At 50.9% G+C, this 136729-nt stretch overlaps 9 protein-coding genes, 1 non-coding gene, 1 pseudogene and 1 gene segment (V, D, J or C); 8 read left to right on the top strand and 4 right to left on the bottom strand.

Moving 5' to 3' along the window:
• Window positions 1-5968: 5968 nt before the first annotated feature.
• On the top strand, window positions 5969-7038 carry LOC149997141 (immunoglobulin iota chain-like). Its single transcript, XM_090292326.1, has 2 exons — window positions 5969-6237; window positions 6323-7038. The coding sequence occupies exons 1-2, from the start codon at window positions 6033-6035 to the stop codon at window positions 6712-6714; spliced, it is 597 nt and encodes a 198-aa protein (XP_090148452.1). The 5' UTR covers window positions 5969-6032; the 3' UTR covers window positions 6715-7038.
• Window positions 7039-12448: 5410 nt separating this feature from the next.
• Window positions 12449-22098, top strand: LOC149997140 (immunoglobulin lambda constant 7-like). The segment is given in 3 exon segments: window positions 12449-13005; window positions 20148-20239; window positions 21646-22098. Coding segments are annotated over 3 exon segments (612 nt in total).
• A 5312-nt stretch (window positions 22099-27410) lies between these two features.
• Window positions 27411-28261, top strand: LOC149997139 (ras-related protein Ral-A pseudogene; annotated as a pseudogene).
• Window positions 28262-42403: 14142 nt separating this feature from the next.
• Window positions 42404-45520, bottom strand: ZNF70 (zinc finger protein 70). Its single transcript, XM_090292172.1, has one exon. The coding sequence runs from the start codon at window positions 45479-45481 to the stop codon at window positions 44135-44137; it is 1347 nt and encodes a 448-aa protein (XP_090148298.1). The 5' UTR covers window positions 45482-45520; the 3' UTR covers window positions 42404-44134.
• A 4521-nt stretch (window positions 45521-50041) lies between these two features.
• On the bottom strand, window positions 50042-51362 carry VPREB3 (V-set pre-B cell surrogate light chain 3). Of its 2 annotated transcripts, none has more exons than XM_090291532.1 (2): window positions 51245-51362; window positions 50042-50489 (listed from the first exon to the last, which is right to left on the bottom strand). In XM_090291532.1, exons 1-2 carry the CDS (start codon window positions 51291-51293, stop codon window positions 50173-50175), a joined length of 366 nt encoding a protein of 121 aa, XP_090147658.1. In that variant the 5' UTR covers window positions 51294-51362; the 3' UTR covers window positions 50042-50172. The 2 variants fall into 2 exon arrangements, with proteins under 2 accessions (XP_090147658.1, XP_090147659.1); XM_090291533.1 differs by having other exon boundaries at window positions 50042-50441.
• Window positions 51363-54717: 3355 nt separating this feature from the next.
• CUNH22orf15 (chromosome unknown C22orf15 homolog) lies at window positions 54718-56678 on the top strand. Its single transcript, XM_090291802.1, has 5 exons — window positions 54718-55036; window positions 55865-55951; window positions 56042-56179; window positions 56336-56410; window positions 56494-56678. Exons 1-5 carry the CDS (start codon window positions 55012-55014, stop codon window positions 56631-56633), a joined length of 465 nt encoding a protein of 154 aa, XP_090147928.1. The 5' UTR covers window positions 54718-55011; the 3' UTR covers window positions 56634-56678.
• Window positions 56679-57434: 756 nt separating this feature from the next.
• On the bottom strand, window positions 57435-59323 carry CHCHD10 (coiled-coil-helix-coiled-coil-helix domain containing 10). Its single transcript, XM_090291027.1, has 4 exons — window positions 59176-59323; window positions 58726-58945; window positions 57753-57900; window positions 57435-57651 (listed from the first exon to the last, which is right to left on the bottom strand). Exons 1-4 carry the CDS (start codon window positions 59214-59216, stop codon window positions 57632-57634), a joined length of 429 nt encoding a protein of 142 aa, XP_090147153.1. The 5' UTR covers window positions 59217-59323; the 3' UTR covers window positions 57435-57631.
• A 2772-nt stretch (window positions 59324-62095) lies between these two features.
• MMP11 (matrix metallopeptidase 11) lies at window positions 62096-72462 on the top strand. 3 transcript variants are annotated; one of them, XM_090292399.1, is made up of 8 exons: window positions 62096-62215; window positions 67517-67746; window positions 68614-68757; window positions 68841-68974; window positions 69120-69361; window positions 69473-69689; window positions 70479-70652; window positions 71595-72462. In XM_090292399.1, the coding sequence occupies exons 1-8, from the start codon at window positions 62102-62104 to the stop codon at window positions 71726-71728; spliced, it is 1389 nt and encodes a 462-aa protein (XP_090148525.1). In that variant the 5' UTR covers window positions 62096-62101; the 3' UTR covers window positions 71729-72462. The 3 variants fall into 3 exon arrangements, with proteins under 3 accessions (XP_090148525.1, XP_090148524.1, XP_090148526.1); XM_090292398.1 differs by having other exon boundaries at window positions 70395-70652; XM_090292400.1 differs by lacking the exons at window positions 70479-70652; window positions 71595-72462 and adding an exon at window positions 70220-70388.
• Window positions 72463-73593: 1131 nt separating this feature from the next.
• SMARCB1 (SWI/SNF related BAF chromatin remodeling complex subunit B1) lies at window positions 73594-106236 on the top strand. 2 transcript variants are annotated; one of them, XM_090290947.1, is made up of 9 exons: window positions 73594-73898; window positions 77325-77436; window positions 79129-79258; window positions 82550-82687; window positions 84374-84501; window positions 92295-92461; window positions 98002-98192; window positions 105322-105453; window positions 105911-106236. In XM_090290947.1, exons 1-9 carry the CDS (start codon window positions 73806-73808, stop codon window positions 105948-105950), a joined length of 1131 nt encoding a protein of 376 aa, XP_090147073.1. In that variant the 5' UTR covers window positions 73594-73805; the 3' UTR covers window positions 105951-106236. The 2 variants fall into 2 exon arrangements, with proteins under 2 accessions (XP_090147073.1, XP_090147072.1); XM_090290946.1 differs by having other exon boundaries at window positions 77325-77463.
• Window positions 106237-108516: 2280 nt separating this feature from the next.
• Window positions 108517-110803, bottom strand: DERL3 (derlin 3). 2 transcript variants are annotated; one of them, XM_090292196.1, is made up of 7 exons: window positions 110672-110803; window positions 110493-110555; window positions 110345-110418; window positions 110137-110230; window positions 109448-109643; window positions 108843-108933; window positions 108517-108741 (listed from the first exon to the last, which is right to left on the bottom strand). In XM_090292196.1, the coding sequence occupies exons 1-7, from the start codon at window positions 110762-110764 to the stop codon at window positions 108660-108662; spliced, it is 693 nt and encodes a 230-aa protein (XP_090148322.1). In that variant the 5' UTR covers window positions 110765-110803; the 3' UTR covers window positions 108517-108659. The 2 variants fall into 2 exon arrangements, with proteins under 2 accessions (XP_090148322.1, XP_090148321.1); XM_090292195.1 differs by having other exon boundaries at window positions 110493-110558; window positions 110672-110802.
• Window positions 110804-122222: 11419 nt separating this feature from the next.
• On the top strand, window positions 122223-136228 carry SLC2A11 (solute carrier family 2 member 11). Of its 3 annotated transcripts, none has more exons than XM_090290634.1 (12): window positions 122223-122365; window positions 125328-125426; window positions 128150-128310; window positions 128945-129069; window positions 130847-130976; window positions 131439-131587; window positions 134325-134512; window positions 134633-134743; window positions 135102-135203; window positions 135278-135353; window positions 135586-135713; window positions 135955-136228. In XM_090290634.1, exons 1-12 carry the CDS (start codon window positions 122345-122347, stop codon window positions 136153-136155), a joined length of 1491 nt encoding a protein of 496 aa, XP_090146760.1. In that variant the 5' UTR covers window positions 122223-122344; the 3' UTR covers window positions 136156-136228. The 3 variants fall into 3 exon arrangements, with proteins under 3 accessions (XP_090146760.1, XP_090146758.1, XP_090146759.1); XM_090290633.1 differs by lacking the exon at window positions 122223-122365 and adding an exon at window positions 123199-123242; XM_090290632.1 differs by lacking the exons at window positions 122223-122365; window positions 135955-136228 and adding an exon at window positions 123165-123242 and having other exon boundaries at window positions 135586-135914.
• LOC149997131 (U1 spliceosomal RNA) lies at window positions 129883-130044 on the top strand. The gene has a single exon (XR_016507349.1). It is a non-coding gene; the product is annotated as a U1 spliceosomal RNA (small nuclear RNA).
• Window positions 136229-136729: the final 501 nt, after the last annotated feature.

Below are 136729 nucleotides of genomic sequence, written 5' to 3'. Positions count from 1 at the left end.
AATGCGATTTTACTTTCAAAACAGAACTTCTGATTCCAAACCCACTTCTTGGTAGGCTCTCCATCTCCAAAATGGCAACACCAGCCTCCTGGCTTGCTCAGATCCTGTGCCTTGAAGGCATTCTGGATTCCTCTCTTTATCTCACTCATTATCCATCACTGTCTTCAAAATATATTTGAAATCCAATCAATCCTCCCTGCCTCAGCGGCCACCACACTGATCCAAGCACTGGCCTCCACCGTGCCACCCTAGGGTCTGTTTTTCGCACAGTCGCCAGCTGTAGTGACCCGGGCTTAGGTTGGAGCTGAGCAGTGTGATCAGTTGGCAGAGAGGCAAAACCAGAACCCCACTGCTCAGTTAATCCTGCTCAGGAGTTCATTCTGCATAGCAGAGGGGCTCAAGAGTGTTCTCAGCTCTGCTAGTGCTCTCTGCCCAGACAGCCCTACAGCTGAGCCCTTCACACAGACCTCCCCAGAAGCTGTAGCTCAGGCCTTCCTGTGGACCTTAGGTTGACAAATGACCTAGATTCAGAGGAGCCCAATGGATTCCTCACCCTTTAGAGGAGCTGCTTGACCTTCTTCACTTACTGCACATGTGCCTATTTGTGGTTGTTGAGAGACCTGAGAGCTCCTGGATCTCTCTTCAATCTGGTTAGGCACTGACTGGACCATGGTTTTGTTAATAGTCAACACCCACCCAGTGCCTACTCAGTTCTAAGCATTTTTCTTTTTTTAAAATTCATTTAGGCAGAGAGAGGAAGAGAGAGAGAGAGAGGGAGGGAGGGAGAAAAATATTGATTTTGTAGTTCCATTTATTTATGCACCCATTAATTGCTTCTTGTATGTGCCCTGACTGGAAATTGAACCTGCAACCTCAGCATATTGAGATGATGCTCTAACCAAATGGGCTACCTGGCCAGGGTCTAAGCACTTTTCTATTATTAACACATTTAATTCTCATTACAACACTAGGAATTAGATATTATTATTATTATCAGTAGTAGTAGTAGTATATTATTATTCTTACTTGACACAAGGAAATGGGTCACGCAGATATGAATAGCAGAGACAGGTTTCAACCACTGGCCACAGAGCTTCTCATTGCTTTCTCATTCTCTTTATCTTCCCAGGCTCCAGGACCCAGTCTGTGCAGACTCAGCTGCCTCAGTGTTGGGTCCCTGGAAAACATGGTCACCATATCCTACACAGGAAGCAGCAACAGCATCAGGGGCTATGCTCCAGACTGGTACAGGCATATGCCAGATTCCCAAAATCCTCATCTACAAGAACAATAGTCGGTTCTCAGAGGTCCTGTCTTGGTTCTCTGGCTCCAAGTTGGGCAACACAGCCTTTCTCACCATTGCTGGGCTTCAGGATGAGACGAGGCTAGTTATTACTGTCACTCTTATGACACCACAGTTAAACCTGCATGGCTCAGAGCTCCAGACTCTAGGAGAAGTGAGACACATACCTCCTGGTTCCACCAGCACATCGGTGACACGTTATCTCCAGGGCAAATCTTACTCTTTATTGTTAGCAAGATGGCTTATAAATCAATTTTGGCATTTTTGTGTTTCTTGTACTCACATGTTATTTACATTAGCTCCCTGTGTATCTCTGCTTCATGGCTGACTTTGGTGTATTGTCAACAGTTCATCTGTGGCCTTTATACTTGGAAATCATTTTGCCTGGACCTAAAATCCTTGGCTCACAAATTCTTTCCTTTAGTATCTTAAATATGTCATTCCAATTTCTTCTGATATAAAGTGTTGCTCTCAAAAGTCTGATAATATGATATTCTTTCCCTTGTAAGTGATTTGTTTGTGCCTGGGTGCCCATAGTATATTTCTTTTTCTTTGAAATTTAGTAATTTTACTAGACTACATCTTAGTGTTGGTTACTGTGGTCAGTTTTATCAGGTTCACAGTTACCCTCCGAGTATATGGTTTCAAAAAATTTTTTTTCTAATTTCAGGAAAGTTTTCTTGATGCTGTACTATTTGTACTTGACTTTGTGCTATTCTCTTATTTTGGTGTGTATTAGATTATTTTTACCTAGCTTCTGAACTTGTAATTTTATCTCAGGTCTGTTTTGTCTGTGTGTTTATTTATTCTATGTATTTAAAAGAACAGAGCAAAGTTGGAAGACTTACTTGACCTGATCTCAACCCTTCCTTTAATGCAGTCATTAAACAGCATGGGGCTGGCATAAGGAAAAAGACAGAGATTTAAAACAACATAATAGAGCTTTCAGTCAAGGACAGGCATATATAATGTCAATTGATTTTTGACAAAGGTAGCAAGTCATTCCAAGAGGGTAAAGAAAAATATTTTCAATGAATGGTGCTTGAAACAAGCTTCAGCTCCTCCCACACGTTCTTCTGGCTTCTGCTGCTGTCCGTTACTTGTCTCATTATGTCTATTTTGCCTATACTCCCCAGAAATGAGGAAAGATAAATCATTAATGGAACTCAGCCTTAACTTCTCTCTACAACCAAAAATGTATGATTCTTTTTCTAGTTTCTTAGCAGCTTACCCACCCCTTAAAATCATATTGTGATTCTAAGCTAAGATGGTGGGAAAACTGAAACAAAAATGTAAGTATTTTCTTAATTTCTCATGCATATTTCCATGGAGGTGGGGGAAGCTGATGTAAAACATAAACAGTAAAGTGCAATGATCATAAACACATACTTCATTCCATTCATATGCAAAAACTCATGTTATCATCGTTCATATCAAGACAAGGGACAGTTCCAGCACCCCAGAAGGCACCCCTCTTGCCCTCCCAGTAAGTACTCCCTCTCAAACTCTTGTCAAGGGTTGAATTTGCCCTGTGTGGTGTGTGAGTCTGTGTGTGGATTCAGGCCGGGTAAGGGGGGAAGTCAGAGGGAAGCTTCTACAACATCTTCTCAGAAGCAGCAGGGGGCGCTGTGGGCATGTCCCTGAGAGATGCGGAGGGTTTGGCAGCAGAACCACCAACTCCTGGCTCCCTGGGCACTCAACGCTCCCGGTGACCAAGGCTGTGCTTCCAGCCCCTGCCCAGGTCACCCTGCACTGGACCTGCTTCTAGGCTGAATGGAGGGAGGATAGGCATGGCGCCGATGAGGACCTCCCCTCTTCACTGGGGATCTAGGAGAGACTGGGGGTTGCCTATCTCTAGCTGTGGGGCCTCAGGAGGGTTGGTGTTAGGCCTTTAAATGCTTAGAAGATTTCACTGGGGAAGACTTTGAAACTTGGGGTGTTCTTTGTAGGAAGACTAAAAATTATAGATTCCATTTCTAGGCCATTTTAGATTTTCTATGCTTTGTTCTGTCACTGTTAGGAAACTGTTCTTCTAGGAATTTGTCTATTTCTTCTAAGCTGTCGATTTCATGGGCATACTGTTTATATTATTCCTTTAAGTCCTTCATTCTCTTGGACTGGGTTGTTCTCCATCTTTTCCTATGTTTAACTCAATTCTCCACTTTGGTCTAAGGATGTCAGTGGCCATTATTCTTTGAGAATGATGTGGGTAGGAGGCCGGGCAGCGGTGGCGTCAATGCCCAGGCCTGGGGGCACCTGGGCAGCAGGGTTTCTGTAAGGTCGTCCCTGAGGTCTGACCATGGCCAGGCAACCAGCCCCCTGGCTTCCTGTCTGCAAAAGTCTGCTTAAGCTCCCTGGGGCTGTGTTCACCCCCAGGGTGGAGGGTGGAGGTTGGGGTGTCAGGGGTGGGGTATGGTGGAGGGATTCCCTTCCTTAGACCATCTTGGGGGTTGCTGGTGTGCAGAGAGGACTCCATCATCCCAGGATTTGGGGAATGGATGGTTGGAGTATCTGGAGGCTTGCAAGACCCAAGACAGGGGCTGTGGAGGTTACTGAAGAAGGAGCAGGCACTGAGGGTGGTCCGCTGATCCTGTGCTCCTGATGTGGCTGTGCTGAGCAATGAGGGAGAAGATATTAGCAGGGAAAAAAAAAAAATCAAAGCAAACACAGCTGCAGAGCCCAGGAAGGCAGAAGCAGCTTACACGATCTCAGGTGTAGTGAGGATTTCCAAATATTTACCAGGTTCACGCTTTTCCTCATAGCTAAAGATTTATATTTTTGTCTTTGCGCTTGTACAAGATACACCTCCTGCATCCCACACAGTCTTTTCAGGTCACATGTATGGGACTGCAGCCACCTGTCCAGTCTCCAGATCATGAGTCACTCTCCTAGTCTCCCTACTTAGCCCCTCCACCCATTATGGTGGGCAATTAATATAGCTGTATTGATTAGCTATATCACCTAGAGAACATATATACGAAGTCCAAAACTAAACTTTGGCAAACCAAATCCGATAGAGTATTAAAAGGACAATATGTCATCATTAGGTTAGGTTCATTCCAGAAATGCATTTTAATAGCATTCTTTCCCCCCATTAAATTGCCTTGGCAAACTTGTTGAAATCAACTGATCATAAATGGGAGGATTTATTTCTAGACCCTTAATTTGATCTAATTCATTGATATAAATGTCTATTATTATGCTAGTACCATACTATCTTGCTTACTCTAACTTCCTTTTTTTTAACCTTCAAATGAGGTTATGTTTTATTGATTTTAGAGAGAGAGAAAGGGAGAGAGAGAGAGAGAAACATTGGTGACTCCTGTACACGCCTGACTAGGAATTGAACCCACAACCTAGGTATGTGTCCTGATTAGGGATCGAACCCCCAACCGACCTTTTGGTGTACGTGAATGATGCTCTAACCAACTAAGCCACATGGCCAGGGCTGATTACTCTAGTTTTGGGATTTTTTAAAAAAGATTTTATTTATTTTTAGAGAGAGTGAAAAGGAGGGAAGAAAGAAAGGAGAGAATATTGATCGGTTGCCTCTTGTATGTGCCCCAACTGGGAACCTAAGCCGACTGGGAATTGAACCAGTGACCTTTCACTTCATGGGACAACACTCAAGCTCAGATTAAACATTACCTCTGGGCACGTCTGTGAAGATGTTTCTGGCTGAGATTAGCATTTGAACCTGTGGACTCAGTAAAGCAGATGGCCCTCCCCTATGTGGGGGCACCATCTAATCCATTCAGGATTGAAAAGAACAGAAAGGGGAGGGAAGCAAGGAGGAATTCTCCTCTTTTTGCCCTGTCTGCCTGCTGAGCTGGGACATCTCATCTCATCTTCTCCAGCCCTGGGACTGTGATTTACAGCATCGGCTCCTTGTTTCCCCAGCTTCAGACTCTGACTACCGGCTGGCTTCCATGGGTCTGCACGTTGCAGACAGCAAATCATGGCATTCCTCAGTCCCTACAATCACATGTGAGTCAATTCCTCATAATAAATAAGTAAATATATATTTAATTACTCACTTATGTGTTTATTTATAAATAAATATATATACTTATTTTGAGGAATATATCCTCTCAGTTCTCTTTCTCTAGAGAACCCTGACAAATGCAGGAGTCTCCATCCAAGCATAGGCAGCACTGAGCAGAGAGCAGGCCCTGGGCCACCTGGAAGTGCTAGCTGCTGGGCTCGATCCCAGGCAGGGTGGGGCTGGGGTGGAGCAGACAGAACCTCCGCAGGCCCAGAGTTGAGCCCACTAGGGGCTCCAGATCTCTGCCACAAGGGCTCCCTGGGAAGACCATTGTGAAAAGGAGTGGTCAAGAGGGCTGGGGCAGGGCCTGTGCAGGATGCTGGTGAGGCGGAGGGGCTGCCCTAGGTTTGGAGGTTGGGGGGCTAGGAGTGTGCAGGGCGTGGAGTGTCCCACTCAGCCCCCGGACCCCATGGCTTCTGCTGTGCACACAGGTTTTTCGCCACTCTCAGGATGTGTCCCTTTCCCGGTTCATCAGGCATGCACATTTGGACAAGAATCTTATTTCTGTGGGACTCGGTTTCCTCAAGGGGACGCTGAGGTCGCTCTCCCTCAGGGACCCACGCTTTGCAGGCTGGCCCCCTGGGCACTGGGCTGTGAGCTTCCAGCAGGTGTTTCCTCCCTGAAAGCTTCTATGGGGCCAGGGCAAGAGCCTCAAAGGCCACCATGGGACCATTCCCCTAACTGATGCTGGGAACCCAAGGAAGTTTGGGATGGTGGTGGCTGGAACTGGGTGTGCAATGGCTCCACCCCTGGGAGGGTGGAGGAGGATGCTGTCCAGACCCCAGAACACCCCAGGAGCTGTGGCTGCACAATTCAGAAGGCAGAGCTCTGCACGTCTGTACCATGTCCTGGGCTCCTGTCCTGCTGGTGCTCCTCGCTCACTGCACAGGTGAGAACACCCCAGAGCTTGTGGCCCCTGGCCTCTTTCCCTGTCCTGCCCTGCCCCGGGTAGCCATGTTCTCCTGTGTCCCCAGGTTGTGGTCCTCAGCCAGTGCTGAATCAACCACCTTCTGTGTCCTCACCACTCGGAACCACAATCCATCTGGCCTGCACCTTGAGCAGCGACCATAATGTCAGCTTTTACAGCATCTACTGGTACCAGCAGAGGCCTGGCCAGCCTCCAAGATTCTTGCTGAGATACTTCTCCAATTCAGACAAGAAATGGGGTCCCAAGATTCCCCCACGCTTCTCTGGCTCTAAAGATGTGACCGTGAACACGGGGTATTTGAGCATCTCTGAGCTGCAGCCTGAGGATGAAGCTGTGTATTTCTGTGCTGTGGGGGCCCAGAACCTGGAGAGGGAGAAGCTGGACATGGAGAGGGAGGAAGAAAAGGAGCCTGCTGCTTCAGTGTCCCAGGCACCCTAGGACACGCTGACCGTAAACTAAAGACAGAAAGGGCGCACATCTCCACGGAGAGGGTGAGGAGGAGGGTGGGTTGTGGGTTGCGCAGAGCAAAGGAGCCGTTCCTTGTCCAGCAAGGCCCTGTTGGAGGTTGGGTTGGGGGATTAAAGCTGCTTCTGGCATGGGAAGTTGTTTGGTCTGACTGGTGTGCAGAATTATACTAAGGAGGCCCCAGCTGTTCTGCGTAAGGTCAAAATGGGTAGGGCACACCAAAGAACCAACCCAAGGCAAAGATCCCAAGAGACTGATCAGTCCTGGCCTTCTTGGCTGGAGTCTCACTGTTGGGGATTATGGGAGCAAGGGGCTGATATAAGCACCTTGGGGGGATTCTCTGACCAAGAAGAGGATCCTCTGCTGTCACCTGGTTATTTGCAGGAGTTACAGGGTAAACAAGCTTAGAAATGCCTTTATTGGGTCTCTGGGGAGGAGAGCGGATGCTGAATGATTGGCCTAAAGCAGGTGCTCTACTTTGGTACTATTGACAGTTGGAGCCAGACAGGTCTTTTGAGGGGGCTATCCTGTGCCCTGTAGGACATTGAGCAGCATCCCTGGCCTATATCCACTAAATGCCAGTACCTGTAACTTTCCACCCCTAGTTATGACAATGAAAATGTCTCCAAGTGTTGCCAGATGTGGCAAAATCACCGTAACTGAGAACCATTGGTCTGGTGAGAGAGATGTGTTTTACTCTTCTGCAGGAGAAGAGCAGAGTTAGCAATTAAATTTTCTGTAAAGGACCAGGGAATAAATAATTTTGGTTTTCTGGACCATATAATCATTCTCTCAACTACTGAATTCTGTCCTTATAGCATGAAAGCAGCCACAGACAATATGTAAACAAATGCACATGTCTGTTCCTATTCAACTTCATTCTTAGAGACAGACGGGGCTGGACTGGATATGGCACTTGGGCCACAGTTTTTCAACCCCTTCTCCAGAGAAACACCTCAGTTTATGCCTCCAGGTTTCAACCAAGCCATGCTTGGTATAGTAATCAAGGTCACCCTCAAATCCTCCTGTATGATGGTCTGAGGGATACTAAACCTCTGGACCCATGGAAAGACGCGAAGGCAAGCAGAGTGTAGCCTCACCAATTAGTTTGTTGGGTGAGGAGGGAACAGGTGAGTTCCTGCAACCCTGGCCCACAGCACAGAACCTTGAGCCTCTGGGTGGTGGGTCATACTATGAACAGAGAGGTGCCAGGCAAACCACTGTTAACATAGGTAGCTAGATATTAATAAAGAAAGGGATCAAAAGAAATCAGACATCAAGACTAATAAACTGGGAAGCTGACTCCAAATTGGGCCTGCTTCACTAGGAAGCTACAGCTTCATACACTCCCCAGGGTTACTGAGGGGAGGGATAGAACAATAAAGAGGAAATTCCTCTGCCAGCACATTCCCAGAGGAAGCCAAGATGTCACAGGGGGAGGTGCTTCTACTATAAGTGCAAGAGAGTGGGAACTACAATGAAGACCATAAAGGCCTGTCTGTCTAGCCTGGGAAAAGGATCAAATTGGATAAGGGGCACTGAACCCTGGAACAGCTAGAAAGTGGATTGGTCAGGGGAAGGGTCCAGTGCCAGCTCGTGAAAGCTTTGCAAGGTGATTGGTTGGTTTGAAAGGGCTCCTGGTGGGGAGGGGAGTATACAGGGGTTAAATGGTGATGGAAAAAATACAATTAAAAAAAAAGAAAGAAAGAAAGGGCTCCTGGTCCTTCCCAAACTCAAGATAATATAACCCAAGCTTAACAAAGAGCTCTCTCTCTCTCTCTCTCTCTCTCTCTCTCTCTCTCTCTCTCTTTCTCTTTCTTGCCCGGTAACATGCAATTGCCCCATTCACTCCTGCGTGTTCTCTCCATATCAGCCACGTGGCCCTAGCAGCTGCCTGGGGTCTGAAGCAGACCTGTGGGCCTGAGCACAGCACCAGCAGGAACACTGATGGGAACACAGACTAAGCTGCCAGATGGTGACAGAGACATGGTCTGAGTCAATGGCACAAAATATCTGGACGCTGGCCCTATTTCTGGGCCTGAGGAAGACAAGGCAGAAGACACATCTCTCTGACCACTTCGGGTGCCGGGCCTTGAGGGGTCCTCATACTAGCAGGGCAGATAGCCATAGGAAGAGAAGTTCTGGTTGTCACTTAGATAGGGGACCTCAAGGCCCATATTAGGGGTAAGTGACATCATGGTGAGCTGACACCATGGGCTTCCTTTTCCCTTAGAACAGGAGACTTGGACCTGGGCTGGAGACCCCTGATAATAGGCTTGGCCGCCTTCAGCCCAGGGAGCCCTGAAGGCTATCATGCTGGGGTCACTGACACAGAGGGAAGAAGATCCAGAGGCAGACGGGCCTGGGGTGTGATTCTGGTTCTCTCTTCCTACGCCCTCTCCAAAGCCCTGCTGAGCACCTGCTGTGTGTCAGCTCAGGGCCAGACATGAGTGACACCACAGTAACTGGGGGAAGCCCCCTCTGCTCTCTGAGTTCCAAGTCTAATGCAAGTGTTCTCAGCTGTGGGCCCACGAATCAGGGGCAACAGTATACGTGAGTGGGGAAATGAGCATTTTTATGGGGAGATATTCTGTGGCTTTTGTTACATTCACAAAGATATCTGCAGCCTATAAAATGCTCCACATCCTTGGATCTAGAGGCTTCTATGCCTTTCCAGCTCTGTGACCATGGGCAAGTCATGACACCTAAATAAGCCCCTAAATTTCAGTGTCCCCATATGTGAACTGAGAATCAGGATGAACACTGCATGGAGTTATTCATGTTATAAAGATGGCATAGCTGGCTGTGTGAGTCAGGGTTCTCCAGACAAACAGAACCAACAGAATGTGTGCACACATATGTGTATATATATAGAGAGAGAGAGATAAGGAATTGGCTCACATGATTGTAGAAATGTGAGCCCAAAGTCTTCAGTGTGGCTTGGCAGGCTGGACATTCAGGAGTGGCAGTTTGAGTTTGTCTGCTTGCTGAATTCCTTCAGGCTTGGGGAGGTCAGTCTTTATCTTATTCAGGTTTTGGGCTGATTGCATAAGGCCCACCCACATTAGGAAGGCCAATCTGCATGAATTTAATGTTAATTCACCAATTGAAATGTTAATATCATTCAAAAACACCCTCACAGAAGCAACCAGAATAATATTTGATCAAATATATGGGCACTGTGGCCAGTCGCGCTGACACATAAAATTAACCATCACACTGGCCTTAAATAAACTACAGCAGCTACATCATCACCCTCATGTCAAATGAAATCTCCAGACTTTGTTGAATGTTTTGAATCTTCCAAAGTCACAGAAATTACCCCAGAGAGAGCTCGGGAGCCATACAGCATGTCCCCAAGATCCCAGAATTTTCTGAAAACTTTGTACCTGGGACCTCGTGAAGGTGGTCCACATGCCTGCTCTGGAGGAGGCCTGGGAGAGAAAAGTCCATAGTGGTTGTAGGCAGAGACTCTGAGGCCTGTGGGATGGAGAGTAGGCAGGGCTGACCAGCAGGAGGCAGAAGTGACAGTGACCTTTGACACGGAGTAGGGTAGAAGTGACTGCACAGGAATGCACCCTTCTGCTCCAGGAGAGAAGCCAGGGCAGGGCACAGAGGAGCCAGGGACAGCTGGACCCAGAACTTTCTGGCCCTTGCACATCTCAGTTTGGGGGTTGGAGGAGGCAGGCCTAGGGGGCCAGAGCTGCAGCTGCACCACCTGGGAAGGCCCAGCCCATCCCTCTAGGGTCCCCAGGGTCCAGTCAGACCTGAATTCTGACTGCAGCCACCACAGGAGGATGTGGTCTACAGCAGCCGTTGCCCAGAATAAGCAGCTGGGGTCACCGAGTTTAGAGACAGCCCCTCCTCTCCAAGACCTGGGCTGTCCCTAGAGGAACCACCACTTCTAGGCCCGGGGCATTGGGTGTGTTTCACACCCACACAGGGGTTCTGGGATGGAGCAGCTTCAGCTTGGACCCCTGGGACAGACTCTGCCCCAGGCCCCCAGGTTTGAGGAGCTCAGGTCAGAAGCAGGAGTGCGCTAAGCACCTCAAGAGAGAGAAGCTGGACTGGATTAGGGGCCTCCCAGGGGTTCCTCCATACCCTGCCATATTCAGAACTTAGTCTGGTATAGCATCCTATGACCATGGTTAGATAGATACCAACAAGATGTCTGGTATGGCCCAACTCTACTAGGGCATGTGGCATCCATGAATTCACTCTGGGGTCCCTACAAAGAGCCTCACAGAGATGGATGAGTCATTGGGATGGCACTGTCCAGGACACAGTGGGCCAGCATGGAATGGGACACGGAGGATCTAAAAGCAAAGGGTAGTGGCAAACATAAGCTCCAGGTCATCCAACTGTGAAGTGCAAGGGTGGATTTGACCGTGAGCTTCGTCTCTTATGCACAACTGGACCACTGTGTCCCAAGATATTTTCCATAAATTTCTCTCATCAGAACTCCCAGTGAGAAATACATTTCCCATCATTGTCCAGAGCATATGTACATATTTAGATAAACGAAGCAAACCTCACAAACCACCCCATTCTCCAGCCTGCCCTAGGCTACTTGACTGTTGCAAAAGGAACCAAATTGATTTCACAAACCCTCTGTGAGCTGCAGCTCAACACTTGAAAAGTGGACGTTGAAATATCATCAGGGACTCATTTATTTCATAATGGCCACTGATTTTTCTCAAGGCACGCCAGACAGGCCAGCTGCTGGTGGTGGCAGTAGCAGCAGTAAATGTACTAATAACAGTTATTCAGTTATCTCCCCTATGTGTCATGTGTGGAGCACTTCCCAGTTTAAAAAGTATTTTCAAAGGACAAATATTGTATGATTCCACTTCTGTGAGGTCCCTAGAGTAGTCAGATTTATAGAGGGAGTAGAATACAGGCTGTTAGGAGTTAGGCTGGGGTGGGAAGGAGGGAGATGGGTGTTGTTTAATGAGGACAGAGTTTCAGTTCTGCAAGATGATGATGTTCTGGAGCTGGATGGTGGTGATAGTTGCTCAGCGACATCCATGTACTTAATACACTTAAAAATAATTAAGATGGTGAATTTTATGTTGTATGTGATATACTATAATTTTTTTTAACTAAAGAAAACTTTAAAAAAATAAAAGGAACTAATAAAAGCACTTTCTCATCCTTTATCTCCCAACTTCAATCGAGTCAGGTACTGGAAGGCAGCAGCGCAGGCAGTGCGTGCTCCCAGCCCCGCCGCAGGAGGAGGAGAGGAAGCCTGGAAACTCAGAGGTGGGCAGAGGCGTCACTCCTGGCAGTGCCAGTGCAGAGCCAGGCCCTCGCCGCCCGATGAGCTCACTCAGGCCCCCCTCCCTGCTCCTGCCCTCTCTTCCTCACAGCACAGGGTCCCTGAGGTAAAAGGGGCTTCGCGGAAGCCACCGCTGTGCACCAGACACTGGGCTTGAGATGTGACCTCTAGATAAAATTTATGAGGGTGTAAGATGTGTGTGTATGTGTGTGTGTGTGTGTGTGTGTGTGTGTGTGTGTGTCAGAGAGAAAGACAGAGAGATAGAGAGAGGAGATGATGAGGTGCTGGACATGGCACATTGAACCACCATTTTTATTATTATATTATAATCCCTGACTTGAATATTGGCTTCTTGCTAAACCAACACCTGTTTCCTCCCCTGTCACCACTACAGCCCCAGCCCTAGTCCCACATCGTTGAACTCAGGGGACTCCTAGCCCACGGGACGCTTGGCAGGAGCAGGCATACCCCACACAGGGCCCCAGGGGCAGTGCCAGGCTGGCAGCTGTGGTGGGGAGCAGTTGAACCCTGGATCCAGACCACAGCATGGCAGTTGGCAGATGCCCTGCTGGGAGAGACCCCCAGGAGTAAGGGCCAAGGCCCTGGAGAGGGCAGGGCACTGGGGGCGGGGACCAGAGGAGGCCCAGACAGATGACAGGGCCATGGCTCAAGTGTTTCGGGACAGTCACTACTAGTGAGAGGGATCAGGGGCACCTGCTCACCTAACCCCACCTTGAAAGCTTACGCCAGCAGGTCAGCCAGAGGTGCCTTTGATCCTGAGGGCAGATGAGGCCCAGGATAGGAGAGGTGGGCCCTGAGGCCCGCAGCGGCCAGAGCCCCAGCCTCAAGCAGTGTTGGCCCCTGATGCTGCTGGGCCTGGCCTCGGCTGCCCATGGCCTGCAACTCTCTAAGGTGGGACCTCAGAGCAGGCCTCCAAGCTCTGGAGCCTCGACAAGCAGCAGCAGCGATTGGAGCCTGTGGGAAAGGTAAGGGGCGGTGGGAGTCATGTGGGTGATGTGAGGGCCCCTGCAGCCTCAGCTGGGAGTGGGGGACAGAGGGTGGCAGTGAGAGCAAAAGGGGTGAGGAGGGAGAGTCAGTCAGAGGGCAGGGGTCTGGGCACACACTAACTTTATTTAAAGAGTTGTCATTTTGTCCAGTGTGGGTCTGTTTGCATTGATTTTTAATTTTTAGTATTGTATTAAAATATTACTTATCTTAATTACTGAATTTTTGGCACCCCTTAAATTTTGCACCCAACTCTAGTGCCTTACCCTAGCCCTCTGGGTGGGGCAGAAATTGAGGCAGGGGCAGGATGTCCCCATGGGGGGGCGGGTGCTGTTGTCCCAGGGTGGCCGGGCCTCCTTCTCTTAGCTGATGAGCCACGTCCTCACTCTTCCCCTTGCCAAGTAGGCGTCACTCCCTGGAACACGAGGGTGCAGGCTCTGGCTGATGAATCGCTGGTGTGTGGGGGACCTTCAATGGTGTCCTCAGCAGACCCTGAGCCAAGGATCCTCAGTAGGGCTGCTCCTGGAACTGGTCCCCCAGGAGTCTGGCCCATCCAGGATACAGACACCTCCTTGGGAAAGGCCCTGGGCAAGGGTTTTTGAGGGCCACGATCTGTCCCTCCTTGATGTGTGACCTCAGCCCCTCCTCTCTGTGTCTGGGAGGAGGTCCCTGGACAAAGCGCTGAGAATCTGGGACCACTTACGATAATTAGCGACATAACCACACATTCATCGTGGGCAGGAGCATTTCAGGGGCGGAACCTCCCTCTCAATGGCCCCACAAGTCAGGTACCACTGTCATCCCCAATTTACAGATGGGGGTAGAAGCTCAGAGAGGTGTGGCAACTTGCCCAAGTTCACACAGTTGGTGCAGACTCCAGGGCCCAAACTCAGTGGCCCCAACCATCCCCATCTCCAGCCCCTAAACTGGATGACAAGTCCACCTCTCTGGGCCTCAGTTTCCTCCTCTGCAGAGTAAGGGTTCCTAACTGGATACGGGCCTTGCAGCCTGGCACCCGCCCCAGCGATACTGGGGTTGCCATGCTGAAGGTCTGGAGTGGGATGAGTGATCCTCTGCTCACCAGCAGTCCAGCATGGAGGTGGGCCAGCACCTGTGGGTGTCAGGTCAGGACTGGCAACTTAGTGTCCTGCAGGGACTCCTGAGCAAAGGCAAGGCCCAGGAAAGCATGAGGAGAGCTGGAGACCCATCAGGGTCAGGCCTATGCTGAGGCTTAGATCCCAGGGGAACAAAATTTGGCCCCAACTCAAGGTTCACCCAGAGATGGGGCCAGAGGAAGTGACAACCACACGCAGCCTGATGCTTACAGAACAAAGGCACATACAGGGAAGGGACAAGGAGGCCCCTCTGAGGACGGGGTACAGACAGGGAGACCCACCTCAGAAAGCTGTCGGTGGTCCACAGGGCTGCCTGGGGACAAACGGGCCCTCTCATGACGGTCAGGGGCAGAGTGAATTTCTAGAACAAACAGCGCTTTGTATCAAGTTTCATAAAAATGTGCATTCCTTTTAATCAAATAGTTCCGCCTTTGGAAATTTATCTTGAGGAAATCATCAGACCTTCAACTAAATATTATACTTGTGTTCATGGGAAGACGTGGAGGCAACCTAAATGTCCAACAATAGGGAAGGTAAAATAAACTGTGGTATGTTAGGGAATATGAAAGTCATTCAATATTAATTTTTTAAAGATTTAAAACATTTCATTTTTAGAGAGAGGGGAAGGGACAGAGAGGGAGAGAAACATTGATCAGTTGCCTCTTGCACGCCTCCAACTGGGGACCTGGTCTATAGCCCAGGTACAAGCCCTGACTAGGAATTGAACCTGTAACCTTTCACTTTGTAGGAAGATGCCAAACCAACTGAGCCACACTGGTTAGGGCTGATGAAATTTTTTAAAAAGTATATTTTATTGATTATGTTATTACAGTAGTTTCCATTTTCCCCCCTTACTCCCCTCTGCCCAGTACCCCATTCCCTCCAGCAATCCCACCCCCCCTTAGTTCATGTCCATGGGTCGTGCATATAAGGTCTTTGGCTTCACCCTTTCCTATATTATTCTTATTTCCTTCACAAAATTTGGGAAGTTTTCCTCTATTATTTTTTCACATAAGTTTTCAATTTCTTGCTCTTCTTCTTCTCCTTCTGGCACCCCATGATTGGGATGTTGGTACATTTAAAGTTGTCCCAGAGGTTCCCAAGCCTCTCCTCATTTTTTCCAATTCTTGTTTCCTCATTCTGTACTGGTTGACTGTTTTTTTCTTTCTTATGTTCCAAGTCATTGATTTGAGCCCCGGGTTCCTCCTCTTCACTATTGGTTTTGTGTGGATTTTCCTTAGTTTCATTTATCATAGCCTTCACTTCTTCTCTTATGCATTTGCTGTACTCAAGCATATCTGCGAAGCCTGTGAGCATCTTTGTCACCAGTGTTTGGAATTCTGCGTCTGTTAGGTTGGCTAGCTCCTCATCTGTGATGTGTGCTATCTCCTTGTCACTTAGTTCTCCCACTGGAACCTTGATCCATTCCCCCTTTTGGGCCATACTTCTCTGTCTCCTCATCTTGACAGGCTCCTGTGTTTGTTTGCCTCTGTGTCTTAGATAGAGCTGTCGATCCTGTTACGTTGTAAGGGGCGGAGCCTTAAGGAGTCATCAGTACATGGCAACCTGTATCACCACGTTGTGGTGCTGTATGTGGGGGGAGGGGTCTGAGAGGGAACAATGCCACTTGCCCAGCACTCACCCCTTTTCCAGGCACCTCTCCCACTTCTGCACCAGACTGGCTCCCCTTTAGCTGCTGCCCTGGCCGTCGTTCCCAGAGTGGGTGGGTCTGAGGACGTTCTAGGACCGTGGGGGCCCTTTAAACAAGCAGACTCTGCTGAGACTGGCAGTTTCTTCCTCTGCCCCAACCCCCACTGGTCTGCACAGTCAGAAGCAATGAGGCTTGATTTTCCCGGTGCTGGGACCGTGAGCTGCATGGTCTGGTGAGGAGCTGGGAACGCTCCCCAGGTGTCCCTCCTGACTTTTTAAAACATGTGACTGTGCTTTCTGCTGACCTGCCACTGCCGCTGCTGCTGCTGCTGCCACCATCACACCACGTCCTCTCTGCCCCGACTCCGCCCCTCCCACCTGTCTGGATGAGTATTGCTTCTTTATATCTTTGTTTGTTGGACTTTCATGCAGTTTGATTTTCTGGAACTTCTGGTTATCTCTAGTTTTGAGGTAGTTGTATTCCTTCTTAGTTGTGGAGGGAGACGCAGCATATCTGTCTAGTCCTCCATCTTGGCCGGAAGTCCCTGACAAAGATTTTTTTAAAAACAGGCTCCAAATGTCATACTATTATTTTTTTTCTACTTTTATTTTAATTTACACAGTAAAATCTACTCTTTTTGGGTAGAAGTTGTATACATTTTAATGAACTCATAGTTGTGTAACTCCCACCACGCTGAGATACAGAACATTTCCACCACTGCCCAAAATTTCCCTGAGCCCCTTTGTAGTCAGTCCCTTTCTCTACCCAACAGTGGCCCCCACTGAGCTCTTTCTGACCGTGTGTTTTTGCCTTCTCCACAATATCGTATAAATGGAACCATGCAGTATATAACCTTTTTGTCAATTAAACTTTTTATTTTGAGATAATAGTAGGTTCACATGCAATAGTTATAAGTAATGACAGAGGGGGTTCTCATGTACACTTCACCCAGTTTTCCCTGATGGGGGTGACTTATAAAACTGTAGTCAAATATCGCAACCAGGATATTGACATTAATACATACTATGAAAGCACAAAATATTTCCTCACCACAAAGATCCTTCACTTCCTTTTTTTTTTTTTTTCAATCCTCACCAGAGTGTATGTCCATTGATTTTTAGAGAGAGGGGAAAGGAAAGAAAGATGGAGAGAAACATCATGTCCCAACTGGAGATCTAACCTGCAACCTAGGTATGTGCCCTGACCAGGGATTGAACCCAAAACATTTTGGTCCATGGGACAGTGCTCCAACCAACTGAGCCACCTGGCCAGGGCCCCTCACTTCTTTTTTTATAGCCACACTCTCTTTCCTCCCTACTAAGCCCATCCTGATCCCCTGGCAACTACTAGTTTGGTCTTTGTTTCTAATGTTGTCATTTCAAGACTGTTCTATAAATGGAATCATACAGTGTGTAACATTTTAGGACTCACTTTTTTCACTCAGCATTATATTATGGATGTTCTTTCAGACTTTGGGTGTGACGTAGTTTGTTCCTTTTTTATATTACAAGTAGGAACTTTTGAGGCTGACTTCTTTAGTTAAGTATAACGTCTTTGTGATTATTCAAATTATCCCATTTATCAATAGCTTCTTTCTCTTTATTGCTGAGTGCATTTTCATTTACGAATGTCACAGTTTGTTTAGCTGTTTGCCAACTGAGGGATGGTTAGGTTGTTTCCAGTTTTTCCAATGATGAATAAAGCTAGTATAAACATTTATATTCAAATTTTTGTTTGAATGTAAGTTTTTATTCTGCTTGGATAAATACCTAGGAGTAGGATTTGATTGAGCGTAGGGTAAACATAAGTTTGTAAAAAACTACCAAACAGGTTTCCAGAATGGCTCTACCTTTTACATTCCCTTAAAGCAATGTATTCCAGTTCCTCAGCATCCTCACCAGCACTTAGTTCAGTTTTTTTTAGAAATTGAGATAAAATTCATTTAACATAAAATTCACCATTTTAAAGTATATGACTCAGTGGCATTTAGTGCATTCACAACATGTGTGACTTTCCCCACTATCAAGGTCCGAATTAAATTAAACGCCCCAAAAGGAAACCCCAAAACAGTCTCTTTCCATTTCCTCCACCCCCACATCCTGGCAACCATAGAATTTGCTTTCTGTTTCTGTGGATTTGCCTCTCCTGGACATTTCATATAAATGGATCACACAATATACAGCCTTCTGTGTCTGGCTCATTTAACTTAGCACAATGTTTCCAAGGTTCAGTCATGTTGTAGCATGTTCGGTACTTCATTCTTTTTAAGGCCAGGTAATATCTTATCCATTCACAGTAGATAGGCATTAGAGTTATTTCCACCTTTGGTTTTATGTGATAGTACTGTTGTCAACATTCATGTACAAGTTTTTGTTTGAATACTTGTTTTTAATTATTTTCTATATGCCTAACTGTGGATTTTCTGGGTCATACGGTAACTCTAAGTTTAATATTTTGAGGACAATCAAGTTGTTTTGCACAGTGGCGGCGCCATTTTACAATCCTACCAGCAATGCACACGGTGACAATTCTCCACATCGTTTCCAACACTTGTCATTTTCCTTTTTTTCACCCCTCTGCCTGTGAAGTGGCACCTCAGCGGGATTTTGATTTGCATTTCCCTGGTGTTGAGCATCTTTTCATGTGCTTGTTTGGTCATTTTTATATCTTCTTTGGAGAAATGTCTGTTCAAGTCATCTGTCCATTTTTTAATTGGGTTATTATCTCTTCTGTTTCTAAGTTATACGATTTCTTTATACATTCTGGATATTAGACCCTTATCAGATATATGATCTGCAAATAATTTCTTCCATTCTGTGAGCTGTCTTTTCACTTCCTTGAAAGTACACTGATGCACAGAAGTTATGAATCTTGATGAAGCCAATGTATCTATTTTTCCTTTTATTGCTTGTACTTTTAGTGTCATATCTAAGAATCAGTTGCCTAATCTAAGGTCATAAAGATCTACACCTCTATTTTCTTCTAAGAGTTTTACAGTTTTAGCTCTTACATTTAGGTCTTTGATTGATTTTGAGATAATTTTGTATATAGTGTGAGGTCAAGGTCCAGCTTCTTTGGTATGTGGGTATCCAGTTGTTCCAGTACCATTTGTTGAAGAAACTATTACTGACCCCTCTAAATTTCCTTAGCCCCTTTGTCAGAAAATCAATTAATTGATAATAGATGTAAGCATTTCTTCTTGTCACTTAATTCTATTCCATTGAGCTATGTGTCTGTCCTCATGCCTGGAAATGAGCAGGGGGGGGCGCAGTGAAAGCACTAATGATTGCATGTGGCAAGATGAAGACAGAAAAAGAACCAGGTTGAGAGGAAGGCGGCCAGTCTCATTTGGATGTGGTGAGTTTGAGATTCCTGTTGGCCATCCAGCTGGAGATGGTCACTGGGCAATTTAGGCAGAGCCAAGGAGAAGGCTTGGTTGGAGCTAGAACAGGCTTAAGCTTCACCATGTAGGCAGTACAGTAGTGGGAATCCATGATACGAGAAGATGGCAAAGAAGGGGTCAGCTGCCATGTACGGGCTGTAGAGAAAGGGAAGTCAGAGGAGGAAGAGAGTGGGAGGTCTCAGATGTCAAGGGGAAAAAAGTCACTGAAAATAACAGCCAATTCTATGTTACACACAGCAAAAACATAAGGAACAGCAGGAACTGGGGAGGAAATCTCACACTTGACAGGGAAGAGGATCTTGTTGGCCTTAACTGAGAGGTTTTAGGGAGAGATGGAGATGAGAAGCGGGGGCCCTACCATGTCTCAGCACATGAAACAGTTACTGGCAGACACTTGCTTGGGAGTCATTGTTAAATGAATGGATGGATGACTGGAGGGAGGGATAAATGGATGAATGGACAGGAAGACAGTGGTCTAAGAGATCAGAGAAGGCTTTATAGAGAGAACTAAATTCCGTCTTGATGCGTGGAGACCAAGGGGGAGGGGATATCCACCGTGAGTCAAGAATGTCCCAGTGTCCATGGACCCAGGAAGGAAGCCACCTGGCTGCACAGTGGGAAATTGTGAGGAAGAAACCCTCAGGGACCCTCAGATGAGGCCAGGAGAGGTCAGGACTCATTCTGCCACAGCACACAGCCGCGTGAGGAGACACAGTACTCAGGGTCTCCAACAGCACTGAGGATCCGGTGGTGACCAGGACAGCCTCGGGGTCACACACTGGGTGGCTCCAAAGCATGGGTGGTGCCTGCCTTGGAAAGGGGGCCAGACACAGGGATACCTCTGGGTGTGAGCTCACACAGGGTTGCCCCGGCCTTTTGGGGCCTGGCTGCTCACTCACCTCACCCCAGGACGCAGTCCTGCCTGCTGCAGCCCTGCGCCCTCACGCCCAGCAGGTTCCCGTTCAAGTGCTGGCCCAGCGGGTTTTGGTCTGGGTCTCAGTCACCGTGGTATGTCTTCAGCATCGGGACCCAGCTCACCGTCCTAGGTAAGTGGCTTTTCCCGCCTTTTCCGTCGTAGTCCCTCATCGCTGCTCTCAGAAAAGTCACTCTTCTCTCTCTGCGGGCTGCTTTTCTCTGCCCTCCAGCCTTACAGACCAAACCCCACTTTCTCCATGGGGCCTGGGGAAGGCTACTTAGTCTTGGGGTAACCAGCAAGAAGGACCCAATGGTAGCAGGAGGCACCTGCAGAGTCTGACAGTTTGATGCAGTTGGGTCCTGAGGCCTGGGCTGGGGGCTTGGCCCAGGAATGGGGCTCCTTTCTCTCTTCCAGGACAGATGTCCACCAGGGGACCAGAGGCTGGTTCTGACTGTCTCTGGCTTTGAAGAGTCCAGAGCTCCTGGGGTCTGGGCTCAGGTCTCAATGCCCAGCCAAGCTGGGAGAGTGAAAAAGGAGGCTGGGGACAGGGCTGGGGCTGTGACGCCAACCTCCAGGGACACAGGCTCAGCCCCAGGGGAGTCCCATGGAGGGTGGAAAGTGGGGTCATGCTCACCCTAAGCTGAAGCTCTTGGGGCCTCTGCTGGGCCATAAGGACATGGGGACGCAAAGACACAGGCGAGACAGAATGAGGTGGTTAAAGCCTAGCCCTCCCAGGATGGTGGTCAGAAAGGAGCAGGTCCTATGGGGCAGAGACTCATCTGTCCCTGGAGCCCCATAACCCCTGTCCAAGGGTCAGCCAAGCACCTTCTTCAAAGGGTGCATTAGACTCAGATGACAAAGGGGGAGTGAATGAGGGGTGGCTCAGAGCTGCACAGCTGCCCCATGAAGTCAGGAGTCAGAGGAGCTGGGGTGGCCATGGGGCCACTCTATCCATCATCTAGGGGAGCAGAACCAAAAATGCAGCCAAGGTGAAGGGACCTGGGATCAGGGCACAAGGGACAGGGAGGCAGGCAGAGCCATGGGGAGCGCCCAGGCTTTGGCCCCAGCTTTCACATGGAGAGCTGAGGCCGGGCTGAGGCAAAGCCAGGTGCCAAGGGCAACAGGGGGCTCCAGGCCCCACTGTGTGCGGGGTGTAGGCGTGGAGCCTCTGCACACACCATCAGGCCCCGGGTCACAGAGATGGCCCTGGGCCCCAAAGGAATGAAGTGAGATGGGGGCCTGAAGCTGGACTCCGCACTCCGCGGGAGGACAACCTGCCCTGATTACACTCAGGGGAACTGAGGCTACAGGTGGAGGGGCTTGACCAGGTTACCTGGGAGAGGTGACTTGGAAGAGCTTCTGGGAGAGTGGGAGGCTGTCCGCTCCCCAGGGGCTAAGTGGAAGGGAGATAAAGAAGGAAGGAGGGTCCCTTGGGTGAACAGACATGGACACCATGAGACCAGTCACAAGGCTATAGATCAGTGGAGACTGTCCCAACACTCAGATTCTCCCTCTGCATCTCACACCACCCCACAGGTCAGCCCAAGTCCGCACCCTCAGTCACTCTGTTCCCACCCTCCCCTGTGGAGCTCAGCACCAACAAGGCCACACTGGTGTGCCTCATCAGTGACTTCTACCCCGGAGCTGTGACAGTGACCTGGAAGGCAAATGGCAGCCCCGTCACCCAGGGTGTGGAGACCACCAAGCCCTTGCAACAGAGCAATAACAAGTACGCAGCCAGCAGCTACCTGAGCGTGTTGCCCAGTGACTGGAAGTCTGGCAGCAGCTACAGCTGCCACGTCACGCATGAAGGGAGCACCGTGGAGAAGACAGTGGTCCCCTCAGAGTGTTCCTAGGTCCCTGAGCACCCCACCCTCAGGGGCTGGAGCCTGAGGACCTCGGGGAGGGTCTTCCCTCCCACCTCAGTCTTCCCTAGCCCTGCTTCCTGCACCCAATCAATTCTTAAAATGTTCTTGTGCCAATCAGAAATCATGTTCTCTGCTCATTTTTGTCTTGTCTCATATTCAATTGGTGACCTCTCCTGGTTCACAGGGTGGGATGGGAGACTCCTTGGTGCCCAGCAGGAAAGCTTCCTGGTGCACCTCCCAGGAAACCAGCCAGGACACAAGGAGTCTGGTCACCATTTAGTCCCTCTGCCCTCTCCTTCCCCGAGTTCTTCCACCAGCCCACTGTCCCTCTTTCCCGGTCAGCTGGCCATGGCTGGTGACCTCCAGATAAGCACCCCCTCCCTGCCCTGGTTGGGAACCCTTCTGTTCCTGGCCCTCACCCCTGGAACGCCCTGTCACTCTCTCAGGCTGGACCACCCATGGGGTCCAGGACTCTGCAGCAGAATCAGTTTTAAAGGCTCTTAAATCCGGGCTACCTCGGTTCCTCACCCAATGTCATGTTCAGAGGTATAAAAGGACTAGGAGGAAGACAGGAAGGAAACTGCCACACAAAACGCCTGCTGGGAGGCTAAGATACTTGACACAGATAAGATCTGAGCTCCCCAGGAACCAATGCAAAAAGGGAAACAGGTGCCTCATAATTTCCCTGAGATTAAACAAAGCCATTGCTGGAGGGAAACTGGTGTCTCAGGCATCTTGTACCACAGTTAAAAGTGGACATGAGTTTTCCCTAAGACCCTAGCATTGACGGAAATCGGGCTTTGACACACACACAGGTGACTGCCCAGCAGCCTCCGGACATGGCAATGACCATGAGCTGGCTAGAGCTGCCACTGCACAGGCAGCCCTCCATGTCACTGTCTTCTTCACCAGCAGGTCACCACTACTGCGGGAGGGGTGTTACATAGTAAAAGTCCTCTGATTTGCCTCAGGGTGGCCTTCACAGGCAAGTTCCCCCCCCTAGACCCAAGGTGGACCAACAAAAGCACACCATCTCGTACCCATCACACATCCAAGGCCACTCTACCCCTGTCTGAACCCCTTTGGGTGTCCTGGGGCCCCTGAGCTGCTTCCTAACCCAGGGCCTAGCTCTGCCACATTGGTGCAAAGGGAGGTAGGATATACTCAGGCGTGTGGCAGTATGTGGCATGGAAAGGCACCTGCCATCTTCCTGAGGGGCATTAATTATTGGAAACCATGTCCATCTGATTGTGGATGTCAGGGGAATAAAACAGGTCCCCTATGGGGACTTTGTGAGGCTGCGAGGTTCCCGGTGTCTCTCTGAGAATGCAGGGTGTCGCCTCAGCCCTCTATGCTGGGTCCCTGGGCTCAGGCTTCTTTATCACATTCTGGGGGATAGAAGGGGGTTGGGGCAGTGGCAGCCAGTCAGGCACATGTCAGTGCAGGTGGAGGCTGTGGAGGAACCACATTGAGGTTTTGGGTGAGCCTCTCCCTTGACTCCTTTGTAAGTTTCCTGTGGCTAATGTTAACATGTCATGGCAAAAAACAAGTGGCTCAAAACAACACACACTTATTTATTCTTTATAGGTCTGGAAATCAGAAGTCTGAAATGAGTCCTGCAGGCTAAAACCAAGGTGACAGCAGGGACACACTCCTGCATGCAAGGGGGGAATCAGTTCCCTGTCTTTATAGCGTCAAGAGCTGCCCTCTCCTCACTTTCCTTGGCCCGTGGCCCCTCCCTCCAACGTCAAAGCCTTTCACTCTTAGCATCATCACCTCTCTCTCCCTTTCTCTCTGCATCCCTTGTCACACCACCTTCTCCAACTCGGACCCTCCTGCCTCTCTCTTTCCCTTATAAAGACTCCTACGTGGGGCCTCCTAGATAGTCCAGGATACTCTCCTAATCTCAATGGCCTCATAGTTGCAAGATCCCTGTTGCCACATAAGGGAACAGGTTCTGGGGATTAGGATGGGGACAACACAGCTCTATGTCCCGGATTTCCTAGGGGTTTGGGAAACCTTCTGCCAGGTTCCTCTCCCTCCCTGCATCCTGCCTAGTCCCCAGTCTGGGCCACTTCTGGGACCAAGGTGCAGCCCTCTTTTCTCCCTGGTCCCCTGTGGCCCTTCTCCTCCTGGTGTCCTGGGGAAGAGACATTGATTTTAGCTTCAGCTTTGGGACATTTCTTCCTGCTGGCCTCAGTTAAATGCTCTCCTGGCCTTAGTTCTTTATCACCAAACTGCCCTTGGAGGAAGATCCAGTAATGACCCTGTCACAAACCTCAGACTATGGGTGGAGACACAGAAGCCCAGAGACCCTGAGTTACTTGCCCAAAGTTACAGCAGGGACTAAACCCGGGTTCCTCTTACCACCAGCTCCAGATCTGAGCTCCTGACCTCAGGTTCCCACTGCCCTCAGCGCCACCCTTCCCAGCGGGTCCTCCCTAATTAGTCCAGCTTCCTCCAAGCCCACCTGGACACTGGACACCCACCCTGGAAACCATGGCCTAAAGGGACAGAATTGTTAGGGCTCACAAGGAATGGAGAGGGACAGGGGTGTTGGGCCGGAGAGGCTGGCTTTCTCAGGCCCTTTCCCCTTCCCGTGGGTCAAAAATCAGTGTCAGGACACTCATGGGAGGGCTGAGAGAGGGCTGCCTCTGCCTGGGCCCTCCCCTCAGTCCGGGTTCTGTGAAGGCAGGGCCACCAGCGGGGCTCACTGTGCTCCACCACAAGAAGGGTCAGTCTCTGAAAAGAGACCTGCCCCACCCAATCCCAGGATAAAGTCAAGGCTAAGCCCCAAATACAAGGCTGTTCAGCATCTGCCCCTTCCCACCCCAGCTATGGTTTGTAGCCTCTGCCTCCCCCAATGCTGAAGAACTCACATCCCTAAAGGGCCATTCTGCCTTATGCCTCTGCACCTTTGCTCCTGCTGTTCCCCCTGCTGACATACCATTCCATGCTCCCCATTTGCCTCTCCGCGGCCATCAGGGCTCCTCCAAGAAAAAGAGCACATGAGGGCTGAGAGAAGCTACTCCAGGCATTCCCCACTCACTCCTGTCTCCTGCATCCCTGGGAGACTGTCAGGTGGCAGCTTCTCAGCACCACTGGTTAGGATGGAGAACAAGGCTTTGTGCCTCAGCCCCTAGGACACAGGTACAGCAGGAGCTAGGCTCCTCAGCCATGGAGTGTCCTGTCACCTGCCCCTTTGTTTTGCTGTTGCTGTCAGAGTCAGGGGAGCCAGCCCCTTGGCTGCTCTTTCTTTCTCTATGGAAGGTCATAAATTAGCTGGATCCAAAAGGGGCTCATTTCTGCCCAGTTCCAAGCTGATCCTAAATTTTATACGGAAATGGAAGAAACCCTGAATAGCCAAAAATGCCTTAAAAAAGAACAAATTTGGAGGACTCACACTTCTCAATTTCAAAACTTACTAAAAGCTATAGTAAACAAAATGGGGTAGTACTGGCATAAGGATAGATGACCTATGGATCAACGCAATAGACTTAAGGGTCCAGAAAAAAAAATTATAGTCAGTTGATTTTTTTTAAATCCTCACTTGAGGATATGTTTTTATTGATTTTAGAGAGGAAGGAAGAGAGACTGACTGTATGTGCCCCAGCTGGGGATCGAACCTGCAACCTAAGTACACGCCCACAGTCTACGGCCATACCACCCTCAACATGCCCGATCTCGTCTAAGTATGTGCCCACAGCCTTTTGGTGTACAGGATGATGCTCCACCCGAGTCACCTGGCTAGGGCTCAACTGATTTTTTAAACTTTTTTTTTTTTTTTTTTTGAGAGCAGTTTGGGTTTGCAGCAAAATTGAGAGGAATGTGCAGAGTTCCCACATGCCCCCTGCCAACGGACATGCACAGCCTCCCTAATATCAGTCTCCCTCAAGACTGGTGCACTTGCTACAATTGATGGATAGCATGCTGACACATCATTATCACCTAAAGTCCATGTTTTACATTAGGGTTCTCTCTTGGTGTTATATATTCAATGGTTCGGAGTTAGCCAAAGGACATGAAGGGGCTAATCCAGGAAGGAAAGATCTAGGCCTGGTACAGCTTTCTATCTCCAAGCCATGGTGGCAAAAAGGTTTGGGGTGCCTCCAGGGCCCCCAAACTCCAGGCCCAGGGGGTGGCAATAGGGTATAAATAAGCTATGTGGACACAGATGTCAGGTCAGTGCGAAGGAGAATGATTTTACTTGGTTTCTGAGTTCCTTTGAAATAGTTGATTCATCTTGGTCTTTTGTTTAAAAAAATAACAGCTCACTCTAAATAATGTAGAAAGTACAAAAAAATAAACAGGAGGGAAAATTCACCCCTCATACTCACTGCTAATTTTTAATGTACTTCTGTTTTAATTGTAAATTATAACCGTAAAAATGTATTCGTAAAGTTATTATTAAAAAGTAGTAACAATTCATTGCAGCACTGTTTACAATAGCTAAGTGCTGGAAACAACCTAAGTGCCCATCTGTAGATGAGTGGATCAAAAAACTGTGGTACATTTACACAATGGAATACTATGTAGCAGAAAGAAAGAAGGAACTCCTGCCATTTGCAACAACATGGATGGAACTAGAGAGAATTATGCTTAGTGAAATAAGCCAGGCAAAGAAAGAAAAATACCATATGATATCACCTAATACAGGAAACTAAAGAACAACACAAACAAAGGAACTAAATAGAACAAAGAGCAGAATAGCAGTCAATAGGGGGGAGGGGAGAGGGAGAGAAGGGGGATAAGTAAGGGAAGGGTTTAATTAAAGAGCCTGTATGAAAGACTCATGGACATGGACAACGGGGAGGGATATGATTGTGGGAGAGGGGGTGGGTTGGGTGGGGGAGAGAAATTGGGGGAAAAGGGGACAACTGTAATTGAAAAACCAAAATAAAAAAATTAAAAAAAAAAAAAAAGTAGTAACAAAATCACCATTATGACCACTTGAGGATCAGAACGTGGTCAGCACCTCAGGAGCCCCTGCGTTCATCTGCTTCATTTTTCCTTAGTTTTACCTCCCCTGTGCGTGTGCCCTTAAGCCACCTAATTCTCAGCCTTCCGCGTTTTGGAACGTCACATAGGTAGTTAGGCTACGCGTGTTTCCTTTCTCTCCACACAGCGTCTCTGATACCCATTCACGCTGACGGAGGGACACATCGTGCTGTGCTCGGGGCTGGCGGCCACACTGGGCGGGTGGGCCCAGGAGTGAGGGCCAGCATCGCCGCCCGGGGCTTGGAGTGAGGGTCTCTCCAGGGCTCTGTATTTGTGCAGCACATTGTTTGCCTGGTTTTCAAAGACGGAGAGAGCTTAAATATTTTTCTTGATTATGAGAAGAAATACTAACTTTCTTTTAAAATAAAACAGAAGGAACTCCCGTGAGCGGGGCGCCCCGAGTCTTCCATCTCCTTCGTCGCCCAGGGTCTGCTGCCGCCGCCTGTCGGACTCCCTGCGCCGCTCCCGGCGCGGACCGCTGGGGACAGGGACCGCGCACTCTCCTGCCCGAGCCGAGCTCAGCAAAGGCTTCCGGAGGCGCGCGGCGGCGGGCTGGTTTGCGGCGCAGATCCTTCCAGCCCTTGGTGGCAACTCTGTGATTCAAGATGGCCCCAAATAAGCCCAAAGGTCGGAAGAAACCCGTGGCCCTGTACAGAGTCTTCGTGGCGGGCAGCAGCGGTGGGAGCCGGGCCGCTCTGACTCTCCGCTTCCTGTTTGGGGAGTTCGTGGAGGACTTCGAGCCCACCAGAACGGCGAGCTATCGGAAGAACGTGGTGCTGGATGGGGAGGAAGTGCAGATCGATGTCGTGGATCCAATTGGGCAGGAGGATTACGCGGCAATTCAAGACAGCTACATACGGACCGGGGAAGGTTTCCTCTGTGTCTTCTCCGTTACAGAAATGGAGTCCTTTGCAGCCACAGCTCACCTCAGGGAGCTGATTTTAAAAGTTAAAGAAGATGACAATGTTCCAATTCTGTTGGTTGGTAACAAATCCGATTTAGAAGATGAAAGGCAGGTTTCTGTAGAAGAGGCGAAAGCCAGAGCTAATCAGTGGAATGTTAATTACATTGAAGCATCTGCTAAAACTCGTACTAACGTCGACGAGGTATTTTTTGATTTGATGAGGGAAATTCGAGCCAGAAAGATGGAAGACAGAAGAGAAAAGAATGGAAGAAAGAAGAGGAAAAGTGTAGTCAAGAAAATGATAGAAAGATGCTGCATTTAATAGTCAAAGCCCAAACTACGTTCTTATCTTGACCATACTAATAAATATAATTGATAAGCATTGCCATTGAAGGCTCAATTGACTGAAATTATTTTAACATTTTGAGAATTGTTATGTATCACTGAAAGCCTGAATTGGAACCGCACCGAAAGTCAAATTAACTGTTTTTCTTTTTTCATCCTCACCCAAGGATATATTTATTGATTTATATTTTTTTTAGAGAGAGAGAGAGAGGTAGGGAGAGAGAGAAACATCCACTGGCTGCCTCCCGTAAGCACAGCAACAACCAGGGATCAACCCGCAACCTTTTGGCATATGGGTCAGTGCTCCAGCCAACTGAGCCATTAATGTGGCTTCACCAAGAAGCAAAGTTTAACTTATTTCATAATGACCTAGATTGATCATGGTCACGAATGTAACATATGAGCCTGTGTTTTGAGTGCGGTCTTAAACTGTTAAGGAGGTGAGCTGGGGGTGGGGAATGGGAGAAAAGGCTGCTTCTTTTGGTTTATTACAAAGCTTAAATTTTATATCATTTTAAATGTCTTGGTCTTCTACTGCTTTGAAAATGACAACTGGACATGATAGTTAAACTGTACCCCTTTTTAAAACTATTACCATGAAAAATATAGAAGAAAAGTTCTTGGTCTGATTGTTGCATAGAGTTAAATTGAGAGCAGTTCATCTGTGAACCTGCATGAACTACCTGGTGATTAACTTAGAAAACCGGTGTCAGGTTGTACATGGGAAGGTTTGAATATGCCTTTAGAAACTCGGGTACATCATTCTGAGTGTGTCCTCACGGGCGCCATGACCCATTGCCCAGTGTGTCCTGGTGAGAATATGTCTAGTGCGGAGTATAACTTCTGTATAGAAGATTCTTGAGAAATATCTGTCTTTTAGGAGGCTGTCCAAATTTAAAATGTGTGCCATACTCTGGTTCTTTTTTTTCTTAAAAAAATTTATTTTATTTATTTTAGAGAAAGAGGAAGGGATGGAGAAAGAGAGGGAGAAAAATGTCCATGTGTGGTTGCCTCTCATGAACTCCCAACTGGGGTCCCAGCCCTCAATCCAGGCATGTACCCTGACTGGGAATCGAACCCGCGACCCTGAGCAGCAATTATTTTTTATTTTTTTATTTTTTAATATGCTTTATTGATTATGCTGTTACAGTTGTCCCAGTTTCTTTTCCCTTTGTTTCCTTCCACCCAGTGACCCCCGTCCCTCCAGTTGTCCCCCCACTTAGTCCATGCCTATTGGTTGTGCATATAGTTCTTCCCAACATCTTCCTGTCTACTCCACTCCTTCCTACTATGCTTCTTAATTCCTGTACCATCTCCCTCCCTTTCCCCCCTTCCCCCTCCCTGTTGACCTCCCCCCATAATGTTCCCAATACCTATAATTCTTTTCCCACTCTCATTGCCTACTTAATTTGCCTTTGTTTTGGTTCCCTAGCTTCTGTTGTTGGTTGTTGGGATACAGCTTTCATTTTAATGTTCATAGTTTTGATCCTTTTGCTCCTAAACAAGTCCCTTTAACATTTCATATAACAGTGGTTTGGATCTGATGAACTCCTTCAGCTTTACTTTGTCCTGGACGCACTTTCTCTGCCTTTCTATTCTGAATGACAGCTTCGCTGGATAGAGTAATTGTGGCTGTAGGTTTTTGCTTTTCATTACTTTGAATATTTCTTGCCTGCAGAGTTTCTTTTGAGAAATCAGCTGATAGTCTTATTGGGATCTCTTTGTATGTAATTCTCTTCTTCTCTCTTGCTGCTTTTAAGATTCTCTCTTTATCCTTAACTTTTGACATTTTGATTATAATGTGTCTTGCTGTGGTTCTCCCTGGGTCCAGTTGTTTTGGAACTCCCTGTGCTTCCTGGACCTATAAGTCTATTTCCTTCCCCAAGTTAGAGAAGTTATGCTTCATTATTTTTTCACATAATTTTTCAATCTCTAGTTCTTCTTCACCTCTGGCAATCCTATGATTTGGATGTTGGCCCACTTATAGCTGTCCCATAGGTTTCTGATCCTCTCCTCATTTTCCTCACCTTTAGTTTCCTCTTTCTGCACTGGTTGACTGTTCCTTCTCTGTGTTCCAATTTGTTGATTTGATCCCTGGTTTTCGTTCCCTCACCACTTGTCTCGTATGTGTTTTGTTCATTGCAGCAGGACTAGCCTTCATTCCTTCCCTGTCTTGTTTAAGATTTGCTGTCAGGTCTGTAAGCATTTGTATAACCAAAGCTCCGAACCGTGCCTCAGAAAGATTTCCTTCTGCTGCTTCGTTAGATTAGATATTTGCTGTCTGGTCAGCTGTGTCACTGGGATCTCTATCATGATCTCTGCCATTCCGACAGTTTTATGTTTACCTTTGCTTCCTGGACAGGGCTGTCACACTTCCTATGCTACAGAGGGTGGAGCCCTGTGCACTTGCCGCAACCCGGAGACCCTTCTCACCACACTGTGGCATTTTCTGTGGGGGCAGGGGTCCAAGATGGATTCCTGCCATTCACTCTCTGCTGAGAGACCGGGAGCCTCCTCCTCCATCCCCACCCGCTCTGGGCCTCACAGTCCAAGGCAATGGGGGTCTGCCTTCCCTGGTGTTGGAATTGCAAGCTGACGGGTCTTGTCTGCAGCCAGGGGTGCTCCCCAGGCACTTCTCGCCTCCCCTTAAATACAGGTGTCTGTGCTAACCACCGTCCCACCTCTATCACTGCTGCTGTCGCCACCAGCACAGCTTGACCTCTCCTCCCTGGCTTCGCCCCTCCTACCTGTCCAGACGAGCACCACATCTTTATAACCTCATACGTTGGACTTCCATTTATTTTCTGGAACTTCTGGTTGTTTCTGATTTTGTGGTAATTGTATTCCTTCTTAGTTGTGGAGGGACATGGAGCGTGTCAGTCTAGACCTCCATCTTGGCCGAAAGTCTCCTGCGTGTGTTTGCCTCTGTGACTTAGGTAGAGCTGTCGCTCCTGTTACGTTTAAGAGGTGGAGCCTTAGGGAGTCATCAGTACATGGTGACCTGTTTCACCATGTTGTGGCGCTGTATGTGGGGGAGGGGTCTGAGAAGGAACAATGCTGCTTGCCTAGCACTTGCCCCTTTTCCAGGCTCTTCTCCCACTTCTGTATGGGACTGGTGCCTCTCTAGCTGTTTCCCTGGCCGTCGTTCCCAGAGTGGATGGATCTGCGGACATTCTAGGACAGTGGGGGCCCTTTAAACAAGCAGACTCTGCTGAGAGACCAGCAGTTTCTGCCTCCGCCCCAACCCCCACTGGTTTGCACAGTCCGAAGCAATGAGGCTTGATTTTCCCTGGTGCTGGGACTGTGAGCTGCTAGGTCTGGTGAGGAACTGGGAGCGCTCCCCAGGTGTCCCTCCTGACTTTTAAAAATGTGTAACTGGGCTTTCTGCCAGCCTGCTGCTGCCGCCGCTGCCGCCACCGCCACCATGCCGCATCCTCTCCGCCCCAGCTCTGCCCCTCCTACCTGTCTGGATGAGTATTTCTTCTTTATTCCTTTGTTTGCTGGACTTCCATGCAGTTTGATTTTCTGGAACTTCTGGTTGTTTCTAGTTTTGAGGTAGTTGTATTCCTTGTTAGTTGTGGAGGGAGATGCAGCGTGTCTGTTCTTTTTAATTCTTAATCCTCATCCAAGGACATGTTCACTGACTTTAGAGAGGGAAAGGGATAGAGAGAGGGAAACACTGTTACCCTGCAGGTCTAATGACACTCAGGATACCCAGCCCAGGTCCTGCTGGACACACTATTCCACCAGGACTCAGCCAATGCCCTGGTCTCCATCCCTGTGCACGGGTCCCCCCACTGACTCTGGATTGACCTTCCTCATGCAGATCAAAGGTCATGCCTGTCTAAGGCTTTGGAAGTAGGGTACAGATGAACTTCCAGACCTTTGAGAAAGAGAAACATGCACCACAATTCCTCAGGGCCTGAGAGGGCCCCTGGGTCCTAAGGAAGAAATGGCACAGGTGTGGACAGAGAGGAGCCTGGGGACACTGCTCTCCCACCTGTCCCACCCCAATGCCAGCTCTGCTCTGAGGCAGTCAGAGAGGGGCCCCGAGGGCTCTCCCCCATTCCTCAAAGCACCCATCATCAGGCGACCTGAACCAAACCAGCATCCCCCTCCTCAAGGATGCCTTGGACCCCTCCTCATGCACACACGGATATGCCACATGTAGCCCTGGCAGCACTGAGCACTGTCTCCCCGCCCCACAGTTGATCTAAGGGGTTGAAAGTGTGAGTGCCAGGAGTGAGGGACTAGGAATGTGGCCCAAAGTCAGAAGTGTGTGGGCTGGGGTCTGTGGGGTCTGCCCATGTGGGCGGTGGGAGGGCACAAGAGGACCTGGTGGCAGTTGCCACAGGTAGGGCCCAGGGAGGGGGTTTGTCCCCTCTGCGCCAGATAACACATGGCCTCTCAGTTTCTGAGGACAGAGACCCCAGTCTGGCCTTCCTGGTACAGCTGCCATTGGTGTTGGTGGTTGGACAGGAAACCTCCAGCCTCAGCACCTCCAGCAACGGAGCCTGGTGCCCCACCCCAAGGCCTGGTCTCAGAGCTTGGGTGTCAGGCCCATCAGGAGTCCCAGCTGCTTACCCCAGCTGCCCCAGAAGCCAGAGGAAGGCTTAGGAGGTCACTAGGGAACCCCAAAGGGGCAACAGAGAGTGGCTGACAGCTTAGGTTACAATGGAGAAACTGAGTCCCACAGGGGCAAAGGATTTGTCCTGGCCACATGGTCACATTGTGAGCCCAGCCTCCAGATTCAAGATCCAGTGATCTCCCCACACTGTGTTCACATGCCATTGGCCCTGAGATCTGCACCCTAACACCTAGAATCATGCAGTGGTGTCACCTGCAGAGATGTCACCGCCCTCACTTGACTTCCACTACAGGCTACACAGAGGTGTCCCAGCTGCATTCCTGATCGACATACCCCAAGTGTCCTTATAGGATGTCCTGTCGCACTCACACACATTCACACTCACATGCACCACAACACACAATTTACCCACACTTTCACGCTTGTACAGTCACACACAGGTGTACCCTGAGCCAACAGTGCCCTCTAGTGGTGTCTGTTGTTATTTTAAAGGTCACACTCATCTCAGTAATAACCCCAGGAGTGTTCATTAGAAATCTTGGAGAACAACATTAAAAAAAAAAAAAAAACCGGCTAAACAAGTCTGAAGATCATTCTCTCCTTTTACAGGGAGGGATGTGACCAAGGTCACATAGAAGGTAGGTGGTGGAGCCAGTGCTCTCGTCCCCTCCCACTTAGCCTAGGCACTCAGAATCCAGTTCTCAAGTCCCTGCCAGGGCCCAGACGCTGAACCCACTCCCAGGAGAGGGGCTGGGACAGGAGCTGTACCCTCACTTCCCACACACAGGGTGCATGCCCCCCCGGGAGGGAAAAAGGCACCTTGGGGGAGAGAAATGTCTAGACTAAAGAGTCCTGAGACGGGGCTCCTCCATGCTGGAAGAAAGGGTGTCACCAGGGAAGGGGGCTGGGCATTACAGAAACACAAAAATACCAAAAACATTGATATAGATGTAGAAGCAACAAATGCTGACCTGGGGTGAACTAGCTCAGATGTTTTTATAAGAGAAGAAAAACAACTGATCATGCTGAACTGACTCCCCTTACCCTCTGCCCCTGTCCCAGGCCCATGTGCTCCCTCCTTCCCTGGAGAAAACAACAACATTCATTCCACACATAGCCACTTATCAGCTCCAAAGTCTGGTCCTGCTTTAGGCCCTGGGGACATGGCAGTGGCCTCAGAGACAAAGTCTTTGGGCAAAGTTCCAGTGGGAGACACAGGCCAGAACAAACAAGATGTCATGCTACGATACATGATGTGATGAGTTCCTTAGGCACGAGAGGGTTTAAGTGGGGAGAGAGGGACACTGTTGGTTTAGATGGATGGTCAGGAGAGTCCATCCCGGAATGATGCTAGGGGACTAACCAGGGAGGTACCTGGGAAGCAGTGCTGCTGGCAGCAGGAACAGCAAGTGCAAAGGCCCTGGGGTGCAACGTGCTTGACAAATTACAGGAGCAGCAAGGTCAGTGTGGCCAGATCCAAGGAAGCGGGGAGGCAGGAGAGGGAGCCATCAGGTCCCTGGAGCCTTGAAGATCATGCTGAGCACCTTGCATTTTGTTCCAAGTTTTCAAATGTACCCAAAGGACATCATGCTGACAGCCGTGCTCCTTCTAACTTCCTCCTAATACATCTCCACGACTAGGGTCCAGCCACATGAATTATAGAGAACTATGGCTGTGTGGTAATAGAAGACAAGGTACTGGCCGGTCCCCAGTGGGTGAACGCTTGGGCAGCTCTTCTTCTTCTTTCACAGTCATGGCCCAGGGAACCCCTGAGCATCCTCCACACACACACCAGCTCTTCTAGAGCGCACATACCTGACCTGGAACTGGGGGACATAGGGCATCTATGATAGGGGTTCCTGTGGGCTGCAGCCCGCTCTCTGGAGCAGCAGGGCTAATTTACAGCCCAGTGCCAGGCCACCATCCCATCCCCCAAGTCAGCCCTTCCTTGGGTTGTTGGTGCTCACTCAGACCTGTGGTCCCCAATAGTGCCTGTCCCTTTGTGGCATAAAATGAGAACCCAGGGAAAGCCCACCGGCGTCACTCAGCTGTCAACTAAGCTCTGGTCCCCACTCTGCCCATGGACCCTGGACTCCCGAGTCTTGGCTTCCCTTGGAGGTCCCTGAGCCCGTCCTGTCATCTTGGTTCCTACTCCTCTGAGACTGCATGAGCTGGAGCCCCTTCCTGTGCTTCTAGTGAGGAAACAGAGACCCCTGGTGACCGAGGAGGGTGAGGCGGGTCCCGGAGCCTTGGCGTGGTGCCCGAGGTTGGAGTGGGACAGGGCAGGTGACCCACTGGAGAGCACAGGGACCCCCATCCCTACCCAGAGTTCCCGCCCTTGGAGCTCCTCCTGAGTGTGCCCCTAGAGCCAGCAAATGCTGGGTCAAAGATGTGCTCGTAGTGGGGCACCTCCAAGTCCCCCCTCAGTTGGTGGTAGGGTGGAGGGGCAGGAATGTTCTGGAGCCCCCAGGCAATGCTGAGTAGGCTGTAAGTCTTTGCTGGCTCCACCCTCCCTCCAACCAGGCGCCCATCTCGTCCTCCTCTGGTTCCCTTCCTTGTGCAGCACGGTCCGACTCCACTGGCTCCAGAATGAGAGTCAAACAGAGAGAGTGTGAGGCTGAACCAGGGGGCAGGGGTGGAGGAAGTGCTTGTCTGAGAGTATGTGTGAGGTGTGTGGATGCACGCGTATGGGGGTGTCTGTGTGTATAAGTGTGTGTGAGCAAGTGTGAATGCAAGTTGGTGATTGACATTCATTCTTCTAGCTGATACACACACACACACACACTCACACACACACACTCACACACACACACAGGGTCCAAGAAAAGCCAGAGTGGGACAGTAAAGTGGTAAAAACACTTTATTCAGACACTGTTGCAAGAGGGAGAGAGACCTCAGTATAGCGTCAATTCAGGTTCAATTCCGAATACAGCATGGGCAGGTGGTGGCGTATAGCCAAGGAGCAGGCTAGGGTCTATGGATGGAAAATTATTAAAAGGAAACATCACGAGTGACAGAGGGTGCTGCCCAAACCAACCTAAAGGATTCTTTGCTGAAGGCAGGCCGGGAGGTTAAGACAGCTCTTCCCAGTCCTCTCTTCCATGCCTCCCATGTGGGGGTGGCTGGGGGTGTTTATTGATTCCACTGCCCATTCTGTATCCCCTTTGCCCTCAGCCAGCCCCTCAGAGGGTCAGGGTTACTTGTCTGTCTGGTGGGGCACCCCACATCTTTATTCCTGAGAGCCTGGGCCATGAGTGCTCCTGTCTGAAGGAGATGGCTGTAACTTGCATAAACTGTAATCACAGGACATGAAGGTACCCTGATGCTCTCAGGGTTCCTCCTAGCCCCCGTAGTATAGGAGCATCGCAATGGTCCTGAAAATCAGGCTGATCACCCATGCCTGTTGTGCACTGGCACGAGGTGCCCAGAGTGGCCGAAGAGTGGCCTTTTACTGTATCTCTGGAAGAAGCATTCCTCTCTTGAGAACTAAAGCCTCTAGGCTAGCAGAGCCCAAAGTTCCAGTTACGTGGACAGGAAGCACATTCTTGCTGTGGAGTCCCAGGCCTGAATGGTGAAAGGGAGAGAAACGGCACCAGGAACAGGTTTTCTGGTCACGTTGTTACGATTGGTCTCTAGCATCATTGCATTGTTCTCTAAGAACATAATCTGTACCTCAGGACTTTGATATCTGTCAGTACTTTATAGCCTAGCATGTGAGTGCTTTTTGTCCCGTGTGTGCTTGAGAAGAATGTGTGCCCTGCACTTGGAGCACACTGTTCATGGATGGCCATGAGGCTGTCAGCTGTCTTGTTCAAGCCTTCTCTAGCCTTTCTTTTTTTAAGATTTCTTAGTTATTTATTTTTAAAGAGAGAGGAAGGAAGGGAGAAAGAGAGGGAGAGAAACATTAATGTGTGGTTGCCTCCCGCACATCCCGACCTGGGTACATGGCCCGCAGCCCAGGCATGTGCCCTGACTGGGAATCAAACCAGTAACCTATTGGTTTGAAGGCTGGCACTCAATCTACTGAGCCACACCAGCCAGGGCTCTAGCCTGCCTTATTCACGGTCTGCTTATTCCACTAATTACAGGCACAGATCATGAAAATCTGGCAGCACCAGTGCATCCAGTAGGAGTCCCTGAGTTTCACCTCCCGGGGCCCCACATCTGGAGCTGGGTTTCCCTGGGAAAGGTCTGTCTTCAGGTCTGCAGAATGGTTCAGGTCAAAGGGAGAAGGAAGAGACAATAGATCTGCTCCTGGGGGTAGGCCAGGAGGATGCAGCTGCTGGGCCTCCCACAGCTGGGCGAGCACCAGACAGGGCTGCAGGGTCCTGTTCCCCGAATCTGTGCCCTGGTCAGGCCACAGCACTGCCTCATAGCATCTTGCCCTGTGTGACACACTTGAACACCCTCAGGGGCTGTGTTGAGGTATCAGGCAAGAAAACCCAGCTCTTCCCCCAGCCTGGTCCTCCTTTACTCCATGGATTGGTGAGATTTTATTATTCCCCTTTCTCCGTGTACTATGGGGAGGCAAGCTCCTGCCAATGTTCTCACTGTTGGTGCCTGAGAACAAGAAATGACAAGGTACCAGTTGCAATCTTGAAACTGACCGACTTAATTCTTCTATGAACCCGTCTCCTCTCAAAATTCCTGCTGAGCCCCAACTCCCATCAAACAGGGAAAAAGCCAAGGGCAAGATGAGCTTCAGTCATTGTGAGGCTCTGCCCAAGGTGTGCGGGTGAATGGGGGCTTCTGACAAAACCAAATCCACGGTGTTTGTGCAATCATTGCTTTTAGGAGCTACACAAATATGCCAGGTGTTAAGATGATGTGTGAAAGCGTTAATGGTGAGACATTAGAAGACAGTCACATGATCTTGGACCCTATCTATCCTCTCATTCTCCTTTCAAGGGGCTGGCCCTGATAGTAAACTTGGCCTTCCTCCTGGTTCAATTGCACCTAACACCCAGAATGCAGCACGGGGCTGGGGAGGGGCATGGTAGAATGTCTGGCTTTAAAACAGCTAACCTTGGAAGAGAACTCCCCTTTTTTGGCCCAGGCTCTTTCTATGGGTGAGAAAAGGGTGTCGCCAAGGGATGTCCTTCCTGCCAGAGGAAGGCATGTTTGGAAAGTAGGGGAGTACAGTGTGGCTGGAGCATGGAGACCCTGGGGGGAGGGGTGGTGTCAGATCTAGAAGGGCCTGCAGGGCGCCTCTGCACTTAGATTTACATAGAAAACAATGGGAGTGTGGGGGGAAGAGGGTGACCCCACCACGCTGCATATGAGAACAATCACACTGGCTGCCAAGGGGAGGAAGGATGGAGGGAAAGTCGGGCTGGAGATGAGAGACTGTGTGGCTGAAGGCAGCAGCCTCAGGTGGGAGCAATCATATGAGAGGAGGAGGTGGCTCCAAGTGATATTGAGGGCAGGACTTGGGGGGATTGATGAATGAGAAGACAGAGGAGGTAGCATCTGATTCCTGGCTTCAGATCAGGGAGAGCGGAGGGAAAAGCAGGTGACTAGAAAGAGGGTGAGAAGTATCACTGACACACGGAACAGGCAGGTGCAAGTCCATTGTTCACACAGCAAATACGGGTGGAAGGCCTCCGCCGCAGCTTAGCAGGGGGTCATGGTGGGCAGTGAAACCTGCAGGCCTCTCCCCTGCAGGGCTCAGCCAGGTAGAAGGAAAGATGACAGAAAAGGAGGCCCATAGTTGGGGCCAATAGAAGGGAGAGGCTATGGGCCCTAGGAAAAGACTCCTATTTATAAGACTCAGATAAAGCCCCACCACCTTCCAAGAGAGGAGCTCCGCTCCCTTGTCACCCCCCACTATGTGCTGGGGACAGCTCTTTGCTTGAGGGTGCCTTTGGTCCTGAACCATACGCTGTGCTACCCACTTTTCTGGGAGATGAGGCTTAGGCTTCATGAGGATTAAGGTGGTAGCACATCACTGGATGGCTGCTTGAGACTCCCCTCTCACTTCTGGGGTACCAGGTGCTGTACCTAAGCTAGACCCACAGGGAAGAAACAGAGGTGCTTCTGGCTATCTCTAAGGGAAGAAGAGCTGGCTAGCCTGCCTGATGGTAGTGGTTAAGGGAAGGAGGGATTGAAAGCCAGCAACGCTTGAGTTTGAAATCTAACAGCCTTTCAAGTGTTTGCATTCGCCAGCAGAGGGCGCTCTAGACCTCAGAGGGTGATGACCCAGGGGTAAGAAGCGCCTTAAAAGCTACATGATGGGCAGAGGAAGGAGGTGACTGACACTGGAGTGTCCCTAGCACGTGCAGCCTGTGCTGCAGGAGGAATAGCCCATCTCACGATGCCCCAATTTCACACTCATCTTGGTGTCCTGGGTTATCACATACTGAAGATGGGGTTCTCCCATAAGAAACGGGTTTCTCATTTCCCACCTCCAGTAAATCCATGCATTGGCATTCTGGCAAATATATCCATTTTGTGTGATGTTTGCAAATGTCTACTCATCCCCAAGAATTGAGCAACTCTGAGCAGAGTGAGGCAGTTTGGTTTTTCACCTTGGCCTGTGGTGACTAAACCCACTTGCCACCTCTGGTAAGTCCTGGCAGCAACTGGTTGGGGCTCCAGCATAGCATCTAGAACTGCTCTTCCCCACAACTTCCAGGTAGATTTGACACAAATCGCCACACTTCTGCTAAGTCATTGGCCTCAATTTCCCCACCTGTAATGGGAGTGGTCATGAGTGACCATCTTTTTGAGCCTTTGCAGTTCTGCCCCCCCACCCCCACCACAGGAGGGGGTTAGGGGAAAAAGGGGAAGGTTGGCGTGGGGGGTGGGGGGACTGGCCTGGGACATTAAGGTGATGGGGATGGGGGTTATAAGATCAGGGTCCCCACTTCTCTTCAAATGTCTGTGGGGTCACTCTGGGAAGGTGGGATGGATCTATGATGTCTAATTCTTTGCTACATCTGGTAGTATTTTCTAAAAAGCAAAGTACAATGTAGTGTTCTAAGATATGTTCAAAGAACTTTAAGAGTAAGAACAGAAAGTTAAATATTTCATAATACTAATAGGGTAATTATCATCTATACCCTCAGTTTGCCATGCAAGTTTGTTTTCATTAGTCCTCTGAGCCCCACAGGCTATGAGATGGCATCATTCCTCCACATTATAACCAAGGATACTGAAACCAGAGGTTGAGACTCGAAGAGTGGGCATAGGACGAAGCCTGGCACTGATGAAGGTCAGGAGGAACAGGTACTCCAATGGCAGACTTCTAGTCTACCCAGAATGATGCTCCACACATGAATGAGCATGACCTTTTTGGGTTAAACGAGTTAATAGATATTAAAATAAAAAGTATGCCTTACTTGAAACAAGTTAATGACAGAACTTCTTACACGAGAAGGAAGAGAATTACAGAAAGAATTAGAAAATAAAATTCAACAATCTGGCATTTATAAGTTACAGATATATAGTAAAATATATACACAAATTTAAAAATTAAAATACTGAGCTAAATAAACTCTCATGCAAATGCAAATTCAAGAAAAGCAAAGGGCTTCAATTATTTGGAAAAGGGAAGTTTAAGCTAGAAGCAATAAAAGAGGCAAAGAGGGCACTAAAAGGCACAGTTTTTCAATATATCACTATTAAATATACATACCCCAAACACCATGGTACTTACTGACAATTTATACCCTGCCTATTTCTCAAAAAAGAGTTGAAATAATTGCCCAACTAATATAGCAACACCACACGTATAAAAGAGGAACAGAAATTAAAGGGAAACAGAAATACATTAAAAAAACCCACAAAATCAGACTACAATTAGATCAGATAAATGAGTGTTCTGACCTATTTTGAGGTCACAGAGCCCTTGAAAATGTGGGTAATGTTACAGACCCCTGTCACAGAATGATTCATTTATACATATATATCCACACAGCTTTATTCAATCCCTAGGGGTTCACAATCTTTAAAGCCCCTGCATGCTCACAGGCTCCTAGGCAGTCCACGGACCCCATGGGGTTCAGGACTCTGATGTAAGCAAAAATTAGAGAAAATATAAATTTGAATAAAATAGTTTAAAAGCTGACTTAACAAATAGAACTTATGGAATAAGAACACATTTCTTGAGAGTACACAAATGCTTTATAAAAACTGACAATATATTCAGGCCCAAAAAAGTTCTATGGATACTCTGAAATGTTGACACCACAACACAGTAAGAAATAACAGCAATGACTTTAGCATTCATCACTTGGGAATATAAAAAAAAAATAATAACATTTGGGCCAAAAGGAAATTCCTAATATAATAACAAAAAATACCACACATCAAACGTATGGAATGCAGAAAAGGCGCTAACTATAAGAAAAAAAAATAGGCCAAAGTACCCACATTTACTAGAAATATTAAAAATATGATTAACTAATAATTCTTAGAAACACAAAGTATTAACCCAAAAAAGAAAAAAAACAAAACAGAACAGAATACATACACTTGGACACAACAATTCAATTAGTAAACAAAATCAAGAGTTGGACTTTACAACACTCAACATCTGCCATGAGGGAAAAGACAGAAGACAACAGAAAAAACTAAGTTCAAGGACAATTAAACTATTACCAGGGCAATCCATTATAACATTACACTGAGAACCTAAATGAAATGAAGAGAATTTAAATACATAATCAAACAGTGAAAGAAATTGACAGAAGGAACTAGGTTCTGTTCACACTTCCAAAAATGAAAAGTACCTGGTCTGACCATGGTTATTTGAAAATCTGTCAACCCTTCAGAAAGGGGTTTTAATCCAGCATTACATAAACTGTCAAAAGGAACAAAGGAGACCGGTGGGGGGAGGATGAGAAAGTGCATATTCCAAAACGTGAGAACAGCATAAAAGGAGCTGAGAAAAGCTGGGATTGAGCTGAGGACAGAGGCGGCCGGCATGAACTCCACGTGGCTTGCTTGGAGAGGGTGAGAAATTGGCTGAAATGGGGGTTTATGTGCAGAAAAGCCCCGAAAGGTTGGTTTTAAGGAGAGTGGTGACATGTGCAAAGTGATGCTTTAAAAAATTCAGTTTGGTTCAGGTGTACAGAAGGAGTGGAAGGGAGACCTTGAAGGCAGGAAGGAACTAGATGACGGCCTGACAGGGACAGAATGAGAGGGGTGCCAAGGAGGTATATCTGGGGCGGGGGTGGCTGCTGTCACCTGCACCAAGCAGGGGTCTCAGCATTCTCTCCTTGCTCTTGGTGAATGGCAACAAGGTCCAGGCGCCACATCTGGCTGGTGGTGCTGCAGGTTCTAGGGTCCCACTTAAATGTTTCACATACTCACATAGCAGAGAGGAACTTGACAGGTGTGATCTCCCCAGCCATCAGACCAGTCCTTTGAAAATCTCTGGCTACTGCCCTGGCCAGATAGCTCAGTTGGTTAAAGCATTAACAAAAAAAAGGTTTGCTTAATAATAAAATAAAATCTCTGGCTATCAGGTCCCACTTCCTCAGTGTAATTATGGCTCTACCATTTTATTTATCAAATTACATATAACTTCCAAGCTGAGCTTCTAATTAGCTGAAATAACCAGTTTTATCCCAATGCGTTCATGGTTGAAAAACTTCAAAATAGCTCAGACTGCCTCCTCCCACACTAGCTGAGGAGCCTGGGGGAAAGCCAATACTAAAGATCCCCAAGGCCACCCAAAGGCCTGAGGGCCTAGGGCAATTACTAACTAGCCAGACCCAGCACTGTCACTGCGGGAGCCCATTCCTGAGGGGCTGATACACAATGGCCACCCTCAAGCTTTCCTGAGGGCAAGCAGGCCTGACATTTGGGAGATGCTGGGGCTGCAGGGGTGCCCAGCAACAGGGTTCACCGCCTGGATGTGTGCTGGGACATTATAATCACCTGGGAGCCATAAAATCACACTACCGAGCCCCACCTCTGGGGATGCCCACTGAAATGGTCCACATGAATGAATCCCCAGTTGAACACCAGCCGGCAGGAGGGGAGAACAGAGAGAAGTATAGGGACATGGACTGCACTGCCACCACAGGGAGGCTCAGGGTGGCCCCCCGAAACATCTGTGTGTAGGACAAACATAGGTGACCCCCAGCCCAGGGTGCAAGCCTAAGGGAGTTTGGGAAAGCCTGGTTTAATCAGGGACTGCTGCCAGCTCTGTCAGCTCAGGAATCAGATGGGATGTCTCTCCAGATTTCAGGGACAATGTCTCCAGTGGGACTAGGATCACTCTGGTGTCCACACTCAATCCCCAGTTGCCAAAGCACTTTCATATGTGCTTTCATTCTGAATGGGAGCCTTGCACCAATCCTGAGAATTATGTGGTCAGGTCCCATTATCCCCATTTCACAGACAGGAAAGCGGAGCCTTAGGGCTTCAAGGTCACAGAGGTAGGAGGGACGGAACTGACATTTGAACCCAGACCTCTGATTGAATCACCCTGCTTCCAACATTTCCTCTGCCCCACCTGACCGACACTGGAAGGTAGAGAGGCTGTGTAGCCACCAGACCAGAAACGCGCCCTGCTGACGTCCAAGGCATGCTATGGTATTGGGAGCGCTGGGTCTTGTGGAGAGCCTACTCCTGGAGGGCACTAATGCCTCGGGCCTGGGCTGAGTCAGAGCTGGGCATCAAATGGCCCCTGGCTTGCAGGACCAAACCCTACTCTCCTGTGAGAGACCACCCTTACTCTTATCGCAGGATTAAAAGAGCACGACCAGGGACCCGCACCCTCACTCCCAGGCCCAGAACTAATCCTTCCAGATACTCTCTTTGTTCCATACCCTGTTTTGCTTGTTTCCACAAGTGTCCAGGCTAGGCAGAAGATTCCACTGTGAGGCTGAGGCATCTACTTTTTGGGTTCATTTTTCTTCAGCTAATTTGGACTGGGAGAATTGTTACTTCTTCTAAGAGTGCCAGACTGTAGCCTGATGTTAAAGAGTTCTCACTTGACATTTTCATGGGTTTAACTCAACTTTCTCTCTCTTGCATTTGTTCCTCCTCTGGATTCTGGATTAGAGAGAAAAACTAAACCTCATAGGCTTGCAAGTCAAATGTGAGAACGCAAAAACCGAAGGTCCACTCTCTTTGCAGGCGCACAGCCATTCTGGCGGCCTTCCTATCCCCCTGCCCTCCCTTTCACTCAGTAAACCTACTGATCACAGGGCCCCTTCCCACGAGGGGCCCTTGCTGCTGTTGTGGGTGTCCAGGAGCACCTCAGTTCAGCACTGCTATCAGGAAAGTGGGCGGGGCCTTGCAGACAAAGTGATTGGGTGCAGGCTCCATCTGGGAAAGGCTTTCAAGCTTTGGTGTGAGCTCCTTCTTCTAGAGCTTCTCCCCAGCATGGATTTTCTGATGCCGAATAAGGTGTGAGCTCCCCCTGAAGGACTTGCCACATTTGTTACACTCATAGGGTTTCTCTCTGGTGTGGGTTTTATAATGTTCGATAAGGGCCGACCTGTGACGGAAGGCTTTGCCACACTCATTGCACGCGTAGGGTTTCTTCCCGGTGTGGATTCTCTGGTGCTGAATCAGGGCAGAGCTGTGGCAGAAGGCCTTCCCGCACTGGCTGCACTCATACGGCTTCTCCCCAGTGTGAATCCGCTGGTGCTCGATGAGGGAGGAGCTCTGGCTGAAGGCTTTGCCACACTTATGGCATTTGTAGGGTTTCTCACCCGTGTGGGTCTTCCGATGCTCAATGAGGTTGGAGCTCTGGCTGAAGGCCTTCCCACACTCTTCACATTTGTACGGTTTCTTCCCTGTGTGAATCCTCTGGTGCCGAATGAGGTGGGACCTGTGACAAAAGGCTTTCCCGCAGAGATCGCATTCGTGAGGTTTCTTTAGGGTATGGATTTTCCGGTGCTGGCTCAGGCCTGAACTCTGGTTGAAGGATTTCCCACATTCCTTACACTGATAAGGTTTCTCTCCGGTATGAATTCTCTCATGTTTTCTGAGACTTGAGCTCCGGCTGAAATCTTTCCCGCATTCCCTACATTCGTAGGGTCTCTTCCCAGTGTGGGTTTTCTGATGTTGCGTGAGGGCCGAGCTCTGGCGAAAGGCTTTTCCACATTCTGGACACTCATAGGGCTTCTCCCCGGTGTGGATTATCTGATGTCTGAGAAGGTGCGAGCTCTGGCTGAAGGCCTTCCCACACTCACAGCACTCGTAGGGCTTCTCCCCGGTGTGGATCACCAGGTGTCTAAGAAGGTGTGAGCTCTGGCTGAAGGCCTTCCCACATTCCCGACATGCGTAGGGTTTTGGTGGTTGTACAGTTCTGGGAGGTTCATTAGGTCCCAAGGCCCCCCCACCTACTAGGTCACAGTCATGGTTACTGGGTTCTTCTCCACCATGGATTAATTGACACATACTAAGGTCTGATTTCTGCAGTAAGGTTTGGCCAAATAGTTCATCATCCTGAGGTTTGTTTACTTGGGGGATACTCTGATGCTGAACAGGGCTTGAGCACAGGCTAAAATTCCCCTCATAATCATCATGTTCCTCAGTTGGGTCCCCAAGAGGGATCTCCTTATAGATAACAGCCATTTGCTCTAAACCTCTTTCCTGAAGAAATGAGTCCCCCAGGTCCTCCTCTGGGAAAAGTTCTGGCTGCATGTCTAACCCATCTTCAAACACAAAGGTCTCACCAAGCTTGGATGCTGGGGGAACCTCCATTGTGGATCTAGTATCACCCCCAATGACTGTACTTCTTGAAAGATGTTCTTCTTTGGGACACTCTTACTGTTCTTACACTCTGAAAAGAAAACAAGAAACATTGTCAAGCTGGCAAGTACCTAATATATGCCTCCTTCCTGAGCCAGAAACAATGGTAGATATAACAAACTCAGTGTAGGAAACAATCCTGCCCTGGAGATGATCCCCAGTAAGTTAGACAGAAGTTTGATTTATCAGAAACAACTGCAAAAAAGACAGAATAAAGAATCAAGCACCATACCGTGGTGTCAAGGCTGAGGATGTTCAGAAAGGTGGGCTAGAACAGGAAGTGGAGCCATATGGAAAAGGAGCAATACCTCATCTACTGGAGGATGTTGGAGACAGGGTTTTGTTGGGAAAGAGAGAACACTTTCTTTCTGCTGGTGCCACAGCCAGAACTCTGGGAGTCAGCCTAGACCTTCTTGCTCTCACCCACATGGCCTATCCTGTCCATTTCCAGAGGCTTTATTGAAGGGGTCTCTGTCTCTCTGTCTTTGCTGCCATTCTGCAGCTCAGGCTTCAGTGCAACCCCCAACATTATTTCAATACTCACCTCCCAACTGGCTACCTACCTCCAATTTCCACTCCTTCCTTTGGTCTGTTCTCAACATTGACACCAGTGTCAAATAGTCAAAACACGGGCCCGATTGTGTCACTTCTCTTCTTAGGATCTTGTGACAGCTCAACTCCTTCACAGGCCCCTCCAGCCCATTTCTGGTCGCTCCTTTCACACACCCCTAACCTTCTAGCTCAATAACTCATTTGTGCCGCTGTTTCCTCTGCCTACTAGGTCCCTCACCCTTCTCAGACTGCCACTGGCTCATCCTTCCAGACTCTATCCAAATGTTCCCTCTTCTCTTCCCCATCAGACTGATGAAAGGACGCACACCCACTGGTGACCCATGGCGCTTGGTGCACACGCCGACCAAGCAGTCACCACCCTGGCAAACATGGGTTGGCAGGACTCTCCCCATCACTGCCTGTGAGCTCCCTCAGGGCAAGTCCTGTGCTCCTTTGGAATCCCCACCCCCCAGCACAACAGGACAATCTCTACACACACATTTGCTGAATTACTAGATGACTGAATGGAGGAAAAGCCATCTGGTTTTGTGCTAGAACTGATTGTCACACTTGAACTCTTTATTCAAAAAAATCAGTTCTCTGGGAGATATAAACAAATAAAACAGACAAAAGCATGACTGCTCCAGTTGAAGGAAGGTGTTTTTATAGGAACAAAGAAGGAGGCTAGAACACTTCCACTTAGCGCCCCCCCATCACTGTGGTGTGGTGGCCCCTGAGGGACCCTCTCAGGACCCCATCCAGAAATGTCTGTGCAGCTAAAGGGAAACTCCTCAGGCACCATAATGATAACAGCTCATGTTTTCTGTTTTTAAAAACATTTTATTTATTTATTTTTAGAGAGAGGGGAAGGGAAGGAGAAAGAGAGAGAGAGAAACATCAATGTGTGGTTGCCTCTTGCATGTCCCCAACTGGGGACCCGCCCATAACCCAGGCATGTGCCCTGACTGGGAATTGAACCAGTGACCCCTTGGTTTGCAGGCCAATTGACTGAGCCACACCAGCCAGGGCACAGCCCACGTTTCCTGATCATCTATCTACTCTGCACTAGGCACTACTAGATCTTTTACAAGCAGATCTCACCAAATCCTCACAATTCTATACAAAAGCACTATTATCCTTATCCTGAAGCTTAGAGAATTGGCTAAAAAAACCCAAAAAACAACAAAAAAAAAACATATTAAATTAATCAGAATAGTCACGATGAAACTCATTTCTATTTGTAAATATTTAAAAAATGAATTTGTAGCCACTTTAATGAATTTTCTTTACTCACTGTACCTCCTCCCACCCTCCTCTTCAGCAACCATAATCTGCAATCCTCCTAGTTCTCTCACTCAACCTCGTCAAACCTAACATCACCCCATTGTCGCCTCATGCTCCTCTTCTAGTTCTACCCATTCCCAACTAGCTTAGACTCTATCTACAGTGGGTCTAACTACAGACATCGCTTGAGCTAACTCTCTGACCAGCATCACCTTCCTCACCTCCTCGCCCTCCTGCAACCGGCCACTAGTTCCTTCTCTACCAGTTACTCCTAAAATATTAAATGCTGCCAAGGAAAATCATGCGACTGTGTGATTTCAAGTTTCTAATTTCAGCTGGAACTTCGGCACGCAGCTCCAGCATCCAGTGACCTCCTTACTGCCAATCCCTCTCTTCTCAGTCCTCACTTCCCCACCCCTTCTGGCACTGCTCGCCAATATCTCCTTCTCAAAACCCTTCATTTTAGAGGTTGCAAATTGGCAGCCTGGGGATCCTGCCACAGACACGTTTTGTCTGGCTCTCAAGAGCTGGGCTTTTCCTTTTTGTTTGACTTAGCTGCCAAGATGGAAAACTCAGTAGGTTTCTGGCTTTCTCTTGAAAAACTGGAAGATGTGGCAATATGGGCCCACTCCTTTACTAAAACCCACCTTGCCTACCTGGATGCCTCAGGGCTGTGAGCTTGCTGGACAAGTCACCCCCACTCCCACACCCCCACTCTATTCCCTTGGTTTCTGAAAGGTATTTTCCCCCCAGTTTTCATGTCCTTAGATCCCTCCTTCTTGGTATCTGTGGATTGCAACTCTTCTTCCACCCAATTGTTAAATCGTGGTGTTTCCAAGGTCTTCTCCTTAGGAGCTTTCCATTCCCACTACCTACACCCTGAAGTCTCCACTCTTTGAAAAGTTGGCAGTCCCTTATCTGTCGGCAACAATGTGTTAAACGTTTTTGGATCAAAAAGCCAAAGGTATGGAACTCCATGTTTCCCACCTCTCTCGGGGACTTCCCTGGCTCCTCCAGCATCCGTCACCCCATCCTCTAGGGAGCCCACAGGGCCGGCCACCAGGCAGACCCACGGTCCGGTCAGGGTTTCCTGGCTGGAGGCCCTCCAGCGGCCGCAGACCAGCACACGCCGCCCCGGCGGCGACGCCGGTACCCCAACATGCTTCCCACCAATGGGGACGCCAGCACTCTGGACCACCGAGGGACAGGTGGGAACACTGGCTAGTGCGGAGCCACTCACCTGGGTCTGGGCGGAGCCGCTCACCTAGGCCGGGGCGGGGCCGCGAGCGGGTGGGGCGGGGCTGCACCTGAGCGCTCCAACCCGCGGCCAACCCGGCCTCGCTCCCAGGCAGCTGCTGACGCGAAGCCCTTGGTGGCCCGAGAACCCGGAGCCCCGCCCCCCACCCCGCGGGCACTTCCGGGACTGCTCTAGGCCGCGCGGAGGCCCACGCGTCTCTGTGGTCCCGCCGAACAGGTCGTCCACGCGCATACCCTCCCCGGTCCAGGGCTTAAGGACAGTGATTCGGAGAGCCTCTCCAGTCCGACGCAGTGGCCCCGGGCTGCTCCCAAAGTGCATCCCTGCTGGGAGGGAAACAGAGCTGGGCGGGCATTGGCAAGAGTGTAGGAAAGGAAACTGAGGTCGCTGCAGGCAGGTGGCCCAGTCCCCGCTCCACTCTTCCCTGGAGGTGGGGGCACTCTTCCCTGGAGATGGGGGCAAGCCAGGGGCCTCCGTGGCATCTGGGGTCTTCAAGGAGAAGGGGATTCCAGAGTGGAGCCCATCACCACTCATAGGCCTAGGGTCCTGTAAGGATTCATCCTTGCTGGTACTTCTGCCTGCCCACCCTGCCACCACGGAGACGGAGATGAGAGGAAGGGTCCGCTGAGGCCTCGCAGGTGGCCGGGCGTGTAGGCTGACCCTGTCTGGGCTTGGCGTTTGAGGGATGGATGACGTCCAGGCATGAGACGCCTCTTAGGGAAACCAGGAAGGAAGAAGGGTGTGTTCTTGAAACCCCCCACCCCACTCCCAGATGCTCAACTTTGTTTCTGATGGCAAGACTTGCCTCTCCCAGCCTCCCACCCCTAGTCAGTGCTTCCTCCTTGGCCCACCTGCATGTGGGAGAGACTCCCTGGATGGGTGGGGAGTGGGATAGGTGCACAGCCCTCTCATGGGAGTACAGTAGAACACGTGTTCCTGAGATGCAGGGGGGGGATGCTCTCCACTCTTCCTCTGTCATCTGCCCACCTGCCTTAAGCACCCTCCACCGTGGCCCTCAGGTGCCTCTGAGCGCCCTACACACACACACACACACACACACACACACTCTCACACCTGCCTTCCTGCCCCATCAAGGAGTAGGCAGGGACTGTCCCTCCCCTACCTAGCAACCTGGGCTCCATGGGGACCCAGCTGTCACCCAGCAAGCATTGGACCACAACTAGCCTTGCAGAGCTGGGAGTGGCAAGGGCTGGTTCCTTTTTTCTCTCTCAAGCATCTTGGGTCACAGGAAGGCCAGGCTACCAGTCTGAGCTCCCTGGGGGCCAGTAGAGAGACTGGACCCTGCCCCAAGGGTCTCAGGTTCTTCCTCTTTTGCACCAAGCCCCAGAATCCCTACCCTCCACCCTCCCAGACCAACCACAGTCACTTTTTCAGCAGGGATCTCATGGCCTTCAGAGTAGTTATTGTTAACATACTGGATATTATTAGCCGGTTTTACAGAGGAGGAAAATCAATGCTCAGAGAGAGCTAGAGAGGGGCCTAAGGTCAGAAGTTGGAGACAGATAGGAGGCATTCATCTCACAGCCCACCCCTAAGATACGTAGCCCACAGAGCAGTAATAATCTGCATCATCCTCAGGCTGCACAGGACTGATGATCAGGATGCCGGCATTGTGAGCTTCATCTGTGGCTGCTGAGAAGCGATCAGGGATGTCTGGGGCACGGCGGTGATCCTCCTCTGAGCGGTAGTAGAGGAGATAGCGGGGGGCGCTTCCTGCTCGCTGCTGGTACCAAGTCACGCCGTAGTCCCTGATGGTGGCATGGCGGGGGCTGAGCATACAGGATAGTTGGGCCACTTGGCCTGGGAAGACCAACAGTGCATCTGGCTGGGTCACAGCTGGCTGGGAGACTGAGAGAGACAGACCTTCTCAGGCCTGGCCTGGGCCCCTTCTCTCACACCCCTGTCTCATGAAGTCTTGGTCAGACTCCCAAACGACTCCTGTTCCTAACTGGCTCATGGCCTGGTGACATGGCATTGGCACTGGATGGGGCACCAAGATGGTGACTCCTAAGTCCCCATTAGTGCCATGTTCCCAAGTATCTGTGTTCAGTTGAGGGCCTAGAGTTTAAAAGGTGAGACTGGTGGCCTCTGGTTCCTTGCTCACTCTCGCCCCTTGCCCTGAAGACTCCTATCCCCTTGGTCACACTGGCTCTTTCAAACCCAGGCTACAGACTAACCACCTCCAGGAAGCTCCCTGGACTGTATCACCCATCAGCTCAGCCTCAGGAAACTGGATGCTGGGGACCTTCTTGGAGTTTGGTTGTTCCTGAAACCCTGTGAGGTAGGGAGTAGCTCACACCAGCTTCCCCTGTGAAAAACTCAAAAGGTGACCAGCTCCAGTCCCTTCTAAGACCCTAAAGAGTCAAAGTTCAAAGGGATCCTGGTGATCTGCTCCTTCAGAAATGGAGAAACTGAGCTCTGCAGAGAAGTGACTTGCCCCAGGGCTAGGGCAGAGCCAGTGATAGCCAGTTCTCCCTCCCACCTCAGAGCCCCTCCAGGACGCTGCCTCTGCTTGCATCAATTTGCTTCCTTGCAGGGGTGCTCTAGAACCAGTGCTGTCCCCCACCCAACCCCCAGGTAAGCCAGGCCCAGGGAGCGCTCACCTGCCAGGAGGGCTCCAATCAGAAGGAGGGCCAGGTGCCACCAGGCCATTGCCAGCGGCAGTGAGGCAGGCAGGCAGGAGCTGTTCTGTTGGGTGTGCTCCAGGTGCTGTAGGGCACGGACAGGGGAGGCTACTGGACCACAACAGAGCATGCAAATCAGCCCATTGATTGGTGGGGGGAGGCAGCGGCTGGGGCCCAACTGCCAGGCCCCATTTTCCCAAGCATGAGAGTCCTGACCTCACAGGGCCTTCTGAGAACGGGAGCTGAAATCCACACAGGCATTATAGAATGGGGCTGCTTTTATATTGAGGTATATCTCACATATGATAAAGTGCACAAATCTTTTAAGTATGTCTCGATGATTTTATATATAAGATACACACATACACACACACACTTACATACCCCTGCAACCTCTACCCAGATCAAAATTTAGAACATTTTCATCTCCCCAGAAGGCTCTCTCATCCCCCCCACCTCTCTCCACCTCCAACCGTAGCCATTAGGACTTCAAGCACTTAGATCAGTTTTGCCTACACTGGAACTTCTAATAAGGAAATGATAGTGTGTCCTCTTTTTGTTCCTTCTTCTTTTGTTCAACATTATGGGCATCATCCAGAATGTGCAGTGGTATTTAATTCATTCTAATAGCTGTGTGTAATCCATTGTGTGAATTCGTTTATCCATTCTCCTGTTATTTCCTGTGCTTTCCAGTCCTTGGTCTTTACAAATAAAACTGCTGTGAACGATCCTGTCAATATCTTTGATGCACCTGTGTTTTCATTTCTGCTGGACAGACACCCAGCATTAGCATTGCCTGGGGGTAGGGAATGTGTACATTTAGCTGTAGTAGATACTGCCAGTGTTCCCACCATGCTTGTCCTGAGCTGCTCTCCCCCCTCCCCCCAGTGGATAACAGAGTTCCCATGACTTCACCTCCTCACCAGCACTTGATGTGGTCAGTTCCTTAATTTGCCAGGTGGAGGGGAGCTGACTGGTTTGGATTCAGTTTCCTCATCTGGAAAATGAAGGTAAGCATAGTGCTAGCTCAGGAGTTATGAAAATGCAAAGATGGGACTATGTGCCCAGTGCCAGGCACAGTGCATGTATTAATCATGCCTTTTTTTTTTTTTTCTAAATATTTTCATTTATTTATTTTTAGAGAGAGGGAAGTGGAGGGAGAAAGAGAGGGAGAGAAACATCAGTGTGTGGTTGCCTCTTACATACCCCCATCTGGGGACCTGGCCCACAACCCAGGCATGTGCCCTGACTGTGAATCGAACTGACAGCCCTTTGGTTTGCAGGCCAATGCTCAATCCACTGAGCCACACCAGCCAGGGCTAATTATGCCTTTTATTTTCTGTATTCTGCTGCGTTGAAATCTGGGGCCTTGCTGACCTTAGAGGACCGACCCTCCTAGGGTTAGCCAGTTCCTATAGATACTTTCCAAATGCAAACCAAGCAGCCCTAAGCCCACACTCTCAACTACCTCCTTCATTGAACTCTCCTTCCTCCTGCCCTAATCACCCACATACAGGACAATCAGGAATAGCCCCTATGCCCCTGAACCTCCTAAAATTACTCCTGAGCCTGTTTCCCCTGCCTTGCCTGTTCCTTCCTTCAGAAACCACAATAAAGGTCCCGGCCCACAGTTGCCCCCATCCCTGTGCCTCCTGATGACCCTGGTGCTTCCCCATGTGACCCCCTCCCCAGTGATGTGGTGTCTCCTCTCCTCTTAGGGACTGTAACAAACTATCTTCTCCATGGTAATCATCTACTGCTCTGTCAGCCTTACCAGACCTAAGTAATAATATTATAAAACTAATTTAAAAAGTGCACTCTCATTACCTCAAAGCCTGAGAGATCCCTGGGGAGTTGTTATAACCTCCCATCATGGATCCCACTGCATTCCTAACACCTCCGCATCTCCACGACCCTCAAGATTAAAGACCCTTCAACTGCACTGCAGACAAACCCTTCTGACCACAAAGCGATGGTTGTCAGAGCTTTGGCTCCAGGGCCCAGAGTGGCCATTCCTTCAAAATCTGGTTGTAGCCACCTCTGAGCTGCAGAACTCAGGTCCCCAGATAGAGTGCTATCCCCAGAATAAAGTGCCCTGTGTTTAAATTCGTTTTGGAAATGTTGCTTATTTTCACAGTGCTGATTCTGAGCACTTGGGGGTAAGGGAGCTGGCAAAGGCTGGGCACCCTGGCTGGTGGGGCTCATGGGGAGGGGGCAGGGAACAGAACTGGAGAGAAGAGGTGATAAGGGAGAAGGAAAGAGGCAGGATGATGAAGTGAGAGGAAGGAGCGAGAGGAAAAGTCAAAGAAAGGTGGGGTACAGATGGAGAGGCAGAGAAACAATGGGAGAACAGAGAGAAAGAAAGAACCAAAGAGAGGCAGAGAGGAGGGGAAGAGAGCAGGAAAGACAGGCAAATAGGAGACAGGGAAAGATGGCGAGACAGGCAGGAGAGAGAGCAGTGGTGAGAGGGACAGCCGTGAATCTGAGAGGCCTCGCCACACCACCAGGCAAAGGCAGGGACCATGGAAAATGGTGTGGCCATGCTGGAGGGCACAGGCAGTTTCTCATCATAGAACCCAGAAATTCCTCCCATGGTTTTTATCCTAGAGAAATAGAAACTTCTAGTCACACAAAAACCTATAGGCAAATGTCTATCCTGGCTTTATCATGATCACCAAAAACTGAAAACAACCTAAAACAGCAAGTGAATGAATCAACAAACCGGGGTGCACTCAGACAATGGAACCCCCCCAAATCAGTGATAAAAAGCAACAGTTAAATGTCTACATATATGGAAAAAACTATTGATACATGGGACAAAACCTGGGTGAATCTCAAGCGCATTATGCTAGTGAAAGAAACCAGACTCAAAAGGTTCCATACTGTATGATTCCCTTTATAGGACATTCTGGAAAAGACAGTGCTTGCCAGGGGCTGGAGTCAGCTACAAAGGGGCATAAAGAAATTTTGGGCAATGATGAAAATGTTTTGTATCCTGACTGTGGTGTTGGTTGTATGAGATTTGTCAAAACTCAAAATACTAAAAGGGGTGAACTTTACTGTAGTATATAACTTTTACCTCAATAAAGTTAAAAAAAACAAAAACAAAACAAGAACAGAAGAAAACAGGAGAGGCTGCAAGTGAGGAGGAAGGCAGAGGGGAGGGAAAGAACATGAGCATGAGGCAGAGAAAGGGGCCTGGATTTGGGGTGGAGCCTGCAAGGTTGGTGAGGACCCCATGTTGGCCAGGGCCCCTGGCCAGCTACCAGCTCACAGTGGTGAGGTACCACCCCCAGGAACCTCCCCCACTTTCAGTCTGAGAGTTCAGTCTCTACTGGCAGGAGAATGTGGACATCCCTGGAAACCGAGGCTCCAGGCCCCACTATAGCTCTGCCTCGGATCCTGTTACCAGGATACTGGGGTGAAGGCATTTCCTGCCTGGACGTCTTGGCAGCTCCCACTGCCACGGAGACCAGCCTGGAAGCTGGGAGGGCCTCAGTCTCCTCCAGCTACTCTGACCCAGCCAGCAGGAGGAAGAGGAGGCCAAGCGTCCTTGACAACTGCAGGAGCCCAGCCCCAAGGATGACCAAGTAGAGACTTCAGCCTGGGCCCACCCACCCATCACTCACCCATCACCCACTGATCCACCTCCCTGCAGGGCCCATGCCCTGAATAGATCTCAGCCCCAGTTCCTTCCTTAGTTGGGGTACCAAAGCCCCCACATCTGTCTCCTCTCCCCTGCAGCCATGTTTATCACAGTCATGTTTGGAGGTAAGCAGGGTCCCCTGTCCCAGCAGGTGGGTTGGGAATGGTATGCTCAGCTTGCTTCCCTCTGCCCTGGGGTGGGGGTGGAGGCAGTGTGGGGAAGGGGATGGGGGTTTGGGGGAAGGAGCTCTGTGAGGAAGCAGAACTAGTGCCTGAAGTGAGTCCCTGGAGGGGAAAACCCTGGCTGGGTACCAGGAAATTCACGCAGGTCCCTCTCCTAGAGCACCTCCCTTGCTGCTACCGTGGAGGATGCTTTTAAACTGCATGACTTCTCAGCTATTGATTCAGTCAGTGGTCCTCAAAGTCGAGCGTGCATCAGGCACCTGAACTCCAGCCACAGTTGCAGATTCCCAGCCCTCCAGTCAGGGGGGTTCAGTTGTGGGAAGGCAGCTGGTGCAGGAGGCATGAGCTGTGCACCCATTGCTGACACCCTGGGAGAGGGGTGATGGGCGTACAGTAGGCCCCGTAGCCCTCCTCTCTGCTCTGGTTAAGAGGAGGGAGAACCATCGTGCTGTATACCTGAAACTAATACAAAATAATATTGAATGTAAACTGTAATTGAAAAAGAAAAAGAGTTAACTGCTTAGTGAGTACATTGTTTACTTTTAGGGGTGACAAAAATATTTTAGAAATAGAGGTGATGGTTCTACAACTCTGAATGTCCTAAATGCCACTGAATTGTACAGTTCGATTAAAATGGTGGATTTTATGTTATGTAAATTTAACCTCAATAAAACAAATCACTCAAATTAAGAAAAGAGAGAGAGATGAGAGAGATGGTCCCAGATCTGGGAGAAACAGTCTTATTCCTTCACCTCTGCCCCTCTCCCACAGCCGGCTGCTGGGAGCTGGTGAACCCCTGGTGCAGCCTGATGACTCTCACTGCCCACCTAAGGCAGAGGGGACAGGTGCCTCCAGATGGTGAGGGGGCAAGGAGGGGTGATGGGGTGGGGGTCCAGGGCTGCAGCCATGGATACCAGCCTTGCCCTGCCTCCCTCCCTGCCCTCCCAGCAACCATCGCCCTCCTGGCTGAGGATGGGCACCTGGTGATCCTGAGCAAAGGCATGGAGGAGGGAGCTTCCCAGGCCCCGTCCACAGGCAGTACCCTGCTGCAGGAGCGTGGAACCTATGTCCTTGTGCGGATCATTAGTAAGTGGGGCCCAAGATTTATTAGCCTCCACTTTGGCCAGAACCTAGCCCTGACCCTTTTATCCAGTGTCCTGTCCTGACCCCAGCCTGAGCCAGCAAACAGGTCTACAGTGAGATGTAGCGGCCAGTCAGGAGGCTTTCTTCCTCCCTCCACAGATGGGGAGAGTGGGGCCCCCACTCGCTATGAGTCCCTGTTGGAAAACCTGGATGACTGGTGTCCAGAGCTGGCAGGTGAGTATCACAGTAGAGCTCTGGGATGGGGAGGGAGCATCTTCTCGCCAGCCCTGACAGGCAGGGCTTCCTGGGCCTTCCAGAGGAGCTGTGCCGGCTGTCAGGCCTACCCACAATGGGCAATAGACGGAGGAGACGCACTGGAACTCGGCGTGGCCACCAGGAGCAAGGTCCTCCCTCAAGGCCCCCAAGGCTGGGCTCCCTGCTGTCCAGGACCCGCTAGCTGGGGCCAGGAGCCAGGTAAGGAGGAGACATGGATACCTGGGGGGACATTGACACACAGAAGTGGGACCCCTTCCCAGGAGAGATACCTGTGTACTGAGAGAGGTGGGAAGCCCCCATCACACACACACATACACCTGAAAGATGGAATATACTATACTCAGAGACAGGCGCCCACCACCCCACTGGAGTATACATGCCCAAGGGCAAGAAGATCCTCAGTGCCCAGGAGATATGGCATAGGGCCTGACATTCAGTAGATGCTCAATGCAGAGCTGCTAAATGAAGGCAACAGCACAGCACATGATGGCGGGGGTTGCGCTGGGTCTGAAGGGCATGCTCCTCTGTTCTGGCAGGCCCCGTGACCAGGCACACCACAGCCTAGTGGCCAAGCTGGACTCAGATCCAAGGGGATTGGCCGTGACCTCTGCCTTGTGTGATCAGTCCAAACAGACAGCAGTCCAGCAGCATTTCTCTTATGAAATCTGAAAGTACTGAGTTGTATCAGAAAGAGAGGCAAGGTCACAGACAGGATGTGAGGCTGCCAGGGGTCCCTAAGGTGTGGGTGCAGAGACAAGACAGGTGGAGGGAGCATGCATCCCTGAGAGACAACCAGGCTTCCAGCTCCCAGAGTCAGATGTCCTTGAAGTCACCTGCTAATGCCTCACCATCCGCTTTGACTGCCAAGACTGTGTAATTACAATAGGGCTCCTCCTTCCCACCCGGGAGGTGAATCATCGGAACCACCTCTTCAACCCTGGTGCTCCCAGCAGACAGGCCAATGAGAGGGCATACAGCAGGCTCTGGTCTAAAATAAACTCTTTTAATTGCACATTTGTGTCTCAGGTCATCTGTGGGGTGAGAAACCCCCTCTTTACTCCTAATTCCAGCTTTAAGAGTACATTCTGGCATTGCAGTCTGGCTGTCGGTGAAGGGGTGGAGGTGGGTGCAGAGCTGGCTGCTGAATCTGTTCCATCTGCACCAGTGTGCCTGGTCTCTTCAGGGCAGGGAGCTCAGACCTGTGGAAGGAGGGGTGGCAAGGGCTGGTGGTCAGCCTGCATATATAGGAAGAGGGGCTGCCCCTCCCAACCCCTGCCAGGGTGAGGGGTGACTTGCTCACCGTGGTTGTATTTGCACTGCTTCAGGGCCTCGCTGAAGCCCTCACACAGGGACAGGTCACTCTGAGTGGTGGAGCAGTCCAGGAACTGCCTGATCTCATAGGCGCAGGGCCCCAACTGCAGAGGCTGGGGGGCAGTGCGGGTGGGGGCCTAGGGTGGCACAGGAGACAGCAAGGTCAGCTCAAGGTTGGTATCGAGAAGGGGGTTCCAAAGCTGGGGGACCACCTACCCTTCCCCACAATCTCAGCCCAGGGGCCCCAAGGGTCACAAGCACTCTGAGTGACCCAGGACTAGCAGACTCAGCTCCATCTGTTAAATAGGGTGGGCCCATAGCCCTCTCAAAGCTACTCAGCTCATGACAGACAGCATCTCCCTGCTGCCTCCTAATGGGCATGTTGGGCAGATGGGAGAGGTGCGAGAAGAATCTAGAAAAGCCCAGTGAGTGCTCTGCTAGTACTCTTGGACTCTGAGCCCCACCCCCACAAGTTCTAGGAACTTCCTGGCTCAGTCACATTGATCTCCTGACCCCTGACCCTGCCAATAAGTCTGCATTTGGCTCAGGACTGGTGGGGTGCCCAGTGGGAAACAGGCCAGAGTCACCAGCTTCCCTTTGTCCTTGGGCCCAGGGCTACAGCGCATGACCTGGGAGTGGGGAGACAGGAGACTCAGGAACTTCAACATCCCTCCCCTCTACTTGGGTTAGGTGACTTGGGGTCAATCTCTGAGCCACAAGGGCCTGGTTTCCCCAACTCTAAAGGGCTGGTTGGCATTTGTCCCTGGGATCTAGGGACCTTGGCCTGGGAAAGCCTGCCTGTGAGAGACAGAAGGGCAACAGCCAAGTGAGAAATAGGACCCTGGTTGGTCAAAGTCCTGGGCCTGAGTTAGCTCGGGATATGCCCGGACACGACTAGGTGGACATTCCAGCTCCACGGCCTTCAGAGTAGTCGGCCTCAGTTTCTCCCGAGCGTTGCTCACCTGCTGAGCGGCAGGCTGGGCAGGCTCTGAGCTCCCCCCGCTGAAGGCTCCAGTCAGGGCGCTGCCCACGACGTGTCCCACAGCCGAGCCCACGGCTACCCCTGCGGCCGTGGATGCCATCTGGGCCATCAGGCCCGGCTGGCCAGACGGGGCGAGGGCCGGCGCCGCAGCCGAGGGCGGCGGGTGAGCGGGAGGGTGGGCAGCAGGTGCGGCAGTGCGGCTGCGGGGTGGGAAGTCGCAGGGTTAATCCTGGCCAGAGGCCCCCAAGGCCAGAGGTCCCCCTTTCCTCCGAGACCAACGTCTTAGACATGTGGTTGTGATATTTCCCTACCCATCCCCCTTTGCCCCTCAAAGATGGCGCGGTAGTCTCCAAGGTCATGCTTCCATGCCCTTGGGGGAGTACTTGCGCTTCCCGAGCCCTCTACCCAAGGGGCCCGTGCCCGCTCACACCTGGCTGGCCGGGTGGCCATGCTGCGGCTCCCTCGGGGCATAGTCGCGGCGGTGAGACCTGGTTGAGCTGAGTCAGAGACGGAAACGGCGGCAGAGATTGTGTCTCCTGGACGAGGTGGCGCAGGTTGTCACTTGCCGAAGCAAGGGGCGGAGCCTCTGGGACACGCCCCCAGGGGAGGTTCTGGGCCTGCCGCAGTGCTTCACCCCCGCAGTTCCGCGGACTTGCTCTTCCAGCATCCCCTCGTCTCGGAGGCCATTTAAGCTGGAAATGTGACCCTGAGCCTTCCTGCGCCCGGCCTGAGCTGGGGATATGAGCCACTGTCGCAGAGCGCGGAGAGTTTACGCAGGGGCAACCGGCCTGTGCCTTCAAAGACCGGGGAGCTCAGAGAGTGGAGTTGAGTGTTGAGTGGAGTTGAGTGTTGTCCTGTGCTCCAGAGCAGAGGGGACGGGGAGGCAACCGGTCGAGGCCCGCCTGGGAGGCGGCACGAGGCGCCAGCCTGGCTGTGCTCCTTTCCTCCTGCGAGACAGGGTTTGCGGACTACTGCCTGGTGTCAGGGTTGCGGGGGTACGGCGGGGCGGGGGGAGGGGACTATAGCCGGGATGAGGTGCTCTGGAAGAGGGCCTGGCGGGACCGGTCTCCAGAACCACCGCCAGAGGGCGTCCGGAACCCCTCTTCGACTACTTTCTGAAAAAATGTGCTGCAGGCACGGGCAGCCTTGGGCAGCACCCAGGGCCCCCCGCGTGGCCCTCCACCCCGCCTGACATCCCTGCCGCACGAGTGCGGCGCCGTACGCTAACAGAGTTTACGTGACATTCAAGCAGCGTGCTCATCCTAAAGGCTGTGACCCGAGTCGAGTGCCCACAGGCGTTTGTACATGTTTGAATCCTGTAACCTCTCGGAGGTGCAGATTTAGGACGCTTCCCAGCCCTTAAGGAACTCCCGGTTTTATGGTCTTTTTTGAGTGACTTCGAAGTAGTCATATTATTACTCCAAGAGAGGTCTGACTTCTTTACTTCACCCTCTCCTATCACTCTCCCTGTGCCATCAGAGAAGAAACTGAGGCATGGTAGCACAAGAATTGTGGGGAAGATGAAATCACCCATAGCAAAAGCATTGGGTGGGTAGGGAGGAATACATACTCAGTTATGTGTGTGTGGAGCACTTCCAGGCCATATGTGCACTAGTGTGTACTTAACTCTCAGCCTGCCTGTTAAGGACGGTCCTGCCTTGATCCCTGTCTGGGGGCCTGAGCCTCAGTTTTCTCCTCTCTCAAGTGGGGGTGACCACCCACTTAAAGGTGAAGTAAGCATGTCAAAGGTGGGCCATTTTCTCCTCACAGACATGCCAGGCCTGGTCCAGCCTCTACTCCTTTACTCACGCAGTCACTGCCCACCTATTCTTATTTGCCTAATTGGCCCATCCTTCTAGGCTTATCAGCATCATCCTCTTGTAGGAAGCCCTCAGTGACCAGCCCACCTTGCTGAATGCATCGTTAGCTTGTAACCATGTCCTGCCACCTTGGGTCTGCACTGTGGATGGCTGTTGCTTTAGCTCCCATGATTGGTGAACTGAAGGTCCCCCAAACTATGGTCACGCAGCCCCAGAGGCACTCAAGACCACTTAATAAACATTTTTATTGAAGTCATTATGTATTTTTCTATATATCAGAAAAAGTATAATTAGATCATTAAATCCATGATTTCTTGACCAATATCGCTAAGAATGAAGCTGAAGTAAGCATTTCAATTTTTAAAAGCCAGTCACTTGAAAGAAAGAATTGTTAACATTAGGTAGTAAAAATCACTGCTGTCGGCCACCTCCTCGCCCTCTAGGTGTCTCTGTGGAGCCTTCCTGGAGAAGCTGTGAAGGCTCCCTGGGCTGGGACCAGGAGGGAGGGTTGAATCAGCCTGATTGTCCTCTCTTCCCTCCCATCCTCCCTCCCTTCCCAGGCCTAGGCTGGGTGTCCACAGCCTCACCTAGTAACGCTCAGGACCCTGCCCACCAGGACCAGAGCCACTGTCTGCTTTTTGGCTCAGGAGTGTTGCCCATGGTGGAGTAGATTACCTTGTGAAGTGGTAAGGCCCCTGGTCATCACAGGGAGTGTATGAGACTGGAGGGCCCCATTCAGCATGTGGAACGCCCCCCCCCGCCCCGCCCCCGACTTAGGACTCAGGAGGCTTTGAGGAGCCTATTAGTCCCTGATGAAGGGACAGCCTGGATCCCCAGAACCCTACTGCCCTCTAACAGCACCCTCCCTCCAGCTGATCACACTCCATTGCCTGCTGGTGTGGGAAATCCTGTTTTGGTCTCTCCCTCTTGGGGCCTTAGTTTCCCCATCTATAAATTGTCTACAGTTCTGTTCCAAGCTGGGGGTGGGTGCGCCTGGCCAGTCTCCTCCATATGCCTGTTTCCCCTAGGACACATATTAATATCTCTTTTCTCACGGGATACAGTGCAGTCTTCAAGATGGATCAGCAAGGCTCTGAGGAATGAGGAAACTTGCTCATGGGTACAACCACCTGTTATAGGTTTATAGGATGTCAGAGGCCAGGCCACCAGGGAGACCAGCTGGGGATGCCCTTTCCAAATCTGGGGTTAGGGACACTCAGGAGTGAAACCCTATTTCTCTCAGACTCCCCACCGCACATTTGGGAAACTGAGGCCCGGAGCATTATCAGCTGGCCAGGGTCACCCAGCGCCAGACCTCAGCCCACCTCGGCCCGCCCCTAGTTAGGACGGGGTCTCCGGGCCCTAGGCACCTTACCGGGCCAGCCGCTCCCTGTCCACCTCCCCCATCCTGGCAGCCGCAGTCACGGCGGGGAGAGTTTAGAACAAAAGGCGCGAGGGGCGGGGCTGGGGGCGGGCCGGAGGCTATAATAGGCGGTGTGCCGGCGCGGCCCAGCAGGCCCAGCAGCCCTGGGGCGGATGGCTCGGGCCACTGGGCTCCGCGGCGCGGCACCGCGCGCCCTCCTGCTCCCGTTGCTGCTGCTGTTGCTGCTCTCGCCGCCGCCGCTGCTGGCCCGGGCCCCGCGGCCGCCGGTGAGTGCCCGCCGCCGGCCGGCCGCTCCTCGCCCAGGGGTCGCTGGGCACGCGGGCTGGGCCCAGAGAAGGAGCTGGACCCACGGGGGTGCCCAGGATGCCCTGGAGGCGCCCGTTACGCAAAACGCCTTCTGGACCCCTGTGGGCTTGATAGGTAGTGAGCTTCCCGTCCCTGGAGGTGTGCAAGTGAAGCTGCATGGGGATCTCCCAGGCTGGTGAGATGGGGCTCCGCGCTAGACACACGCCCCCTCCCAGCGTGGGGACCCGCTCCTCTGTGCGCTGGCCGCAGATGCTGGAGCGTGCTGAAGGAGGTAGTGGAGGGAATGCTTAGAAGGCCCTCTATTTATTGCAGGGACAAAGCAGAGCAGGTCTCAGGCTGGTGTCAGCCTCCAGGTGTGCAGTAGGCTGGAGGATTAAGGAAGAGCTGGGGAGGGCAGCAGCTGCTCTGGGGGAAATGGTGTCTGAGCCTAGAAGAGGTCCCACCACCTAGGCACCTGCAAGTGGCAAGTTTGGGAGGCTTGCAGCCAGGACAACATGAGCATGTGTGCGTGTGTGTGAGCGTGTGCATGTGTGTGTGTATGTGAGAGAGAGAGAGACTTTGAAAAAGTAAGAAAGAAGGGGAGCCAAGGGTGAAGAGTTGAGAACCTCAGAGAGCAAAGGGGTGGGAGAGCAAGGGAAGGGAGAAGAATGTGTGATCCAAAGAGAAGAATAGAGTGCATGATGGAGAGAAGCAGAGTGAAAAGAGGACCAGTTGTAGGGTGTGTGACAGCCTGCATGTGCCCAGAAAGCTGGGATTTCGAGGGACCAGTCACAGGGGTGGAGTCAGAGCCTGGGCAACTGCAGGCCCACAGGCCCCTAGGAGCCCACCCCACCCCTACTGGCACTTGAGGCATCTGGACAGTTCGGGAAGGGATGGAACCCATAGGAGGTATGATAGGGAGGAGTGTGGGGCTATTTTGGTGAGGAGGGAGGTCTGACCAGGCTGAGCCCCTCTCTCCAGCCACCCCAGCTCTGCCCTGGCCAGCCTTACCCTCACTGGCTGTTGGAGCAGGAAGAAATAAGATGAGGTAGGGGGCGAGGGAGGCACCTTAGTCTGGAATCCTTGCTTTTTCCCCAGCCCTTTCCAGTCCCCTAGATTTGGGGGCAGTCACATGTCACCTTGGGTAGCAGTTGAACCCATGCGTTCGAGAATGGGAGAGATCTGGGTGTGAACCATGTGGCCCCAGGTGAGCCTTCTTGTGCCTTAGACCTCACCCTCTTGGTCCTGTCAGGAGTGGGTGGGAGACAATAGTGCCCACTGTTGGGCGTTGAGGATTAAATGAGGTAACTCGAGGAGAGGTACAGCCAGGCACGCTGGAGACATTCTGTCACCTGTAGCTGCCACTTTGATGCTTGTACAGGGTCATTTGGGGCTGGGTCTGAGCTGGGATGCTGTCTATCACTGTGCAGATATGCAGAGAGCATTTGGGGTCGCCTCTGATGTGTTTATCCCCAGGCTGCTGTTGGCAGGGCCAGGAAAGCTCTGTAAATATTTATCCATCCCAGTTCAGCAGCTTTCAGGGTTGTTGAAAGCCCTGCAGCCCCTGGGACCAAGCAGGGGAGGGGAGGGAAGGGAAAGATTAGGTCACAACGTCAGGAGAAGATGCACTTGCCTGCCGACCGGCTGTGTGACTTGGCCAGGTTGCTTGGCCTCTCTGAGCCTCAGAGGGGTTTGATGCTAAATAGAACGGCATGATGATGCTCCTGTCTTATGCACAGCCTAACAAAGTACAAAATGCCCTCCTGTCAGGGTTACCTCCTGCCGACAGCAGAAGGCATAGCTATGATTAATTATCTCTGTTAGACCAAAAGCAAACTGAGGCCCAGAGGAGGGCACAATTAGTGGCTTTACCTAGCAGTCTCCTAGTTTGGGGTCATCCTTTGTCTCCCCTCTACCAGGTGCCTCCCATTCTCTTGATTGAAAGTTGTCCCAGGGGCTGACCTTGAGCCTCGAGCTCAGCCAAGAGATTGAGTCAGCCCAGAAATTCCTCGAGGATGTTTGAGGCTATGGTTTGAGGCTATGGTTTGGTGCCCGCCAGAGGAGGACGGGGTGAGGGAGCTGGACACCTACCACACAGGGCTGGTCAAGGGAGGACACTGGCCTGGGAGGAGGGAGTGCACCAAAGAAGAAACACTTCTCAGCAATGTGGGTTTTGGCGACAGGCCAAGAGCTGCAGGGGTGCAAGGAGAGCTCTGAGTCAGGGAGTGTGAGCCCTGGGTCTAGGACCCGCTCTTGTCCCACTTGCTCTATGACCCTGGGTGAAGTCCTTGACCTCTGTGGGCTCTGGGAAATGCTTGCTCCCTGGCCCTCAGGGCTGTAGTGAGGTCAGGTGTGGCCTGTGCCCACCACCCACCTCACTGAATCCCAGCAGCCTTGGGAGGACCAGCACACCCATTTTAGGAATCAGCAAGCTGCCCTGTGCCAGGCCTTGCAGCTAGGCCATCTGGCCGGAGGCCAGAAAGGATGCGGAAAGATGAAGCGCGCAAGGCCAGTGGGGCAGGGAGCATGTGTCCTATCCCAGTAAGGGGGAAACAGAAGCCAAGAGCCATTAAATGATGGGCTTCCCCTAAAAGATCCCACTGGCTGGAGACCTCCATTTTACTGCCTTCTGCTCACTCTCTCCAAGACCAATGACTGTGACATTGTGATGTGAGTAAGAGGCCTTTGCTTGCAGGAGAGCCTGTATAAGTCACTCTTCTGGGTTTGTAAGCCCCCTTCTGGCCGCAACTCCTATATTTTATGATTTAAAGTCTGGAGACATATGGGGAGCTGAATGCCAGGTGAGTGGTGGGAGCTCTAGGGAATTTGGTGGGAGCAGGTTCCCAGATATGGGGTGGATGGGCTCACAGGGGCAAGGAGCAGAGCCAGGGAACAGGCTCTGTGCCAGATGCTGCAGCAGGGACTACAGAAGGAGTGTGTTCAGTCCTTTGCCATGGCACAGTCCCCATTTGATAGGTGGGGAAATCAAGGCTAAGAGAGAACAGTAACTTGCCCAGGGTCACTCTGTCCGATGGTGCCATGGCATAGAGCTGGGCCTTCTGAACCTCAGTCTGTGGCTCTTTCTGCCACACTGAGGCAGGGCTTTGTGGGGACAGGTGAGGAAGGGACTGTGTGTGTGTCCATTAGCCATTCTTCCTCCGTAGCTGACTATTCCAGACCTCACTGGGGGCAGAGGAGAGGAGCGATTTCTACTCATGGGCATAAACAGAGCTGGCAGGCTGGGCTCTGGGCTGTTTGGATCTCTCAGGGGCCAAATGGCCATGCCTTTCCCAGGGAGGGTCCTTATACCCCTGCCAGGGTTGGGGAAGAAAACTGTCTCCTGGAGGTCAGGGGGTGGGGCAGTGTGGGGAGGGGAAGGGGCAGGCCCTCATGACTAGTCACACAGACCTGGGGTCCACATGCTCAGTGTGAGACTGAATATATTTCATCCCCACCTTATGGAAGGAGGGGGGAGGGTCAATGAGCATGTCTGCAAAGTGCCTGGGAAGTAGCAGGTGCTTAATAATTTCCTGTTCCTTCTCTTCTTCACCAAGGTGAGGCCAATCTGGGTCCCTTCTCCAGGAGAAGGGTGACTCCAGCCCAAAAAGCAGAGCAGAGGTAGCAGGTAGGGTGGGCTGTGAGTACAGAGAGCCTGCCACCTGCCATCTGTTATCTGGGCAAATTGCTCAAACTTCGGACTCAATTTCATCATCTGAGAAAGGGCATGATGAAGGTGGAGTTGGTGAGAGGTCCCGTTAGGGGCTGAGAGCATGTTTGTGCAGCTGTTGGCAGGGTCCTCGCCTAGATACAGGTGAATTGCAACCGTGACAAGTCCTTAATAGCGGTAAGTCCAGAGTTGGCTGGGCTCTGCCAGGTAACCAACCATTCAATTAGCTAGCTCAAACTGAGGGAAAACTGAATCAGGGCCCCATACCCTGAGTAGCTCCATAGCCCCCTAGGGGTTCAGAACCTCCAGGTATTCAGAAGACACCTTCACAGTGAGGTATTCTTGGAGGCTGAGTCTGGGTGGCTCTGAGGGGGTGGTTTTAAATTCTTGGTGGCTCCATAATCTGGAGCTTGGGGGAGGGGGGCTGGGACACTGACCAGAGACCTGGGGCCTGGGAGAGCTGCCAGAGGCTGAGGCTGAGGCCCGGGCTGAGGGCGGGGCCTGAGTGGCATGGCTCTCACTCCAAATATGGCGGTGGGGAGGCAGGCGCTGAGTATCTCGGCACACAGCACCTCTCCACACCATTCCTCCAGCTCTGCACAGTGTCCACAGGCAGGCCTGTGCCTTGGCCTGGGTTGTCAGAGTCCTCACCTGGTCCTGCCATGCCTTTGCTGGGTGACTTCACAGGGTCTCCCAACCTCTCTGAGCTTCTGCTTTTTTCATGCACTAGCATTGTGACGTCCACCCTGGGACTTTTGGAGGGTGGGAGCTCCAGGTCAAAATCATCTGTGGCTCTGGCAGGGCAGGGATGCGTTGGGCTGGTAACTGTCTGCTCCCTTACACACACACACACACACACACAGAGGCATGGAGGAGGCAGGCAGGCCATATCAAACTCTGCCGTGTGCCCAGCCCTGTGGGGGGGGGGGGGTGACGTGTGAGCAAAACTGCCCCCAGAAATAAGACCTCCATTTCAGGTGCCCTTCCTGGGTACCTGGCCCCAGGCTAAGGGCTTTAAATGCATTGCCTTGGCTCATCCTCAGATCAACACTATGGGGAGGTATTATCCCCATTTGTTAGATAAGCAAATTGAGGCAGAGCTGCAGTCAGTCCCTCTACACCAAAGAGCGTTGGAGGTGGGTGCCCTGGGCAGGAGGAACTTACATGAGCTGGGAGCTGGGAGAGGAAGGGAGGAGACTCGGGAAGAAAGGGAGGTGGAAGGTATTTGTGGGGGTGGGGAAGCAGGAGACGCTGCCTGGCCTTTCCTTGGAAGCTCTGTGGAGTCCACTCCTGGGTGTGTGTGTAAAGTACAGTCTCTGTGCCCCGACTCAGACCCCACCAGCCCAAATGGCCAGAGTAGGTGACAGCCAACTCTGGGCCCTTCCAGGAGGGAGTGACAGGCAGTAGGAGGCCTTGGAACAAGTCATCAGGAAACTGGTCAGCTCATGCCAAAGGGCCTGCAGTGTGACAGCGAGCACGCCTTCTCTTGCCCTCATCTTGCCCCGTGACCCAGTGGGCTGGGGTTGGGCATGGGTGGGCTGACAGCCCATGCCTCAGCCATGGGCCATGAGGACCAGGGGCCTGACCCGGCCTCCCCATCATCTCTCCCGCGCAGGACACCCACCGCCGCCACCTGGTGAGGAGGGTGCCGCAGCCCTGGCATGGAGCTCCTCCGAGCAGCCTGGCGCCTGCCCCTGTTGCACAGGAGGCTCCTCGGCCTGCTGGGGGCCCCATGCCTCCCCGCTGTGGCGTACCTGACCCGCCTGATGGGCTGAGTGCCCGTAACCGGCAAAAGCGGTTCGTGCTGTCGGGTGGGCGCTGGGAGAAGACTGACCTCACCTACAGGTAGGGCCTTCGGCCATGAGCAGATTCTAGACCTGTGTGTCCATATAGGTACCTGCCACCCTCACACTTGCTTTTTGAGACACACGCCAGGGTTGGATCTCCATGGTTAACAAACCCGTGTGTCCACTGACCCCTGAGCCACCCATGGACCAACACTGCTGAGCCCCAACTTAGATGCACACACAGACATCACCCCTCCACACCTATGCCCTCCTGTGGCAGAGGGACAGTGCTTCTGTCAGCACATGCCCAGCTGCCCCATCGACATGCTGGGACACAGCTTTCAGTCACACAAGCAGCCTCTCTGAGGACCTACTAAGGGCCAGGCCCTGGGACTCAATGGTGAATGAGGCAGCCACAACCTGTCCCCTTGAGGTGGTAGGCATTAACCATGACATTGCTCAGATCTAGCATCATAATCCAGGATCCATGTAGGTGGGAAACAGGCATGAGGGGACAGGTAATAGCTCAGTGACCTGGGGCCCCTGTGGTATCACACGGCATTGGAGCTGAGAGTGCAGGGGGCCTCAGAAATGACCTGGGTGGGGACTGGCAACTGATGGGCAAGTTAAAGGGTCAAGGTCTTCCCACAGTGATCAGTACAGTCAGGTCTATAAGGTAAGTTTGGGCCCCTGGTCCTGTGTTCTTGCCACAGAGTGCAGACACCTGTGTGCACCTAAGGACCCAAATCCATACAAAAATGTGCCCATGAGACAGAGGGGTCAGTGCATCACACCTGAGACTCATCTGGCCTGTGTCCTGCGTGCATGCATCCCCACTGAGCATCCAGGGGCAACTCCTGGCCCAATAGCCAACGGGGGCTGCCCCTGCCCTGAGTGAACACCAGGTCCCTGCTTCTCCCCCCAGGATCCTTCGGTTCCCATGGCAGCTGGTGCGGGAGCAGGTGCGGCAGACAGTGGCAGAGGCCTTACAGGTGTGGAGTGATGTGACACCACTCACCTTTACTGAAGTGCATGAGGGCCATGCTGACATTATGATCGACTTCACCAGGTGAACCGGTGGCCCGGAACCCTTCTGGGAACAGCCCCAGATGTCAGCAGCTGCTGACTCTACTCCTACCCACCCACCCGCAGGTACTGGCATGGGGACAACCTGCCATTTGATGGACCTGGGGGCATCCTGGCCCATGCCTTCTTCCCGAAGACCCACCGAGAAGGGGATGTCCACTTCGACTATGATGAGACCTGGACTATTGGGGACAACCAGGGTATGGGCTGGGGACCCATTTTCCAGACAGGGCAACTGAAGATCATAGAGAATGGGAACTTGCCAAGGTGCCTGAGCTGGGGTCTGGAGCTTGGGTATCTAGCTGCAAGAGGCTCGGGGATTGCTGGACTATTTCCCTTTTCCAGGCACAGACCTCCTGCAGGTGGCAGCCCATGAATTTGGCCATGTGCTCGGGTTACAGCACACAACGGCTGCTAAGGCCCTTATGTCCCCTTTCTATACCTTCCGCTACCCGCTGAGCCTCAGCCCAGATGACCGCAGGGGCATCCAGCACCTCTATGGCCGGCCTCTGCCAGCCCCCACCTCCCAGGCCCCAGCTGTGAGCCCCCAGACTAGGGTGGACACCAACGAGATTGCACCACTGGAGGTGAGACAAGGAGGGTGGGAAGACAAAAGGTGAGGCCCCGCTCCAGCTTCCTCAGCCCCACTGGCCTCTCTGGCTCCAATGTGGGCTCTCTCCTGCCCCCTACCCCCCCAGCCGGAAGCCCCACCAGACGCTTGCAAGATCTCCTTTGACGCGGTATCCACCATCCGTGGTGAGCTCTTCTTCTTCAAGGCGGGCTTCGTGTGGCGACTTCGCGGGGGCCGGTTGCAACCTGGCTACCCTGCTCAGGCCTCTCGCCACTGGCAAGGGCTGCCCAGCCCCGTGGATGCAGCCTTTGAGGATGCCCAGGGCCACATCTGGTTCTTTCAGGGTGAGTGGGGACTGGGGGTCACGCTCAGGAGACTTCCAGGTGCCAGAAATGTCACGGTGAAGGGTAGGGACAGAGAGACAGATATGATGGGCAGGTAGAGGAAGCCCTGAATCTTCAGGGCCAAGGGAGAACAAGACCCACTCCTCTGGGCACAGCTTCAAAGACTCCCGGAGGCGGAGGCTCGCAAGGTAGGAATAGAATTGAAGGTATTGCACAATGGGCCGCGCATTGCTCTCCAGCTCAGAGATAATGAAGTGGCTCATCTGAGGGCGCAGTTTGGAAAAGGCAGAGCAGGGATTTGATATAGGTTTAGCGACCCTAGCACCTCTGCTGTTAACTTTCAACTGGCAGAGAAGAGAGCCTAGATCATTCCAGGTGGCAGGGACTTCATAAACAAAGGTCCAGCCAGGACCTGCTGTGACAAAGTTAAGGGCCAGGGGCTGGTGAGCAGTCAAGTGCCAAGGGAAGGAGCCAGGGCCCAGGCATCTCTCTGCTGTTCACAATAACCTTCCCCACATGGTGCATCCCAGAGCCTGCACCACCCCAGCTTGTTCCTGCTGGCTCCAACTTCCCTGGACTGGGGGTACCAAGCAGGACAATGAAACTGAAGCTAGGCAAGTCTGTGGTGGTGGTGGCAGCTGGGCAGGCACATGATGGCTGAGTGTGGCAGCTGTGCAGCTCCATTGCAGCCTCTCCTCTCCGTAGGGGCTCAGTACTGGGTGTATGACGGTGAGAAGCCAGTTCTAGGCCCTGCACCCCTCTCTGAGCTGGGCCTGCTGGGGTCCCCAGTCCACGCAGCCTTGGTCTGGGGCCCTGAGAAGAACAAGATCTACTTCTTCCGAGGTGGAGACTACTGGCGCTTCTACCCCAGCACCCGCCGTGTGGACAGCCCTGTGCCCCGCCGGGCCACCGACTGGCGAGGAGTACCCTCCGAGATCGATGCCGCCTTCCAGGATGCTGATGGTGTGTTGGGGACAGGGTGGCTGGTGGAAGTGGTGTGGTAGCTAGCTGCCTCTCCCACCCTGTGGTGGCTGGGCATCAGCTTTTCATCACAAGCCCTTTGTGCGGCACCACCCCCACACCAGGGCAGTGCTACACCCCCATGTTGCAGATAAGACTGAGGGCCAGAGAGGTGCAAGGACTTGCCCAGGTCCCTTAGTCATGGCTGGTATTGATAACCACTACACACTGACGACTGTCAATGCTCTAGGCACCTATGTTCCCTAACCGTCTCATGCAATTCTCAGGTGTAGCACCTGTGATGAACCCAGTTTCCAGAAGAGCAAACAGAGGCTCAGGTGATGAGGTTCCCTAACTGGGGTCACCCAGGTGGACAGAGGGCAGCTAGGACCACCACCCAGGCAGTCCCTGCTCCTAACCATTGAACCACCTGGCCTCCTACAATTTCCAAGGACTAGATTGGGACTCACAGTCCAGTGCTCTCTCTCATGCCCCGCCCCCCCTTTGCTTCTGTGCTCTCCCACAGCGGGACCTTTTGGGAGAGTTGTACTATGGCAGCCTTGGGCTCTGGGGCTCCAGGTTGCCTGTATCACCCACATGCCTCAAGATGCCTGTATGGATCTGGCTGGTGGGTGCAGGCGTAGAGTGATGTGGAGGGAGGGCCAGTGAGGGGAGCCAGACTTGCTTCCCTGACAGGTAGGAAATGGGCCTTGACGTCCTCAGCATCTTCCAGGTTGGGTGGTAGCCCAGACCAGACTCTGAGCAGGCTAAAGGGCTCCCCCAAGGGAGAGGAGGTTCTGGAGGGCCTGCAGGTTCCAAGGAACTCAGAAGTGGCCAAGGCCCACCCACTTGGACCTCCCCCTGTGCCCATCCCTTGGCACAGCCTGACAGCAGGTGTGAGGCCCAGTGTCTACTTGCCCAGGCCTGACCCTCGTCTCTCCTCAGGTTATGCCTATTTCCTGCGCGGCCGCCACTACTGGAAGTTTGACCCTGTGAAGGTGAAGGCCCTGGAGGGCTTTCCCCGTCCTGTGGGCCCCGACTTCTTTGGCTGTACAGAACCTGCCAACACTTTCCGTTAACCATGGCTTGGATGCCCTCAGGGCCCCTGACCCCTGCCAGGCCACTGACATCACCTGGAGACCTGTGGCCATCTTTGTGGCTATGGGCAGCAGGCATGGGACAGAACCTATGTCTCCTCAGGGGCATAGAGAGGGGGTCCTGCCACCGTGACAATTGCAGGGAAGGCCACGCAGGCCGTGGTCACCTGCCAGCAACTGTCTTAGACTGGGCAGGGAGGCTTTGGTATTAAGTGTGAGGGTCGTCTTGGGCCTGCTCTACCCGACCTGTGCAGGTAACAGTCAAACCTGGCTGTCCTTGCTCTCTGTCCCTGTCCCTCAGGAAGGGACCTCAGCAGGTTTGGGGGAGCTGGAGCCCTCACTCTCTCCTTGCTGCGAGGTTCCTGCAGGGTGCTGATACATGGATCCCGGGGCCCCATGGCCTTCTGCCCTTTCCGGAGAAGTCAGTTTCGGCTACGTGCTTGGAATTGGCTGCCTTCCAGTTGGTGATCCTGGAGATCTGTTCCCCAAGATCCAGGCCAGAGGGTCCAGTCAGTTGGGGAGGGGGGTGCTTCCAGCTGAAGACCAGGGCCCTGGAGGCCCCAACATACCTCAATCCTGTCATGGGCCGATCCTCCCCAGTCCCCTCATCCTAGCACTGAGACCCTCCAAAGCCATGTAAATGTGTGTACAAAGCCTTTTTTTTTTTTTTTTTTTTACTGAGGACTGTCATTAAACATGGTCATTGTCATTTTCTACCTGCTTGACTGGAGTTTCTCTGTGATGGGGAAACAGATGGGACAGGGATGTGGTAGGCCTGGCTTGGGACCTTATCTGTCCTGGGAGCCAGGGTGGCAGCCCCTCCCCTGCCCCCCCACAAGCCTGTGGTCTTTGGGGCCAGGTGCAATGCTTAGGGCCCTTCTTGCTCCATTCCTCCATCTCATCTCACTGGACACCTGTAGTGGCTTCGTAATTTGTTTCCTGCTTCCCCTAGTGCCCCTCAGATCATGCTTCACCAAGTTGTGGTCACTATCTGATCTTACCACACCCCAGCCCCTATCCCACCACCGTCAGGACACAGAACAAAACTCATGGTTACCACAGCCAACCCCCCCTAACACTTCCATGTCTTGTGCTGGCCACCTAGCCCCACGTGCAACTCCTTCATAGTAACATCTATTACAGCTGCAATTTTTATTAGACTGAACCATATGAAATTGTCGGTAGTGGGCTGTTTCTAACCTACTGCATTGCTCAACTGGATACATGGAGGCCTTGATACTTGCATTAATGTCAGTCCCCAAACCCAGCTGTAAGTGCACAGGGCAGGGCTGTCTAGTTTCACTGAAGGGATGAGCTTGTTGGGCACAAAGCACAAAGTTAAGAAAGGAATGGAGAAGGTTCCCTCCCCTCCAACACTCATCTGATGCACCAGCCAAACCAAATACCACCTGGGCCTTGGAATCCTGCCAAGGCCGGGAGACTTTGCCCACGCCAGCACCAGTGTTGTCATTCTGCCCATTCCCACAGCCGCAGGAACAGCTGTGGGCCCGAAACTGGGATATCTGTTCCTAGGAGCCCTCTTATCTGCTCAGCTGTACTGTGTTTTCCAAGTGGAGAAATTGAGGCACAGGTACTTTGGGTCTCCTCTCAGCCTTCAGACCTCACTTCCTTTCTCCTCCACTGGGTAGAGTTCCGGTCCCAGCTGTGAGACTGGGAAAGCCACCGCCTGAGTCAGGGCCTCAGTTGCTATTTCCATCTGTGAGAATTTTTCTCGGTACCTCGATCTGGGAGGCAGCTTCTAAGAAAAACGGGTCTAGGTTCCTTTAAGAGACCTGCGGGGACGCGCTCCGGCCTTTTGTTTGGGCAGCGGCAGCGCGCGCGTCAGCGTCAACGCCCACGCATGCGTACTGAGAGCGGCCTGGTCGTCGACTGCAGCGGCGGCTGAGGTACCTGGCGGCGGCGGCGCGAGCGCCCGGCCAGGCCCGGCCCGCCCTTCGTCTCCCGGCTTCGGCTCCCCTCGACTCGGTGCTCCCCGGCTCCGCTTCAGCCCTCCCGATTCCTTTCATCCCGGCCTTTGCCGCCCGCCTCTACCGCCGCAATGATGATGATGGCGCTGAGCAAGACCTTCGGGCAGAAGCCCGTCAAGTTCCAGCTGGAGGACGACGGCGAGTTCTACATGATCGGCTCTGAGGTACCGCGCAGCGCGTCCTCGCCCTTCCAGGTTACGGCCCCGTGGGAGCCTCAGGGCGGGTCTGCGCGCCGCGAACGCGCTTCTTCATTCATCGCGGCGGGCGGGCGCGCGAGCACGCGCGGTGGGGCAGGCGCCTGGCGGGGCGGGGCCTAGGAGGCTCCGCCCCGCATACCTCTGATATCCTGATTTACCTTCCCATTTCGTGATGGTCAGGGATGCACCCTGCAGCCAAGGCTGGGACCTCTTGAGGGGCCACTGGTTTTGCGCTGAGTTGGTGCAACCCCAGGCAGACGCAAAGAAACTGGGTGTTTTGGTTACGGCTGCGACTCTTAGGGGGAGATGTTGGAAATCTCACGTGCACCCCTCACCCTGGGATCCTGAAATGGCAGGTTCTGAAGAGGGGCCTAATGAGGGCTCATCCCCGTGTTTGTTTCCTTTGAGGGGGGCAGGGAGGTGTTTTGACCTTTGTTTACCAGGGAGGAAATAGGTTGGGAGGAGGATGCTTGCTTTTGGGTGGAGAAGGACATCCTATTTCCTTTGGGCGGGTAAGGCCCCAGTCCCTGAGCTAAATCCATCAGCAGTTCAGAAGCAGCCGACACTTTGGATATCTTAAACTGACTGAATTATTACAGGGGAAAGATCCTGGAATAGTTTTTACTAGAAGTGACAGCACTTGGTTGCATCAGCCAGACTGCTGACTTTAGGAAAACCCTACAACTGATCCTTCAGTGGTAGTCTGTACTAAATATATTAAGTTTTTCCAGATTCCCTTAAACTAGCCCATTTTGGTCTAAAGGCAGTCGCCAGATAGTGTATATTTCTAAAAAAAAAAAAAAAAAAAAAAAAAAATCATGGCGCCCTGGCTGATGTGGCTCAGTGGACTGAGGGCCAGACCGCAGACCCAAGGGTGGCTGGTTTGATTCCCGTTCGGGGCACACGCCTGGGTTGAGGGCCAGGTCCCCAGTTGGGGGCGTGTGCAAGGCAACTGAAAGATGTTTCTCTCCCTCTCTTTCTCACTCCTTTCCACTCTAAAAATAAATGAAACATTAAAAAAAAAAAATTATGGCTACTCAATTCAGATGTGCATATATGTACCAAGCACTAGAATCTCATGTACTGTGGTAAGTGCTAATCGTGGAGAGCTAAAGCAGTTACAAAGTGCCAGGGGTTGCCTCTCCTTGTAGCAGTTTTCAGTATCAGATGCCAGCATTTCATTCCTGTTTTTACAATTTTTGTTGTTTTTCCTTACAATTGAAAATAAATTAAGCCTCGTGATGGTTACCCTGAAGCTTTCAGGACACCCATTGATTCCTGGCTTATCTTAGTTGTAGCAGATTATGACACCGATGTTGTCAACATCAGAACTTTAGTGTTACCATTTTCCACCAATTTTTATAAAACAAAAAGTGCAGGATGCAGTACATTTTTCACATCATCACATAAATGCTGCTCTTCAAAGAACTGCTGGGGAAATGGAGCCTAGTATGGGATTCAAAAGGCAGCTGAGAAGTTCCAGTATGTGATAATGGCCAAGTTAAAGAAACAAGAAACCTTTACCTGATCTAATGGGCAGGAAACGCAGTTTGGCCTTGACTCTGAGTGGGTGGTACTTTTGAAAAGCAAGCTTTTATTTATTAGGTGGAACAAATTGAGAAGAACCTTGCAGCCAGGTGGGAAGAACATCAGGAGGCCTGGTCCCAGCTCTGCTCTGCCTCTGTCACTTTTCTCATGTGTATAATGAGATGCTTAGACTAGATGGCCTCTAAGATCTTCTCTGTGACACATTTTAGTTTATAGAAAGTTAACTGCAGTATTTTCTTTCAATGCTGCTGAGTGAGAACATTGTCCTGAGATCTAGTCAGTAGAGACCCAGATGGGAGAAGAGAGGCAGTTTGCTTTCTGGGGCCTTGCTTAACAATCGTCAGATCTTTGGAGGTCTGGGAAAGGTTTAAGATCAGAATGCTTTCTATTGGTATCCTGTAGCTCCCGTGACAGCATTGGGTGGATAGCCCCCAGGCCCCTTCCCTTTGGGAAAAAGGCATTATATTCTGAGAGGTGGGCTGGCCATAGCATCACCCCCAACATCTCCATGCCGCATCAGTGGAGCGGCCTTGTGACAGCATCTACCGTTGCAGTGAGCATGGGTCACTGTTCTCCTACCGCCTGCAGGTAGCTCTATTCACCAAGTCAGACTCATAGACCTGAGAGGACTCTGGGAAATCCCCAAGTTCATAGTTTCAATTTTACATTTGGAAAACCAGGTCCAGAGCAGACAAAGTTTGGTTCAGGAAAAACCCAGAAAGGCAAACCCTGGTTTCCTATGTTCTAAAGGGGATTTAGGGAGGATCTAGGAGTCCTGAAACTCCGCAGGACCTGCAAGGTGGTAGCAGAGGGCATATTGTCAATGTCTTTTCAAAAACTTAACAGAAACTTATGTTTACCCTTGGTTGGTAATGACTCTCAAGCCAAATAACGCACAGGGGTGTGTGCCTGCTGTGTGGCACATGAGTGATGTGCTGTGACCACCTACTCTTACTCTGTTCAGCAGCTCTGGTTGTCAAGCATAGAAATCTTTAAGTCATGAAAAATGGAGAAACATTTATTTAATACATATACTATGATGGATAGGTAAGTGGAAAATAATAGAAGTGGTCTTTTGTGGGTTACAGAGTTGTTGAGCATTTGACAGATCCTGCCATGTGATTCAATGATCATTTTGGAAGAGTCCGTGAAACAGTGGGGTTTCTTTATAAAAACTTTAGGACTAGATTTTTTCTTTTCATTAAGGAAGTCATACTTTGACTATTTGGTACAAACAGTCTAAAGCTATTGTTTGGGGAAGTAATGATTTATATGGCAATCTGGTGATTGCCGACAAGTGCTTTTTAAACTCTTTGGAAAATTCCTTTGGTATTCCTGGTTTGAGTTTTGTTACTAAACAAAGCAACAGGGGTCATGGGGGAAATTATCCTGCATCTGTCTAAAATTAAGAGACCTTTTTGGTGTTTATTACATCATAAAAATATCAAAGTCCTATTCTTAAGATAAAAGAAAGTCAAAGAGGCCTTGCATTTCTGGAAAGTGCCAGAGAGCCTTAGTCCAAAATCAAAATCATTGCAAGGTTCTCCGTGAGCTCTGAGGGCTTCTTGGTGAGCTCTGGGGGCCTGCCTCACAAACTTTGGTCCTCTCGTCAGAATGTAGATATTATTGTCCCTGCCTGGAGGGGCAGATGTGGGCCAGATGTGCACTGTTGTTGAACCCTTGATGTCAGCAGAATGTGTTTTTATATTGCTGCCTGGTGCCTGATGGCCAACTCAGGGCCTGTTTGTTTGTCCATCACTTGATCCAGTGGAGCCTCTGCACCAGGATCCTCCCCACTACGTGGAGATGTGACCCTCATAATGAGCCTTCTTGCTTTACTCATAGGTGGGAAACTACCTCCGTATGTTCCGAGGTTCTCTGTACAAGAGATATCCCTCACTCTGGAGGCGACTAGCCACTGTGGAAGAGAGGAAGAAAATAGTTGCATCGTCACATGGTAAAAAAACAAAACCTAACACTAAGGGTGCGTCTTCACGAGGGTTTGTAAACCTGTTTCAAAACCACTCGCTTATGTCATGAAGATAAAACGTTTTCATTCCAGAGTGTCTTCACTGCAGCCCTGACCTTAGTGTGGCAGGAGCATCCTAGGGGCGGGGCGCATGTACAGCTCAGGCAAGAAAGTGGCTCCAGGGAGCCAGTGGTGGTCCTTTATCAGGTGTTTTTAATGGGGCCAGAGGATGTGTGAGGGGGAGTGGAGCTGGGACAGGAGTGGGTGCTGTGAAGACATGTTGGTCTCAAAACGTTTTAGGAATGCTGTGATGCTCTGTCATCTGCCGTGGCGTATCGCCGTAGTCACCCTTCATGTAGCCCAAGCGGCGGGTGGTGACCGCAGCTCCCACTCCCCTCTGGGGCTTTCACCGCTTTGCTTCCCAGAGCACATCCATCTCGTAGCACTTCATTCTGGCAGCCAGTGTGCTAGAGCTCATGTGCATGTCCCTGCTTGTGCCTGAGGTGTGCCTGGGGCTTGCTAGGGGAGCCGACTGACAGTAGTGACAGTAGATACACTGGTGTGCTTCAGCCGTGCAGCTCTGTGCAGGGTGAAAGGATGCTCTTCTGATCTATCATGCAAGTAACGTGGTCCTTTCGGGTTTGGACACAGCACAATGTTTAACTGCTTCCCACTTGGCAATGGTGCCTTATAGAGAGCTGAGTGTGTGTGTTTGTGTGCATGTACAAGTTAGAGAGAGAGAGAGAGAAGGAGGGAGAGAAAGAGAAAAGAGCATGCTTTGCAGTCTGTCCTATTTGGTTGTGTCTGAAGGTGCTGCTGTGGTCTTGTGAGCAACGTAGTGGTTCTTTTAATGCAGGAGCTGGAGCTTCTTTTATTTATCTGCTGCTATAACATTTCCACTCACTTTAAAAAGTCTCCTTTTTGTCCTCCCTCCACCCCCCGGTGGAGCACCAGTCACTAACGCAGTGAGTTCCCAGCTTTGCTTTCCCCTCTGCAAGTCTCGAAGAAAGTCTCGGTAACTTGTCCACCTTGTGCTTTGGAGACACCTGCTCTGTAACTGGTTTGTTTCTCCAGGAGAAGCCAGGCTGGACCTGCAGACAGGTAGCAGCTCTTGGCCGAGGTTCCCTAGAAGAGCTGTGGGTCCAGTTGCCTAGAATCTGTCCTGCTTTCCAGACAGTGTTGACTGGTGCGGGGCCAGGAGTTTGTGTTCAGTGTAAAGCAGCTCTTTTCCAATTCTCTGAGCTCTTGTTTTAAAAGAAAAGTATTTTTCATCTTTCATTCCATCCCTCCACTCTGCTTCGTGTTGTGGATTGCAGTGGTGCCAGACCTCTTCCCACTGGTGGTATTACTCTGGAGCCTGCCTTTTCTCCTGAGAGCCCCCGTTGGCTGTGCTGCGCTGTACCTGCTGCCGCTGCCTTGTGCACTTCCTCTGTGCCTGGAGCTAGTGCTCCTGGGATAAATTGGTCCAAGGAAATCTTCAGAGTCTTTACCCAGTAGGACCTCTAATAAAGCGCTCAGTCCAGATTGCCCTTTTGGAAGAGGCCCGCATTCAGCAGTAGTAAGGTAGACACCTGCTTTTCCCACCTCCTGCATGTGAGGACCTTGGTGTGCTGCATCTACTGGCTACTGTTGCTCACTGTCCCACCAACAGGGTGACCATAGCCGCATCTCTGGTTACAGATCATGGATATACAACTCTGGCCACTAGCGTGACTCTGCTAAAAGCCTCAGAGGTGGAAGAGATTCTGGATGGCAATGACGAGAAGTACAAGGCCGTGTCCATCAGCACGGAGCCCCCCACCTACCTCAGGTAACACACCCCTGGCCAGTCATGCTCTCGGACACCGGCGCGTACTTTTCTCACACTCCAGAACTGGTGGGGGTTAGGTCAAACCAAAGTACTTTTCAGTACTTTACACATGGTGCTTAGAAATCATTCTAGATGGGTTTTTTAAGTTTCTTCTGTATCTTTGGAATTGCTAAGAAACCTAAGCCAAATCTTGGATTCTGGAGAGTGGTTAAGAAAGAATGCTTTGAAAGTAGGGCTAATCTGTCAGAGAAGTTAGTGGCCCAGGTAAAGTCACAAAAGAAACAGTAGATTTGAATGTATACATTTAAAGCTTTTGAAAGAGTGTTTACCTTAACAATTAAACAGGCAAGTAATTGAAAAGTTGTTATGTTGTAGAAAGAGTCTATTTGTTCAGATTTATAAGGAAAACTTGAATACCCCAACAGATAAATAGGTAAAGGGTGATCCACATCGGAAGTACAAAGAATAAACAAACACAGGGAACTATGTTTGTCCTCATGTGTAATATAAAAAATTCAAAGTAAAAAAAAAGAAATAGCAGCATGAACTGGGGACATCAAGACAGAGGGCCCGCTCGGATGCTGCTGTGACTTGTAGGCGCACATGATCTTTTTGTGCAGCATTATGACATCAGGCATTTTTTTGTTCTTTGGCTCAGTAATTTCACTCCTGGGAATTTGTCCCAGAGAAATAGTTTAAAAGAACAACACCACCAGCAAAAACCATTGTATATAAAGAGATGCCCTTGGGAGGACTGTGAATAATAATGGGAAATATGGAGCCACTTGCCTTAGCGAGAGGCTGGGTGAGTGAAGGCGCACTTACGGTATGGACTAGGATGTACCCTGTGCATTGTAATTGAGTAGACTCTGCAGCAACCGGACCATGGTTCACATGCGTCAGATGTCCAGAATACCTCCCTTATGCTTTCGGTTCTCAAGAAAACATGCACCCCTGTGCACCAAACCCCGGGAGCACTAACGGGGGTGGAGAGCATTATTGTTGCGAGCAGTGTGGTTCTGAAAAATCATTTCTTTTCAGATTTTCTCTCCACTTTGCTTTTGGATTGTTTATATAATTCCTCGCCACACACATCCCCCACAAAGAAAGGTGGCGCACATCCAGCCTGGCCAGCGTTATAGATGTGTGCTCCACAGATTTCTTTTTCCTCAAGGGATGTGGTAAAACATGAGGATGGCTAGACTTTCCCAGAGAAGTGGCAGAAGGAAATTAGGTACATATGGATGGGACTTTCAAGTCTGCACATGTCAGCTGGGAACTTTTTATGGGGCGATAAACACTTTCTTAATGATCGTGTCATTTGAGGAACAGCTGAGGAAGGTGTGGAGTCTTGGTACCCCAGAGGTCAGAACTATTGAGGGTGGGGTAGGTAAAGGTTCCAGGGAAGCTGCTTTGCGTTTTGACGGGCTTTATGGTCAGGAAGTGCCTTCTCATTGTCCAGTCAGCACCCTGGGAGGCCTGGCACCTCTCCCCCTCAGTGAACAGGTCCGGCAGAGGCTGGCTGTCCCCTCTCAGACAGACATTACATGGCTCATATCTGCGGATTTTGTCCATGGCTGTGTGTTCATGCTCATTGTGTCTGTGACATTTGGGCAGAGCAGCCTAGACTGGAAATGAATGAGCTTGCTAACTTAGGGTGGGATTTCTTTTCTGAGGGGGGGACCTTATTACAAGTTCTAGGACGCTGAGAAAAGAGGTGTGCTAAACCCAAGGTTCCTAAGTACAGACACTGGCATTGCCCATGGAAGTTGTTAAGAATCCATATTCCCAGGCCCTCCCCAGATGGGAGTCGCTTGATCTGGGTGGGGCTTGGGAATGTGCTACTTAAAATTTTGTGCTAAGTGAGTCTGTGGCGGGTGGGCCTAGATAGGCTGTGGTGGAGATCCCAGTCTTGCTGCCCCAGCTCTAAGCCCTGCCCAGATTAGTTCCATGCTTCCCGTTTTCCCAGGTCTCTGATATAAGGTGAAGGCTGTTCATAAGATCTAGGCCAGACTGGGGCATGGGAAACTCGACAAGAGTCCTGGCCAAATCTAGTGCTGTGAATTTCTCTCTGACCTCACCCTCAATCAAGGGGTGCTCCCGGACTTCAGCACCTGAGGTGCGAGTGGCCCCAGCTTTAGAAGAGGAAAGAGTTAAAGGGCCTGGGCCCAGGCAGGTTGTGGCCACTGCTTCTGCCCTCCACCACCTAGGAAAAGGAGAAGGGCTTCCAGCAACATCTCCTGGCCCTCCTAAGAGGGCACTGGCTGAGCAGCAGGAAATCTAGCAATTGTTATATTCCTGACTTGTAGCAAACAGTTATTGAAGAGGACTGGTGCAGGTGTTTATATGGGTGAATTATACACAGTCGCTGGCTCACATTGCTCATAGTCTCATTGGGGAAGGCCACCCCAAGGATGATAAAGGGACTCAGTACATAGTGGGAACCTGAGCACTCATCTGGAGCCCAACACTGGAGCCTCAGTTTAAAATAGCTTTTGGTATTTTCCTAGTAGTAAAAGCAGCCTGTAATTTGGAGAGAAGAGCGAACCTTTTATGGGACATGGACTACTTAGATTATTTTGAGTGTTGTTTTCTAGACAGTATTTACCAATACTACATCTTCTCACCTCTACTGGTCGGGAAGTCCAGAGGTCAGCAGCATTGCCTAGGCCATCTCAGGCTGGCCTGCATGTCTAAAATAGTCGTCCGATCATGCCTCTTCCTCCAAACCCCTGGGGACTCCCAGCCATCTGCTGAGTGTAGTCAGTTTTTCATGGAACACACCAGCCCCTGTAATTGAGACCCTCTCTGTGTCCCATGTTTCCATCCCCTGCTGAGTCTGTCACCTACTGCCTCTTCAGTGCTGCTGCTTGTGTTTCTGAAATGCCTTTTCCCCTCCAGTTGTCCTCCACCCCAGTGAACCTAAACTTAGTGTTTAAGGCTCCACTCCTAGGAAGCCTCCTTGTGCTCTTTCCCCACAGAAGGGGCAGCGCTTCTGTGGAGCCATGCCCAGCACATAGCATGTTAACTTACGGCTTATGCATTGGGCTGGTGGCTTCTCTGACATGTTGGGGCCCCTTTGCACCCTTACACTAGTTTGGGTACCTCCAAGCAGGTACTGGTGGGAGCCTAGGGAATAGAAACATACAGTAGAGTCTGGGGTGCACAGAAGTTCTCACGGGGGCCTGGAACCCAGCAAGGGTGCAGTGGGCATTTGCTGACCATGACTTGATACCTGGTGGGTGGTATTGGACTCGTAGACTGAGTTGGGGATTGCCCGTGTTTTTCCAGGGAACAGAAAGCAAAGAGGAACAATCAGTGGGTGCCTACCCTGCCCAATAGCTCCCATCATCTGGATGCTGTACCGTGCTCCACTACCATCAACAGGAATCGCATGGGCCGGGACAAGAAGAGAACCTTCCCTCTCTGGTGAGTGCACCTTGCCTTCTCCACTGATTCTGCCTTAGTACCCCAATGCAGTTTAGTCTCCCAGACAAACACTCTACTTTGACCCCTTATTCTCTAAAATGCTACGCTGCCTTCTCCATGAAACTGCTTTCCCTCAGCTCCCAGGATGTTGGCCTCTGGCTTGCTTCAGCCCCCCAGCTCTCTTTGTTTTAGTCTTGCCGGTCTCCTCATTTCCCCAGTATCTTGAGTAGAATTCCCAGGGACCCAGTCCTTGGACTTTTTCTCATGGTTTCAGATGCCACTCAAGTGACTCCCGCTGTACTAGTTCCTGTGGCTGCTGGAACAGATCGCAACAACTGGATGGCTTAATACAGATTTATTCTCTCACAGCTTTGGAGGCTGGGAGTTTCATTGAGCCAAAATCGAGGTGTTGGTTGGGCTGCACTTCTGGGGCCTCTGGGAAGAATCTGTTCCTGTCTCTTCCAGCTTCTGGTAGCTGCTGGCATTCCTTGGCATATGGCCACATCACCAGTCTCTGCTTCCGTGATCACATGGTCTTCTCTGTGTGTGAAATCTCCCCCTGTCTGTCTCTTATATGTAAGGACACTCGTGATATAATTTAGGGCCCACTAGGATAATTAATCTCCTCTCAAGATCCTTAACTTAATTACATCTGCGAAGTGCCCTTCTCCTTCTGCCATATAAGGTAGTGGTCAAGGTTCCAAGGATTAGGACATAGCTATCTTTTGGGTGTTGTTTTCAGGCTCCCATCTCCACATTCATCTATACAGCCCAGCCTCATTTACTTCTTGCCAGTTTCTGCATGGCTTACCCCTTCTCTTCCCTCCTCCATCTTTCCCTCCCTCCTTTTCTTTCCTTCCTATCTATTTGAATGTCATTTTCTCAGGGCTGCCTTCCACCTTTAGAATGGCCATGCCTGTTCCTCCCCTCATCTGTGTTCCCTAGAGCATTTGTGTCTGGCATGCATGCGGTGTGCTTTCCTTGTTTGTTTGTTTGTTTGTTTGTTGTCCTTGCCTCAAGCTCCGAGAGCAGAAGCCTTTAGGTTTCCCATGTCCTTCAACATCCCCACATCTCTTTCCTCTTTGTCGTCTAAAATCCAGATATGACCCTGTAAAGCCCTTATTCAGTCCTACTGGAGCTCCTTCAGGTAGAGACTGGATTCTGCAGCCTGAGATGGAGAACTATTGGCACCTTGACCTTGTAGTCTCCTAGTGTCACCTTGACCTTGTAGTTTCCTAGTGTCTCACATGCTGCTCCGCATCTAATCTGTACCCCGCCTTCAGTGTTCTGGCTGCAGCTGCCCCAGCAGCTCCTTGCTTCTCCCTGTCCCTTGGCCTTTGCTCAAGTATTTCCTCTTTTGGAAATTCCTTTCCCACAGCTTTCTGTGAAGTCCTGCCTGCTTTGGGGCTTAAATCTCTCTTTCAGAGTATGTCTAGGTCTTGTCCCACTGCTCAAGTCAGCATCTTTCTCTCCCTTTCCCATGTGTCCATGAAGTATGGAGCTCTGCCCACATGGCCTGTGACTCCTGCTTGCCTTGCCTCTGCTGACTCAGCCTTTAGTTGACAAATGCTCATAAGAAGTGAGTTTCTCCCTTGGCCAGGTTTGCAGCGATCAGTAGTACAGAGAGGGAGGCCCTGAGGAGTGTCCAGAGGACCTCTTGCTGACTTTTCTGTCATTTACTTCCAGCTTTGATGACCATGACCCAGCAGTGATCCACGAGAATGCGTCTCAGCCTGAGGTGCTGGTCCCCATTCGGCTGGACATGGAGATTGATGGGCAGAAACTGAGGGACGCCTTTACCTGGAACATGAATGGTATGTGGGACTCTATACAGCCCAGACTAGCTGCAGTTCCTGTCTGATACCCATCACGTGGGTTCTGAATTCTGAACATGACATTCAGAGCATTGTGCCATACATTAAGAGGGTGTGCACTCTGGGTTCAAACTCTACTTCTGCTGCTGTTTCCTGTGGGCTGGGCACATGAACCTTGGGTTCCTTCCCCACCGTGAACATGGGTAGTTCAGTGGCCTGGCATGAAGCCTGCCATTTCACAGAGCTCAATGGTGACCTTGATGCTGCTGCCCGGCCCTCCACTTACCTCCCCTTCAGCCCTGTCTACCCCCCTGCTCTTTTAGACGCTACACGTGCACACTCACGCCACTGTCATCTCCTTGGCTGGGAGGTCTGCCCTCACCATCTTCATTCTTTCCATCCTCACTCTTTTAAGTCCTGGGTCAAATGTCAACTCTTTCTGCTCTTCCCTGGCTCTGAAAATCTGAATGTAACTCTGCAGATGAAGAAGAGGAAGGTTAGGAGGAGACCAGAGTGTTTAGAGTTCTTATCACATTTAGGAAGGAGGATTACACGTGTTTATTTTCTTTTTCATTTTTGTCCTGAATTATTTTTTGTAATTTTTTTTTTAAAGATTTTATTTCTTTTTAGAGAGAGGGGAAGGGAGGGAGAAAGAGAGGTAAACATTGATGTGTGAGAGATACATTGATTGGTTGTCTCTCGCATGCCCCCAACTGGGGACCCAGCCTGCAACCCAGGCATGTTTCCTGCCTGGGAATCAAACTGGTGACCTTTTGGCTCAGAGGCAAGCACTCAGTCCCCTGAGCCACACCAGCCAGGGCAATCCAGAATCTTTCAGACTTTTTACAGAGAACATACTTATATTCAGACCAAAAAACAAAACAACAAAACAACAAAACCCAGTAAATGTTATTTTTAAATGAATAAAAGTTTAGAGTCACTAGACTCTTACCACCCTAATGTTTTGTTTTGCGTTTTTCGGTCACTTCCATGTGCAAACCTACTTAACATAATTGTAATTACAGTGCGAGTATAATTTTATTTTTCTTCACTTAAGTGTCTTCCTAGTTTCTTTGGTCTTCATAATTGGTGCAGAATTCCTTGTTTTGTTGTGGTGTCCTAATTTGTTAAAACTCCCCCTGCTATTAAGTGTTTCCGTGGCAGATAACATATTAGTTTTCTCCCAGAGGGGATTTTCTCAGGGAGGAACGTGTGCAGTTGTTGATACGCAATGGCTTTGAGCTTTACAGAAGGATTAGGCTGCTTCCTTTGGTCATCCCCTAGCAATTGGTGTGCCCAGCCTGAATCCGAGGACCTCTGTCCAGCCCTGGGAACAATGACTGACAGCTGGAGTGCCTGTCTTCCATGACCCATAAGCTAGTTGGCAAGAGAGGACATTGGCAAAGGGATGACGTGGCCAAGGGAAGATAGGGTGGACATCAGTGAAGGGTTTCAGGAGGTTGTCATGAATGTAGATAGGGGCAGGTGCAGTGCATTGGTGATGCCCCAGTATGGGGATGGGATAGCTCATGGGTGCCAGGCTACCACCAGTGCTGTGTGTCCCTGCTTCTCTCAGCTGGCCTGCGTTATAGTTATTTGTTGATTCACCTCTCTCCCTCTCCATTTCAACCACTTGAGGTCAGGGACTTTATTTTTTTATTCCTGTTTTTTTTTAGAGCACTTAGCATAGAACTTGGCCAGACATAGGAACTTAGTTCATATTGAATCAGTGCATGTGTTGTCTTGTTACTTTTCTTTCAACAATACACGAAAAGCTCTCACCATTTTTTAATATACCCCACCCTGTTTCATAAGGGATGTAAGGCAGCTTATATAAGGATGTTTGGTATAAAAGAATAAAGAAAATGAAAAAGGATTGGTTAGGAAAAAATGGATAAAGGGGAAAATGAAACTAGGATGTATAAAATATAAAATGAAGCCAGCACGCTGGTTCATACACACAATTCAGTAGACATCCATTGCTAGGAGATGGGCGTAGCTCTCAGCCTTTTAGAACCAGGCAGAGAGAGAGACATGGTGATCAGTTCTGCAGGTCCACTGTAGTCAAGATTGGCAGCAGTCAGTGACTTAGAAGAAGCAGAATCACTAATACTTAAATCCAAGAGAACCTCTTCCCACGGCTCTAATGAGTATAATGTAATGAAGACCAGCATCTCAGTGAACTCCACCGTATGTTTCTCCAGGCTGTCATTCATAGGAGTCCTCATGCAACTTCCTTTAAATATAATTTAGTAGTAACACTTGAAAGATCAAAATACTGTTTTGTGTGAACTCTCCCTCAACCCAGAGTAATATTTAGGGTGTCTCAAGGCTGTGATCATCTTTTCTTTCCTTTTTTTCAAATTATAAGAGAAAGTTTATTTACAAAGTTACAGGCTATTAAAAGTGAGCTGTAGAAGAAATGAGCTAAGGAAACAAGTTATAGGGGCAAAGAAGGGCCCGTGGAGCTTAGGGAAGTACACTCAAAAAGAAGATTTGATAGGGTGTGCTCTGGGTGGTGAGGGGGAGAGGAGGAGCAAAAGCGCCAGAGCTGTCATATTCTTAACTGGTGGTTAGGAGGCCACACTCCTGGCATGGTAGTTGAAAGAGCATATTCAAAATTGCTGTTGCTTTTCGGTGTTTTTTTTTTAATATTAAGCTTTTTTTTATTTAAAAAAATTTTTTTTTAAAATTTATTGATTCTAAAGAGAGAGGAAGGGGGGGAGAGAGAGAGAGAGAGAGAGAGAGAAAGAGAAAGAAACATTGACTTGTTCTACCCATCAATGAATTCTTTGGTTGCTTCTTGTAAGTGCCCTAACCAGAGATCAAACCTGCAACCTTGGGATAATACTCTAATCAATTGAGCTACCTGACCAGGGCTGATTTCCTGTTTGCTAAAAGTCATATTTAAATTAACTTAAATTTCAAATAACCTTAAAGGTTATGAGAATGTTTTATCACAAAGAGATTAAAAATGTGAAGCAGCATTAGTTGAGCAGCATGAACTGTATGTAGCTCAGGCCACCCTTTCTAACGAGGATTTCTCTCTGGCAAGCTTTTGGTAGATGTCAGTTAATGATGAGTTTGACGTTTTCTCTGAGAAGGACTTGAAAGGAAGCTTATCTGAGTTCCTGGTGACTTATGGCATTCTCTGCTTCAATGGTCAGTCTCCTGAGAGTGTTAAAGTTCTTTAGAAAGGATAAGCTGCTGAACAATAACACATCTCTACATAGATGCCGTCTTTGCCCTGAGGGGGATAAAGGAATCCCAGGGCAGTGCCATGAGCTGCCTCAGGCCAGGAGTGATCAGGACCCTGAGGGTCTACCCCACAGGGCATGGCTACAGGAAGCAGTTTGTAGAGATTTGTTTTTACATGATCAGTTAAAATCCCCAAATGACAGATTCAAGAAGCTGAGCAGATATTAACAGGATAAACCCAAAGAAACCCAGGCCAAGACACATCATAATTAAACTTCTGAAAGCTAAAAACAAAGAAAAATATCTTGAGAGCAGCCAGAGAAAAATACATCTCATCTACAGGGAAAGACTTAGAATGACAGCAGACTTCTCATCACAAATGATGGAGGCTGGAGAAACTGGCACAATACTCTTTTAAGCAGTGAAAGAAAACCGCCAATCTAGATTCCTACACCCAATGAAAATAATCCCTTAGGAATGAAGAGGAATCCTTCTCGATGAAAAGAAAGCTTATCAGCTGTAACTCTAACTTGAAAGGAGGGAAATGACAAAAGAAGAAACTTTTAAACATTGGGAAGGAAGAATATGATAAGCAAAAATATGGGTAAATACAATAGGTTTTCCTTTTCCTCTTTGGTTGTCTAAATTGTATTTGACGGGTGAAGCAAAAATTATAACACTGATATGATTCTAAATGTATATAAAGGAAATATTTAAGACAATTACATTATAAATGAGTGAAGGTAAAGGAACATAAAGAATTAAGTTTTCAGCCCTGGCTGGGTAGCTCAGTTGGTTAGAGTGACGTCCCAATATGCCAAGGTTGCAGGTACCATCCCTGGTTAGGGCACATACAAGAATCAACTAAATGAATGCATAAATAAATGGAACAACAAATTGATATCTGTCTGTCTCTCAGAGCCCTTCCTCTCTCTCTCTCTAAAAGTCAATAAATAAAAAATTTTTTAAAAGGAAGTAAGATTTCTCTACTTCACTTGGATTGGTAAAATGAAGAAACCAGTAGACAAAGTTAGGTATATATAATGTAATAAATACATAGACTTACACTTAAAAATGCTAAACAAAGCGCCCTGATGTGTGCGGCTCAGTTGGTTGGGTGTTGTCCTGTAAAACGAAAGGTCACCAGTAGATTCCTGGTCAGGGCACATGCCTGGGTTGTGGGCCATGTACCCAGTTGGGAACGCACGAGAAGCAACCACACATTGATATTTCTCTCCCTCTCTTTCTCCTTTCCCCTCTCTCTAAAAATAAATAAATAAAATCTTGAAAAAAAAATCAGGAGTTGCAATATTAGTATCAGATAAAGCAGACTTAAGAGCAAAGAAAATTACCAGAGTTAGAGAGGGACTTTTAAGTGATAAAAGGGTCAGTCCAAGAAGAAGACATAGCAATCCTAAATGTATATGCACTAAACAACAGAGCTGGAAAATATGTGAAGCAAAACTGATAGAACTGCAAGGAGAAATAGACAAATCCACAATTATATTGCAGACTTTAACATCCCTTTCTCAACTACTGATAGAACAACTAGACAGAAAATCAGCAAGATGATTGAAGAACTCAACATCATCAACCAACAAGAATTTGATTGGCATTTATACAATATTCCACTCAACACAGCAGAATACACATTCTTTTTAAGTCCCTGTGTAACATATACCATATAAATCATATCATGTGTCATTAAACAAACCTCAGCTCAATTAAAAAATACACACGGATCTGAATGAAAATAGAAAATATCGAAATTTATAAGATTTAGCTAATGTGCTGACATGTTGATTTAATAGCACCTGACATAGTAACTTATAGCACGATTGCACACCTTAGAAAAGAGGAAAAAGTCTTAGATCAATAGTATAATCTATCACCTTGAGGACCAAGAAAATGAAGAGCAAAATGAAATCAAAGCAAGCAGAAGACAAGACATAATAAAGAGAAGAACAGAAATTAATGAAATAAAAAACAAAACAATAGAGAAAATGAATGAAACAGCTCATACTTTGAAAAGATCAGTAAAATTGGCAAACCTCTAGCAAGACTGACCACAAAAGAGAGAAATATAAATTGTCAAATTTAGGAAATAAGAGCTATCACTGTAGATTCTGCAGATATAAAAAATAATGGAGTACTAAAAACAACTCTCCTTGATAGGGAACATCTATGAAAAATCTTAACAACTAACATTATATATAATGGTTAAAGGCCGAACACTTTTCTCCCTAAGATCAGGGACAAGACAAAGATGTCTGCTTTTACTGCTTTGTTCAACCTAGTACAGTATTCCCTCACTTATTGCAGACCACCCCCCCCCCCGCAATAGGTGAAAGTCTGCAAAGTAGGAACCTTTAGTATTTATATATATCTTAAGGCTTTATAAACCCTTCCCACACACTTATAAACCGTTCCCACTCCCTTATTAACCTTTCCCACTCTCTTATTAACCTTTTCCACACTTTTGTAAACACTACTTATGTCTTAAACATATTCTACACTCTTAAACCTACGTAACTTTAACAACATACGTATACAGTACCACAAAATCCTGCAATATAGCGAAAAATCCATGATAAATAATTAAATATAATATTCTTTAAAATCCCGCGATACAGTGAGGCCTTGATAAGTGAACCGCAATATAGAGAGGGACTACTGTACTAGGGGTAATAGGCAGTGGAATAAGGCAAGAAAATGAAATAAAAGTCTTAATGAATTAGAAAGGAAGAAATAAAATTGTCCTTATTTGTAGATGACACAATTGTCTACATAAATGTAGATTGTCTCAAGGGATCTACAAAATTTTTGCCAGAATAACTGAGTTCAGCAAGGTCACAAAGATATAAGAAAACATGCAAAAATCAATTGTGTTTTTGTGTACTATAATTGAACACATGGACATTAAAATTAAAAATATATTACCATTTACAATCACTCAATAAGAAGTACTTAGATGTGACTGTAACACACATGTATAGGACTTGTATGCTGAAAACTATAAAACACTGATGAAAATAATTAAGATCTAAGTAAATTGACAGACAACCATGTTCTTAGATTAGAAGATTCAAAATGCCAGTTCTCCCTAAATTGTTATACAAGTTTAATGCAGTTCTTATGAAAAGCTCAGCAAGATATTTCTGTAGTTACAAAGCTTTTCTAAAACTTAAATGGAAACACAAGGGAACTAAAGCCGCTAAAGCAATTTTGAAAAAGAAGAATAAAGTGGGAGTAATCAGTCTCTGCAGTCTCAAACCTTCCTATATTGATATATTAATCAAGAGTGCATGTGAATCTACAACTAAAAAGGCTAGTTTTTTTAAATGCTGTGGACAAGGTACTCATAGGTTACTTAGCCTGAGCACGTTAGCTTTCTGCTGCAATCTTCAAAATCAACTACATTTGCTTACTATATGAGTTACTGAACATAGACTGGCTGAATGTCCTGATGGTGCTATTAGGCCAGCTGGTCTCTAGTACTTCTTCTGGGCTAGTGAGGAAATAGTGGAGTCAGTTGTCTGTTAAGCAGACCTGGTTCTTAATAATGGGATCATGCTATGTGCTTATGAGGGAATTCATTCTTGGCTTTCTCATGTCCGTGGCTCATTCCAGAGTGGTATGTGGTTATTACAGTTTGGGTTATGAGAACAGGGCAGAATGGGAACAAAAATATTTGATTGCACAGTACCTTGCTCTAGTCTGACCAGTTACAGATGGTCCCTGCAAGCTCACACCTGGTGCGGTTGCATTTCCAGGCTTCAGGATCCATACTTTTCAACTTGTTGAGTGTGCGTGCTGCCCACAGTTGGAAACTGAGGGAAGGTCTGTAGAAAGCAACAAATAGCCCAGTACTATCTCTGAGGGATTTTTCTACTGGTGAGGGAGAGGTGAATGGATATGCATCTGCTTCATCCTCAGTAGGAACTGGCCTCAAAGTGGCTTATCCAGAAGTTACCTGTGTTAGTTTGCTAGGGCTGCCATAACAAAGTCCCACACATGGGGGGCTGGAAAAACAGAAACTTACTTTCTCCCAGATCTGGAAACTAGAAGTTTGAGATCAAGGTGCTGACAGCATTGGTTTCCTCTGAGGCCTCTCTCTTTAGTGTGTAGATGTCTGTTTTCTCCCCGTGTCTTCATATGTGCTCCCCTGGTTGCCTGGGTCAGGAGAGGAGAGGAAAGTGTAGACATGGCACATCAGCTCTGAAGTGCCTTTGTTTCCCCTTCCCCCAAACATCTCATTGGTTAGAACTAATTGAGTGGTGTAGCAATGTAGTGGGGCCCAGGATCAGGGAGAACCTGGTATAGGGGAACACTTAGGGCCTTGACCACCCCCAGGGGTGTGAAGGAGGAGGTTGTATGTGGAATGATGGCCAGAAGGGAGGTGTTCATCCTTTGCTTCCTTTTCCTGCCATGTCTGGAAGGGCCACCCTCAGTTCCTCCGTCCTCCTCTTCTTTATCCTTATCTTTGTCTGAGAGGTTTGGCAGAGGAGGAGGGGGTAGAGGAAAGTCAGGGCTGAGCACAGGGAGATTGGGCCTAGCAATCTGTCAGCAATCCCTGCCCTTTTGCCTGATTTCAGAGAAGCTGATGACCCCTGAGATGTTTTCAGAAATCCTCTGTGATGACCTAGACTTGAACCCACTGACGTTTGTGCCAGCTATTGCCTCTGCCATCAGACAGCAGATCGAGTCCTACCCTACGGACAGCATCCTGGAGGACCAGTCAGACCAGCGCGTCATCATCAAGGTAGGCAGTTCCTCTCCAGGTGCCAGGCCCTTCCTTGTCCTGGGGCACTGAAGGTAGGTGGAAGCCCGTGGGGCAGTGCTCCTGGAAAACTGTCTTTGTTCTTTTATTGTGTTCTGTAAGTTCTCTGTCTTCTAGCTATCAGTCCCTTATCAGATACGTGATTTGCAAATATTTTCTCCCATTCTGTGGGTTGCCTTTTTATTTTGATGATAATGTCCTTTGACGCATACATACTTTTAATTTTGATGAAGTCCAGTTTTTCTATTTTTTCATTTGTTGCCTATGCCTTTGGTGTTATATCCAAGATCCAATCATTGCCAAATCCAATGTTGTAAAGCTTTTCATCTATGTTTTTTCTAAGATTTTTATAGTTTTAACTCTTACATTTATGTCTTTCATCCATTTTGAGTTAATTTTTTATATGGTGTTAGGTAAGGGTCCAACTTCATTCTTTTGCCTGTGGATATTCCTGTTTTCTCAGCATCATTTGTTGAAAAGACTGTCTTTTCTCCCATTCAGTGGTCTTGGTGCCCTTGTTGAAAATCATTTGACCATGTATGCAAGGGTTTTATTTGTGGGCTCTATTCCTTTGGTTATATGGTTTGGCTCAGTGGATTGAGCGTCAGCCTGCGAGCTAAGTGTCGCTGGTTTGATCTTCCAGTCAGGGCACATCAGAGAAGGAAAACTCTGACTCCAAAAAACCTCCGCTGCCTTGCGGCATACCTCTTCAGGGGAAAGGCTAAGGGAGTAAACCCCGACAGAAAATCCGGAGCCGGAGTCCCTAAGGCGGTTTGACGTTGTAGTCAACACCAGCAACTCCTGCGGCGCACCTGAAGCCAAGCTGTATTGACTCCGTCTTTCCCTTGGACCCTTCAGCTGCGAAGAGAGGGGGGGTCTGCTGCATGGGCAACAGCAGACCCTCCATATCACCCTGCCCAGGCTCTGTAGCTTCAGCTTCACTGGAGAGGACACTCCAGCGTCATCACAAGATGTCGATTCAACACGGGAGGAGACAGATACCGTGTCACTCCCAAGTCGAACTGCACAACCATTCTCGGCGGTGCAGATAGACTCTTAAGAAGCTACACCATCGTCTCTCGAGACGGACGGCTGCCGATCGATCGATTATATGCCTGTCTCTATGTCAGTACCACAGTTTTGATTACTGTAGCTTTGCAGTAAGTTTTGAAATCAGGAAGTGTGATTGTTGTTCTTTTTCAAGATGGTTTTGGCTGGTCAGGGTTCCTTAGATTTCGTATGAATTTTAGGATGGATTTTATTTTTCTGTTTCTGAAAAAAAAAATTGTTGGGATGTCTTTTCATTTATTTATCTCTTCTTTAATTACTTTTGGCATTGTTTTGTAGTTTTCGTTGTACAAGTCTTTCACTTCCTTAAGGTAATTTCTGAGTATTTTGTTCTTTTTGATGCTGTTGTAAATGTAATTGTTTTCTTAATTTTCTTTTCAGATTTTTTCATTGTTAGTGTATCAAAATATAGCTGGTTTTTCTGTTGTGAGTTTTTTTCTACTTTGCTGAATTTATTAGTTCTAAAAGTCTTTAAATATAATCTAGATTTTCTCCATATAAGATCATATCATCTGTAAACAGAAATATCTTCTTTTACAATTTGGGTGCCTTTTATTTATTTTTCTTGTTTAATTGCTTTGTCTAGAAATTGTAAGAGCAAGTTTATTGTCTACTTCCTGATCTTAGAGGAAAAGCTCTTAATCTCTCACTATTGAGCTTGATATTCACTGTGGGTTTTTTCATATATGGATTTTATTATGTTGAAGTAGTTTCCTTCTATTTCTAATTTGTTGAGTGTTTTTATTATGAAAGGGTGTTGAATTTTGCCAAATGCCTTTTCTGCATCAGTTGAGATGATCATGTGACTTTTGTTCTTCATCACAATGTGGTGTGTTCTTATTGATTAGTTTTCATTGGAACCATTCTTGCACTACAGGGAATAAATCCCACTTAGTGGTGGTGTGTAATACTTTTAATATACTGCTTAATTCAGTTTGTTAGTATTTTTTGAGGATTATTGCATCAGTGTTCTTAAGGAGTATCAGTCTACGATAGTTTTCCTTTGCAGTGTGTGGCTTTGGTATTAAGGCGATGAATTATGAAGTGTTGCCCACTCTTCACTTTTTTGGCAGAATTTGAGAAGGATTTGTAGTAGTTTTTGTTTAAGTGTTTGGTAGAATTCCCCAGTGAAGCCATTAAGTCCAGGGCTTTTCTTTGTCAGGAGAGTTTTGATTACTGATTCAGTCTCCTTACTAGCTAATTACTTTTGAGAAAAATATGAATTTGTTGTCCTTAGCCTGTTTCATTTTGCATTATGGCCAACTAACAGAAAAGGCACAACTGAGAAAAGGGGGACATCATGGGCAAGAAATGGGGGAGTGTTGGGTATCGTAGTGGGAGCCTCACCCATGTCCCTGTGCACAGACTTATTACCTCTGGAGCATGGCCCTGAGGACTGTGCTCTGTGCTCCATCTTTGCTCTCTAACTTGAGTGAGGACATGACCTGATGGAGTTAGCTATACCCAACCACATGGTTCCAGGTGGCCAGGGTCAGCTCCACACAGGGTCCGCATGAGTCTGACCAGCTGGCTTCCTTGATATTTTTCCCGAAATTGAGCGCCCTTTTTTTTTTTTTTGGTTGTTGTTATCTTGATGGAGGCTTTCAGGCAGCCATATAGAAAGTTGTCAGGCAGTTCAACTTCTGCCTGGGGTTGCCACCTGCTCCCCTGACCAGAGGCTTTCTTGGTGACTGGACAGTTGTCAGCCACAGGACCCCTTCATGTCCTCCAGCCCACTATAATCCCTACTCCTGGGATGATATTTGCTGATGGGCTCTTGGCAGACTGCCCCTATGTTGGGTTTCCTGCCTGGCTTGGTGGTGTAAGGGTTTGTCTGCTCTGGGGTCAGACACAGCTGGCCCTGGGAAGCCCCACTGCTGTGGAACAGTGCTGTGTTTATCAGGCACTGTGACCTAGGTGACAGTGTCCTATCTTGTAGGTGAGGAAACTGAAGGTCACACCCAAGGTTTCCCATGTGTTGCTGGGACTTCAAAAGATCTGGGTGCTTGTTCCTGTGAGGTAGTTCTTTGTCTGGTTCCTGGGACACAATGGAAGACAGGAATCTTTGGATACCTGACAGGTACCTGAGGAGTGTCTCTCCTCATAAAACAGTGCCTTAGCTTGGAGCAGCCACTTACAGATGTTCTCAGTGATACTGGGACGGAAGCCCAGGCTTGGCTGCCTTAACCAGGGCACCTGGGCTGGGCCGGCTCTGCTCAGTTCCAGAAGCCTGGGAGGCTTGGTGCTGCCGAGAGTCAGACCATCAGACTTTGTTCAGTTGGCTGGGCCCTTTCTGGGGAGTGAGTGAAAAGGTTTATGGGATGATACAGGTCGAGGTTAGGGAGACAATGAGAACCTGGTATCAGTGCTGTGTGCTTGTTCGGCAGTCCTGGCTCTGTGTTGTATCTCTGAGCTCCCTCGTCTAGCCACCCCTCACCAATCCCACTATCCCACTGCTGCCACCACCAGACACTTCCTCCAGTAGAGGTTTCAGTGGCAGCCAGTGTCTTGCCTCTGCTCAGAACACTTCTCAAGCTCCGCAGATCCCTCTGTGGAAGCCTCAGGCCTTGCTCTGCTGGGGACCCTTTTTCCCAGGGAGCTGCAAGCCTTCTCTCTTAGCTCATTCAGTCCTTCCTAAAATGTCACCTCTTCCAGGAAGCCTTTCTGGGCCTCCTGCATAATATGGCTGACTCTGTACCTTCTACCCATGCTCTCTTTTTCCTCCTTAGCACTTAGCACCATTCAATATACATTCATGTATTTATTTTATGTCTGTCTCTCCCCCTGCTGGATGTCAACCCATGAAGTCAGCTTTTTGTCTGTTTTACCCACCATGGCATCCCCTGAGCCTCTCCTTGGTTGGCATGCAATCCATATTATTTAATAATTGAAAGCATTAATGACAGATCGGTGGGGGGCAGACCATCCAGGCCACATGGCACTGCCTGGTTGCAGAGAGGACTTATGGTGTCGCACCCAGGGCAAGGCTTGCTGGGTGTGCACCGCTGCCCTGGCTGGTCCTATTTGGTTCTGTTTGGTCCTCTGAGGTTCTGTTTGGAGCATTTCTGTGGGCTGCTTACTGCTTCTCATTTTTCCCTGTCCAGTGTGCCAGTGCGGTTCACCAGGCATTCGGATCCTGTTAGGGAAAGAGGCAGCTCTTTTGGTTCTATTCTGTAAAATCATGGTGGTCGCCCAGCAGGTGGAAGGAACTGGGGCTGAGCTGCAGTGAGTGGAATGTGACGCATAGGACTCAGCGTCTGGGTCCTGCGTTTCTCAAGGAAGAGAGAAGTCCCTGTGCGGGCTGGGCCCTGAGCAGTGGCCAGTTCACTGCCTGCCCTGATCCTTGCCTTAAAAGCCGAGTTGAGCCGTGACTGGTGTGGCTCAGAGGATTGGGCATTGCCCCACAGACCAAAAGCTTGCTGGTTCGATTCCTGGTCAGGGCATATGCTTGAGTTGTGGGCCAGGTCCCCAGTTGGGGGTGTTCAAGAAGAAACCAATGGATTTTTCTCTAGTACATTGATATTTCTCCCTCCCTTTCCGTCTCTAAAAATAAATAAATAAAATCTAAAGATAAAAATAAAAAAGCCGAGTTGATCACTCGAGGACAATGGGGTGAATGGGCAGATATACCATGGCCTGCTCACCTGGTAGAGTACTAGACAGAAGGGAGAGATGGTCCCTGACTCACACAGCCGTGAAAAAAGTCTTGTGGACACGATGCTCAGTGAGCAAAACCTGGCGCCAGAGAGTGCTTCCTGAGTAATTCAGTGGTTCCCAGTTTCAGAGTAGGCACAATTGTGTGTGGTGAAGAGCCGGGGTGGTAGTCCTCTGGGGCAGGCATAGGTGGGGTGCTCTTGGGATACAGGCTGCAGGCTGCATGTCAGCAGGGGCTGCTGAGAATATGGTGGAATAGTTGGCTGTGGGCCTCTGCTCCCCTCCCAGGCTTTGCCTGTGCTTTGCGAGCTGGTATAGGTACAGTTTGCCTCTGTGAGCACACTTAATAAGATGATTTCCAAGCGGGGCTCTATAAAGAGACAGAGTAAGGGGGTAGATGAGGGCTCAGGGACAGTGTCTGATGAGTGACAGTTGAGCTGAGCCCTGACTGACGGGTGTAGCCATGTCAAAATCAAGACCAGCAGGAACAAAAGGGAAGCCGGGGAATAGGAATAAGGGTGTGGTGGGACTCAGTGCCTTAGGGCCACTTCAAGGTCTTCCCTCAGGCGTGAATGTGCTGGGCCTTTGTGGCCACCCTAGTTGGTTTGTGGGCTTAGCCCCATTTTTGTGGTTGGGGAGCTGCAGCTGAAAGGACAAGGGCCACACCTTGTTCTCAGTAAGTTGAGGGCAGGGTCCAGCCTGGCCTGGTGGCTCCATAGTGAGCTGTCCCACCTTCTCACAGCCCCTATGTTGGGCAGGTTCTGACTGCTCTAATTTGGGTACTTTGGTTCTGGCCCCAGCTGAATATCCATGTGGGGAACATCTCCTTGGTGGACCAGTTCGAATGGGACATGTCAGAGAAGGAGAACTCTCCTGAGAAGTTCGCCCTGAAGCTGTGTTCGGAGCTCGGGCTAGGCGGGGAGTTTGTCACCACCATCGCCTACAGCATTCGGGGACAGCTGAGCTGGCATCAGAAGACCTATGCCTTCAGGTAGGATCATGGATGAGTCCCTCTCTCATTCCTCTTTAAACTTGTATTTGGGGAAGACTTCTCCCTGTGTGTGGTGATGTCTCTGGGATTTTCTGGAGCTTTGCAGTATAGTCTGGACTCGGGCGGCCTCACTCCTGCTGCCTCATGTGTCCCAGAAGCCGGGCTCCCCACCCCCATTGTGGTAGGGGTGGATCTAAGGAGATGAGATATCTCTCCCCTTTGTCTTCTACCCACCCTGCACTGCCCTGGGCCTTATCGGCTGACAGCAGGCCCCCGCAGCCTTCACACCTCTTTGTTCCCCTCTCTACACTCTTGCCCACACTGTCCCTGTCAGGGGTGCACACCCCAGGGCTCTTCAAAAAAGGACTACTCCATTGCACCCTCCCCAGCTCATGCAGGGACTCCACCAGCAGTTGCTCTTACTGTCACATCTCGCCATCAGTCAGAGGCCCGTTGGTGAGCATGCATGCCGGCCGGACCCTTTACTGGATGCTGCGGAAGATAAAGAGCCAAATACAGGCTGCCTGTGCAGGTGGAAGTGTAGACACAACATTCTGGTCCAGTGTCCTGTGAGCTGGGGTGGGGGATGGGCCAGAGGACTGGGGCTCTTTGAGAGACAGACATGGCCTTCCTGTTGGTGTCGGCCTCACAGCGTGAAGCACGGGCCTGGCAGGAGGTAGGACTTGGTGAGCATTAACTGAGTAATGGCTCGCCTTCCTGAGGACTGTTCCGTCATACCGACCCTGACCCCCATCTCCTCTCTCATGTTTGGATGGTGTGTATGTGTGGGAGGGGTGTGTGCTAAGTATCCCTGCGTCAAAACAGGATGTTAGGATTTATTCTGCTCATGAAACTGTCATCATCCACATGTGGTGGTCATTACTTAGGGACTGAAGCTTAAAATGCTGCATGAGGATCTTTTTGCATAGACATAACCATTAATGGGGCTCATGAGTATGTTTGTGTCTCAGCTGATTCTCCCAGAATTCCCACGAGGCAGCTTTCTTATGACTTCCTGTAAATCTGAGCAAGAAAGGAGAAATGATTGTATACCCACAGGGCTTGAGGTTACAGGCCTGGGAGACCGCCGAGTACCATGGGGGTCTGTGCTCCCAGCATTCAGGCGCAGATGGGACATCCGTCACCTCCAACAAGGTGGTCCTGCTTCATAAATAGGGGTCCAGGCCCAGAGAGGAGAGGGGAGGTGGTATCTGGCCCATGGCTCCTGCTTTCTGTGTGAGGCCTGCTTGAGGTGTGTCAGTGTGTGTCTATTCACTCTGCACTGGAGCCAAAGCCAGTGAGCCTGAGACCAGTCTGGGGTAGCCTTGCTTCCCAGAGCTGACCCTGAGGTCCTGGGAGGCGGTGACATTGTGTAGATCTTGAGGGTGACATTGACACCGAACCTCGTCCCCAGGTGCTGATTGAGTTGGAACCTACATGCTGACCGGCCAGTGCGGGGTTGGGGTGTCATGCTGCTCTCAGCAGCAAGACCCTGAGGGTGTGGACACATGTGACACCATCACCCCTGCTCTGACCTCTGGGTGACCCAAGCCATCACCTAAAGTCTTTGTCAAGCCTCAGGATGTCGGCAGTGTGCCAAGTAGCTCCAGAGCAGGTGTCCCTTGGGAGCTGCTGGTGGTGACAAGTCAGGACTTAGAGACAGATCCCTCCCTTATCTCAGCAGCCAGTTAATGAGTTCCAGCTGTGGACAGGCAGTGTCACAGACCTCCGTATCACCTCGGTCTCTAGTGCTGAGTGTGCAGGTTTCATATCCTTGGGGACCACAGGGAACACATCCCTTCTGCAGCAGCCTGGGCCAGCCAAGCAGGAGTGGTATAGCCTGCCTGGGGATCTGAGAGGCATCCCAAGCAAGTGCCTTTGACATCAAGAGGACTGCTTGTGTTTTTCCAGCTGACCGGGCCTTGTGAGTTTTCCATGCTGGGCCCAGCCTGTTGTGCGTGCTTTGTCTGGTCTGGGCAGGCGGATGCTTTGGAGAGAGCTGTCAAGGACAGTAAGGGGCACCTTCGATCAGGGCCGGCTTGTCACAGGCTTCATTGCCCAGGGGACAAAACTGCAGTGAGCCAGGGGAGTCCCATCCACCCCTCCAGACTGAGCCTAGTGCCTCGCTGTGGTGCCCTTCTCAGCAATGGCATTGATTCATGTCCATGGTGGAGCAGGGCAAATGCCTGCAGTCAGGGGGGCCAGGGCAGAGGACAGGCTGCTTCCCTTCAGCAAGTGGGATGAGAAGGCCCAATGTGGGTGAGCATGAAGGGGGCCAGGGCACATGGGTGTGTGGCAGAGGGGTTGGGGCCCCAAGCTCCTAGAGGGCAGAGCTGAACCAGAGTGATGTTCTGGAGCCAGCACAATGGGGACAAAGAGACAGTGAGTAACAGGAGAGAGGCAGGGCTCCTTCTGGGAAGCGGGCTGGGCTGAGCAGAGCATGTGAGGGTGTCACATATTCACGGAGACAGTAAACCACCACCTCTGAGGAGAGTTGCATCCAGCAGAGTTAGCAGCACCTCCTGCAGGCCAGCCCTGTGCCCCAGGCTGGGGACACAGAGAAGAAACAGTGCCCTAACAGAGACTGTTTGTATGGTCACTGAAGGTACCAGAGGCTGCACGCACAGGGAGGTGGTTGGTGGGGGTGTGGAACTTGGAGTAAAGTGGCCAGGGTAGAGTGCTGGCCAGGGGGAAGTCAGGACAGGCAAAGTTGTAGGACCTGGCAGCTGGGCCTGATAGGGGACAGAGAGGCAGTGGTACTGGAACAGTGCCAGGGTTGGAGACACATGAGTCACTTAGGACTGGTTGACCATGAGCCACTGGGGTTACTCCTAGAGCTCTGTCCACTTGCCCTGGCAGTGGGGTTTGCGTGTTGGTTTGTTTTGCAATGGCTTCTTGAGGTATAATTCACATACCATACAATTTGCCTGCCTGGGGGATACAATTCAGATTCAGTGGGTTTTAGTATGTTTGCAGAGTGTGTGACCATCACAGTTTTCAAACATTTTTCATCCTCACCCCCCCACCACCACACACACGTCTCCTGGCCCTGGGTAACCAGTAATCTACTTTTTGTCTATAGATATGCCTGTTTCGGACACTTAATATAAACAGAATCATACAGTATACGATAGTCCCCCCTCATTCACGGGGATATGTTCCAAGATTCCCAGTGTTTGCCTGAAACCACAGATGGCGCTGAACCCTATGTATGCTGTGCTTTTTCCTGCACACACACCTTTTCACTAAAAGGAAGCACTTCCAGCCTCTCTTTGGCATATCCAAACTGCCAGCATCGCTCCTCCTGCACTTTGGGGCCATTGTTAAGTAAAATAAGGGTAACTTGAACATGAGCACAGTGATACCACGGAAGTTGATTAAATCACCAAGATGGCTCTTACATGACTAACAGGCTGGTAGCATATGTTTATAACAGTGTGGAGATGCTGGGCAAAGGGACGATTCACATTCTAGACAGGACAGAGAGGGATGGTGTGAGATTTCATCATGCTACTCAGAATGGCATGCAGTTTAAAACTTCTGAATTGTTATTTCCAGAATTTCCACTTAATATTTTCAGACCCTGGTTGACTGGGTAACAAACTATGACAGTAAAACCATGAATAAAGGGGGACTGCTGTCTGTTCTTTTGTGGCTGGCTTCTTAGCATAATGTTTCAAGGTTAGTCCATATGGTAGCCTATATCAGAATTTAGTCCTTTTTGTGGCTGAATAATATTTCATTGTAGTGATACACCACATTTTCTTTATCCATTCATCAGTTGATGGGTATTTGGGCTATTTCTACTTTTTGGCTGTGGTCATTCACATACAAGTTTGTGCTTGAATACCTACTTTCCATTCTCTTGGGTATGTAATGCAGGCATGGGATTACTGGATTATTTGGTAACTATGTTTAGCATTTTGAGGAACTGCCAGACTGCTTTCCAAAGTAGCCCCGCTCTTTTCCTTTCCCACCAGTGGTATGAGGGTCCCAGTTTCTCCACATTCTCACCAATGCTTATCTAACTTTTTGATTCTAGTCATCCTAATGAGTGGGCGTGAAATGGCATCTCACTGTGGTTTTTTATTTTTTTATTTTTTAGAGAGAGGGAAAGGTTTGGAGAAAGAGGGAGAGAAACATCCATGTGTGAGAGATACATTGATCAGTTCCCTCTCATTGCCTCTTGCACGCCCCCAACTGGGGATCTGGCCTGCAACCTAGGCATGTGTCCTGATTAGGAATCAAGCCAGCCATCTTTTGGTTCACAACCTAGTACTCAGTCCACTGAGCCACACCAACCAGGGCTCATCGTGATTTTGATTTGCATTGCCTTAATGACAAATGATAGTGAGCATCTTTTCATGTGCTATTGGCCATTTGTGTATCTTCTTTGGAAAAATGGCTCTTCCAGTCCTTTGATGGTTAATTTTTTTTTAATAATTGAGTTTTAAGAGCTCTTTATATAGCCTAGATACAAGTCCCTTATCAGATACATGATTTACAAATATTTTCTCCCATTTTGTGGGTTGTCTTTTCACTTGTGATAGTGAAGTACAAAAGTTTTAATTTTGATATAGTGCAGTTTATTTTCCCTTTTGTTGCTTGTGCTTTTAGTGTCACATGTAAGAAACCATTGCCTAATCCAAGGTCTTGTTGTCCCAGCACCATTTGTTGGAAAGACTGCTCTTTCCTGATTGAGTAGACGTGGCATCTTTGTCCAAAGTCAGTTGATCTTTTTTTCCCCTAAGTCAGTTGATCTTGAACAGAAAGCTTACATCCAGCTTTGCCTCCTCCCCCTCCCAGTTGAATGGCTGTGGGCAGGTTGTTTCTTTCTCAGTCTCTGCTCTCTCATTTATACAGTGGGCACAGAAATGCTTTTCAGCTGGTCTGTGTGTCACGTGAGATCCCACTGAAAATTAACCTGAAGCTACTTTATAAACATGCTGCCTCAGACACAGCCTTCCCTGCCTGGGCTCTGGGTCTCCGCCTGGACACTGTGGGGTGTTAGGGTCCGTGAGGCCTATGAATCATAATCCCCTTGGAGGGGTAGGAGGCAGGGTGGGTCTGTGCCTGTGTGTCCTCCCTCAAACCGGAGTCAGGCCTGCTGGCTCCAGGCCCCATTCTTGTTTTGAGCAGTTCTTATTTTAGAATAAACCCACTGGAGTGGAATCTTCCCAGAGCCAATGGGAATAAACAAAGGGGCCTCCAGGATCCACTCACCAGCTCTTGTTTAAATTAAAAGGAAAACATGTTTTCTTCCCTTTGGTGTGGGCTTGGCGCCTTTCATGTCTGCCCTCCTGAGGAAGGCGGTTGGTAGCCTGCGAGGTGAGGAATGATGTTTGGGTCTGTGGCTGGCTGGAGAACAGCTGTCAGTGGTGCTTTGGAGAGTTTGCCCCCAGGGTACCGGCACTGCTCAGTCACTGGCTTCTGAGTCACCGGCTCAAACTCAGCCTTCTAGGTCTTGTGGGTGTGGACCCCATGGGCCAAGATTCAGCAGCAAAAGGAGATCCCCACTTCCACAAGGGAGTCATGGTTGGTGCTGGGCTGTGGTGCCAGCCTCAGCCTGCACCCTGAGCTGTCATGTGTGCTCGTGGTGACTGAGACCCCAGGCCAGGAGAGCAGCACAGGGAGGCCGGAACAGACCTGTGGCTGCCCCACATTGGCTGGTGCCCTGAGAGCAGTCAGACCTGGGCAGCCGTGACCTTGGGCACAGGCTTAGGGGATGCTCCTATTTAAGAAGGCCCCTGGTCCGTAGGAAGCGCCCCCAGGGGATGTATGCTAGCTGCTTTAATAAGTGTAATCCTTGGAAGATCCCTCAGGCCAATAAAATCTTTCCTGTTTTGCAGAAGGTGTCAAAACCAAGGCCGCCCCACTAGGGGCCTCTTCTGCTTTATTCTGTCAACATCCACCAGGCACCTCCCTTGAGCCTTGCCTGCCCTCACCCTTTCTAGAGCCAGTAGTGCTTTGCAGAGCTCTAGGCTTTGGGGGGCAGCCTCCTGATAGGCTGTGGTGGAGCAGGTCAGGCCTCTGGTGGGACTGAGCCTCAGGAGAAAGGCGCGCAGCCACCCAGCTGGAGGAGGGGGGCTGGGGAGGTTGGAATGGTGATAAGGGGAAGGGGTAGGGCCTTGCTCTGAGGCTTGTCTGCCAGGTCAGGGGTGTGGGCTTTCACCCTGAAGGTGGGAGGCACACAGGCCCTCCTGGCAGTTGTGGCCTCCCTGCCTCTTCAGGTTCCTGTCTCACAGACTTGGAAACCAAGGACCAGAGAGGTGGCAGTTCAGCTTTGTCCTCCAGCCCACCCCCCACCTCCCCCCAACCCTGTGCCTTCATAGCCTTTGTCCAGGCTGAACTCCCGCTGCTCCGCTGTGTCTACTTGGAAAGAGGATGTGCAGGTGGCCTTTGGGGTGAGGGGCCCCAGGGTAGAGTGGTCAGGGGATGGGGGTTCGGGGCCCAACTCTCTTCCCTAATCAAATAGTTCACCCTCTCTGGAGCTTATTTCAGGGCCTGTGAAGTGGGCTGAGGGGCAAGTATATAGAACATTCAGGAGCAGGCTGGCCCAGGGGACCCTCAGTGACAGGGAGTCCAGGACTCTTGGGTGGCCCCCTCCTTTTGCTCTTTCACCCTCCATCTCTCCCTGATTGGTGGGTCCTGCCTCTGGACACTGAGCAGCGCAGACCACCCTCCCTTTCCCCCCAGCCCCAGTGGTAACATGTGGCTCAGCCACACTGTTCTGTCAAAGGAACTACCTCCACAGCAAACAGCCCTCATCAGTCTCCCAGATCCAGACACTGAGACGGCAGCAAAGGACCTGTTGTTTTCAAGAGAAGCCTGGTGTCATGGGGGCAGCACTGTTTTGGCCAGGGGAGGTCCTGGCATCTTTGCCTTCAGGCTTGGGTGACAGGAGGATCCCTACCTGCCCCTATCAGGAGTTGCTCTAAGGAGCTGAGCATGGAAATGAGCCCAGCTGGGAGGAGGTGGAGGAGGAAGCAGGAAAGGCCTAGGCCTTACCACTGTGCCCTGGCTCCAATGTTCCCTCTGTTGGCAGGCAAGAGGTAGATAGTGGTTTTGGGGGCCTTTCCAGCTGCTGTTCTGTGAACTAGTACTTTCTTCTCTCCTCTCACCATCCCAGTGAGAACCCCCTGCCCACAGTGGAGATTGCCATCCGGAACACAGGAGATGCTGACCAGTGGTGCCCGCTGCTGGAGACCCTGACTGATGCTGAGATGGAAAAGAAGATCCGTGACCAGGACAGGAACACAAGGTACCCCCACCTCAGCCCCAGCACGCCTGCAGCTGGCTCTGCCCACAGGCACTGTCTTCCCGGCAGGTGCAGAACCATCACCTTTCTGCAGTGACCCAGTTTCTTTCTGGGAGGGGAACTATGTGCTCCAGGGTGGTGGGTCCCAGTGTAAACCCTAGGATACAGATTTCAAACCTTGTAGGAATTAAAAGTAAGCCCTTAGATTGGGTCTGACCACAGCTCAGACCCAGGTTTCCAGACCCCTGAAGAGGTGGGCAGGGCCTGAGCAGGCAGGTGAGAGGACAGCTTCGGGGCCCCAGGGGCAGAGGTGCAGGCCAGGGGAAGGGAGGCGCCGGGAATCCCACTTGCCTTGTCTCGTCTGTCTCCGCTCCCCTGACTGCCCTAGAGAGCCCTGGGGATGGCAGGTGCCCGAGGCTTGGGAGCTGGCCCTGGGTCACCACCTTCTCTCCTCCCACAGGCGTATGAGGCGTCTCGCCAACACTGCCCCAGCCTGGTAACCAGCCCATCAGTGCTTGGTTCCCATGGAGCGTTCAGAATACCGGGCTGCCTCTCCATCTTCTGGCAAAGAGGGAGGCAAGGGGCAGTCCACGGCTGTCCTGAGCAGCACGCCACGGAGGCCTTTCAGGTTACCCGCCCCCGGGCACACTTCCCATTTGCTGAGCCCTAGTCCCCACCGCCCTAGTCTCTGGTCAAGAAGAGGCTTCATTTTGGGTTGTGTTTTGTTTTTGTATAGGAGCCCCAGGCAGGGCTAGTAACACTTTTTAAATAAAAGCCAACAAGTCATGTTTTGTTTCTTCAAAGTGGTAGCATAAAAATAAGAATGGAGGTGAGCAGGGAGCAGGTCCTGTTGGGGTGGTGTGGCCGAGGCTGGTAGGCCAGGCCGCTCACCCTGCTCTGCCTCTGACCCCCAGGAGGGTGTTGACAGGACTCCAGAACTTCACTCTCAGCCCCCCAGCCCTTATAAGACCTGAGTCAGAGTGGAATCCCTGCTTTTTGTTGGGCCCTCCCATCCCCCCACAGCCCCCCCCCCACCCCCTGTACTTGGGTGGTTTTGTAGAGTAGGAGCAATGATAGGTGTGGTCATGAGGCTTAGCGGGCAGGGGGACCCACTTGCCTTTCAATGAGCCCCACCCCTTTTCTTGGTTTTGTGGAACAACCCACGGCTCTCCTGCCACCCCTGCATTCTGCTGGGTCAGTGTGATAGGCTGTCCAGGCCAGGAGCATTGCTTCTCTGGAGTCCCTTGCAGAGGCCCACCCTGTTAAGCTGACGCTGCTGGGGCATCACCAGCCGGGGTGCCTGTGCCTGACTATACCAGCTCCAATAGGTGTGCAGCACTTTAGCCACACCTCCCAGTAGTGCACATGTAGCAGGTGGACTGGGGCAGCTCCACCCCTGCTAGCATGTGGCTGAGGCCAGCTCCTCCCACCGAGGCTGGTTGTGAGAAAGAATGCCCATAGAGCAGCGCGCCTGGCCTGGTGCCACCTGTGGGGTGGGGTCAAGCATGGAGGAGGCACAGCCCTGGGCCTCTTCCCAGCTCTGCCGTCAGTGAGCTTGTCATCTCCTCTGCAGCTTCACCTCATCTGTTAGTGTGGAGATGTTCCCACTCTACAGAAGGAACGTGTGTGGGTCTAAGTCAAGCACTGCTGGTGAACCGGGCACACAGCTGCACTTACTGAAGATAATGGACCCAGACCCCCCAGCACTTGGCTGGTGCCACCTTCAGTTGCTGGCAGGTCCTTCTTCAGCCAGGGCAGGGATGAAAGACAGGACTACTCTGCTCCCTGGGGGTGTGACAGGAGCCCCATGGCACCTGGTTCCTAGCCCAGGTAGGGATTGGGGTTCTCCATTGCCAGGATGTAGGGTGAGATCGGCCTTACCATCTAGGCTGGGGAGGGGAGTCCTGTGAGCATGTTCTGGGACGTGACAGCTCCCAGGAGATTTACACTCAGGCTCCTACCCTCATCCAGGAGTGGAACTTGGTGGAGCAAGGTGCCAGTTGGACTTTATTAGAAAGCCCTGACAAAGAAGATTCTAGACTCAAGCTCAGTTAGCCTCGTAAACCAGTGGGCTCCATTAGCAAGGTATTGGCTTGGTCTTTGGGGCAGGAGACATCCCAGGGGCTCCATAACTGACGGGATGGAACAAATTAGCCCACCTGCCTGGGAGAGGCCTGGGGAAGGGCCAGCACCCCAGGTCCAGGTCTGAGCCCACACTGCCGCAGGGCCAGCTGCTGCTCCAGAATGTTTCCCTACAAAATTAAGGTGTACTGTACAGCAAATATTTTTGTCATTCATGAACATGACAAGCCTTGTGCTGTTGATCACCTTGGAATAAACTGTAATGCAGACTGGTCTAAGGCAACAAGGAAAGCTGGCCAGGTCATCTGATGCCCACTTTACAGAGGAAAAGTGAGCTGTGGGGTCGGATAAGGCTCCTCTGGTCCTCAGCTAAAAAAGGCAGGGATGGGATTTCCCAGAGTTCTCAGCCTCAGCCGGTGCAGGACTCTGCTAAGGCAAAAACTTCTCAAGGGTTTGGAGTCACAGAAAGAACAGAGGACCCAGTCCTGGCTCTCCCCTGCACCTGAACCCTTGGGGCAAAGGTCCACTTGTTGGTTGTTGGTGAGGGATGGGAGGGGCTGAGTGAGGCATCAGCCTGAGGGCACCACAGGCAGGAGTGTTCCCTCCAAGCCCCACAAAGACCAGGTTTGGCACAACCAGGGACAGCCTGGTATTGGTCCCTGCTACCAAGATCTGGCCAACCCCCCTCTGGCAGAGAGCAGATGCCCAACACAGGTGGGATTTGTCCAAGTGTCCATTGAGGCCCTGGAGAGGCTGGGATGAGAACATGTGTCTGCCATCTGTGACCTCAAAGCTCTGCCTGGCAACTATGGGCAGGTTCTTGACCCTTTCTGGACTTCCCATCCTACCACGTACGGTTGGTCTGAGGGCAGTCCAGGGCAGAGGGCAGGCAGGGCAGACCAGGCTTAGTGGCCCTTGGTTAGGACCAGCAGCACCTGCCCAGCATGGAAGGGTGTGGCCAAGTGAGGCAAGGGGAGCCATTGCTGTGGGTAAAGAGGCTTCAAGTTACTGTTTATTTGGGCGGCTGGCCTGCAGGAAAGGCTGCTGTGCTGCCAGTCAGAGTTAGGGGTGGGATGGAGGCTACAGATGTTGGGGAAACAGGCCCCTAGGGCTGGCCCTGGCCAGGGTCACTGCTGCAGGGGTCCTGGCTGTTCCTCAGGGAGGGGCAGGTAATTGGGGTCCTCTTCTGGGGCATCCAGTAGCAGCTTCCTGTGGGGAAGGGCCTGAGCTGAGCTGAGGCCAGCAGAGGTCCCCCAGGGAGTCGAGAGCTGAGGGAGAGCAGGGGCAGGGTTGCCATCTCCATTACTCACATGAAGCCGGGGGTCAGCAGCAGCCTCTTGCCTCCAGGCTGGTTGGGAAAGACATCTTCCAAGAAGTAGTAGATGTGCCCGACAGCAATCCCTATGGGAGAGCCGAGCCGCGGACTGCCAAGGCCACCCTCCTCCCTCCATGGTCCGGAGCCCGGGGCCAGCACAGCCTGCTCTGAGCCTCCATGTACAGTCCTGAAGGCCTAGCAAGGCCCAGAGAAACCTCAGGCCTCAGAGTGTGAGTGCCCGGTGTCCTGCACAGACTGCCAGCCCATACGGGGCTGGGGTTGGCCCTGAAGGAGTCTTACAGGACTCAGGGCTGGGGAGGGGAGGGTCTGAGAACATCAGCAGAGTGGGAGCCATGGCTGGAATGCTGACCTACCCCTCCCCACCCTAATCAGGACTCAAAAGAGCATCAGCAGGTGAGGCCTGGAGATGTGAAGCCTATAGGCCTGCTGGCTTGAACAAGGAGCTATAAGAACAGACATGCAGGGGCTGGGCTGGGTGGGGGTGGGGGCACACAAATGAGAGATCAGGTATAGGTGAGGGGGGGCTCTGGCAGAGCAGCTAGCTTGGCATGGGCTGGCTGACTGGACAGGTAGGCTCACCCAGCAGGTCAACGAGGATCGAGTTGCCCAGCAGCAGTGAGAAGCCCATGAGTGCCCAGGGCAGGAATGGCGCCTGGAAGGTGAGGAGGCCGAAGAAGTTGACCCTCACCTGAGGGCTGTGTCGGCTCCATACATACACCAGCATGGCTGTGAGGGCCTGGCCCAGGAAGAACAGGCTGCCCAGAAACCCCAGCAGCTGGGCCAGAGTCAAGGTACTAGGAGGCCCCCCACTGGTGGGAGGCCTCCGCCCCTGCCCAGGGCCCCCCTGACTTGCCAGATCCCTGCAGTCCTGGTTCCCCTACCCTCCTCAAGGTGTGCCCTTCCCAATCTAAGGCCATAATGTGGCCTTGAAACCCCATGTGATCTGCCCTGATTCTTCACCTCACCCCAGCCTCCCACCATTGCCCATCCTTGTCCCAGTTTCTCCTGCTGCTGGCATTTAGAGCTCAGCCCTGAAGCACCCCACGTGCTTCTCCCTCACATCATCCTGTTTGTTTGTTTGTTTTGTACAACCCTGAAAATCTAACTCTGGTGCCTGAGGCTGAACACACAATGCACGTTCAGTACACCCTAAGCTAGAGTGAATCACTGTCCCTCTCTGGCCTGGGCACTTATGTCATGGCCTCGGACCAACTCAGGTTGGATGCAGAAATGGCCCAGCCTAAGGTTCCAGAACCTGAGAAGGATACAATCATAAGGACACCCCCAAAGAGAAACATGAAGACAAAGTCGGCCTTGCGGCCTCGGAAGGAACCCTCCTCCAGCATGCGGCAGTAGCGGAACCTGTGGAGTCCGTATAGGAAGTGCCACCTGGCAGGGCCTCAGTTTCCCAGTCTCAGCCGTCTTAGCCCGGCGGGCCCGCCCACTCCCCGCCTAGGACCGTGCAGCACAGGATACACGAAGAGCATGTTGAAGAAGAAGCTGAATCCCAGGGGCCCGAAGAAGAGGAAGTTGGTGAGAAGCCTCCAGACCTGAGAGGGGCAGGCAGTCAGGTGCGGGGCAAACGGAGGCTGGGTCGGCAGGTGCAAGGGCGGGGTGACCTCACCTGGAACCTCCGGAACACGAGGTGCGGGTTGAAGTAGAGCTGGAAGGGGCTAAGGAGCTCCAGCTGCTGCAGAGCCAGGGGAGCGTCAGGTGCTGTCCCTGGGATCCAACCGTAACCATAGTGATCCCCCCTCCCTGGGCTGTAACCTTGGTGACGCCCCACCCACCGAGTAAGCTCACCACAGCTGCAGTGGTGAGGACACAGGCCGTGGTGTAAGCCCGCGTCACTGCCGGCACCTGCAGAAACTCGGCCGCCAGCCCCTGCCACGCCATTGAACCTTCTTAAGCACGCGTGGCCCGAACCCCAGCGAGCTCTTTAACCCGCCTCCAAGCCCCGCCTTCCCACCTTCGGCCAATCCGCGTGGGAACCGCTTTGTGCCCGGGCAGGGAGAGGGTCCTGAAACCAGGTAACCAATAGGAGGAGGAAGTGGGGAGGTGGGGGCGGGACGGGAATGTGGGCGGGTCGAGCCTTGGGGCCAATGAGCAGGCTCCACAGTTGAGCACGTGGCGGTTGTTGTGATGATAGTGGTGGCGGCGCGGGAGAACATGGAGCCAATGAGGAACTGGTCGCTTCGCGGCAAGCCAAGGGGAGGGCCAATAGCGAGGACCCACGGTGGGCCACTTTGGGGGCGGGGCTAAGGTTACTAGTTCATGGAGAAAAGACCAGATCCAGGCTGGGACATGGGGTGTGGGTAGGGCGGGGCCGGACTCAGAGTTTGGCTGTGCAGCTCTTTGCGCCCACTTTAGGCTGGCCGGCGACCTGGGACAATCCTGCTTACCTCTGAGAACCAGAGACAGCGCCACCTCACCCACAGCAAGGGAGGGCTCAGAAGCATGTCCAAATCCCCCCACACGTCCAGGGCCCGGCTAGAATACGTTAGCTCCTGTGGGGAAGTCTTCCTGGGGGGCCCGCCAGAGGAGGGGCCAGGCTGGGGTCTTGCAGACTCCCTGGAATGCGAGGGTGCAGAGATGGGCTGGAGCAGGTGGACAGGCTGGAGGGGGCCTCACATTACTTTGGTGGGAAAGAGAAACTCCATTTATTCATTCTACGAAAGCCAACTGTTTATTGACCACCAACTGTGTGTTCAGCACTGTTCTGGATGTTGTATATACAGCAGCCAACAAGACTATCCCTTATGGTGTTACTGAGATGAGCAGTCATTAGTCTTGTGCTAACATGAGAGCTAGTGTTCACAGGACAGTGCGCTGACAGAAGTAACAGCTAAATGGGGGGTGGAGAGTCAGGTAGTGCACCCCATGCTAGGATGGGGTTGGGAAGCCTCAGTGAAGAGGTGCTGCTTGATTGTCACTTTTAAAAGATTCCTGTGGCTGTTGTGAGGACTGCCAGGGGAATCAGTGAGCAGGAGGCTGCAAGGAACATGCAGAATAGGTTCTGGAGGTTAAGGAGGGGTGGGATGTGGATTTGCAGGCAGACCGGACAGAGCTGTGAGAGCGACATCAAGGGTGATTTCGAGGCCTGAACCACAGAGTGGATGGAAAGCGGTGACCTTTTTCAAGGCAGAGCATGCTTAAGAAAAATGGGGCCCCCTACCTGACCCTCCACCCTTGACTTAGCATGTAAATGGAGAGTCCTGTTCTGGCCTCAATGAGTTTGTGTGACATCCGCCTGGAAGAATCCAAGTGTGGTGCTGGGGAAGAGGTCAGGCTAGTGATCTAAATGTGGTTATCATTAATCAATAGATCAAGGGCATATGTAGTTCTGGGCCTGTATGAGATGTCCAAGGGGCAAGGCTAGATTAAGAAGAGGCCAGGCCTGGGCAGCTTGCCTTTCATTGGTTAGAGAGAGAGGCAGATCCAGCTGTGGAGGCCAGGGGAGGCTGGGGGTGCAGGAGTTGAGCCAGGGAGGGGCTTCAGGAGTAAAGCAGTGAGATATCCCCACAGCCTGGGGAAGGACTGTGGGATGCAGACATGCCAAGGTTCCTGGCGGATAGGATAATAGCAGGCATGAGGGAGAGGAAGGTGGCCAGACCAATGTGCCTTTATGAACGTGGGGAGCTCAGCTTAGATTTAAGTGTGGAAGATGAGGGATGCTCTGGACAGGGCCCCGAGGTCCCTGAGGAGACTAGAATGGGGGAGAACCAGCCACGAAAGATATCTCAGGTGGATCCCAAGAGAAGGAGGGACCCATGAGGGCACCAAAAAGGGTCCCCTGGGGACTGGCTCAAAGAGCCCCTCACTCTGGAGGAGAGGGGAGGGGAGGGAGAGTGGGAGCACTGAAGGGAGCTATGCCTTTAGTCCAGCAGTGGAGAGAAATCTGGCCTGGTACAGCAGGAATGGAACCAAGATGTTGAGGGGCTGGATGATGGGAGCAGGCTGAGGGAGCCCCCCTCAGCCAGCCTCCATTTTCCAGTGAAGCAGGCCAAGGTCATGTTTGAGGTGGGCTGGACAGGGTAGATGCCATCAAGGTGAAGGCATGGCAGCAGGGCGGGGATCCAGGGCCTCAGACGCCAGGGCGGGCACCTGCCTGTCATGAAGGAGCCAGAGAGGAAGGTCGGGTTTCTTGTCTGCATGGGGAAGGGGAGGTATTCCTGCCTCCAGGCACTTAGCAGGCGCTGGCTGGCCCTCCACTCAGGGTCAGGCTGGGGCTAACAGGAGGGGCTGTCATTGTCAACAGGGGCGTCTGTCTCCCCTTAGACTGGGCCGATAAGGCAGGCGCCCAGTTTGAGGGTGGAGGAGCACATTCCTGGGAGGCTGGGAGCCCAGGGTGGGGGCAGCCAGCTGGGCCAGACATCTAGGGAGCAATAGCGGGCTTTCACTGCAGATTCTCCCCTCTCAGAGCTTCGGGCTATCCTCAGATGGGGAAACTGAGGCCCAGTAGGAGGCAGAGCAGGGCCTGTGGTCCAGTCCAGGCTTTTCTTGTCCAGTCTTCAGGCCCAAGACAGGCAACTCTGGAGACACCAGGTCTACTTCTCCGACCCTCTAGTGCCTCACACAGTTATTCATGGAGAGAAGCCCTGGGTACTGCACATTCCCAGGAGCCTAGATACGAAGGCAGGCAGTGTGCTGGATGCTAACATCTTTTTAGTTGTCTGTCCTAAGCCCTGCCAGCTGGGTCCCCCTTCTCTCTCCTCTGCCGAGGGCTGTGGCAGGAAGAAGGACTATGTTTCTTTGCCAAGGTGACAATGGGCCCCGCTCCCAAGCTGCCTCTCTGGCCTTGTGAACCTGCCTGCTGCTGCAGAGCAAGGAGGCCCAGGATCCCCAGGTCTGGAGACACCCAGGGGACTCTTAAATTCCCTGTGCAGGTTTTCTCAGTGCTTACAGGCAGGACAGCACCCCCTGAGTGCCCACCAAGCCTACCTTCCTCCTTACTGGCCTCACACACTAGGAGAGGGCCTCGTACACTAGGAGTGACCCTCACCAGCTGGTGACTATCCAGAAACCTGGGGCCACGCCTGCGCTCCCCCCCACAGCCCCACATCAAAGCTGATGTTCCATGGAACTCTCCAGTCCTTTCCCTCCCCTCCAAACACCTCACGATGACCACCACCTCTTGTACAGACCTCAGCCTCTCACTTCTGGGACTGCCCCAGACCTCTGGCTCATTCGTTCACTCATTTTTCTCCCTAACAGCCTAGAGTTTTTGTTAAAAGAGGAGAGCAAGGAAGGGTGGTGGAAATGTCCTCTACTCCAGGAAGCCCTTTCTGAAGGGATCAGAGTTCACATATCTTCTGTTAGGTCCCTACGCGTTTCATTTATTCAGTCATTCATTCATTTTTATTTTAGAGAGAGAGGAAGGGAGAAAGAGGGAAGGGGAGGGGGAGGGAGAGAGAGAGAAACTTAGATTTGTTGTTCCACTTATTTATGCATTCTTGTATGTGCCCTGACTGGAGATCGAACCCACAACCTTGGTGTATTGGGTGATGCTCTAATCAACTGAGCTACCCAGCAAGAGCTACTTAATTTTTAAATGTGTTTTATGCCAAAGGCAACACCTGCCTGTGGTAACAAACCAGAAGAATCAAAAACAGGGTGTTTTTGTGTGCATGCTAGAGGTAGCTGCATTTTCCTTTTGACAACACAGGGTACCCCTTGCTGGCCCTGAGCATCCCCCATCCAGGGCCTTTCCTCAGGGCTGTGAGCTCTGTACCTACTTCCTTCCAGCACATGGACCCCCAGAACCATGGTGGATGAGCCTCCAGGGCAGCTTCAGCCAGCCCCTCCCAGAAGCAGCTGTGTCCCCGTTGGCCCTTCCTGTCCAGGCCATGGGGTATTTATAGCACCGAATCCGGAACCTACTCCGCAGCAGCTGCTCCTGGCCAGAGTACAAGAATAACAAATTGTCCAGGTGGGCTGTGTCAGGCCTGGGCAGCAGAGTGAGCGACTGGGGCCTGGCCCTCTGAGCCTGGCAGCAGAAACTGGACTTGGCAGGAAATAGTGGGTCTCTGGGTGGGATGGGCAGGGAGGAAGCAGAGGCTGAGTAGGCATTAGCCAGACCCAATAGGGGAATAGCCTGTGCAAAGGTCCTGAGGTGGCATGGAGGGGCAGGGCAGGCAGGGGTGAAGCTGGAGAGGGCTGGGGCCAGGCCAGACAGGGCCATGTAGGCTGTGATCTCTGTCCCAAGGGCAGTGAGGAGCCACAGGAGAGTTTTCAGCATGGTGGTGAGGTTAGTATCAGATGGCGGCTCTTCGGAAGATGAAGGAGACGAGTATAAGCACTGGTCAGGGTGGAGGAGGATGGCAGTGGCCGGCAGTGGCAGGCCTGTGATAGAGAGGGAGTAAATGGGTCAAGGAGGTGGAAGCCACAGACCTTAGCTCTGTGCACAGGGCTGAGACTTTGGAGAGGGCCAGGTTTGAGAGGGAGACAACCCATGGTTTGAGACTGGTTGAGTTTGGGGTGCTCTGGGGACATGACTGCCTCCCTGGCCACCCAGCCCAGTTCTCCCAGCTCCTTGCCCCCTGTGGCTCTTGTCATGCCCGCAGAAGCTCTGTGCCATATTTTCTCTATCCCTGGCATCTGCTGCAGTGCTGGGCACAAGCAGGCCTCAGACCTGGACTCCAGGGCTGGATCTGCTGCCTTAGGCTGGTGGTGAGCCCTGGCCATTGCCCTCCTCCTGGGCTCCAGTGTCCCAGTCTGTTAAATGGGCCAGTTGGGAAAGCCCATCTGTAGACTTGCCCCTAGCTTGAAGGTTGTACTATAGCCTACGGTGGGGATTCAAGATTTCTGGGCAGGGGTCCTTTCCTGACAGTTGTGACTGGCCTCCCCCACCAAGACCAGTCCCTGCTGTGAATGACTGAATGTCTATGAGTGAAAATGAGCTAAGGAGGGACTTTCTCCCAAGCCTGTGTCCTCATTTGCCTCCTCCTGATCCTGAGCTCTCAGGTGCCTGTGGCCAGGAACATCCACAGAAGCCTGAAGGGCATGTGAGGGGGCGATCAGGACCCCAGTCCTGCAGGAGCTTTCTCTGGCCAGGGAGACTCAGACTCTCACACTAAGTGGGGAGGGGAGCTTGACCACTGAGCGGTTGGTCCAAGGACAAAGAACCACAGGCCCTCCAGGGGGCTGCCAGGCAGGAGCGCTCTTGACAAAAATAGTACTGGAATGGAAAGAGGAGAGGGCATGCTAGGCAGGGAGAATGACTTGAGTAAAGGTGTGGAGGCAGGAATGAATTCTTGTCTCAGGGTGAGGAAGGACCACTGTGGTGTCAGGGTGCTCAGAGCCAGTCCCCTACAGTGATAACAGCTGCTCAGTGACCTCTCACCCAACTCTGTACCACAGGTTTTACTAATCTTACTTAAGCCTCACCATCACCTTACAAAGTAGGGTTACTATTACAAATGAGGAAACAGGCTCAGAGAGGTTAAGTAACATACTTGAGGATACACAGCTAAAGAGATACCAAGACACCAGTGTGCCAATCCTGGCTTTGTCACCATGAGGGGTGATGGAAGGGGCTAGTGTGAAGGTGGCAAATTATCTCCACCCTATTTTGGGGGCACAGAGGGGAGTCATCACCTGCCTGAGCCCACGGAGGGTATTAGCACCAGCCAGCTCATGCAGCCTCAGGCCTTTCTGCAGCTGTGGTTTGGACGCCAAATTTCTCTGTCACCTCTGGGCTCCTGGAGTGTCTCCGACATGATCTGCTCCCTTGATGCTCCCCTACTGAGCAGCTTGGGCATGTGGCCCCCTGTGTGAGCCTCAGTTTCACTGTCTCTGACCCTTGATGACTGGACCAGACGGTTCCTACCCTACCCTAGCTGCCAGGTGAGCCCAAGCCTGTGCCTGCTGCTCACAACCCTCAGCAACTGCCTCTAGTTCCCACTTCCTGCTGTGGCAGCTGCCAGAATGTCGATGCCACCTCAGGCTGTCCCCAGAGCCCCAGTGTCTAGTGGCCCTCCCCCACCCCCACCTCAGCTATTTTTGGGCTCAGCACGATGGGCTGTGTTTTGGGAGAAGCAGATTATCTGTTTGGCATACTCGACCGAACGGCAGGGCCAGAATGAGAGCTCACGAAGACAGGACATGAGATGCAGTGTAAAGACTGCCAGTCTGCGTGGCACACCCGGGAGGTGGGCAATGTGGCCCTGGGGTGCCTGTGTGGAACTTGAGGCCACACTGTCCTACAGTCTTCCTACTCATCACCTCCTGGTCAGATCACCAGCCAATTCTGGCCTGTGGTCTGGCAGGGACCTGGAATGACAGGGGCCACCATTGTGGGAGTGCCTGCCTAGGACCAGTGACTCAGCTCTGGGCAGGTGGATGGAGAGGCTCAGGAAGGCCCAGGGCTCACTCACCTCCCACCTGACGTTCACCGCTGACATCCCAGCTGAGCATCCCAGGCCCTGCTCACACACATCTGGGGTGGGTGTTCCCTGTGCCAGGTGCTTGCCGAGCCACTGAGACAGGAAGCTCACACAAGTGCACTGGGACATAACCCCGGTGTCCATGTCCTCCCCTGATGACACCACCAGAAGTCCTGCCTGCACATTTTGCTGAAGACATTCTCCCAGCCCTCGCATGCCCTTCATTTTCCTTTGGTATGGAGGGCCTCTTAAAGAAAACGAATGCAAAATTATAAATTCAAGATTATGTACAGAAGTAAATATTTGCTTAGAATAAGAATGAACACTAAACAAATGACAAGTTTATAAAAGCTGACAAATATTACCCCAAATCATAAAACCCAGAAAAAATTCCCTCCCTGGTCTGAAGCCTGTGGCTGGGTGCCCGCTGTGCCCAGGTCAGGCAGGGGTTAGTAAAAGGGATGGCATGAGTTAACTAGAGCCCTGAGTGTCCCCGCTGAATAGCTGAGGAGACTGAGGCTGGGTGTGCGGAAACCCTGGGAAATGGGTGAGGGTGGACCCAAGAAGGGATGGGCTGCCTGTTCAGCTCCATCTCAAAGGTGGGCCAGGTGACCTAGCCACAGGGGACTGGCTGCTTTGGTGTCCTCCCCTCTCCCCTTCCATGGGCCCTGCTGGGAGGGGCCTTCCCCCACCATGGAATGCAGGCATCAGCCCTTCAGACTCCGGCCTAACCGCTACCTCCCCCAAACCCTTCCCCTCCAGATGTGGGTGCAGCTGTATTTTTAGAACAGCCAACCACGAGGACATTCTTTCCTTCTAATTAAGATGACTTAAGTCTCCTATCCGCAATCAGCCCCATTGTTCAGTCCTCAAATATCAAAGAGTGGTCAGGAGGGGCTGCCTCAGCTGGTTGTAGGTTGGGTTTCTTTCTTTCTTTTGAATCATTAAGTTGGAAATGTGACCCAGAACTGGAGTAAATGCCAGGTCTGAGGTCAGGGGAGAGCAAAGCAGGATTTTGGGTGGAGCCTGCAGGAGCTGCCCCAGGGCCTTGCTCTTTGAACCCCTGCTTGGGCTGAGAATGTCCAGCTAGGCTGCAGCCCTCCCTGTTCACCCACCCAAGAGTAGGGTCTGTCTGAGGATCAAAAGAGGGCCTGTGTCTACCTTCAGGATGCCCAGTGCTGGGAGGATCAACAGACACACACAGGGGGCTGAGGGCCCAATGCCTACGGAGTGGTAGGCTATGATGTCTTCATTTTACAAGTGAGCAAATTGAAACTCAGAGAGAGGATGTACCTGGTGGAACTGCACGAGTGTCTTAGAGTTGACTGCTGCCAGGCCTATGGCCAGCCTGCTGGGCTTGGTGGAGGCTCATTGCCCACTCTGGCAGCCTGGAGTCCAAGGTCAGCAGACCTCTTGACCTCCACCAAGATGCCGCCTCGGGAGGATCCTGGCATGGGGCAGAGATGCCAGTCCAAGTGGGAGGAACAAGGCTGTAAGGAGGAGGGGCCTTTGAGTAGCCTTGCACATGGAGCAACAGGCTGTAGCACTGCCTACAAACCACAGCTAACATATGAAGAAATTGAATCTCAGAGAAGCGGAAAAGTGGGCCCAGAGCAACTCAGCCATTGGTGGTGAGGTGCTAGGTACCTCAATCTGTGGTCGGGGCCTTACCCACATCCCAGTGATGCACAGTCCTGCTGCTGGGCTGAGCCTGGGTGTAGGGGAAAGGCACCTATCCAGACCCCTGTCCCACCCCTCATGGAGCAGGAGGGGAGGCACACAGCAAGGTGGAGGTCTGATGGGTCTGGATGCCAGGCTTCCCAGCTGACATGGAGCCTAACTGGCCAGCTGCGCTAGACAGGGAGTGAAATCACCCTGGGGCAGGTGCAGCAAGGGGCACCTGAGTCCGGGGTCACAGGTCAGGCAGGACTATGGTGGGAGACACCCTGCAATGAAGTACCACTGCACCTGGGGCAGCCCTGGCTCAGGCCTCTTTGTTCTCCCGCCACAACGGAACCCTTCGGAAGCTGCGGCGCTAGGCTGTAGAGTCCTCAGAGCCCGGGCTTTGTCGCCCTCTTGCGGTTGGAGCGGGTCTCGGTGGCGTCGGGTAAATTCCGAAAAACCGGAGGGGCGGAGCCTGGGGCGGAGTGAATGGGACGCCTGAGGGTCTGCAGGCCAAGTCTCCCGGACGCCCCTTTCTCCGGCCCGTGTCCTCAGGCCTGGGTAATGGCAGAGGCATTTTCTGGAACGGGGCGGGCCGGGTCAGGGATGCAGCCCCGCCACTTCTGCAGGTGTAGGGACCGGAAGAGCCGGCCGGCCACGGGGTGGGGGCAGACTTGGTGGGATTCAGCGCCCGCCGCTTAGCTATATTACTTTTTAATGTGAACCGCGCTCCTCCCTGCTTCCCGCTGAGTACCAGGAGAAGATCCCCGCCTCTCTGGGCCTCAGTTTCTCCTTCTTCAGAGCGAGAGGTCCTAGCGTGGAGGAAGGAGCGTAAGGGCGTGGACCCTGAAGGCGAGGGAGTGGTGTCACCACCAGGACTGGCCACAGGCCATAGCAGTCCCTCAGTAGCTGGTGGCAGGTCATCCGTCCTCCCCTGCCCCCCACATTCACCTTCTCACCCGGGAAACCGAGACTAGGCAGGAAGCCCAGGGTTGGAAGAGTCTTGGGGGGGGGCAGGGGGCATCTTTTAACGCTCCCCAGCTCATGTGTGGTTTGGCGGAGCTCCTGGTGGTGAGCAGGCTTAGGCCTTCACCCGGCAGGGAATGCCCGCTGGACGTGGAGATCTGAGAAAGACCAGCTCCAACTTCCAGCAGGATTGCTGTGGACGGGTTGACACAGGCACATGCTTGACCTTGTAGAGTCTCAGAGACTCCTTTGTAGAGGAGGCAGAAGCCACCCATTTGTGGGTTGAGAGGATTAGCATAAAAACTGGACCCACAAATACAAGCATGACTTTCATATACTCAAGGTTAATATTTGCCAAAGAGAAACCTCAAGCTTCCTGGCTTAAGGATAATAATTAATGGGGAACCCATGCACCAGAGGGACTGATCCAGTAAGATGTCCAGGTGGCATTTCAGGAAGAACCAAAGAGGTGGGGTGGGCAACCAGGTATGTTCAAAGCAGTGATCCTGGGTGGGACACATACAGCCCAGCAAGGCCCTGGACTCAGAATGTTAAACCCAGTTGTGAGTTTGGTATTTATCATTCCATGCACACCCTCACGTTTTTACTACATATGTATATATTTCTACCCAATATAAGAAATAAGGTGATATTTCCAAGCTTAATATAAAGGCCTTATAGTCTATGAAGTTTTCCACATCTTTAGTCACACAGCATTATGATTTATGTGTTGATATGGTTCCTCTAGTTCATTGCTTTTCACCAATGAGTGTCTTTCGAGTGTATACCACAATTTATTCCTCCATTTTCCTGATGCTTGACATTTGGGTGTTAACAGTTTTCTGATAGAAACAATGCTACATTTGTGAACAGAAGTTCTTGAGCGTGGAATTAAGAATTTCCCAAATCAAACCCAGGAGTGGAACTGCGAGAATTGCTGGGTTGCCAGGTATTTGCAACTTTAATTTACTAGATAGGCCCAAATTGCTCTTTGAGTTGCTGCACCAATTTATATTTTCATCAACCATGCCAGATGTTCCAACTGATTCTTACCACCTTGGTATTGCCAGAATTAAACTGCCAGCCTGTTGAGTGTGAAATAACACTGTTGTGAATTCAGTTTGCATTTCCTGATTGCTAAAAACTGGTGAGCATCTTTTTATTCTTTCTTTTTTTTTCCACTTCAGTTTCTTCTTCCGTAAATTCCCTGTTCACTGCCTTTGCCCATTTTCTATTCTTTATTGATGTGTAGGAATTTTTTATATATTCTTTGTTGGTCATATGCTCATGGACACCTCCTAGTTGGTAGCTTTTAACCTTCACCTTTTCATGGTGTCTTTTAACACATAGTTTTAATTTTAATGATGTTGAATCTTCATAAGAAACCTATGTAGTTTATCCTTATTTATCCTGAAGTTTTAAAGTATTTATTTTCTCAAAAATAAAAATATTTAAAAGTTTGCTTTTTGCTGTAGGTTTGTGTGTACCTGGAATGATTTCTATGAATGGGGTGAGGCAGAGATCCATTTTCATTTTTCTCCACAGAGATAATCAATTGTCCCACCGGCAGTTATTATTAGCCCATTGTTTTTGCTCTAATTTTTTGAGGGAAAAAATAGTTGTTTTGGAAAAGAAAAAAACTACCTACATAATCACCAGCTGAAACCAGCAATGTGTTAATAGCAGCAATTACAACGTTTTGAGCCAATTGTGTTTACCCCAAGAATTCAAGGATAGTTTACCATTAGGAAAGCTATTGATGTAATTGAGCTCATAAATAGAGTCAAGTAGAAAACTCTAGCCCTGGCTGGGCAGGTCAGTTGGTTAGAGCCTCTTCCTAATAGGCCAAGATTGTGGGTTGGGTCCCCAGTTAGGGCACATACAGGAATCAACCAATGAATGCATAAATGAATGGAACAACAAATCAATGTTTTTCTCTCCCACCCCCTCTCTCTAAAATAAATAAAATTAAAAAAGAAAACCCTTATGATTATCTCAATAGATGTAGAAGAAAAAGCATGCAATTAGCAACTGCTAATATTTTATGTATTGCCTTTTCCCTTAAAATTGTGTTTTTAGAAATTTTTAAAAATTCAGGGCAACAAAAATGAAGCATGTGCAATAGAGATACTGCAGTATCCGTTCTAGTATATGTCTAGTGTATGCCTATCAGTCTTTGCTCAGTTGACATCCTAAAGTCACTTTCAGGTCTGTTTCTGTAATCCACAAATATAATCTTGGCAAAGGCTGATTTTGGTTTGGCGTTATCCTGCTCATGGATTCCATGAAGGTCCTGAGATGCCCTGGGAAATAAAATATTAATCCAGCCCAGTGGCCCCTGTGGTTCCTCAACTCTGAGCAAGTCCGGACCATAGGCCCGACCGACCCCTCAAGTAATGAATCCCCTGGCAGCAACCCGAGACTGGTTCTCCGCATTCAGCCATTGCTCCGCCAGAACGGACTGATGAGAGCGCTCCAAAGACTGGTGGGTCTGCCTTTTGCTGCCTCCTAATTCTGCCCCTCCTCTAATGAAAGGTTGGGCAACCTGAACTGGGGGAGGGTGGCGATGTCTGTTTAGAATCAAGGGCTCGGCCTTCAGAAAGTGCCCGAGGACAGGTGCCTTCCGGGAACAGGGGCCTCCCGGTTTCTGGTGGCGAACTGGGACGCCAGATCGGGGTAAATGGAAGCTGGAAGGGACAGTGGCGGAGGTTCGAGAGGGAGCGAGGCAGTGTCTCGCAGACATTCTCTTCGGAGGGGGCAGCGGGGAGGGGACGAGGGGCCAGAATTTCGGGTGAGTCTGGAGCGCGGTGACCAGAGCCATCAGCTGCGACCTGCGGTGGCGCATGCAGGGGCTCGGCCGGGGTACCTGGGACCAGAGCTCCCTTTCGGTTTGCAGAGGTAGGCCCCATGCTCAGCCGAGTAAAGAGTGAGCGGCTTTTCAGCCTCAGAGCTGCGGAAAGGGAGAGTTGGAAAATGAACAGCAGCTACCCTGACAGCCTTGGAAGCAAGTGACTTGGTCGCGGTACAACACCTCCCGGCTTAACACTTTGTGCCTCTGCGCGTGCGCCTTGGCCGCACGCTCTGGCGGAGGATGGGCGTTGCGCGAGCCTTTAGCTCACAGACCGTTTCAACACACACTGCGCTTGCGCAACAGCTTCGGGCTCTAGACTGATTTGTGCCTCTTAAGGCACACAGCGCGTGCGCCTTCACCTCTCCGCCCGCATACGCTGCTGGAGTCATATTGGAGTGATTGCACCGCTTTTCTAATACGCGCATGCTCTTCGTTCAGCGCCGCGACCGCTTCCCTCGTGAGGCAAAGCGGATCCGGCAGGCTACTGTTCTCCCTAATGCTGGAGAAATGTGTATGTATCTTCTCGATGCCCTCCTGCGATCTGGAAAGGTCGGAATTCCGAAACCCTCCCGGCCCTGGCGTTTCAGATGAGGAATTGCGGCCCGGCGTGAACTGCATTGGCGCAGCCACTATGCAAGCGTTAACGGAGACGTCAGATATACAAAAAATATATCGCGCTTGTTTGTACAGTGGAGTTGGGTGTGTGGGCTCAGAAGAACGTAGGCAGGTGTTCCTTTCTCAGGGTGGCCTGAAGGCTAGTGCAGGGTTGCATGGGGTCACACATCTGCAGGACCTGCGGACCAGCAACCTGGTGATGCCCGCGCGGTCCTTGTGTCCTAGTGTAAGCCAGACATACTGCCATCCTGGCTGCCTCAGCCCCTTTGACTGTTTCCCACCCTCCCCTCTCTTCCCAACCTTCATCTTCTCCGTGGTCCTATTCAGCTCTATCCCGACCTCCTGCTTCACCGAGAGAATGGGGGCAGTCCACACAGCCCACCACATCTCTAGGTCGCCCTCCCAACCCCCCCCCCCCACCCAGCACTGATTTCTAGAAGCTATCTGGGTGGCACTTTCTCTGATCTCCTTTAAGCCTGTGCAGATGTCACCTTCTCAGGACATATCCCGGACCACCCTCACACCCTTCCCTTCTTTCTGTCCCAGTTGCACTGGCTGACTTACCAGTACTGTGTATTTTCCTTATTTTGTTCTTGCCTGTCTTCCCCCCACTGGAAGGAAAGCTCCAGCACCTAGTGAAACTGGAAGTCGGCGTTCTTGCTGCCTGTCACCACCAGAACGTATAAGCAGAGACAGGGATTGAATCTTTCTGGGCGCTTTATTCAGATGGCTGGCGATCTGAGAAGATGGCGAGTTATGTGCTCTAAAAGACAGTCTTACCATTTCCTTTCAAGTCAGCCAGGAAAAAATGTAGGTAAGGGATTTGGAATTAAAGGGGGGGAAAAAAAGTAAAGTTAAGGGATTTGGAATTCAGGAAAGAGGTTAATTAAATAAAAGCTGCAGTCTAGGAATTTCCTTTACATTCTTTCATCTGTTGACCAGTGATTTTCTATCTGTGTCCCGTGTCCTGTGTCCTGTGTCCTGGCTGATTTTCTTTATCCGTGTCCTGGTGACGGGATGTCTCTCCCTGGAACACAGTGGCTCAGATACTATCTTGATTGCTTATGGTCTCTTCTGGAGCACAAAAGTTGAATTGCTTGTGGTCTCCTGGAGTCAGGGTGGGCCATACCTTCAGTTCTTTCAATAATAGCTTTTTACATACATTAACTACTAAGCTTATTAACTATTACCTAAAATTAAAATTTCCCAACTCTTGAGGTCCCCCATCACTAGAATAATAGGCTTATTTATGGTCCACAGGAGGGAGGCAAGAAATATTTGTTAACTGAATTAATAATCACCATCATAGCTAATATCTGAATGTTTTTCATGGCCGGTTGTGGCTCTAGACAATTTCCATAAATGAGCTCAGTGAATCAAGCAATTTCCTGCTGTCTTGGAGACCTGCATCTCCTGCCACATGCGCTCACTTGTCATCAGGCATTGTGTCTCTTGCTGCTTCCTGCAGATATTGCTACTTTAGTGGAACTCTCACCTCCATGCAGCCCGCGTGGGGCTTTGATGTGCCTACAGTGAGACTAAACTCCTGGGTTCTCACCTGGCTTCCTCCTGTGACTTGGGAGGAAGTTACAGGAATTGTGGGCAGCTAGGGCGCCTGTCATGGACCTGTCTCCAGATGGGTGGCAAGATTTTTGGCAAGAATCCTGTCTTCTGGAGCCTCTTCTTCTGTCCCCCTCCCCCATCAGGGTATCTCACCAGATGGTAAATGCATGTCTCTTTTTTTCCCTGGCTATATCTATCCTCAGCCCAGGTGGGAGTTGGGGAAATAGTCAGGTCCTGGACTCAGAGCAGAAGACTGGTTTCTGCTGTCTGCCAGCCGTGTGACCTAGATAATTCCTCTGTGCCTCGGTTTCCTGTCACTGCCTGGTTCAAACAGATCACATAGCTGGGAAGAATGCTATAATTGGGAGGCAGGTGGAAGTTGTTATTAATCACTCTGTGTTCTCCCTTCTATCCTTAGATTCAGGGCAGGGTTCTGCTCATGACCATCTTTGCAGCTGGCATTGGTGGGACTTTTCAGTTTGGCTACAACCTCTCCATCATCAATGCCCCAACCTTGGTATGTACCTTCTGTGCTCACTATCACCAACTGAGTGAGTGCTGGGTGAGGGCTGACAGCTGGCTCCTGTGGGGGCACAGGCCAGCATCCACTTGGGGGAGCTTTCTCCCACACATCACCTCCCCTGGGATGTCTCACAGGTCCTGCGGGTTCAATTCAGCTCTGCATCCTCCTCTGAACCCACACTCCTCCTGAGTCCCTGATGTCAGTGGATGACTCCGCTGTCCACCCAGTGACTTGGGGTCAGCCTTTACTCTGCCCTCCCTCTCTCAGACCCCAAGTCCTTCTTAACCCTTTGAATGTCATGCATAATTCAAAATTTGGGTCAACATAAGAAAAAATTATACCAATATATAACCTGAGGTACAAAAAAAGAGAACAAAACATAAAATACGAATTATTCCATTGTTATTTACATTTATGGCCATCGAAAAAATAGTAGCTGGGAGCGACACTGGCACTTTTGGGAAAATTTGTCAGTGTTGCTCACAGCGATGTTGGCACTCAAAGGGTTAACTACCTCTAGCGTGCAGCCATTTCTCCCCATGTCTCTGCCATGACTCCTGTTCAGGTCCCATCTCTCCTGTCTGGATTGCTGGCCCAGCCTCCTTATTGGCCTCCCTACCTTCAGCTTCTCCCTTTCTAGGTCCCCTCAAGTTTGATCAAGCCCGGAAACATTCTGTGTTTTCCTAGTGCCTGTAGGAATAAGCTCAGACTCATCCACCTGAGGTCCACACCCTCCTGGGATCAGAGCCTGTTCGTCTATCTCCCACCTTCAGTCCCCCATCTGCACGGGGACAAAAGCGGGTTGTGCAGCTCCCTGAATGCACAGCCCTTCCTTGAACCCTCCTTCCTCTGGGAAGCCCTCTCCACCCCACCCACAGAAGCCCCTCAAGAACCACCCAAATGTCGTCACCGTCCTAAAGCCTTCCTTCAACAGCCCCCAAGGGAAAGTCACCCCTCTCTCCCCAGCCCTTGGTGAGGGTCGTGTGTTGGTTATTTTGGGCCCATCTCTTCCTCCTGTGAATCCCCCGCAGCTGGCCTGGCCCCTGTCAGTGTTCAGTGTGGGCCTGTGGAAAGGATGAGTCATTGAGCTCCGGTGATAGGAGCCACCTCTAACCTGCTTAACTAAGAAGGGCAAGTGTCCTGTCACACAGCTGGGAAGGATGTAGGGCTGTGCTCCATGTTGGGGAAGAGCTGCAGGAACCAGGCCCCAGTGTGGAACTGGGGCTCTCCTGTTCCTGCCTGGTCTCATCCTCCACCCAGTGACAAGAGAGCAGCTGTCATCAGGCTCACTTTCTGCCAGCTGGGAACCCCTAAACAAAAGTTCCCTGGTAGCTCCTGCAGAAAGGCTTGGGCAGGGTGATTAACTGGCTTGGATCACATGCCCACCCTAAGCCCAACCATGTGGTCCATTGGCTACATCTGGGTCAGGTGACCACATTTATAGGGGCTGTAATTGACAATAGGAGAGAACTCGTTAGGGCAGAGCTGAAGCCCAGGTGAGAGCACATTCTGGGCAGAAATGATGGTAGCCGCCGAGCCCCTTAAAGAAATAATGAAATGATGGCTTTAGAAAGGGAGGTCTGAGCTAGCTGTATTTGTTTATGTGTTCATTCAGCAGGGATGCGAGTGCTCACTTCAGTGCAAACTTCCTGGCTGGGCCCTCTCACATCTTGTCTCCTGTGGGCCATCGCTAGTCCCCTGAGATGGGACTTTCCTGGCCTCAGAGGCTCCCCTAGCACATTGAATGGTCACTCTTGAGTTCCAGCCAAGGTCAGCTCCTCTGGACAGGTCATTCCTCCAAAGGGACGTAGCAGGTGCCGGGCTGACAGCCTGAACAGGAGAGAGCTGACCCAACACCTAAATCCGCGCCCTCCTAATGCCTTCCCCCACATCTGTCTGGGAGGCCTAAGACCAGCCAGACACTGACATTTCATCTCTAACCAAGGGAAGGAGGGTGTCTGGGTCTTTCCTCTCTTCACTTTCCTGAGTGGCAGCTCTGGGGGATGGGGTTCTGGGTGTCTGAACTACGTGGCAGCAGCCCTAACCTGTGGCTGAGGCTGTGGGCAAATCATTCATCCAATCCCCAGTCTTAGCAATAAACAGAGCAATGCACATCTAACAGATGAGTACCTCCCAGGGCTCGTCACAGTCAGGGTCCCAAGGAAACACTAAGCGCATTCTAGACACATCAAGTAGATCTAGATACCACAAAGGACAGTTTACAAAGGACTGAGGGGGGCACTGAGAGCACACAGGCCGGTGGGAGTGCAGTAACAGTAATGCAGATTTAGAGCACACGAGGAAGTGACCTGTGGCCTAGATGGGAACAAACTCCCCTCCTACTCCCCTCTGATGCCCTCTCCTCCTCCTCTGATGCCCTGCTGGTGCTCACCAATGGCCAGTTTCAACAGAAAGCTGGTCTGCAAGGGAGCCAGCAGATGGGGGCCGTGGAGATGGCTTCCAGGGCCAAAGGCAGGCTGGGTGGGGTGACAGTGGCTCAAAGGAGCAGATGGAGACTGCCCAGCACTAGGCTGCAGGCAACACTGTGCGTGAAAGAGTTTGTGCTCAGCTGAATTGGTTCTGCCACAGCAGGGGAGTGGAAGTGCTCAGGAGACCCGGTGCCTTCTCAGCAGATGCAGAGCCTCATGGTGGAGGAGGAGAAGGCCTCTCGTGTGTCATCCCCACGCTGGGAGGCTGACTAGCATCTCTGTCCACAGTATGTACAGGAATTCACCAATCAGACGTGGCGGGCGCGGACTGGCCAGCCCCTGCCTGACCACCTGGTCCTGCTTGTGTGGTCCCTCATCGTGTCTCTGTACCCCCTGGGGGGCCTCTTTGGAGCGCTGCTTGCAGGACCCCTGGCCATCATGCTGGGAAGGTAAGTGCTTCCTGAGTACCCCCAGTTCCCTTTAATAAGGGTCACCCTGGTCTGCGTTTTGTATCCTTGCAACCCTACCTGCTATGTTATGAGCTGATGGAGCAAGCACTGGGCTGGCTGAGGAGGGAGGGTGAATGCCATCACTGGCAGGGTGTGGGGGGGGGTGAGGGGCATCCTGTCTGCCTGATTGTCGAAAGCCTCTTCTGTAGTGGCAGGGCTGTGTTCAGGTTCTGGGTCAGTTCTGCAAGACTCATATGTTTACCCTTTCCTATACCAGTCTTCAAATTCTGTTCTTACTAAGACTATCTAACCAAACCCTTTGGAAAAGGGACAAAATTCATGCTCAAGATTCTGTCTACAGGAAGGGTTGAACTCTTCCAATATTCTTTAGGGTCACTTCTGAGTGGGATTTAATGCCATAGCTGTGTTGGTTCCTAGGGTCATATATGGAATGAATGACTAGTGGCATTTCCACCCATGTGACTTAGACTCCTCAGCACAGTTCACACACACACACACACACACACACACACAAGTCTGAGCAGGGCTGGCTGGAATTGCAAAGAGGGGTCCCCAAGGTTAGTCCCTCTGGACTGACCTGAGCCTCTCTGGCCTGTGTTCCACTTCCCCCAAGGAAGAAGTCCCTCCTGGTGAACAACATCTTTGTGGTGGCTGCAGCTGTCCTGTTTGGCCTCAGCCACAGAGCAGGCTCCTTCGAGATGATCATGCTGGGACGGCTGCTCATGGGAGTCAGCGCAGGTACGCGGGGGAGGGCGTCTCTTCCCACCTCTCCATTCCTGCTCATTCATTTACTCCCACCTCATTTTTGCAAAATGATTAAATATGGTTTCTCTTAAAAGGCTTATATAACTGGACATTTAAAATGGATATAGAAAAATGAAAAACTTGTACAGGGAAGTGAGGACAAACATCCCCAAACCTACACTAACAGAGGGCCTGGGTTTGAGTAACACTAAGCTATGAGCTTCCTGGCAGCCAAGGTGTGAAGGCATCTAAGACGTGTTCTCTGATCTTCCATACAGAGGCAGAAGAGCCTGTTAGGGACTCCTCAGTTTTGGGGGCTTGTCATGTGGGGAAGCAGAATTCTGAGCACAACCAGTTGGACTTTTAGGGACTCCCATCCTCAGATCCCCTCTTGAGTCCCTTCTGTTTGAACAACCAGGTGTCAATGTCTATATCACTTACTTAGTCCTGTGTAACAAAGTACTTCACTGAGATTATTATAAACAACCAATGTTTATAATAATGTGACAGCTTCTGCGGGTCAGGACCTGGGAGTATCCTAGTGGGTGACTCTGGCTTGGGGTCTCTCCTGAGGCTGAGATCCAGCTGTCAGATGGGTCTGCTGTCCTCCCTGGGTTTGACTGAGGCTGGCTGGTGGCGGAAGGCTGCAGCTTCTCGACCTGCGGGTCTCTGACAACAAAGAAAAGAGCATGTATGTGTGCGCTCAAGGAGGAAGTCCCAATGTTTTTATGTCCTAATCTCAGATGTCACACACCATTAGTTTTGCCACAGTCTACGTGTGAGAAGTGAGTCACTAAGAACAGCCCGATACTTACCTGGCAGAGAGATACCGTGATCGCAAAGGTGGCTTTCCCAGGGCGAGGCTTACCCATTGCCCTCCGGAAGTGCTGACCCCTGCGATTTCCCCAAATGTGGGAAACGGACTGTGTCATTTGTGGCAGGAGGGGACTGTGTTTGCACTCTCCCTGTAAAAAAAGAAAGAACAGCCCACACTCCAGGGAAGAGGACCTATGTTAGACTTTGCCTCTGTGACCCAAGGACCTAGCACATGAGGAATACCCCCTGTGTGTTTGGAGGAAGAGCAGGGCTACCTCGGAGACTTTTCGGCAGTCAGTGTACCACCTGCTTCCCAGATCCCTGCCGCCAGTGCTTAGAGAGAGGCCGCCCTCGCCCTCGATGAGACCTGCTTCCTGACCCCAGGCTGGGGAGGGAGTAGACCAGCACTTCCTGCAGAGTTCCCGGGTGGCTGGTGCTCAAATACTGTGGCCTCCTAGCTCTTGCCAGCTGTTGCCATCTGGAGTGGGCAGTGGGTGTCCAGTTCTGTTTTCTTACTGGTTGCCTGGTACCGCGTGTCTCTCTAGGGAAGCAGGGATGAGGTGGGAACCTACAGCCACAGTGGTCAATGAAAGCGCTGATGTGAGAGCCGGGACAGCTGGTGGGCATCTGGACGTCCCCTTCCCTTCTCCTCCCACCACCCACTCAGAGCCCTTTATAGTCCTCCTAGTGACAGGTCTAGAAAGAGTCGATGACCATGCTGGGACTGTGGTGAGGGAACAGGTGGGAGCTGATCTGAGAAAGATGTCTCTCTCAGAAGTCCTGGGGGTGGACCTGGAGTCCAGCTGGCCCTACAGCAGGTGAGAAGGGAACCGTCCGAGCACATGGGGTGAGGGAGAAGCACTCAGTGCCAGGACCCAGTAGTGAGGTGCCAAGGAGGTGGGGGAGGCAGGCCTGGGCATTGCGGGGTGGCTGACTCTGCTCTGTACACGTCCAGGTGTGAGCATGAACATCCAGCCCATGTACCTGGGGGAGAGTGCACCCACGGAGCTCCGAGGAGCCGTGGCCATGACCTCGGCCGTCTTCACTGCCCTGGGGATCGTAATGGGTCAGGTGGTCGGACTTAGGTAAGTGCCTTCCCTGTGTGCAGAGTGGTTTGAGGGGGGCCAGTAAAAGCCGATCTTTGCCTTAATTTCCCCCTATCTATTAGGTAGATTAAGGCATTGCTTCTCTGGGCTAAGTTATTGAAACCTTCAGTGTGGATCCTGCTTTTCTGTCCTCTCCAGATTGGGAAGCAGAAAGCAGGTCTTGACAGAGAAGAGGGTGAAGGTTTGGGCTTTTACAGGGGAGCATGTCTTGGTCGTCCCAGAAAAGAGAGGAGATGGCAAAGCCTGGAGCCCTGAAAAGGGGAGTTGTTAGGGTTAAGGTGGGAGCGATCTTGCCGTCCCGGCCCACGGCTGGTTAGGAAAAAGCACAGAGCAGTGCAGACCCTCTGCCCTCAAAAGAGCAGGCAGGCAGGCAGGCAGGCAGACAGGGGGCAGGACTCTGGCAAGGAGGTGTCTGGCCTGGCCTCTCCTTTTCCTCTCTAGGGAGCTCCTGGGTGGCCCGCAGGCCTGGCCCCTGCTACTGGCCAGCTGCCTGGTGCCTGGGCTGCTCCAGCTGGCCTCCCTGCCCCTGCTCCCTGAGAGCCCGCGCTACCTCCTCATCGACCGTGGAGACACTGAGGCCTGCCTGGCAGGTGAGTGCCCGGCCTCGGGTTTCCAGACCTCTCTTGACCGATGGGCACATCTGCCCAGGGCATGTGAGTCCCTTTTTCTCAGGTTTCATTTTTCAGGGAAAAGTTGTCCCTCTCTTCATGCCTCTGTTGATCCCTTTAAAACTCTTTATCGGGGTGGGTGGGATGGGGATAAGCAATGGGGGAAAAAGTGGGACAACTGTAATAGAAAAACAATAAAAAAAACAAAAACAAAAGGAAAAAACTCTTTATTAAGGGGCTGTCCTGAGTACCAGGGCAGCAGAATGGAGAAGACCCAGCCCCTGCCACCCAGGAACCACAGGATGGTGCAGAGGAAGAGCTCCACACACACATGCAAGACAAAACACCATGTAGTACTTCACGGCCCGATGCCAAACCGCTGCTGATGGTCTTATCCATTAGCTATGTCCACAGTAATGATGCCCAAGGAACAATCACCAGATCTCTGGCTTAAACCAACAATCATTCATAGCATCTTCTACTCATTTACTTGCTGCGCTGGCTGCACAACTCTGCTGGTCTTAGCTGGGCTGGGTCATGGTGTCAGAGTCAGCTGAGGATTGGCCAGTCCAGGCTGGTCTGGGCTGGAGCAGTTCAGCTCCACTGCACATGCCTTTCCTCTCACTCCTGGTACCAACCAACTAGCCCAGGAATGTTCTTGTTACAGTGATGGCAGAAGCAGAAGAAAGCAAATCCAGTTGAGTAAGCACTTTCCAAACCTTTGGTCTCCTCATGCCTATTAATATCCCATTGACCCCAGGGAGTCACGTTATTGGACCCAAAGTTAAGGGATGGGAAAATCAATGGTGTAACCTCTCATATGGCAAAGGGCATAGATTTAGGGAGGGGCCACTAATATATTTTTCTCAGCTTGCCATCATGGCCACAATTATTCACGTCTCTCACCTGTGTGAAACATGCTGATTGCCATCTGGGATCCCCTGAAGTCTCAGCCAATCATGGCACCGGGCTTGATATCCAGATCTTAAGATCACATCAAGTCTATATGTACCGTCTCTTGATCCAAAGACCTAGGAGCCAGGAGCACGTCATCTACTCTTCCTGTACTCAATGGTGGAGGTGGGATAGCATAACTAGAACTAACTAACCTTCACTTCATAGGAGGAGGAGGAAAGCAGTCATGACCCATAGCAATGCTGAAGTGCTGTTGGGAAAGGCTGCCAGATCCCCCTGCCGTGGGGGTAGGGAACGTTGCTCTGCCTCCTGGGAGGGACTCCCCGGCCATGGTTTCCCCAGGTTCTTGCCTCTGTCCTCCCAGATGTCCTACCTTCCTAACACCTTCCTTAACACCTTCTGAAGAGGACATTGGAAATGTACCTGTAGAACGTTGGGGCACAAAAGTCTTTACATTTCAAATGGTCTCAGTCTCATTTCATCCAGGCTGGCAGAAATTTTGTCAGTACAGTCTTCTCAGAAATTATGTGAATCTTCTATATATTTGATTTATGTTCCAAAAAGCCACACTCACAGTTCTTTTTCAGATATGCTTCTCTTCTAAGACCTAATTACTGGAATTTGGGGGCACATCAGGCAGCTGTAGACCCACACCCTTAAGCCCCAGTAATGCCCCCTCTTTTTAAGCCATGAGAGTCCATAAGGGTCTCAGGCTGTAACTTAATCTGGGACTTCTTGCTAGCTGGAGAGACTAGAAATAAGAAAGAGGTTTTTGTTTTTTTTTTTAATTAAACTAACCTAGCAAGTATGGAACAAGTTAAATTTAATTAAATTTTGTCCCCTCTGAAGGTCTTTTTGTGCTCATGTTTTTTTCTAAAGCAAGCTTAGAATACTCAGCGAAAAGCAGCTGGTTTATGTTTTTGACACTGGGAGATCCCTTCCCCCGAGTCCAGAAGTTCATCAGGTCTGTTTTTTTCTCTCCCACGCTACTGCACGGCACTCATGGGCTTTCACTTGTCCAGCCTCCTCATCATTCTGTCTCTGGGCTTGGAACCAACACCACAGATAATAGGTCCTGGTTATGGTAGCACCCATTCCTTATACCAATTTATTCACCAGTTTTCTATGTCTGCTTAACAACTGCTGCATCTCAGTGGCCAACAGAAGAAGCGACTGCTTAGCTCAAGCCTCTGTGACTTCTCGGGTTGGCTGATGTTGGCTGTGTCTGGCAGGTGGTGGCTCTGCTCTTTTTGGTCACTCATGTAGGTCAATTGGGCATTGGCTGATCTAGTGTGGTACCAGCTGGGCCATCTCTGCTCCTCTTGGCACCAGGGGGCTAGTCTAGCAAGTTTCTATGATGATGGCAGAAGAGCAAATAGGAATGAGCAAGGCCCTTAAGGCATGGGCGCGAACAGGGGGCAAGCCCTCCCTATAGACTCATCCTATTGGTCAGAGAAAGTCACACGGCAGAACCCAGCGCCAGGGGATGTGTACTTGCCTGTTTGGTAGAAGCAACTGCAAAATCACATAGCAAAGGGCATGGATACAGGGAGAGGGTGTAGAATTGGGGATGATGATGGCACTCTATCACAATTGCTGTGTCCTGCCTGATGGATCCACAGAATCCCGAAGTTCTAAAGCTCCCTCCAGTCCATAATGCTGTGAAATGACAGGGCCAGGAAGATCACCCCATATGACCACGGGGGACCTAGGGAGAGAGGGTAGTTGGGGATGGGAAGCTCACTGTGGGGGACCAAAGAGAGGCCAGGGGAAAGGGAGCTCAGCAGCCCACCTTCTGCCCCAGCACTGCAGCGGCTGCGAGGCACCACAGACTTGGCGTTGGAGCTTGCGGAGCTGGAGGAGGAGCGCGATGCTTGCCAGGGCCTGCGAGCACGGCGGCCCTGGGAGCTGTTCCAGGATCGCACTCTGCGGAGGCAGGTGACCAGCCTCATAGTCCTGGGCAGTGCCATGGAGCTCTGCGGGAATGACTCGGTGCGGCCCTTGCCCCGTTCCCCCTGCCCCCACCCCCAACTCTGGGCTGGGGGCTGTGTGCTACAGGCCCCTGGGAGCTATGCCAGCACCCCAGAGCCGGCCCTGTGCCCTTCTTCCCAGGTGTATGCCTATGCCTCTTCCGTGTTCCTGGAGGCGGGAATCCCCCAGGAGACGGTCCAGTATGCCATCATCGGGACCGGGTGCTGCGAGCTGCTCATGGCATTTGTCAGTGTGAGTCTGGCTCTGTGCTGATTGTACACCACCCTGCGAGGGAGGGGGACCTGGGGTGCTGACACCCTGAGGACTTCAGCCCTCTTCTTTAAGCCAGGTCGCTCTGTTAAAATATGGCAAGGTAGCCAGCATTTTATTGAGCACCTACTGTTTGCTGGGCACTCAAACCACTATTTTGAGATGAAGAAACCGAATGAAGTTGAGTGATCTCTGGGAAATTAATTTCTTAATCTCCTGAAGCAACACACTGCTCCCTACCCTGCCACCAGCTTCCTCACGAGGCCCACTCCTTATTGCCCACCCCCAAACCAAGGGAACCATGCCTGGACCAGTTACTGGGGACCACTTTCCTTTGCAGTGTGTGATCATTGAGAGGGTAGGCCGGCGGGTGCTGCTGATGGGGGGCTACTGCCTGATGACCTTCTGGGGGAGCATCTTCACAGTGGCCCTGTGCCTGCAGGTAGCTGGGTGGGGGTGAGGGACGGGTGTCTGAGTGCTGGCTGATCTACACCTCACCCCACCCCTCTGCTGCAGAGCTCCTTCCCCTGGATGCCCTACCTGGCCATGTCCTGCATCTTTGCCTTCATCCTCAGCTTTGGTATTGGTCCCGGTGAGTGGGCTCAAGGGGGTCTGGGTTTGGGGACTTGCTGAAGGCCCATGGATATCTGGGTGAAAGATGGGTGGGTGTGAGTGCTATGTTACCTGCATGCTCCCACCCCCGCCTCTGTCTTCTGGAAGGACACTGAGGGGCTCCCATCCCATGTTGGGGGCGGAGGTGGGAGAAAGTCAGGGCAGGGCATGGAGCCCTGACTGTCAGTTCCCTATTCCTCCCCTCCTTCCAGCTGGAGTGACAGGGATCCTGGCCACGGAGCTGTTTGACCAGACAGCCCGGCCTGCTGCCTATATGGTCTGCGGGGCACTCATGTGGACCATGCTCTTCCTGGTTGGGCTGGGGTTCCCTTTCATCATGGTAGGCCTGCCCCTTCCAGGGTGGGGTAGGGGTGGGAGGGGGCTGGCTTAGTTTTTGCCCCAGTCAGCTAGAAAATCCCAGCGGGAGGCCTCCATCCCAGGAGACTGAGACTGAAGGGGGTGCGGCTTATCTAAGCAAACAAAGACAAGTCCCTCTTCAAGACTGTTATAGTGCCTTCCATCCTGGGGCTGAATGGGGCCACATGGGGTTTTAGGATCTCAGGGTCTCTTTTAACCTATAGGAGAGATTGTCCCACTTCCTCTATGTGCCTTTCCTCGGTGTCTGTGTCTGTGGGGCCATCTACACTGGCTTCTTCCTCCCTGAGACCAAAGGCAAGACGTTCCTGGAGATCTCTGAAGAATTGCACAGACTCAACTTCCCCAGACGGAGCCAGGGCCCCAAGTGGAGAGGCCCAGACATCATCCAGTCCACTGAGCTGTAGCCTCACAGGTGTGGCTGGGGCCCAGATCCAGCTGCTGCTCTTCCTTTGGCTTCCTCTTCATTCACTAGCTCCTGTATTTGTTCATTTAATCAGTGCTTATTAAATGAGCACCTACTGCATGCAGGCATGGTGCCTCTTGGTGCTGCCCGTCTGGAGGCAGTTAACAAACAGAAAACCAATGAAACCATAACAACAAACTCAGGGAAATGCAGTGGAAGAAAAGTACAGGTTGTGAAGGGTATGCATGCCTAAGGGTGGGGTGGGGGACTGACAGCTTAAGAGGATTTTCTGAGGAATTGATTTTTTTTTAAATCCCAATTTTATTGAAGTATAATTTACATACAATAAAATGTATCCATACTGAGTATACATTTGATGAGTTTTGTCAGACTTATCCACCCACGAAACCACCAAACCACCACAATCAAGGTAGAACATTCACATGACCCCCAAATCTCCCTTTGCAATCAATAACCCACCCCACCTCCAGCCCCAGGCAACCACTGACCTGTTTTCTGTCACTATAGGCCGGATTTGCCTGTTTAAGAATTTGACATGATTCCATGATGTGTGA

This window comes from Furipterus horrens, unplaced genomic scaffold (genome assembly GCF_987537825.1).
Source record: "Furipterus horrens unplaced genomic scaffold, mFurHor1.1.pri manual_scaffold_11, whole genome shotgun sequence".
Lineage (NCBI taxonomy): Eukaryota > Metazoa > Chordata > Mammalia > Chiroptera > Furipteridae > Furipterus > Furipterus horrens.
The sequence above is the reverse complement of the archived record's forward strand: the minus strand, read 5'-3'. Positions and strand labels throughout refer to the sequence as shown.

What these genes read in the sequence shown, in the direction of transcription:
- LOC149997141 (XM_090292326.1), top strand. Translation starts at nt 6,033, where the DNA reads ATGCTGGGAACCCAAGGAAGTTTGGGATGGTGGTGGCTGGAACTGGGT. An exon ending in GCTCCTCGCTCACTGCACAG is followed by an intron (nt 6,238 to 6,322) that starts GTGAGAACACCC and finishes CTGTGTCCCCAG; the next exon opens with GTTGTGGTCCTCAGCCAGTG.
- ZNF70 (XM_090292172.1), bottom strand. Translation starts at nt 45,481, where the DNA reads ATGGAGGTTCCCCCAGCATCCAAGCTTGGTGAGACCTTTGTGTTTGAA.
- VPREB3 (XM_090291532.1), bottom strand. Translation starts at nt 51,293, where the DNA reads ATGGCCTGGTGGCACCTGGCCCTCCTTCTGATTGGAGCCCTCCTGGCA. An exon ending in GATTGGAGCCCTCCTGGCAG is followed by an intron (nt 50,490 to 51,244) that starts GTGAGCGCTCCC and finishes TGTCTCTCTCAG; the next exon opens with TCTCCCAGCCAGCTGTGACC.
- CUNH22orf15 (XM_090291802.1), top strand. Translation starts at nt 55,012, where the DNA reads ATGTTTATCACAGTCATGTTTGGAG. An exon ending in GGGACAGGTGCCTCCAGATG is followed by an intron (nt 55,952 to 56,041) that starts GTGAGGGGGCAA and finishes CTGCCCTCCCAG; the next exon opens with CAACCATCGCCCTCCTGGCT. An exon ending in CTGGTGTCCAGAGCTGGCAG is followed by an intron (nt 56,411 to 56,493) that starts GTGAGTATCACA and finishes TGGGCCTTCCAG; the next exon opens with AGGAGCTGTGCCGGCTGTCA.
- CHCHD10 (XM_090291027.1), bottom strand. Translation starts at nt 59,216, where the DNA reads ATGCCCCGAGGGAGCCGCAGCATGGCCACCCGGCCAGCCAG. An exon ending in CCCAGCCTGCCGCTCAGCAG is followed by an intron (nt 57,901 to 58,725) that starts GTGAGCAACGCT and finishes GTGCCACCCTAG; the next exon opens with GCCCCCACCCGCACTGCCCC. An exon ending in GCAGTGCAAATACAACCACG is followed by an intron (nt 57,652 to 57,752) that starts GTGAGCAAGTCA and finishes CTCCTTCCACAG; the next exon opens with GTCTGAGCTCCCTGCCCTGA.
- MMP11 (XM_090292398.1), top strand. Translation starts at nt 62,102, where the DNA reads ATGGCTCGGGCCACTGGGCTCCGCGGCGCGGCACCGCGCGCCCTCCTG. An exon ending in AAGACTGACCTCACCTACAG is followed by an intron (nt 67,747 to 68,613) that starts GTAGGGCCTTCG and finishes TTCTCCCCCCAG; the next exon opens with GATCCTTCGGTTCCCATGGC. An exon ending in ATTATGATCGACTTCACCAG is followed by an intron (nt 68,758 to 68,840) that starts GTGAACCGGTGG and finishes ACCCACCCGCAG; the next exon opens with GTACTGGCATGGGGACAACC.
- SMARCB1 (XM_090290946.1), top strand. Translation starts at nt 73,806, where the DNA reads ATGATGATGATGGCGCTGAGCAAGACCTTCGGGCAGAAGCCCGTCAAG. An exon ending in GAGCCCCCCACCTACCTCAG is followed by an intron (nt 79,259 to 82,549) that starts GTAACACACCCC and finishes GTGTTTTTCCAG; the next exon opens with GGAACAGAAAGCAAAGAGGA. An exon ending in GACCAGGACAGGAACACAAG is followed by an intron (nt 105,454 to 105,910) that starts GTACCCCCACCT and finishes CTCCTCCCACAG; the next exon opens with GCGTATGAGGCGTCTCGCCA.
- DERL3 (XM_090292195.1), bottom strand. Translation starts at nt 110,764, where the DNA reads ATGGCGTGGCAGGGGCTGGCGGCCGAGTTTCTGCAGGTGCCGGCAGTG. An exon ending in TCGTGTTCCGGAGGTTCCAG is followed by an intron (nt 110,419 to 110,492) that starts GTGAGGTCACCC and finishes TGCCCCTCTCAG; the next exon opens with GTCTGGAGGCTTCTCACCAA. An exon ending in GATCCTCGTTGACCTGCTGG is followed by an intron (nt 108,934 to 109,447) that starts GTGAGCCTACCT and finishes GCTCTCCCATAG; the next exon opens with GGATTGCTGTCGGGCACATC.
- SLC2A11 (XM_090290634.1), top strand. Translation starts at nt 122,345, where the DNA reads ATGAGAGCGCTCCAAAGACTG. An exon ending in CAGTGGCCCTGTGCCTGCAG is followed by an intron (nt 135,204 to 135,277) that starts GTAGCTGGGTGG and finishes CCTCTGCTGCAG; the next exon opens with AGCTCCTTCCCCTGGATGCC. An exon ending in CAGCTTTGGTATTGGTCCCG is followed by an intron (nt 135,354 to 135,585) that starts GTGAGTGGGCTC and finishes CCCTCCTTCCAG; the next exon opens with CTGGAGTGACAGGGATCCTG.